General features: G+C 33.6%; 1 protein-coding gene across 1 annotated transcript; it reads left to right on the top strand.

Moving 5' to 3' along the window:
* The first annotated feature begins 42,992 nt into the window (after positions 1 to 42,992).
* ZC3H6 (zinc finger CCCH-type containing 6) lies at positions 42,993 to 116,873 on the top strand. Its single transcript, XM_051975814.1, has 12 exons — positions 42,993 to 43,260; positions 68,849 to 69,032; positions 72,270 to 72,392; positions 80,131 to 80,383; positions 81,457 to 81,590; positions 88,921 to 89,037; positions 89,427 to 89,538; positions 90,746 to 90,855; positions 95,949 to 96,202; positions 99,544 to 100,055; positions 106,050 to 106,283; positions 108,050 to 116,873. The coding sequence occupies exons 1-12, from the start codon at positions 43,175 to 43,177 to the stop codon at positions 109,543 to 109,545; spliced, it is 3,615 nt and encodes a 1,204-aa protein (XP_051831774.1). The 5' UTR covers positions 42,993 to 43,174; the 3' UTR covers positions 109,546 to 116,873.
* Positions 116,874 to 144,179: the final 27,306 nt, after the last annotated feature.

Here is a 144,179-nt window from a genome sequence, read left to right on the forward strand (position 1 = left end):
ATTTGGGGCTTAACTTGACAAAGATACTGGAACATTTTGCCATTTCCTTCTCCAGCTCATTTTACAGTTGAGAAAATTGAGGCAGATTTATGTGACTTATTCAGGGTCATGTATCTTAGATCAGATTTCAACTCAGAAAGACTCATCTTCCTAACTCCAGGCCCATCACTCTGTCCATTGTGCCATTAAGCTGACCATCTTACTGCAAAATTCAGTCTTAAAATGAAGAGCGTAAAGAAAATCAACAGACAGTTTAGGTATGACCTAAATATTATCACTTATGAATATAAAGTAAAAGTGATGAATAGATTTAAGAGATTAGATCTTTTAGATAGAATGACTAAAGAACTATGAACAGAGGTTCACCTTATTGTACAGGAAGCAGCAATAAAAAAAAACATTTCAAAGAAAAAAAAAGAACAAGAAAGAAAAATGACTATTGGATGAAGCTTTTTTTTTAAAATAACTTTTTATTGATAGAACGCATGCCAGGGTGATTTTTTACAGCATTATCCCTTGCATTCACTTCTGTTCCAATTTTTCCCCTCCCTCCCTCCACCCCTTCCCCCATATGGCAAGCAGTCCTTTACATGTTGAATGGGTTACAGTATTTACTAGATACAATATATGTGTGCAGAACTGAACAGTTTTCTTGTTGCACAGGGAGAATTGAATTCAGAAGGTATAAATAACCCGGGAAGAAAAACAAAAATGCAAGCAGTTTATATTCATCTTCCAGTGTTCTTTCTCTGGGTGTAGCTGTTTCTGTCCATCTTTGATCAATTAAGGCTCTCTTTATCGAAGAGATCCACTTCCATCAGAATACATCCTCAAACAGTATCGTTGTTGAGGTATATAATGATCTCCTGCTTCTGCTCATTTCACTCAGCATCAGTTCATGTAAGTCTCGCCAGTCCTCTCTGTAATCATCCTGCTGGTCATTCCTTACAGAACAATAATATTCCATAACATTTATATACCACAATTTACTCAACCATTCTCCAATTGGTGGACATCCTTTCATTTTCCAGCTTCTAGCCACTACAAACAGGGCTGCCACAAACATTTTGGCACATACAGGTCCCTTTCCTCTCTTTAGTATCTCTTTGGGGTATAAGCCCAGTAGAAACACTGCTGGATCAAAGGGTATGCCCAGTTTGATAACTTTTTGAGCATAGTTCCAAATTGCTCTCCAGAATGGCTGGATGTATTCACAATTCCACCAACAATGTATCAGTGTCCCTGTTTTCCCACATCCCCTCCAACATTCCCCATTATCTTTCCCTGTCATTCTAGCCAATCTGACAGGTATGTAGTGGTATCTCAGAGTTGTCTTAATTTGCATTTCGGATGAAGCTTTGCAAATAGTTGAAGGAAGCAGGAAAGCAAAAAGGAAAGGAAAAAGGGAAGGATATACTCAATCAATGAAAACAGTATTCCAGAGAATAGCCGAGAGATGAGGTTTTCTTAAAGGGCAATGAAAAGAAATAGAAGAAAACTATAGAATAAAAAAGACAAGAGATCACTTTTAAGAACGAGATATCAAAACAAAGCTTCATGCAAAGATTAACATGATGAAAGACAAAAATGGTAAGGATTTAATAGAAGCAGAAGGGATTGAGAAGTGACAAGAATACTTAAAAGAAATAAATAAAAAAGATCTTAATATCAGCCATAAACATGATGATATGGTAATTAATCTAAAGCCAGACATCCTAGAGAATGAATCAAGTGGAATTTAGGAAGCATTGTTAACAAAATGTTAGTGGATATGACAGAATTCCAACTAAACTCTTTAAAATCCTAAAAGATGCTGCTGCTAAAATGCTATAGTGAATATGCCAGCAAACTTGGAAGATTAACAGTGGCCACTGGATTGGAAAAGATATATCTATGTCCTAATACTGAAGAAGGGAAATGCCAAAAACATTCAAATCACTGAATAATTGTGCTCATTCCACATGCCAGCAAGATTATGCTTAAGATTCTGCAAACTAGGCTGGCCACAATATGTGTGTTATTAGCATAAGAACAGGCTAGTTTTCAAAGAAACAAAAGAACTAGAAATTTGACATCTTCAAATTGTGGTGCTGGAAAAAGACTTGAGAGTCCTTTGGATAGCAAGGAGATCAAATTTATCAATACCTAAAGAAATTAATTTAGACTTCCTTGAAAGGACAAATACTGAAGTTGAAGCTTAAATATATTGGCCATGTAATGTAAAGACAGGAGTCACTGGAAAAGTCCCTAATGTTGGGAAAAATTGAAGGTAAAAGGAAAAGGGAATGATAGAAGTTGATATAGTCAATATCATGGAAACAAGGAATATAAACTTGGATAGATTTCAGGAAATAGAAAAGGATAGAAGGGCATGTTATGATCCATAAGTCAAAGAATTGGAAATAATTAAATGATTGAACAACAGCAACACATCAATAGTTATATGGAAAAATTTGTTTCAAGTCATTAATAAGTAGGGAAATGCAAATTGAAGCAACTCTGGTTCTAATTTATATTCCTCATATTGGCAGATGACAAAAAAAAATAATTGTTGGAAGCATTGTGGGGGGAAAACAATAACACTAATTCATGTTAGTAGAACTATGAATTATTATTATGGCTATAAATTTCAGCCATTCTGGAAAACGAATTATAATTATACCCCAAAACATGCTAAATTGTGTATACTCTTTGACCCAGAAATACCACTACCTCAACCTGAGATAAAACAAAGGGGAAAAGAGCTCATACAAAAAAATATTTAAAGAAACTCCTTTTTTGGTGGCAAAAATAAGAAACTAAAATTCCCCCTCAATTGGAAAATGGCTAAACAAATCATGGTATAGAAACGTAATAGAAAACTCAAGCTATAAGAAACAATGAGTAAAGTTTCAGAGAAACATGAGAAGACTTGTATAAACAGATGTAGAATAACATGAGCATAACTAGCAGAACAACTTGTAATAATAATAAATATTGTAATAAAAAATAAGAAACCTAATGACCAGTCATAATTCTTGATGATTCATAAGAAATATCTATAATGAAATCCACAATGCCACCCAATATCTAATGGATCCAAAATACAGTTTAAGATATGTTTGGGATTTTTTATGTAATCAATGTAGGAATTGGTTTTATTTTACTATACACAGGTATGTTTGTTTCATTTTGGTTTTTTATTTTTATTTTTCAAAACACATGCAAAGATAGTTTTCAACATTACTTGAAAAACCTGTGTTCCAAATTTTTCACCCTCCCTTGTCTCTTCCTGCCTTTCCTAGACAGCAAGTAATCTAATATAAATTAAATATGTGCAGTTCTTCTAGACATATTTTCATATTTATCATGCTATACAAGAAAAATCAGAGCAAAAAGGAAGAAAAAAGAAGAAAGAAAAAAAAAACAAGCAAGTAAACAACAACAAAAACAAAGGTGAAAATACTATGTTGTGATCCACATTCAGTCCCTACAGTCCTCTTTCTGGAAGTAAATGGCTCTCTCTGTCACAAGTCTATTGGAATTGACCTGAATTGTTGTTGAAAGGAACCACATTCATCAGAATTGATCATTGTATAAACTTGTTGTTGCTATGTACAATGTTCTCTTAGTTCTACTCACTTCACTTAGCATCAGTTCATGTAAATCTCTCCAGGTCTTTCTGAAATCATCCTGTTGATCATTTCTTATAGAACAATAATATTCCATAACATTCATACACCATAACTTATTCAGCCACTCCCTAACTGATGGGCACCCACTACATGGGTTGCCACTACAAAAAGGGCTGCTACAAAACATTTTTGCACATGTGGGTCCTTTTCCCTTTTTTTAATGATCTCTTTGGCCAGTAGAGACACTGCTGGATCAAAGGTCATGCACATTTTGATAGCTCTTTGGGTATAGTTCCAAATTGCTCTCCAGAATGGTTGGATCAGTTCACAACTTCACCAATAATACTATATGTATTTGTTACAATTTTTTTTCTTTTCCTTTTTTTGGGGGGGAGGGGGGAATGTCAGTTGGGAGGGGAATTGGGAAGAAGAAAAAATAAGTTTTTTTTTTCCAATTTAAAAAATGTTTTAGAAGTCAAAAGATTAGAACTTGAGGTGGTCTTAGAGATAACCTATTCCAACTGTGTCTTTTTAAATGAAGAAAATGAGGCCCAGGGAGGAAATGTGATTTGTTCAATCACACTCCTGTAGAACTTGGCTCTGAGCCCAATTCTTCCCATTCAAAATCAAGTGTGTTTTCATCACACACACACACACACACACACACACACACACACACACACACCTAATTTCCAAAGGCCAGATACTACATGAGTGATTTCATTGGTCTAAAGAATTCCCTATTTTTCTACCAGTGCAGTTCAACACCTTCCCTTTAATTTATCTTCTTGGAGGTTGTTTAGAGCATTGAGATATTTGCACAAGATCACACAGTATGTATCTGTCAGAAGCTCCACTTGGATCCAAGTTATTCTAGCATTGGGGCTAATTCTTCATTTACACCATATTGTCTTTCACCTTCATAGCATGTTTCAAAATTAAATCGAGAAAAAATGGTAAAAGTAAAACTTCAGTCCTAGTGTGGACTTCTTTTCTTTGCTTCTGTTATTCTTTGTTAATAATTATGGAACTGATGCTCATAGTAGGCATTTTCCATGTTAGTTACTGTGCTTCTATATTCTTGAGTGCCAAACATAAAATAAAACAAAAGAGAACATTGTCATGCATGCAGCAGAACATTAGGGAGGATTCACAATATATAACAACAAATTATCAAATCAAGAAAGTGTGTGTGTGTGTGTGTGTGAGAGAGAGAGAGAGAGAGAGAGAGAGAGAGAGAGAGAGAGAGAGAGAGAGAGAGAGAGAGAGATACCCTAGGCCAGGCTCTGACACACTCCATCTCATAGACTTTTTGAGAAATCTTCACCTGGTCCCATTTACTCCTTCCTCTTATTTCATATGTTTGAAGATTTTTCACACCAATATTGATACATTCCTTCCACTAGGATATACTTATTATCTAAGACTTCAGACTTGTCCCTCTCTTCAGTATCAACTGTAACCCCCCTCCCCACACACACACTCAACTTTCTTGATTTGGCAATTATATATATATATGATCAAAGAAATTATATTCATAAAGGTCCATTTTTTCTTTACTTCCTTCTAATTTGTTCTTTTGTTCTCTGTTGAGCACCTTATTTATTTTATTCTTTTTTTCCACCTTTCATCCCTAGCACCACCCCCAAGCAAGCTACAGTTAAGAAAAAATATATTTATGTGTATGTGCATATATATATACACATACATTCATATACAATCTCCACAAACACACACACACACACACACACACACACACACACACACACACACACACTTTTTCTATCCCTGCAGACTCTATGCTTTAATTTTGCTCTCTAACTTGCCTAGGTATTACTTAACCTCCCCCCACCCAAAGATCCCTCCCTTGTCTTCTTCCCTCTTTGTTCCCTATCTGCTCATCTCTTCCCCTTTATTTTTTTTATAAATTTTGGAAGGTGCTATGCCATTCATGATATATATATATATATATATATATATCATATATCATATATATATATAGTGTGTTGTCTATTAAACCCATTTCCAATGTGAGTAGGTTTTCAGAACTACAAGTCCTCTTCCCCCTGCCCAATGCCTTTGTGTCTATTTTTCATCTGTATCTCATTTGTATAACAATTACTATTTTGCCTTAATTCTGCCAATCTTTCTTTTGAGCTACCCTATTGCTGATGTGAATCTTAAACATATTGGTATACATTTCCCATATAAAAAAAAAAAAAAAACAATTTTTCCATGTTGAGTTCCTTGAAATTGATCTCAGATATTGACTCTTTAAATTCCAGTTTGGTTGATAGAAAATCTGCAAATTCATTGAATGTCAATTTTTCTTATTATAGATAATTTTGCTGGATGTGATATTTTTTGGTTGCAAGCCTAGTTCATATTCAATAGACATGATTCTAGGACCCACAGTCTTTTATTGTGGCTTCTGAAAAGTCCTATACAATTCTAATTGTAGCTTCATTGTATTTGAATTTTTTTTCTTGTTTCTTGCAAAATTTTCTCTTTCATCTGGAGGTGTCAAAATTTGGCAATAATATTCCTGTGTGTTTTCCAGAAAGGATCTCATTCAGGTAGTGATGGGTGGATTTTTTCTATTTCTACTTTCCCTCCATGTTCTATCACTCCAGGACAATTTTCTTGGATTGTTCCCTGCATTATTGTGTCAAAGTTCTTTTTTTTTTTTTTTTTGATCATAAATTTCAGGCAATCCAATTATTCTTATATTTTTTTCTTTTTGATCTGTTCTCCAGATCTGTCATTTTTCTTATGTTTCACATTCTATTCTATTTTCTCATTCTTTATCAATTATTTTGTAATTTCTTGGTCTCCCATAGTTTCATTGGCTTCCCCTTACCCAATTTTAACTTATTTTTATCTTTGAAACTCTGTATCTTCTTTTCTAGTTGGTTAACTTTTTTCATAATTTTGTTTTTCTTGGGTGTTTTTGTTTTTTTTTTTCTTGTTTTAGTTTTTCCTCAATGTCTCTCATTTGATTCTTAAATTCTTTTTTGAGTTCTATGAATTATCTCTGGATAGGGAGACATTTTATACTACTTTTTGGGATAGAAGAAAGTTGTTGGGGGTTTTTTTTGTTGTTGTTGTTTTTATTTCAGTGTCCTCATTTGAAGATGAATCCTGGTCTTCTCTATTCCCATAGTAGATTTGTCTTAGCCAGTTTATTTTTAAAAAAAATAAGTTAGCACTTCTAATCTTGGAGTGGGGTGATGGTGCTGCAAATTTCCCTTCAGTTCTCCACTCTGATCGGGAACCCCAAACCAAGAGCTCCACCCTCCTCTCCTGCAAGTGCCCATAGGCAGCAGTGTCCCTTCCCTGCACTCATTGGTGATGGTTCCATCTCACCAGGGGCAAGTCTCAGTAGCATAGCTGGACTTGGTGTTCCCAATCAGCCAAGCTTTCCCAGACTCAGACCCCAATTCCTCACACTGTCTCTATGGTTCCTGCCAAGGCTTCAGCCCCACCTTACTCACCCCAGGGCTCCCTACTTGATGTTTATGCAAAGCTAGCTTGGAGGTGTTTTCACTTCACGTGGATTACTCCCAGATTGGGGGTCTTCCTTCAGATATCGTTGGGTTGTATCAGGAAGACCTCTATTCTGCCCCAAATCTTCTTGATTTTTCACCTATGTTCAACGTCAGGCTCGAATTTGTTCTATTTGTGGGGGAAATCTAGAGAGCTTGAAATTTACCCATTTGCTCTGCCATCTTCCCAGAATCTTGTATAATTTAAAACATACATAGCAAATACTTTCTTGAAGGAAAACCTTGAAGAAAGCACTTTTCTGTACTAAATCAAATGTATTTTTATATAACAAAACATGTATTCTCTGTATCTTTCAGTCAACTAAGAGACTTAAAATAATGTACTCCATTTTAGAATACCATTTGGAAAAGCCTGCCTTTTCCCTTCATCAAAGATATCTTTGATTTTTTAGACATAGAAAAGTAGTCATGCAACTCAAAAGATGGTGAAATTGACTTATCTGTATTTTTTTTCCTCTCAGGTATTTGATAGTAACACCTAACTTGATTGTTAAAAATTTAGTAGATGGGGCTTATATCCCAAAGAGATCTTAAATAAGAGAAAGGGACCTGTATGTGCAAAAATGTTTGTGGCAGCCCTCTGTAGTGGCCAGAAACTGGAAACTGAGTGTATATCCATCAATTGGAGAATGGCTGAATAAATTGTGGGATATGAATGTTATGGAATATTATTGTTCTGTAAGAAATGACCAGCAGGATGATTACAGAGAGGACTGGCGAGACTTACATGAACTGATGCTAAGTGAAATGAGCAGAACCAGGAGATCATTATACACTTCGACAACGATATTGTATGAGGATGTATTCTGAGGGAAATGGATTTCTTTGACAAAGAGACCTGAGTTTCAATTGATAAATGACGGACAGAAGCAGCTACATCCAAAGAAAGAACACTGGGAAACGAATGTGAACTATCTGCATTTTTGTTTTTCTTCCCGGGTTATTTATACCTTCTGAATCCAATTCTCCCTATGCAACAAGAGAACTGTTCAGTTCTGCAAACATATATTGTATCTAGGATATACTGCAACATATCCAACATATAAAGGACTGCTTGCCATCTAGGGGAGGCGGTGGAGGGAGGGAGGGGAAAAAAATCGGAACAGAAACGAGTGTCAATATAAAGTAATTATTAAATAAAAATTAAAAAAAAGAAAAAAGAAATGACCAGCAGGATGATTTCAGAAAGACCTGGAGAGATTTACATGAATTGATGCTGAATGAAATGAGTAGCACCAGGAGATCATTATATACTTCAACAACAATACTATATCAATTCTGATGGACGTGGCTCTCTTCAACAATGAGATGAACCAAGTCAGCTCCATTTGTTCAATAATGAATAGAACCAGATACACCAGTAAAAGAACTCTGGGAAATGAATGTGAACCACTACATAGCATTTCCAATCTCTCTGTTTTTATCCACCTGCATTTTTTATTTCCTTCACAGGTTAATTGTACATTATTTCAAAGTCTGATTCTTGTGCAGCAAAATAACTATATGGATATGTATACAAATATTTAACATATACTTTTGATAAGGGTTGTGGTTTTTTTAAGAAACTAGATTGATTTATTCCTTTCTGATTCCCAACCCCATAATATCAATTCAGGAAGCTAGGACCTTTGATTCACAGATCTGGTCAAAAGCATCCTTTTGAATTTCAATAGCAGATCCAGGCCTGTGCCAGCCCTCACCCAGATCTGAGCCAACTTGGGCTGTCCCAGCCCCCATTTTAATGATCTGCTCAGGTTTCACAACCCCCACCAAGCACTGAAATCCAGTAGAGCCAACTTGGGACTCCACCCACAGGCCCCTTTAGCTAAATCTCTCATTATAAAAGAGCCAAACTAAAAACCCTCTCTTTGAGAGGTTCCAAACATGCCAGCTATGCCATGCTTGGTATCCCAAGGATCCTCTGCCCACTGGAATATTGTTTCCAGTGCTCTCTTCTCTTTATCCTCACCTATTTCCTTAACTAGATTTTAATCTTACTTCCAAACCCCATAATAAACCTCTTATCAATCTAGGTTTTCAGGCCTGTAAATTCCTTTACAGGGGACTCTCGTGCCACTACTAGATTTCATTTAATTCTCCCCCCTTGTGCCGAATCCAAAGGTATTGCAGGTGAGCTCTATTTGACTCCCTGTACCCTGAATCAGCCACTAGACCTCAATTAAACCCTAATTTCATTCATACCCCATATCTAGACCTCATCACTTTAACATATTTAACATGTATTGGTCTACCTGCCATCTGAGGGAGAGGGTGGGGAAAGGAGGGGAAAAATTGGAACAAAATTGGAATTGCAATTGCCAATGCTGAAAAATTACCCATGCATATACTTGTAAATAAAAAGCTATAATAAAAAAAAATTTAGTAGATGGCTCTCCTTCTTTAGATATCTTGAAAGTCATTCTCTCAATGACTTCAAAAATTATATTAACTCTATCATAGATCTTCTTTGTGTGTACATAGTCTAATTCTACTGCTCTTCCCATTTTTCTTTTCTTTATTGCTTCCTTATAAAGTTTTTTGGGAATTGTTGGGAATGTTGATGGTAATGCCAATGTCATTAATGGAGAAAAAAAGTTGTTATAGAAATATTTACAGATATTTCCATTTTAAATACATTCATTATCTTTCTCATTCCATCCTTAAATAGCCTTGGGATCATTTAGCTTAATATTATTGATATTTTCATAGAGTTCCACCTTTCTTATTTTCTTGTACTTTAGGTTTCACCCTTAAGGACCTTTGGATTAATTTCCTTAGGTGAGTCTTTCACCAAGGTTTCTTGAAACTTGTTTCCTGGTATTCTGTGAAGGAATTGCTTCCACTATTCTACATTTAGCAAAAGGGTTTGTATTCCAATCTGCTATTATCCTTCTTTGCCCTATCTCTCCAAGGCAAGAAGACAAAGTGGTTGTTCGCCAAGGCAGTTTTGAGGTTATTTTAGTTTCCTTCTTGTGGTAGTTTATTTGCATTGGTTAAATTTCTCTTGGGAAATAATCATCATCTATGTCAGTTAATTTTTTTCTTTTTTCAATTTTCCCTTTTTAAAGTTTCAATAAGCTTTTTAACTAGGCATAACATCTAATTTTTATTCTTCTGGTTTGGCATGATTTTTGTATTTTCTAACAAGATCTTCTTTGTGTGTACATAGTCTAATTCTACTGTTCTTCCCATTTTTCTTTTCTTTATTGCTTCCTTATAAAGTATTTTGGGAATGTTGATGGTAATGCCAATGTCATTAATGGAGAAAAAAAGTTGTTATAGAAATATTTACAGATATTTCCATTTTAAATACATTCATTATCTTTCTCTGACTATACATAAGTAACTGACTCAGAAATTACTCCCTCCAAACTACAGGTTCAAATATTTTCATAACAAAATTATCTGTAAATGCACAAAAATGGAAGCAACTTAAATTGTGATGTGTTTATATAATAGTACACTATAATATCATTAAGATGAACAAATATCAAAAATACAAAGAAATCTGGAAAGACCTTTATGAAATATTATCAAGTGAAAAAAATCACCACTTGATAAATGGAATACATATCAACTAAAATCCTGTAAAAGTAAAATTTAATAAGAATGAATGAGCTAGCAAAGAATCCCAATGGTAGCCTAGAAGGAGAGACTAAAGAAATTTTAAGATACTTTTTTACTTTTAAATTAACTAAATGTAAATAATTACCAGGCAAGTTTATATAATGAAGGAAAAAAGGGGGAAAAGGTGGAGAGAGAAGAAAAAGGGAAAGATGGAAAGAGAGAATGGGAGAAAGGGAAAGGAAGGAAAGACTTTTACCCAGTCCTTATGGATACCTGGAATACTACTCCATTCAACCTTAATCCATTTGGATAAAATTAAATTAATAAAAATAAAATTAAAAACCCAGCTTTCTTCAAAGTTCAGTTGTTATGCCACCTCCTACAGAAAGAACCTAGATCTTTGTGTACTCAAATATTTTTCTCAAATTTTCTCCAATACTGACGTATATATTTATCTGCGAAAAACCTTCACCCTCTCAGTATACTGAGCCCCTTGAGGGCAAAGATTTTTCTTAACCAAATATATATTATATATATATATATATATATATACATATATATATATATATATATATATACACACACACACACATATGACACTTGTTAGATTGAAATTGGAATTTTTATTACAGATTATTTCCTATCAAAATCAGGGCCAACACAAAATATTGACTCCAATATAGTTTAGCAATTCATTTTTCTTTTTATTTGCAAAGGAACGAGAAAAGAAAACTCTACATCATAGGTCCCCCCCCCCATTTTAAAAAGCATTTTTAATTAAAGTTTTCAGTTCCAAATTCTATCTCTCTCTCCCTTCTTCCCTCCCTGAAATGGTAAGTAATCAGATATGGGTTATACATACATCATGTTTTAAATTACGGGAAACAAGAAGCAAAAAAGTTAAATTGTTTGTTCACATATATGAAATCAGTGATAGAGCCAGTACTTAGTATTTGATTTGTATTAACATCACATTTTCCCTCTTTTTTCCAACTACATTTTATTTGAATAGGTATTGACTTTCTTTCATTGCTATGTCTCTTTTCCCCCTGAGATAATTGGGGGTTAAGTGACTTGCCCAAGGTCACACAGCTAGGAAGTTTTTTTTTTAAGTGTCTGAGGACAGATTTGAACTCAAGTCCTCCTGACTTCAGGGCTGGTGCTCTATCCACTGCATCACCTATCTGTCCCTCCTACAATGTCTTTTAAAAAAATCAATTACAATTTTAAAAAAATTTACCATTTATTTTAAAAATTAAGTTCCAAAACCTCTCTCTCTCCCTCTCTTTACTTCCCTCATTGAGAAGGCAGGTGATTTGATATGCAAAACATATGTCCATAGTCATATCTTAAATGAAAACATAGACCCAAGAAAAAAACAAACAAGAAAAATAAAGTTTTAAAGGTATGCTTCAATTTATATTCAGATTCTACCAGTTCTTTCTCTGTGGATGGATAGCATTTTTGCCATAATTCCTTCAAAGTTGTCTTGGATCATTGTATTGCTGAGAATAGCTATTATTCATGGTTAATCATCTTAGAATACGATTTCTGTTCAACATTTCCCTGGTTATACTAATTTTACTTTGCATCAGTTCATGTAAGCCTCCAGGTTTTTCAGAGAGCATCTCAGGGGTCCTTAAACTTTTTAAATAGGGGTTCAGTTCACTGGCCCTCAGACTGTTGGAGGGAAGAACTATGTAAAAACAAAAACTTTGTTTTGTGGACCTTTAAATAAACTTCATAGCCCTGGGTGATGGGGGATAATCGTCCTCAGCTGCCGCATCTAGCCCGCGGGCCATAGTTTGAGAACCCCTGATTCTAGCTCATCATTTGTTACAGAAGAGTAGCATTCCATTACAATCATATAACACACGTTGTTCAGTCATTCCTCAATTGATGGGTATCCATTCAGTTCCTTTTTTTTTGCCACCAGAAAAGAACTGCTATAAATATTTGGGTATGGATTAAAAAAAGTACTACATAATGGTTGAGTAAGTTCACAATTTACCAGAAGTGCATAAGTGTCTTAATTTTCCCACATCTCTATTTGTCATTTTCTTCTTCTGTCTTTTTAACCATCTTAATAGGTGTAAGGTTTTTATACCTCAGAATTGTTTTGATTTGCATTTCTCTAATCAATAGTGATTTAGAACATTTTGATATGGTTTTTAGATAGCTTTGAATATTTCATCTGAATATTGTTCATATTTTTTGATCATTTGTCAATTGGGGAATGATATTTAAAATTCAGTTTATAAAATTGATTCATTTCTCTATATATTTGAGAGATTAGGTCTTTATCAAAGAAATTTGCTTCAAATTTTTTTCAGTTATGATTGCTAACTGTATTTCCCTCTATCCTATTTCTCCCATTTACTTTCTTCTCATTCTTTTACTCTGTTGCTCCACAAAAATGCTTTGCTATCTCCCCCAATTTACCCTTTCTTCTGTGAGGACCCCACCCTTCTCATATCCTCTTCCCCTCTTATTTTTTTGCAAGTTAAGATAGATTTCTATACTCAATTGAATGTGCATGTTATTCTGTTTTTGAATCAATTCCAATAAGGTAAGATTCAAACATTGCCCACCATTTCCTCCATCTTCCCTTCCATTGCAAAAAACTTTTTCTTGCCTATTTTATGTAAGATAATTTACCCCTATTGTACCTCACCCTTTCCCTTTTTCCCAATGAATTCCTCTTTCACCCTTTAATTTTATGTTTTTTAGATATCATCACTTTATATTCAACTTTCCTGTCTATATACTCCCTCTAACTGCTATAATAACGAGAAAGTTCTCATTAGTTACAATTATCATCTCATGTAAGAATGTAAATATTTTAACCTTACTAAATCCCTTATGGGTTCCCTTTCCTATTTACCATTTTTTTTCTCTTGAATCTTGTCTTTGAAGGTCAAATTTTCTATTCACTCTAGTCTTTTTATTAGGAATGCTTGAAAGTTCTCTATTTCATTGAATGTCTATTTTTTCCCTTGAAAGATTCTACTGTTTTGCTGGGTAGGTGATTTTTAGTTGTAATCCTAGATCCTCTGCCCTCCAGAATATCATATCACTCTGCTCCTTTAATATAGAAGCAACTAATTTCATGTTATCTTGGTTGCAGTTCCACAATACTTAATGTTTTTCTGGATGTTTGCAATAGTTTGTTTTTGGCTTGAGAACTCTGTATTTTGACTATAACTTTCTTGTGAGTCTTCACTTAGGGATTTCTTTCAGGAGGTGGTTGGCAAATTATTTCAATTTTTATTTTACCTAGTTTTCCTTGATAATTTCTTAAAAGATATTTTTAAGCTTTTTTTTTTGGTCACAGTTTACAAAAAGTCCAATAATTTTTAAATTACCTCTCTTAAATCTATTTTCTAGATTAGTTGTTTTTCCAATGAGATATTTCACATTGCTTTCTATTTTTTCCATTCTTTTGGTTTTGTTTTATTATTTCTTGATGAATTATAAAGTCATTAGTTTTCACTTGCTCAATTGTAATTTTTAATAAATTATTTTCTTCAGTAAGGTTTTGTATCCTTTTCCATTTGGTCATTATTGAAAGGTTTTTGGAGAGGACTGGGGAAAAGTCCAGGTGAATTTGACTTTTTTCTGCCATCTTGGCTCTTTTCACTATCATTTCTAATAGTATCATAGGATTTAGATCTGGAAGGAATTTTAGAATTCAACTAGTCCAAATCCCCCAATTCATAAATGAGGAAAATACATTCTATTTCAATTAAAGTAATATAGCATAATCAATTAGGTTCCTAACATTTGTGAAATACACTGTCCCAAAGATTATCATACCAACAAGATAGGGCACAAATGTGACCAAGGAATATGCATGCATATAACAGTATCCAGAGAATCTACATAAAGAATTATATGCACAAACACGTCACCATGGCATGTATATGGAAGCAACATGCATGGCACTAGACATCCCACATGGCTAGAGCAACTCACAACTTTTGGTGCTACAATGTTGCAAATATCTTCTTGTGGTCTACGGCTCTGTTGGGATTTAAATGAAATGGTCTATTACCATCTTCTACATGCTATTTGTATAGGAACTTCTATTGGCAATTTTAGCTCCCATCTGCTCAGATGATGTGGAATAGGAATACTAAAAAGCATTTCTCTACTAGGACAAACTAAGAGGTATCAAAAAGTCAGTTTCAGGAAAGATAAATGGAACCCAGAAGAGTGGGAAAGATGGAGAATAGAACTTCCTAAAGTAGTCAAACAGTGTCCTTGTAGTTGTGTCTGACACTGACTATGTGATAATGGGATAGACAAGTCACTTGTACTCCCTAAGCCTCAGTTTCTTCTTTTGTAAAATTAATATGCCTCAAAATGAATATTATGAAAATTAAATGTGATAATTTAAGTAAAAGATCATGGCAAACTTCTGCAATAAATGTTGATTTTTCTTGCATGGTCTTATAAATATAAAATAATAGGGCTACTTTAGGTGTCACTGACATTAGCCTATAATTTGGAGACATTCTAAGATTTCCCAAAAATACCATTAATACTGTTTTACCAGTCAGAAACCAAAACAGATAATGTAGAATTAAGGGAAGGGATGACAGTGAAATTGAATGGCACTTATGTTCTTGCATCCTTTTTTGTATGTACCAGTAGTAAATTGCATATTATTAGTAAATTCTGTATTTATGTTTAAGTGCTATTTGGCTATCTTTCTATTCTCTTGAGCAATAAAGTAACATTTATTTTAAAAGACTGTTGATGTTGGGTTTTTTTTTTTTAATTTATATTCCTTTGTATGATTGTTCACATGTAATCCTGTGTATGAACCTGTCTCTGAGTCAGGATAACCATAAAGATGAAGATACTTTCTCAGAAACCTACTAGGTATTGAGGTCATAAATGTAAGCTTCTGGTATTATTTTCAGAGTTCAGAGAGAAACACATAAGAAAGAAGAGGAAGCAGAGTTCAAAGATGCAAAACATATTCTCCATTTTAAGAATATGTAGAGAGATACTTGTACTCAGACTTGTCATCCTACCTACAGTGACTCACAATCATTATGACTGAATCTGTGAATCAAGGACAATGAGGTACTGTGGTGCTGAAACTTGGTTTGGTAAGTCTGCCCCATCAAAGAAGTTTTCGCTCCTTCCATGATCCTAAACTGCACATTAACTGTGTTAATTTCTCCTTTTTCCCACCCTCCCCCCCCCCCCAGCCCATACCAAATTGTCTACAAAGGAAAATAATTTCCTGCCCTTTCAGTCAGAAGCTTAGCACTGGCTACTATTTGCAAAGTACTCAACACTTTAACATCTTTTCAGTTATGCTTTCTGTACACCTTTTTGTGTTATGATTTATCCCATGGATAGATGAAAACAAACAAAATGAAAACAAATAAACTTGGTTTGTGTTATGTTATTTAGGCAATGGAATTGAAAGAAATGAGCCTGTCATAAGAGCAGGCCTCTAGTTTCTTCTACCCCTTAGTGGGAAGAATAGAAGCAGCAGGTTAATAAAGAATTGTCCTCAGTATCACAGTATGGAAAGCCCTATAACTGTTCTCTAAATCAGCCCAAGACTATTGTAGGAGAAATAAAAGCACAGACAGATTTGAAGCCTAAAGCTACAAATTAATGTTATTAGTGAGCCGGCAGCCCAAGACAAAGGAGTGGAGGAAGGAGAGGAGTTCCTTGCATATTACTTCCCCCAAGTTCCTATGTGTAGGTATTCATTGTTAAAATGGAGTTACCCTTCCACAGCAATATGTAATGCTATAGCATTATATTAAATATTCATAACATTTGGAGACTACATTCCTAAAGTGTACCTGTTTGACATACCACAGCTATACTTGTTACAAATTACTACATCTTAGAACTAGAACTGATTGTGACTGAAGCATTCTGTTAAGACTGGACCTCTTTCTCAAAAAGTATGACTAGGGTTAGGTAGACAGAAACAACTAGAATGACTGATGGCAAATCCAGGTTAACCCTTGTGTATATCCTTATCTAGATTACAAATAAAAGGTCCATTCAAAGGAAACTGAGGTTTGCTTACTAAAGTTTTATAAAAGGTAGGGCAGATCTCTATATCTTCCTGAGTCTAAAATAGATTAATTACTAAGATTCGGGAACCATTCGAGTCAGCTCTTGTCAAATTGCCCAAGGTACCTAGATGAACAAAATAGAATAGGGAAGCTATCACAAATTGACAAATGGCTTCCAAAATCCTTCATTTTAAGATAAACATTGAATAAGTTATTGAGATTTTTCTGTGACCATGAGTTGTACCTTTCTTATTTAAATCCAAACATGCCATTATAATGACAGAGATCTTTAAAAATCCAATTCCTTCACTTTAGAGAGAAAGTGGGTTTTAGTAGTATAGTATAATATCATACAGTATAATGATAGATCCTTTAATTTAGCAATGCCATTACTAGGCATATAATCAATCAACAGACATTTATTAAGCATTGTTGAATGTAGCTGACTTTGCTTGATCCCAGGGCTGTAAAATACCTTATGGCAAAGGAAACCAGTTAAAAAGAGAACTATTGAAACTAATTTTTAAAAAGAAGAGATTAGATGTCAACACTCTTTCATCTCTAGCCTTCTCTAACAACTTTAAGTTGTTACACAAAATAATATAAATCCTTCTTGAGACTATGTATCATAGGAGATTTCTTTCCTGTTGAAATATACTTTTTTCCTACTCCCCTTCTGTGATACTTTGGGTACTCTTTAATTCTGGTGCTACATGGTAGCAGTTTGCTATTCCCTTGCCTTGGTTAAAAGATGGTTCAGCCTGGCTAAGTGAGTTTTTCTAATTTCCTGAACTCCCACCTCTTTTTGGTCAAGATTTGGCTCATTAACTAAGAATTTGTTAAAAGATTCATCGGCAGTTTTGAGTCCATTTTGAAAGATTCTTCTGAAAGGATACAGTTGATGATTGAGTAAAGCTATATGTTGGCATTCTGATAGTTTCTTCTAAAAGGACAGCTATCAGATATATGTTTTGTATTTTTTTTCTGTCTTTGTGGAGTGCCACTTGTGATAAGTGTACTATATTTATGGATATATCTGTATATGTATGTGTATGTGTGTATCCATGAGTTAAAAAAAAAATTGAGATGGATTTTTCTCCTAGTGCTCCTTTTCCCTCCCCCCAAAAACTAATTTGAATAAGTCCCTTCATTGATAATGTTGTTGACTAAGCTACACAAATTTCTTTGCCATGCAAAGCAGAATTGACCAAAAAAAAAAAAAAAAAAAAGTAATTTGTTCCAGAGGCAATTAGGGGATGACTACAAAGTGATTTTTATCTGGTTTTAAGAAATGTGTTTCTAACTAATTAAAACTTTAATTGGGATTTGATCTTGAATATGGTAAATCTAGATTTAATTGAACTCCAAAATTAAAGTTTATAGATTATGTTTAATTTGAATTTGAGGAATTGCCTGGTTTCTCAGCCACCAGAATTTTAAGTTTTAACTCATGGAAAAGAGAAAGTGATTCAAGGACCAATCAACTCAACCCTCCACCCATATTGAGGCTCTTCACTCACTCCCACTATTGCCTGAATCCAGACTGGTTATGGATAATGGGAATTGATATTCATGATGAGAAGAAAGAGAAAATGACTATGAGTTTTTAGGAATCCTGGAGTATTTTAAAAATAAAAATGGGCAGTTTTTCTTCTTCCCTTTTCTAACTATGGCCAAAGTTGTAGAGTCAGATAAGAGAAAGATAGATAAGAGAAGTATTAAAAATCAGTGAAATAAGAATTAGGTCTAGAAATAATCTAAGATATGATTGGTAAGGAATGTAAAAATCAGGATGTAAAAGAAATAAAATGGGATTTGTAAGGGTCCAGAGAGGAACCTTACATAGTGCAACAAGGAATTAAAAAGGCTTTGATGCCTAGGCACCTGGATGTGATCTCTGCAGCTAGCAGGGACAGCCTCCTGAATGGAAGTTCTGGATGCATTGAGAATGCATCATCAACGGGAGACATCTCTTTCTCTTATTGGCTGTGCATGTGACTTCATAGACCCAATATAAGTCATGGGGACCAGGAAGTAGGAGGATACAGAGGAGTACAGAGGAGTGCAGGAGTAGTGTGAGTAGGGCAGGATGTGATCCCATGGAATAAAGACTTGAGCTTCCAACCTGCTGCGTTTGGGCACTCTTTTGAACATAGAACCACTGCTCAGTGAGGCAGTGGCGGGAGATTTCCAAAGGCCTGGGATTAGGCAACACTGGCAATCAGTAACTTCTGAGGGGGAGGTTACAGGTATAGATTTTTTTCCAGCCAAGTTTAAAAGAAAACAGGAGATATTTAAGGGAGTTAGAAGAGGAAATGAGTAGAAAGTTAAGTTGTATAGTCTGAATAAAGGATTTTGAATATTTGGGGGAAAAAAGAGAAATAAAAAGGATTTTTATCTCTTTTAGATGAAGATATAGGAAACTTTATATGGTTATTCTTTGTGCTATATACATCTTCAAATTCCCGGACTCCAAAGCTGGGAGATGAGAATAGGAGGGATGCTGTTTATCCTTATCTGGAAAACATCAAGATAGATAAAGCTGGAGAATAAATATTGATCCAGCTTTTTTGAGGAAATAAACAGGTATAGAGAGCTAGGAATTAGCACCAAGTCTTTTAAAAATGAGTTTATTGATAATAGACTTTCTTTTTGAAATGCTATCAGTAGATGGGCCTTAAACAAATTGAGATTTACATGTTACTATATATTAGTGGTTATAAACCCAGATTTGATTTAGTCAAAATATGTCCTGAATCTAATACAGAATGTGATCTTAAGGACATACTCATATTAGAAATTATGGTAGATTAAAGTATAAAGTGAGAGATTGCCACCTTAAATTTTTTACTTCAGATAAGCCAAAAAGTGTACACCTTGTGAAGTGCTTGAAACAATTTGACTTTGGAAAAAATAATGCTAAATAACATAAATTATTATTAAAGTATTCTGTATGATGACATTTAGGAATGTAGATCCAGGTGTAATATCTCTCCTAAAAAGATGCTTTTGATAAGTCAGAATTTATTGTACTATTTTCATTGACAAAACATTAAAAAAAATGCATGCCTCTAAAAATTTGTTATTTCTGTGATCTTAAAACATGTTACTTCAGTTTAGCAATCTGTACATTGGATAAATGTAAAGTCTGGGCTAGCTCCCTAGAGGCCTCAGAATCAGCCAGAGTCAGGATAAGCAAAAATCCTTGGTCTTTAGGGGGAAAAGTGAATGAGATGGACAAAACTTCCAGGAGTTTTGCCAAGGATCCTTCCTGGATTCTAGAGTCCAGAATCTCCAAAAAAAAAAAAAAAAAAAAACCCGAATTTCCATTTTTCTCCTCCTCGTCCTGAGGCCAAGTGAAGTTCTCTGCCCCTCTCACTCCATCCCCTAATTCTTACCCACAATTCTCTTAACTCCAAGCATTGAGGTAGCCTCAACTATGAGAAGAGAAATTCCAAACATATGCTAATAGAGTTATTGTCCAATTGGTAATTAGCCTTACGTGCTTGGCTGTCTGATTCAAGCACATCTTTTAAGAGTTTCAGCCCTTTACAGATAAAGATAGTACCTCAAATTTACTTGATAATTCTTTGTATTAGAACTATTGGTAAAAAGGTAAATTCTTTTCAGATAGTATCCTTTTGAGTTATATATTAAATTGTTTAAAAGAATGATGTCATAATGTTTTTAGTTTAGTTTAGTTGAGAACTAGAAGTTATAATAGAAAATATTCTGAAACTTTGAGTTATTAATCATCCATAGTTCATCCCATCTACTTTTCAGGGTGGTTTGTAAGGAGATTTTGTTTATAGAATACGTAATATCATTCCTTGTTGATATTATATATCAAATACTACATAAACATGGACTTTTGTGACTTTCAGTGCTTCATTCATTGTATTAGCTCTGTTCATAAAAACACTCTAGGACTTGAGATGGGGCAAGCCCTGCTAGAATCAGATCAAACTCCATGGAGTTTTCCCCTGGGTTGAAAATAAGCTTTCTACCTAGAATAATTCTGATTATGTCTTCAAATGACTTAAAATACTGGGCCTAACAATACTTTCAGCTAACCTAATAAGAATTACATCCCTAATTTGGTAAGGCTTTATAAGTATTTCCTAGTAATCTTAACGTAAAAATTAGTTACATCCTTATATCATGTATAGCAAAATTTGATAACACTGGCATAGAACAGTTTCTCTTATAATTTAGATATAAACTCAGTTATGGAAGAGTGCCTCAAATCTGGTAATCTTTATATATTTTTTAAAAATCTCTTCATTGTTTTATAGGGTAAGATGTGTGAGACGTATTATCTGACATGGTTTTAAATTTGTTTTAGCTGTGCTGGTGACATGGTATAAGTTCTGCAATGCTCAAACCTGCTACCTATGAGATCTTTCCATATTTTTTCTTCTTATCATTGTAAGACAGAATTTACTAAGTTTACCCTGTAATCTTTTGGTTTTTAAGGAAGAGGCATGAGAAAAATTACCAAAAGGATAATTGGCTTGAGGTAACCAAATGTTCGTAATGATGTTTCTATTTAAAGAAATAAATTCCACTTATTTTTTTCAGCTGTTAAAGAAGGGTTATTATTATAAGATTAAAATCTATAAAGTATTTAATCAAGTATGTTTCTAAAAGTGATGAATAATACTTATAATAATATAAAATTTAATACTTTATGAATGAGAGAATGTGAGGAGACAGACCTTATTTGTAAATCAGCTAGGCTGTCTCTCTGATCAGAGTCAGTTCTGTGGAAGAGTTTTGGAAACTTGAAAAACTGAATCCCTTCTCCCACAACAAACAATCCTGACCAGAGAAATGCAAATTAAGACAACTCTAACATACCACTATACACCTGTCAGATTGGCTAGAATGACAGGGAACGATAATGCAGAATGTTAGAGGGGATGTGGGAAAACAGGGACACTGATACATTGTTGGTGGAATTGTGAATACATCCAGCCATTTTGGAGAGCAATTTGGAACTCTGCTCAAAACTTGCCAAACTCTGCATACCCTTTGATCCAGCAGTGTTTCTACTGGGCTTATACCCCAAAGAGATACTAAAGAAGGGAAAGGGACTTGTATGTGCCAAAATGTTTGTGGCAGCCCTCTTTGTCGTGGCTAGAAACTGGAAAATGAATGGATACCCATCAATTGGAGAATGGTTGAGTAAATTGTGGTATATGAATGTTATGGAATATTATTATTCTGTAAGGAATGACCAGCAGGATGAATACAGAGAGGACTGGCGAGACTTACATGAACTGATGCTAAGGGAAATGAGCAGAACCAGGAGATCATTATATACCTCAACAATGATACTATATGAGGATGTATTCTGATGGAAGGGGATTTCTTCGACAAAGAGATCAACTCAGTTTCAATTGATCAAGGATGAACAGAAGCAGCTACGCCCAAAGAAAGAACACTGGGAAATGAATGTAAACTGCTTGCATTTTTGTTTTTCTTCCTGGGTTATTTATACCTTCTGAATCCAATTCTTCCTGTGCAACAAGAGAATTTTTCGGTTCTGCACACATATGTTGTATCTAGGATACACTATGACATATTTAACTTGTATAGGACTGCTTGCCATCTGGGGGAGAGGGTGGAGGGAGGGAGGGGAAAAGTCAGAACAGAAGTGAGTGCAAGGGATAACGTTGTAAAAAAATTACCCAGGCATGGGCTCTGTCAATAAAAAGTTATAATAAAAAAAGTGAATGCTGAAAACTATCTTTGCACATGATTTTGAAAATAAAAAATTTTTAAAGTAACTGTCAGTTTCTTCTGAGAAGACATCATCTAAGTGAAATTATAGATAAGAATTATTTTTCTGTTTACTTTTATATAAAAATGAATTCAAACTGAAGGACAAGTAAAATGAGCAGAACAAAATCTGTGATATTTTTTGATCTCATGGTACTTTTCGTTAATAAATTGATTTATTGTAACATGAGAGTAGTTTATACCTAGCCCTAGGCATGTTGCTATACTAACCTTGCTGCTTAAGAATGAATCTTATAGGATTGTAAGTGATATTATTCTGAATCTGATTCTAGGTATGATTGTCAAGAAATGCTATTGAGCCAATGATTCATGTTACCAATAACCTTATGGGAGTTACATCTGGGAACTACAGGTGGAATTTTGTCAAAAGGGAAGACTGAGAGAGCTTGGCCTGGATCAAGATAAAACACTCCTAACTTAATTTTGCCAGTGTGACATTTCCTCTTGAATAAAAATTTTTCCCAACTTGGTGACTTTAAACCTAGCTATGATATACTGTTAATATAACTGTCTACCTATATGATTCCTATAGTATTTTATATAGACATGTCCTTAATTGTTTTCCTCTATTATGGTAAATCACGGGAAGTAATGAAAAATATGAACATAATATTAAATCTTTGTTTAAAGTCAGAGCATATCTAACTTACTATAATAAATAGAGGTGTATAAGATCTAAGTTATTTAGCATGAAATTCTAATCTTTACTATATCCTAAATAACAATAGTTAAATAGTCCAGTAGATGAGTATTTGGGCTTCTTAGATGGTTATTTCTGATTATATATCCATGTATAAGATAAAGTCCTCCAAATATCTCACATGATATGGGAATAATGAAACAATATTGCAAGAATTTGTGAAATCAGGATATAATTTTATTTGTTAATGAATAATATCATAAATGGTTTTTCTTCTGTATTAAAGAAAAGAATTTCAGTGTAGTTATCTTAGAAGAGAGTGACTTATGGCCTATTTTGTGTTACTTCAAAGACACATTCAATTTTACTCAAATTTATTATTTAATAAGGATTTGGCATGTTCTGAAATATAAGCAATTTGCACAAAGATTTATAGAGGATTTAAGAGTAGTGATCTATGTGGATATAATATCCAGTTCATTCAAGTATGGTTACAGCCACTCATTTGATAAAAAATATGAAATTATGTACTTATTCTATTCAGGCACCCCACCACAGGGATTTGTCAAAAATGAGTATCTTTTGGGTGAATTTGTATGCATAGAAGTTATCTACATACAAAAGGTATTATTAGATTCTTGGCAGCATCTCATCTCTCAGGGTAAAATGAGCTGCTCTCTTTATGAAGTGATAGACATTTCAAGTTTTCATGCTCTTATATATTATGATGATTCTACGTATTTAATAATTTTTCATTGATGTTTAAATAAGAACTTTAGGAAAACATAATATTTTTATTCAAAATAAAATTTTAAAGTAATAGGCACAGAAGAATATTACAAATTAAGTATCTGGGGTTGGTTTGAAGGCAGAAAGTGTGTGTAAGAAGATTGCTTTATTTCATAAAAGGATGTTTGACTAGAATTTGTTTTACTATTATCTAGTGTTTTTGTGTTAAGTCATGTTAATACTATTTTAACCTTTTTGTGATTTTCTTTCATTCACAGATTTACAAGCTTTGGTAACTTGTGTTCTGTTTTTAGCTTTTATCTAGTTTTTAAAGGTTGTCTTTGCTAATCACTATTATGGTATGTTTATGCAAACTCTATTTTCATATCAAGTGTGGCTTATGTCAGATTCAACCTAATGAGGTACCTCCTATCTTTATTTTTTCCTTCTCTGAAAAGTAATTGCCTCTAGGTATATCCCAATACTGAAATACTTATAGGCAGCCCTAGTAGTATGGATACCTGTTCAAGAAATTAATGTTTACATTAAATCAAGGTGGTTAATGAGATTAACTTTCATCACTGCTTTATGAATCTGTGACAAATTATTTAAAAGCTATCAAGATATTTCAATCACTCCAGTAATGCTATATGCTTGTTGTTGCTGACAGCACTCCATTGAGTGCCTTGTATTCATTTAAAATTAAGCACATGTAAAGTACTATTAGAAAGTGGGGTTCAGTTTTTATAGATCCCCCCCACTGTGTGTCTATGTGTGTGTAAAGATCTAGAATCATCTATTCCTCTTGAGAATTTGTAAATTGACCACTCTGAAAAATTATCTGTATATCATGCTACTATTCATTGGCACATATATTTAACAGTGTTGTCTAATCATTCAAATATTTTTGTGGAAAAAGCTGCTCTTTGAATTCAAAATTCCAGAATGCCTAGAAAGGGAGATTTCCAGAAGACTAGATAATTGCAATAGAAATCAAACTGCTGCAAGAGATATCTGAGCCCTAAGATATGATGGACTGATGAAATGGACAATGGAAATGGATTACCCTTACTTTCTACTTCCTCCCTTGTGTTCTTATTTTTAAAAGTCTTGCTTGCCCTATGTCTCCTGTCAATATGGCTCCTATCAACCAGTTAAAAGAGAGCTATTGAAACCAATTTTAAAAAGAAAAGAGGAATGATAAAACATGAACCTAGAGATATACACTGAACACTTTTTTTGTGGCAAAGCACCTTGGGCTAATTCTATTCTAGGTGAAGTTTACAAGGAGGGAGATCCATTGCTCATACAAAAACTGACTAAAATCTTCTGGATTATATGGCAAGAGGAGGTTATTCCCTAGGAGTTCAAGGATACTTCCATTGTCCATCTCTATAAAAGTAAAGGAATAGTCTGTCCTGTGACAATCAAAGAGGTCAGGGGTAGGAGTTGTCTTTGAGTCATTGTGGGCAAGATTCTTGCCAGAGTCCTCCTTAATAGGTTTTTTCTTCACCTGAAAGATGGTCATCTACCTGAAAGCCAATGTGGTTTCAGAAAGGGTTGAGGACCAGTGGTTGGTTTTTGTTGCCTAACAACTCCAGGAGAAATGTCAGGAGCAGGACAAAGGTCTGCACACAACATGTAGATTTGACTGAGGCCTTGGATACTATCAGTCATTAAGGCTTATGTAAAATTATGTCAAAATTTTGTTGCCAGGAGAAATTCATCAGTATTGTATTCAGTTTCACATCAGTTGGCCTCTGGATAATGGACAATGTTCTCTCACACTTTCCCAGTCACCAATGGAATGAAACAAGGTTGTATGCTTGCCTCCATGTTTTTTAGTGTAATGTTTTCAGCCATATTGTTAAATGTCTTCAGTGAGGATGAACACAGCATCAACATCAGCTACTATACTGATGGTAAATTCTTCAATTTGAAATGGCCAAATGCTAAGACTAAAGTGAAGAGAATATTGGTGCATGTTTTTTAGTTTGTAGATAATTGTGCACTCAATGCAGCCCCTGAAGCTGATACAACAAATTATAAATTTATTCTCTGCTGTTTGTGCTAAATTTGTCTAACAATTAACACAAAGAAAATGTTGTTCTATTAGTCAACACCACATCATCTATATGTAGAACTATTGGTTTCAGCAAATGAAAAGTCTTAAATACTGCGGATAAATTCATTTACCTTGACAGTACATGTTCTAAGAATGTACACACTGATAAGAAGGTTGACACATGCATTGCCAGAGTTAACTTACTGTTTGAGAGGCTCTGAAGGAAAGTATGGGAGAAAAGTCATAGATTGACTGCCAATTTGAAGATCTATAGAACTGTTGTATTGAGCTCATTGTAGTATGCTTGTGCAACCTGGACAATATAAAAGCACCATGCTAGGAAACTGAATCACTTCCATTTGAATTGACTTAGGAAGATTCTGAAGATCACCTGGCAGGATAAGATGCCAAAATCTGAGATCCTTTCTGAAAGTAATTTGCCAAGCATTCAAATTCTTTTACAGAAAACATATTTCTATTGGGATAACCACATTGTTCTAATACCAAATGTATGCTTGTGAAAAAAGACTATTTTATGGAGAATTCACAGAGGGCAAGAGCTCACATGGTGGTCAGAAAAAGCAAGACGAGGACACTTTTAAAGTCTCTTAAGAACTTTAGAACTTATTTGTGACATAGGAGACACTAGCTATTAGCTTAGGACCACTCTGCATGGCACATCCTCATCAGAGAACATGCTATGCTGTATGAGTAATTGAATTACAATACAGAATTGAAGTAGCTGCACAAATTTAGAGAATCCACCTGAAATACTCACATGAACTATGTGTGCCACAGTAAGATGCACTTGACTCTAACATAGTGATGTCATTTTAATCTTCTTTGAAAATGAAGGACAACAGCCAACCAACTAACCAACAATTTCCATAATGGCTAAGACTACCTTCCAGGAAGCAGACAAAAATGAAGGTTACTCCAGAAACAAACATCTTTGTTGTAGGATCTGAACTGTCTAAATAATTCACAGTAAAAGTGAAGGCCAAAGTCCAGGATTTTGCTTTTTTATATCATAGTTCAGACCCTTATTCTCCTCCAGCTCTTTGACTATAATCTTTAGATTACAATCAAAGAATGCTTGACTTTTTTTCACTTAATAGTATTTTATTTTTTCAATTACATTTAAAGAAAGTTTTCAACATTCATTTTTGTAAGATTTTTGAGTCCCAAATTCTTCTCCATCTCTCTCTTTCTTCCTCTCAAGACAGCAAGCAATCCAATATAGGCTTTATATCTACAATCATGTCAAACACATTTTCATATTAGTCATGTTGTGAAAAAAAAATCAAAACAAAATAGAAAAACCACAAGAAAGAAAAAACAAAAAAACAAAATTTTTAAAAGTTAAAAAAGATGCTTAAATCTGTATCTAATCTCCATAGTTCTTTTTATGGATGTAGATAGCACTTTTCATCACATCTTTTGGAATTGTGTTGGATCACTGTACAATTGAGAAGAATTAAGGTCATCAGAGTTAATCATCACACAATGTTGCTATTATTGTGTACAATGTTCTCCTGATTCTGCTCACTTCACTCAGCATCAGTTCATGTCTTTTCAGATTTTTCTGAAATCAGCCTGCTCATCATTTTTTATAAAACAATAGTATTCCAATACATGCATAAACCATATCTTGTTCTGCCATTCCCCCAATTGATGGGTATCCCCTCAATTTCCAATTCTTTACCACCACAAAAAGAGCTGCTATAAATATTTTTTTTTATATACAATGAGATGACTCAGGCTAATTCCAATAGACTTGTGATAGACAGAGCCATCTGCATCCAGAAAGAGGACTATGGGGACCAAATGTGAATCACAACTTAGTATTTTTATCTTTTTCATTGTTTGCTTGCTTTTTTTCCTCATTTTTTCCTTTTTGATTTGCTTTTTCTTGAACAGCATGATAAATGTGAAAATATATTTAGAATAATTGCACATGTTCAACTTATATTTAATTACTTGCTGTCTAGGGGAAGGGAGAGGTAAGGAGGGAGGGAGAAAAATATGAAAAACAAGATTTTTCAAGGGTGAATGTTGAAAACTCTCTTTTGAATATTAAAATTCCATTATAAAAATAATTTTAAAAAATTTTAAAGATTTTCATACATGTGGTCCTTTCCCCTTTTTTATGATCTCTTTGGGATAGAGACCTAATAATTTTATTGTTAGATCAAAGGGTATGCATAGTTTTATAGCCCTGTGGGTATAGTTCCAAATTGTTTTCCAGAATGTTTGGATTAGTTCACAATTCCATCAACAATGCCTTAGTTTGACTCTTTTTAGAAGGCAGAAATAAACTCCCATCACTTAGTCAATTGATTCATCTTTCCATAGCTACCACTTCAATGAGAGATTATAGGTACCTGAGGGGAAGATAAAAAATACCAGAAAGAGGAAGAAAATTATATCAGCTTTTCATGGATTTCTAAAAATCCTTTAAGTTGTTTTGAAATATTTTGTGGAATGAAATAAAGGCTTCTTATACTTAATATGCATTTATAACTTATGAGTTTAAATAGGAACTTGGAACCATTTATTCACACCTTGAGATAGTTAGAAGTTGTATTGTCTTTCCAAGAATGATCTAATTGAAAATCCAAGAGCTTTCCTACAACCAAAGTCCTATTGCTGCTTCTCAGAACATTTCGGTGACATGAGCACATGAGAAATTTCATTTTGCCTCTGCCTTAAGGCTACTATTAATTGCTGAGGTCGGGGAGGAGAACATTATGAGGCTATGCAGGTTTCTCCTCTCCACTACCCATTCTCAGATCTTTGATTTGGGATGTGTATTTAGCTCTCACTTCAAACTTCTCTAAAAAAAAAAGTTAACAATTTTCTCTACAATTCTCTAGTTTAAAATTTCCATTTTGTAGGGTAACACAAAAAGTTATTTCTGACCCTCCCCAGCCCAATAATTTCTTCTCAGGATCTGAGATGCAATCATTCACTCTAAAGGATATTAATGATTTGACAAATACTTAGGACTAAAGGATGTTCTCAGATCTCTCTAGGAAATACCAATGGACATGTCCACACATCCTCCTTAGGTAAATGCATTGTTAAGATTCAAATGAAGAATCTTCTTTCCCCAAACCCAAGAAAATTGATTAGGATTAGGATTCCATCCATCCACCCATTCACCTATCTTATCTATTTGAATTGAAAGAAATCTTAATTCATTCCATAGTAATAATTTGCATAAATATTTTTTGTGTATACCTGTATAACACCCCATCTTAACTACATGCCAAAAAAGTAGTGCTCACTACTTTTGGATTCTAGAATTGACCTAGAATCCCACTCTCTATCCTAGCAAAGTGTGTTCCATTAAACATCAATAGATATAATTAACTCATAGCAAAGACACTTACTAAAATGACACAGTAACTGCAGTTGTTGCCAAAAAATCCTTCTATAAATCTGGGGTACATTCTCCCACAATTACACATGACAATTGCAAAAAGAGTAGGCATAAATTTAGAATACAAGGGCAATAAGCCATATCTATATGGAACGTAAGTGACCAATACTCTTTACTATTCTAATACTATGAATCCTGCAGGTCCTTTACCTCCTCTAGTCAATTTACCTCACAAAGCTTCCCATTATGAGCAATATCTTTGCAGAGCAAGTTGCTCAGGTAGGCCCTCAGGATCTACTGCTCTTCACAGCTTGGTTATGGATTGCCAGAGCTACCTTTTTTTCTGAATCCATAAATGACTCCCTTTTCTGTTGCCTGAGATCAAACTCCCAGCCACTTCCTCCCTAAAGTGACTTACTCTGTGTAAAGTGACTTACTCTGTGTAGCTAGGGTTTTTGTTTGTTTGTTTGTTTTTGAGAACATATGTCTGCTCCTTGCTGGATGCAATTTTTCTCGCTCTGAGTTTTTATTTCAAAATGATATTTATTTGGGGGTAGGAGGTAGGAGAGGAATGCATGAGAGAGATCCTCTTTTTTCTCCATCAAGAGTGATTCTCCATCAGAGGATGAGTTTTCCGGGTTTATTCTTCAGTTAAAGTTCCAACTTGTACTCACTCATCCTGTCAAACTCATTATATAAAACTATGCAACATGTCCAATTTTTTCCCAACCAATGAGATTGTTCCCTTTCATTTCATCAGAACAAGGTATTTGAGAGGGAAGGAATTGGAAGGAGATGGAGCTCTCTCAAGACAGTTGTGAAAATCGAATAAGGTTTCATCTACCCCAGAGTTTAATGGAGTGAAACATTCAGAGATTCATGGAGTGGGCCTGAAGGTAGTTCTAGGACACTGACTCAAAAGACATACCTAAGTACCCTTCCTGATATTCTCCCATGATATCATTTTTTTTCTCACTCATCATGGTGAGAGAATGGTAATCAATCACCATTCTGAGCCACACAGAAAGATTAAGCACTTGTTAATGTATTAACACCATATTTTCTTTGTTATTTTACTCTTTGTTTTCTGTGACTATAACTTTAGGAGGAAAGATGAGTGCCTCCTTCTTCCACATCTTCTCAACACCTATATTTTTAAAGGCTTTTCATTTTAGGGTTCTGACCTACATTTAGACCAGTACAGGGCCATATTACGATAGGCAAGTCGCATACCTCTCGACCTCCATTTCTTCACCTTTAAAATAAAGATGTTGGACTAAATGACTTCTAAGATCCCTTTTATTTCTAAAATTCTTGCTTTTAAAAATGTTAAGGTGATAGCAATCCTTAACAAAATACCTTGGAAAATAAGTTTCCTTCTGAATAATCATGCTTTAGCAGTAAAAAAAATTTAGACAATAAACTTTTTTAAAAAACCAAATGGTGCCAAAAATTGTGACATAATTATTGTGACATAATTTAGGTGAGTGTTTGAATAAAATAAAGTTCTTCAGTGGGGGAGGGGGGGTTGGTTTCTCATTTTTTATAACTTCAAGGAAATTTCCCACTGGATTCAGTAGGCTGTGGAGATTTTCCTTTGATACCTAGTATATAAATTCCTATTAAGGTAAATCAAAGTCACTTCTATTATAATAACATGTAACATAGTTAAATTATTTGTGACACATAGAAGGAATAGCCAATAACCTGTTTTCAAATCCATTTATATAAATGGTATTAATTTAACAGAGACATCCACTAATTATAATTATCCACGTGTGTATATATATATATATATATATATATATATATATACTAACACACATATATGTTGACACATTCTCTGTCTTCAGAGAGAATAACAGTTCAGGAAATTTGAATCTTTTGAACATAGGGTTAATTAGAGCTGTAACTTATTCCAACCATTTTAGAAAGTAATCTAAAGTTATTCTACTTTTAAAAAGTGACTAAAACATCTATACTTTTTGACCCAGAGATCCTACTGATAGTCATATTCTCCAAAGGATATCAGACATCCTTTAGACACCAAAAATATGTAGGATTAGTAAAAAATATTTGCAGTAAAAATTATATGTGCACTAAATTATGTAAAATATAAAAAATAAAATTTGCAATAAAAATAAATTTAAATTAATAATTTAAAACCTTGGAATTTAAATATATGTCCTTTAACTGGGAGATGGCTAAACAAATTTTGTTTAGAAATATAAAGTTCTCATGCAAACATCAAACAAACCAGACATGAAATATAGAATAGTTCATTCATACTTGAGTGCATAGACAATCACTAAAATATCCCTTCACTCTCCAGAAAGTATCATCTTCCCTCAGGACATATACAATCTTCAGACTTATAGTGCTGCTGTAAATTTAAATCACCTCTTCAAGGAGAAAATAGGCTTCCAACTGTGACAAATGAAAAACTCTGAGACAGTTTCCAGGCTAGATAATTATCAATAAATTGATGACTGGTTGTTTCTCTCCATAACTAAAGATACCTAATGAAGACACTGAATACCATATATATATATTTTTTAATTTTGAAAGAGAATGCCCTTGAAAAAAAAAATCAACATGATTGGTGGCTATTTTAAATGAAGAAGTTGGCTAGAAGTCTTCAGCTCTTCCTGTTGAGAGCATGGTTTGATCATGAGACTCAGCTACTTCCAGTTGGACAGGGGTATCAACCAGACCACACTGGTTGGTTTTTTCCTTCATAAGCTGGGTCCCCCTAAGTTCCAAAGGAGAGGTGCAGTGAAATGGGAATGAATTTACCTAAATTAGATTCCCTTTACATATTAAAGAGAAAGTCTCCTGGTTGGGTGGGGTCCTATCCCAGATCTCTAAAAATTAGAGCAATCTTCTCTATCACCCATGTGTTTCTGAGATGGCTGACTGATGTAAAGGGGATGATCCCTGAATGAAAAATAAAGGGGGAAAGCTTTATTCCTAATTTAATAATAAGTTGTTAATAGCAAAATAATCTCACCTCTGAATCACATGGGGAAAGTATCTGGGATCAATAAGTAGTGGATCTCTCACCTTCTAGTGATCTCTATATCCTAAAGTTACGTTCAGATTTACAGTATTACCTTCAGATTGGAATTCCCCAAAATGGAATTTTGCATTCAAGAGAATCAACCCTTTTTCCAATAGCTCTGCATGACTCAAGTAGTAGTCAAGATGAAGATTTATTCTTTATTCACTCTTTTCATAAGCATTTCTCAAAAGCCTATAATGTGCCAGGGAATGTATTAGATTTGGGGGATACAAAAGTAAAAATGAAAAGTTTCTGCTTTCAAAAAGCTTGCATTCTATTACAGAAAAGCAACATGAATACAGATAAGTACATACAAAATACATAAGAAAAGAATAATCTATAGACTCCTCTATCCAGCCTAAGGGTAACATAGGAAGACTGCTGGAATCCCAAAGTAAACCAGTCAAGGTAGGTGAGTTCTCCAAAAAGCAACCCAGGAGCAATAAGAAAGTTTTATTGTGTTTCTAGCTCAGAGGCAGAAAATAGGCACTATGCAAAAATCCTGCTGGGACAATTCCAAAGCCCAGTGTGGGATTCCAATGCAAGAGCAGTTCTGAAATCTTGGAGAGAAATCTTAGGTAGAGAGAAAGGAATTCAGGTAAGATTCTTAGATAGGAAGTAATCTGGAATCCCTAGAGCAAGAAGACAAAGGCCACCCATGAGAGAAGCTCCTGATCCCAAAAGAAAGAGGAAAGTCTCCCAAGCAAAACCAATGTCAGAGTCAGCCCCAGACTCCTTTGACAAGAGGGAGACCTTAAGCTCAGACCAAATTGGGAGCAACACCTAATTTTAGAAATAGGGTAAAGGGCCCTAAGCAGAGACTAAGAAAGGATGAACATTGAAATAGGATAGTAAGCAAAGATCATAGGCAAAGTCCATTGCAGGAACAGTCCCAGAGTGCCTTAAAAGATAATCCTAGCCTTGGTCACCAAGATTAGAAAAGTCTTGTTTACCCCATTCAGGAATATAGGGGTAGAACACTGGGCTGCTGAAGTGAGAAAATATGAATAAAATAGTACTTAGGATAAATTTCAAAGAAGAAAATGACCCAAAAGAAGTTCAATTAAAAGAGAACAACCCTAAAACAAGTCCAATTAAATCCTCAAAGGAAAAAAATCCTAGCCAACAGGACTACAAGAATACCTAAAACAAATAAAATCAAAAATCAAAAACGGAATTGATAGTGAGAAAAAAATGGAACAGTGAATTGATACTTTAGAACAAACAAAAGTCCAAATTCTAACTAATGATGAACCAATGAGATAAAAAATAATTTAATGGAGAAGGGAGACAGAAGAAAGTATAAGAAATATAATACCAAAATCAATAGACCTAGAAAACAAGTCATAAAAAGATAATCTAAGAATTATCAAACTATCTGAAAATTATGATCTCCCCCCCCAAAAAAAAAAGAACCTTGAATATAATTCAGGACTAGGAACAATGTAAAAGCAGCAAAGAATCCATTGATTTACCACATAAAAACCTAAAATCAAAATTTCTGGGAACACTGAAAATAAAATCCAGAATAGACAAAATAAGTTCAAATATCAAAGAGACACAGCAATGATCACACAGCAGTTAGCACCTGTTACTTTAAAGCAGAACTTTAGGTACAAAAAAAAAAAAAAAAAAGCCAAAAAGGAAGGAAGGAAGGAAGGGAGGGAGGGAAAAAAAAGCTCACAACCAAGCAAAGTTAGGGAAATATGGAGGAAAAGGGGTGAACATTAATGAAACTGAGGGTTTTGAAGCATTCTTGATGAAAAAACCAAAAGTGAGTAAACATTTTAAAATGGAAATACAGGAGGCAAGATAAGCAGAAAGGCAAGCTTATTAATTTATTTGAAAGGGAATGTGAAAGGGTTTGAATTGTTTACATGCTAATGGGAGGAATAAATGAACTTTCAGAAGCCCAATATATATAAGGATTATAGAGAAAAATAAATGTAAAAGAGGTCCTATGAATACTTTTGTTCATTTTTTATATTCTCAAAAAAGGACAAAAATGAGAGAGAGATAGGAGACTCCAACAGAAAATGAAAGATAAGTTAAAGAAAATCAATATCATATAAAAAGTACATAATATGAATGATATTCAAATATGAAAGAAATGATGAAGAAAATGGACATCCCATGAATCTCATTTTTACCTGAACCAGATAATGATTAAAAATGCTTGGCCACACACAAACATCTTAGCATAAAAATACTTTAAACTAAGAGGGAAATAAAAGAGGATAGGGAAAAGGGAGGAGAGAAAGGTTTAAGAATGAGGTCAGAATAGTTAGGGGAATAGTCAAAAGGGAGGGAAAAAAAACTTAAATTGAAGAGAGAGGAACATTATGGAGGATTAAAAGGGAAGGTGAAAAAAGTGAATTAAGAACAGGTGCATCAGAATGAAAATAGCCTATTTCATTTATGGATCACAAGCATCAGTCAGACTTCTATTTTACTACCTTCTTATTTGTAAAGACAGAGGATTGGGAATATTGAAAAGAAAAAAATACAAAACAAGAGGACAGAATAGAAGGAAATAGTCATAATCATTAACAGTGAATGAAATTAATTTACCACAAAACAGAAGAGAATAGCAGACTGAATTACATAACAAAATCTAACAATATATTGTTTAGAAGAAACATATTTGAAACAAAGAAATTCACAAAGTTAAAAGGAGAGGCTAAAGCAAAATCTGTTGTTCTTTAGTTGAACTCAAAATATCAGGGATAGCAAATATGATTTCACACAAAGCTACAGAAAATGTAGACATGATAAAATAGATAAGGAAGAATATTATCAAATGCTTAGGCATCGTAGATGATAAATCAATATTGACATACAATATTTATGTACCAAATAATGTAACATCTTAATACTTAAAGGAAAAATCAAATTAAAGGCAATAATAGTAAAACTGCATAAGTAAGGAGCCTTAATAAACCTCCTTTCAGGCAAAAAAAAAAAAAAAAGGTGTTAAGGACCTAAATAGGATTTTAAGGGGGAAAATGATAGATCTTTTATGATTATTGAATGGATACAAAAAGAAATTTCAGTTTTTTATGGCTTCTTTACAAAAACTGACCATATAGTGGGGTAAAAATACCTTCCCCCAAAAGGTAGAATAGCAGAAACCTTAAACACCTTCTTTACTGATCACAGTGTAATGAAAAATTATATTCAACAAACAGCCCTTAAGGAAATAATTAAAAAATAATTGGAAACAAAATAAAATCATTTTAGAAACCTGGTGGATCAGAGAACAAATAATAGCAAATTTCACCAAAGAAAATTTTGCTGACTGAATATGTCAAAATATGCAGAATATAGTTAAAGTGGTTATGAGGGGAAATATTATATCTCTAAACATTTTTATGAACAAAAGAGCAAATCAAAGAATTGAGCATGCAACTAAAAACACCTTTAAAAATAATAAATCAAAACCTCCCACTTAGGCAAAAAGTTGAAATTATTAAAATCACTGAAGAAATTAATAAAATTGAAATGATAGCCATTTTTAAAAAGCTAATATAATGTTAGCTAGTTTGATTTTTTTTAACAGAGGAAAACCAATTTGAGTACTTTCTGAATAAGCTCTCTATACTGCTTTACTTACATATATACAAGTAAGCAAATAGTATTTATGTGCTGCTAATCATTTTCATCTCTTCAGTTATATTTATAATGCAGATTAATGGGGAATACTTTTCAGATATTGCTTTTTAAAGTTTCTTGGGAAGATATGTGGAGTAGTGGATAGAATGCTGGAACTAGATTTAGACAGATTCACCTTTTTTAGTTCAAATCTGACCTCAGACATTTATCAGTTGTATGACCCTAGCCAAGTCATTTAAGCCTGTTTGCCTCAGTTTTCTTATCTATAAAATGAGATGGAGAGGGAAATGGCAAACCACTCCAGTATCTTTGTCAAGAAAATGCCAAGTGGACTCATGAAGAGTAGAATATAATTGAAAATAATTAAACAATAACAAAAAAGCTGCTGAGAAAGCCTGTTCTTTTATTTTGAGGATTGAGTTAAATACTTTTAGTAAATCTACCAAATATTTCTGAGTGCTAAAGATACTTGAGTTGCAGAAGTATTAAAAATCCTCAATCTCATTCTCTCTGAGTAGAAAAGCTGGCTTTCTTAAAGGATGAGCCTCCTATGACATGAGCTGAATTTCCTGCAGTAGCTTCATATAGAAGTTTCTATGACAGTACAATATTGTACATTCATCAAGTATGCAAAGTATTTTATTTTTAAAAGTCCAACTAAAATTAAAGTCAAGTATAACATTAAAAAATATTTTTTAAATATACAAAGGAAATACTATTGTTATTAGAAAATTAATTAATATTATTACCCAAGAAAGTATTATTACCATTATGTGAAATTTGGAGTAAGGAAAAGGACATTGCCTAAGAAAATACCTTCAACTCAAAAAAATTTTTAAAAAGCATCCATGTATGAAAAGCAATGTGCAAGATCTAAAGATACAAAGACAAAAACCAAACATCTCTCATCTTCAAAGAACTTATATAAATTCTTCTAGTAAGTCTACCAGGTGAGCGAAATAAAATATTAGTGTTTTGTGCTGTTTAAAATGTTGTAAGAAAATCTTCTATTTAAAGAAATTTTGCTATTTACTAAGCTATTCCTTTCTTTTACTTATTATTTCATGGAATTCAGAGGCCATCTACTCCACTCTGTACCTTGATTAGCACAGATAACATTCTCAACAAGCGGTCAGCCAACCCTAATGGCAGGGAAACCTATTCCAGAAGTTTCTAGAGGAAAGCAGTGAAAATTTCCCTCCTAATTTGTTAGGGGCCGAATCGGGGTACAAACGGCAAAAGCAGGTCTCCTTCCTCCACAAACATAAAATTAGAATAAATGTAGAACTTGGAGAATGGTGACATATTAAATTATGGGTAGGTTGCTTTTACTCAGCATTTATTAAATACTTAGAAAAGGCAACCACTAGGTATTCTGCACTACAATAATTAGTAAAGATGTGGTAATGGTTTGCAGATAGTTTGTGGGGTTTCAAGGAAAACTAATATCTCAGGTATGAGTGCTTTCTAAGTCCTCACCCACCTTTGGTATCTACTTGTCACCTAACTTTTACCTGTGGCTCCAAGAAACTAGCATGCATGTAGATGGCATGGATATCACATCCTAGTAAAACCATGTAAGCAGATAGCACTTGGCATACATTAGGTTCTATATAAATGCTACCAATTATAAGCATTGATTGTAATGGGTTTTGACCTTTATTATTTCATTCTGCAAACAATTACAAATAGTCTGCTTGCGCAAAAAGATCATGTCAAGGAAGGCACAGAAGAAAAAGCATTGGCTCTGGAGTCAGATAATTTAAGTGCAAATCCCACCTCTTAAGATACATTAGCTGTGGATTTCTTTGAAATTGCTCAGTCTCTCTGGAATTCAGTTTTCTCATCTTAAAAATGAGAGGATTGATTTCACAACCTTTTGAATCCCTTCTAGATTTCTAGATCTTACTTTTATGTGTGGCTTATCCTCTACATAGACACCAGGGGAAATAGTTCAAGGACCCTAAGCCCATTTGAGAAATAATAGCATCCACCCCCTACCTCCCTGTTTTCAGTCCAGGCCCCACATTCACCATCCAAAGAAACAATCCTTGTGGAGGTTTTTGGCAACTATTTCTGCCAATGTTGTGGTCCCTACCTCCTAAGGAGTCACTGCCCCTGAAGACTAGGAAAGGAGAGGTTCTTAGCTCCATAGTCTTTGGCACAATTAAATGGTCCAACCTTAAAGACAGATATGTTTTTATCAATGTACATAACATGAAAGAAGATGCATTCCCACTTGTTTTGCTGCTGTATTCTAAGGACCAGATGGGTTAAACCAAGCTGAGGGTAGCTAACAGGTTTCAAACTCACTGGTGATTTAGGGGAATGCCTACTCAGTGCATGTTTAGATGGCCAGGAAGATGCCTGAAGCTTGGTCAGACATCAAAAATGCACGGATACTGGAGTATGGGGTGCAGAAATACTGAACTCCCCCCAAAAAAATACATTGGGTTTCAGTCTCTCCCTGTACAGTCCACCAAATGTTGAAGAGAAGGAGTTTGGACTCCAAAAGTATATTAAGGTCTCAGACCAATGTTGCAAGGTATATCAAAAAAAAAATTCTAGGTTTAGACTTTCTCCAAATCAAGAGGTAAAGGTTCTATTATGTCATTGACTCATAGGCTTCAGTTCCAGGAGGGAGTCTTAGCCATTAACAAGGGGAAAGATGCCATTAGAAAGATGAAATCCTAATGTGTTGGCTGCCATAAAGTGGGCAATTCCTAATGAACCCTCCATACCATTCATTAGGCAGGCTAAATTCTTAACGAACTTGGGGTAGAAGGGAAGGCATAAGGTAGGATCTCTTTTAGAGGACAAGAACCTTAGGGAATACAGTAATTGTGGAGTCACAGATAATTTTGTCAGTTCAAGAATTCACAAACAACAAAAAGCTACTCAAAAACAAAAGGTTCATTTTAAAGAGATAAAGAGATCTCTGTACTCCTTTCTGCTTGCCTCGGGGAGTAGCTTAAAAAGTAATTCAGGATCTTTCCTGTCAACAACTCACTTAGCAACCCAGGACCAAGGACCCCATCAGTGCTTGAATCTTGAAAAAAGATCTTTAATAGGTAGTAGTAGTAGTAGTAGTAGTAGTAGTAGTGTATGTGTGTGTGTAATAATAATTGTATCTTTTATACAGTGCTTTTTATGTGACAGGCACTATGTTAAACACTTTACAATTATCTCATCTGAGACATAACAACCCTGCAAGGTAGGTGTTATTATTATCCCCATTTATAGTTGAGGAAATTTTACAGCTGGTATCTGAGATCACATTGAAAACTCAAGTTTTCCTGCCTCCAGTGTTCTACTCACTCTTCCACCTAGCTGCCCCTGATGTTCTTGACACAGAGAGCAGTTTGTACCAAGGCATGGAAAGAGGGAGTAACTTGTATGAAGATTTCTAAGATGGCCATTATTATTGCAACATAGGTGACACAAAGAAGACAATATAACAAAGTGCAAAAGATAAGAGATTGAATTGTGAAGGACTTTAAATATCAGAGGAATTTATAATTGATATTAGAGGGAAGATAGGGTATTAAGTAGGGAAGTAACATAATCATACTTGTACTTTAGGAAATTCACTCTTACAGTTGCTATGTGGAAGTTAGATTGGAATAAGGAGAAAAGTAAAACAAAGAGGTCAATTAAGAAATTATTCCTATAGTCCAACACAAAGTCCTAGAGCACTGAGAAGTTAAGTGACTTTCCTAAAGTCACACAGTCAGTTTTTTTGTCTGTAATAGAGCTTTAATTCACATCTTGGCTTCAAGAATATTTTCTATACCACAATACTTCTTTATTTTTGGTCATATTGATGATTTATTTGATTCTGAGTTTTTTTGGAAGTAGTACAATCCCCAAATATTTCATTGTTTCAGTAGAAAAACACAATCTTCTGAAAGAACATAGTATCAAAATATGGGGACTAATATAATAGGATTCTGTGTCCCCTGATCTTTGCGGGGCGGGGGGAGGTGGTGAGCCTGGGTTGGAAAAACCCCGAATTTCAACCCCTCCCAAACTCTGGGAAAATTCTTTAAAATGATCCAACCCTCCTACCTGGTTTCTGAAGGAAACTCCTATCTCCAGTTGATCCCAGAATTAGTTTGGCCTGGAAAAACAATCACAACTCTTTATTGATTTGGAAATTAGTCCCTCAAATCACTCCCTATCCCAAAGCCATAGAAAGCTAAATAAAATCAAAACTCTGTATCCCAATATTTGCTGTCTTCCTAATCAGGAAGGGGCACACTGAGAAAAAGAGCTTCTCAGCGAAAATGAACCTATTTTTGCCAAATCTCTGCTTGGAGAATGGGACTGAGAATTCTTTTGCAAAATCTGTGACTCCCGGCCTGGGGACCCCCATCATTGTTAGAGTGGCTCACCCCTCAACAGAGACCATCTGGTAATTTGTTTTCAAGAATAAAAATTCCAATAAGAGAAAATACTCAATAAAAATCAATATTTACTAGTTTTTAACCTCAAAGTAGTAACCTGGAATTAAATCAGAGCATAGTAATCGTTGTGTTGGTCATAATTCAATAAACAAAAAAGCATTTATTCAACTTCTCTAAATTCCAACCAGTTCTGTATTTTGTATCCTTCACAAAGACAAAAGTAAAATTCCTTGACCTCACTGTATTCTGCATATTTATCATTTCTCTACTGAAATACATATTGCAAGTCCATTAATTGTATCAAGATGAAACACAAAAGAAACAATAGTCTGAGCTGAGGTTTATCAGTTTAAAATAATAAAAGACCATACACACACAAAAAAAATTCTGAGTTCATGTTGTTTAGTAAAGCCCTGTAACAAGAAAGTTGCCCTATAACATGTTAAATATGAAAATACACAACTTAGCTACATAAACACCAGCTGTCATTTTCCTAAGGAACAAGCCACCTTCCTTCAATATTAAAGTGTTAAGTATGAATCAGACATAAATAATTAGTTTGGGGACCTGTCTATTTAGTCCAAAGTCAGAAGAGACTGCTAAATTTCATACAGTACACAGAGGTCAGACAGGACTGAAAAAACGAATGAACAATAAAAACACATAAAGAAATATGATGCTTTCATATTTAGAAAGATTTCATCAGATGCAAAACATCTTATAAGGGTTGCATCAGATGCAAAACATAATCTCCAGAGCTGCAACTCCTCTCCCCCCCCCAAAAAAAAATCACCCAGCAACTAACCAGACAGGCAGAACAAGCACAGCTTTGTTTTGCAGGCATAATTTCTTCAAACTCCATCCTTCACAATTAACAAGATACATATATTAAAGGAAACTATCCATGTAAAGCACTTTGCAAGCTTTAAAGTGCTAAATATTATGTTAGCTATTTTGTTAGCTAAATTGTTACCTAATCGATGTAGAGCCAGGAATCAACAAAACTTTTTATAAAGAACAGCGCATGGGATACTTTGTTTTCGTTGGAAAGACAAGTGCTTGGGATACTTTGTTATTGTAAAGCATTAACAACTGTAACAGTAACTTTCAAGAAAGAGATGAGGCCTTTTCCAGGCAAAACAAAAGACAAAATAAAACATTAACTCCGATATTGGCCGCTAAACTATAAGAAGGGAGGAAAGGGAGTGGGGGTTAGATTTGGGGTGTAGTCTGTAAAGATGTTTGTAGAAACTCTAATGGCCGCCCCACCCCCACCTCCTAGACAGATCTGGTCCAGCTCCTCCAGGCCTCCATTTCCTAGGCCTCAGGCCTAGCTCAGGCCTAGCCCTTGCAGTCACATCGGCAAGTGACAGATTCCCCAGGCCTTATTAAACTTCCAGTCCCCACTGGCTAACAATACCGGGACCCAGCAAGGGGAAGCGGCCTACAGCCTTCTTTTTCTCCTTCATTCTCTAGGCAGGTTGCTAAAAGGCAGCGGATGCGGCAAGAAAGAGAGCCAGCGCAAGAGGCCTAGTACTGCAGCGAGGGTGGGGTAGGGGTGGGGGGATTGTCACTGCTCCGCCGCAACCATGCCCCTCCTCTCCGCCTTCTTCTCTGGCTTAGCCTCAGCCTTAAGTGGCACGTGACATGGCTCGCTCTCATCTCCACCCGGAGATATCCCTGCGCCGTCGCTACCTCGGGAGGAGGGGGCAGCCACTTTCTCTTTCCTCCTCTTCTTCTCCCTCCTCCTTCTCCCCCCTCCTCCCCCCGCCAGGATGACAGAGCCTCCATCGCCGCCATGTTCGGTGTCCCGCCTTCCCTATCCCCGCCGCCACCGAGGGAGAGAAAAGATGCTCCGCCCTTTGGGGGTGATTGGCAGGGAGATTTTCCCAATGGTCACCGTTCTCAGCAGGACGCTCCCGCCCGTCAAGGCCGCTTCCCAGCGGGGCTTGGGGCCGGGCTTATGTGTGCGTGTATGTGTGTGTGTGTGCGCGCGCGTGTGTGCATGTATGTGTGCCTGCGCCGCGGCGGAGCGGAGGCGCCAGAGCGAGGGCCGCGCGCGGAAGAATCCTCTCTCACCTCTCCCCCACCCCCACCCCTCCTCCCTGAGTCCGGGGGAAAGGCTTTTCGGCCGGCGCCGTCGCCATTTTGTCGAGCTGCCTATCTCGGGCGCCGCCATGTTGGTGAGAAGAAATCACCGCCACGGCCACTATCCAAATCCCCGTGTTCCTCCACGCCACCCGCTCGCTCCCAAGCCTCGGCCAGCAGCGGCGGATAGAGACTAAAGCAGCAGCGCCAGCAGCGCCCGGCAGCGAGGGGGGCCATTGCCCTGTGTTTGCAGTTAGAGCCCCATCTTTCTGCTGTGATTGTTAATAGACTGGAAAAGTCTCTGTGTCTCTCTGTGTCGCTCACTAAGTAACCGTGAGTTTTTACCAATTCATCATCTCTCACCACCGAGTCCCAGCGGCGGCCGAGAGCAGGTGGTGATCACCGAGTCCAAGTGTGTGTGTCTCTCTCTGTCAGGCAGCAGCAGCAGCAGGGCGTGTGCGCGCTAGGGTCTCTGGTCGGTGGCCACAGGGCAGTTTCCTCCTCGCCACCTCCTGCTGCTCATCCCTCCACCACCACCTCCACCATCACCACCTCCTCCACCACCTCCTCCACCAGCCTCATGGCCTTTGAGAGCCTTTTCTCCAAACCCCCCAACCCCGTTCTTGACAAAAACATGACAGACTCTGAACATGCAGGGGACGAAAGGTCGAGTAACCCTAATTCTTCTCTCTCTCTCTTTCTTTCTTTCTCTCTCTCTTTCTGTCCGATAATAATAATAATGTGTCTGTGGTTCAATAATAATAGTCCTCATCCTCATGTGCCTAGTACTGGAATGTTTGCTGCGTTTTCTTCAGCCTGTTGTGGGTGGGGGGTAGAGGTGGGAATGGGAAGAGTAGTTGGAGGGTGAGGGTGGTAAGCAGACAAAAAAAAGTCACCTTCATCTTCGGTGTGTAAAATTGGGGTGGTTTGGGCTTGGTGTGGGATGGGAAACTGGGAAACGGTTGCAGTTACATTTTGCATGATTTAAACATTTTTTTGTTTTGTTCCATCAATTCCATTACATGCACTCCTTCCTCCTCCCCTCCCCCCTTTAAACCTTCAAGATAATTCCACCGTCCTTGCAAACTTCGTTTAGTGGTGCTAGAGAAAGGTTTGTTTCAGGTTTTTTTTTTCCTCCCTACCTCTCCACTAGGTTTCTTGTTCTATATTTAACCTGATGGTTTTCTCATCGGATTTGCAGCCTTCTGATTTCACGAGATCATTTTTATGCAGATTAGGGTCTGACTGACGTTTTGCTTTGCCACCCCACCCCACCCCTCAGTCCCCACACGCACACCCCAGTCATCATTTCCCTGGTTAGATGACAAGCACTTTTGTGTGTCTCCCTCTTCTGAGCACTCTTTTTCTTACATGAAGCGATTGCAGCTCCCAATTCCCTCCTCCGTTAGCTATGGCCGAGCCCTAAAGCTTAAAAAAAAAAAAAAAAAAAAAAAAAAAACTAAAAAACTCAAAAGTTAAATGATTAGATACTCAACTTCAAGTATTTTAAACCTTTTAATATTTAGTGGATTTTATGTATTTCCTAGGGCATCAGGGCTTTCCCCAAAAAGTACACTGAAGTTTTGCTTTTAGGAAGTTTTAAATCGACACCACCACAAAAAAAAAAAAAAAAAAAAAAAAGAAAATTTCCAAACACAATGTTGTTTTTTATTAAAACCCTGTTGAGACTAGCGAGACTGCATAGTTAGCAAAAACAAGAAATACTGCAAAATGATAAGGCCATAGCACTTTTCTTCCAAAATCTCATTAGTTGGCCTGGATTATAAATTTGTTTTCGTCTCTTTTTATTTTGCGAATTTTTACACTTTTAACATTTGCCTCAGAGTAAGTTATACATAAACTAGCTTCAGTTTCAAGCTAGCTCTAGAATGTTTCTAACATGTTTGTTACTTGCCAAAGTTTAATATTCAGTAGTAGTAATAGGGCTGTTATAATTTGCTACAATCATAACTCGAGCAGAAATAATAAACTAGCTTGCACTTCAAAGTTTGTATTTAAATATTTGATTATTTTGAAAAAGGACTAAATTGTATCGACTTTTTTTTTTTTTCATTTAACAAATGTAAATGCACAGATCCTCAAAAGTCAGTTCAATAAAATGAAACAGTGGCCTTTTCCTCCACCCAAAAAAGGGAAAGCCAAAGGCTAAAATCATGAATGTTTTTCATATTCTTTTGCTGGGGATGGTAGGAACTTTCTTTTAATTAAAGTCCTATTAACAATTGCAAAAATAATTATGTTGGGTTTTTTAAATTAAAAAAAGGTCTTTAGATAGTAAACTCAATCCCAAAAGAAATTTTACGAAGTTAAACTTCTATATTTTAAAGCTAATTCTAGAAGTAATATTTTAAACTCAAAATAGAGTAGCTATTTTCTAGTTTCTAAAGAAAAGCTCTCCACACTTGACATTTATCTTGTTTAGATGGATTAAATTTCATTCTTTAGTCAGAAGGAATTCAATACTTAAATAAACTATAGACTCTAGATTTAAAAGTCTCTAAAATTGTATTAAGAAATTCTGAGAGTTTCTTAGTGAAAAAACTATATTTGGACATCAAAATATTTTTACTATGGAAAAGCACAATCCATGCTAGTGAGAACTAATAAATTAAGAAATTAAAGTTCAAAACAAACAAAAAAATTTAAACAATTGCTTTTTACTGTCTTTGTCCCCAGCAGTATAAGTAATATAAAGATTTTATTCTAAAAATAATGTTTTTGTTTTCTTTAGAGCAAAGAAAACAAGATCGTCTACCTATTTATAGAAAATAATTAGCTATTTACTATTGTGAGATGTAAGCTTTATTCTAAAACAATTTTTTCTTTTAATATATTGTTTAGTTTCAGTTTAGGTCTAGAATCTATAATACGATAAAACTTGCCCTAGGCTACAATCTGGAGGTCTGGTTCTTGGTTCCTCTAGTCTGTGAACTTGAGTTCACTACCCCTTAAACCAGGACTTTTTAAACTTTTTCTACTTATGACCCCTTTTCCCCTCAGAAATGTTTACATAATCCCAGTTATATAGGTATATGAAATAGCTATACAAATCAAATATTAACTGGTAACAAATCATAATTTCTCAAACACCCCCACACACACATACATTCAGTTACAAGATCCAATATGGGGTCATGAACTACAGTTTAAGAAGCTGGGCTTTAAACTACCTAGTACAAATTTTTTAACTTTTCTGGGACGCAACTGTTTCGTCTGTAAATAAAAAGTTGACCAGATAATCTCTAAACTCCCCATATAACTCTTAACTTTTTGATTTTATACTATTTTCATTTAAAATAAAGTATCTGTGTAATTAATCATCTATAATCACAGGGAGTTGCTTGGGGGTCAGAGAGGTCAAATGACTTGCCAATAATCACAAAACTAATAAATAAAACTGATAGGACTTGAATCCAGGTCTTCTTGATTCTAATTAGGGTCAGCATTGTATTTGTTGCCTTTATTTCCCAGACCATGATATCAAAAAGTCAGTGAAAATGGAAGAGATATAAGAATTGTGCTACTTGAAATTCAGCAAAGAAATTCTGGATTGCTTTTAAAAAATATCCTATAGAGAAAGCTTTAGTTGTCAAATACCAGTGGTGTAAAGATTTTTTAATGATGTTTTTATATTAGAACACTATAAGGTCAATGAATGAATAAATACTTTTTACAGGTTTTTTTAAAATAAGTGTCTAAAACATGCTATATTTTTCAAAAATACATTTTTAAAAATATATAAAAGCATCATCCTAAAATGCAAATGAAAAATTTTTTAGCATATACAAGTTTAATTTTAGCTTAAACCAAATATATTTCATTTTAGCAAAAAATCTTTTAAGTTGGAAGGACTTAAAGACAGCAATTATTGAGATGAAATAACCCCAAGGTTTAGATTTTAAAGTTATTTGATAATATTTATTTAAAATGTTTTTGTATTTTTATTTTTATTTTCATATTACATTCATTTCCAAATATATTCTCTGAGAAAGAGAGAGAGGGAGAGAGAGATGGAGATGAGGGAAAGGAGGGAAGGAGAGAAGTGAAGGTAAAGATAACATAATGCAATTGATTTTATGTGTGTGGTGAGGGAAAAGCGAGTCAAGAATAATATTGAGAAGACTGAAATAACTAGGGACTTTTTGACAGAATTAGGGATATTGAGAAGAGCATCAGGTTTTTTGAAGAAAGATAATGAGTTTCCTTTTGTAAATACTAAATTTGAGATGACCTGCTGGAGTAATATGGGCATTATAGTTTTGGAAGAGCATAGATAATAAACTGAAGAGTGTCCAAAAAAGGGTGCTAAGAATAGGAAAGGCCCTAGATGGTTGACAGAAGGAATGGGGATGTTTAGCCTGGAAAAGAGAAAGGAAATAAGAAGTAAAGGGTGTATATTATATCTGTTTTCAAGTATTTGAAAGATTATCATGGCCGAGGAATTATATTTTTGTTTCTTGACCTCAGAGAACAATGTGGAAAATTTGCAAAGGCTAATTTTGGCTTCATGTCAGGAAAAGCTTCCTAAGATAAAAGCTGATTGATCTTTTGTCATATAAATTATAGCGGGCATTATTTCCTAGCTAGGGTTGGACTAAATGGCTACTAAGGTCTCTTCCAACTCTGAAGTTTTTTGAATGTACCAACTGCATTTAAGATTTAAGGTATAAAAATATATTTTTTAAAAGCCTCATAAATTTGTATATTTGTAGAATGTTAAAACATAATAGAGGAGGCTTTCAGCATGGGAGTGGTAGGAAAGAGTTTCTAGAATTCCTACTCAACTCACTAATTAAACAATTTGGGGGAATATCAAGGGGATTTTGGTCACCTGCCAGTGAAATTTAAATCAGTACATTTGACATATTTCGTCTTTATCTTTTCTTTTTCTTCTATTTATCTGAGCTGAGTATTAGTTTAATTAAAACAGTTGACAGGAAGGTATACAATTACTGGAGCTTATTTATAACAGGTCTCAGATCAGAATTTCAGGAAAAAGGTTACTTTTTTTTTTTTTTTTTTTGGTGAGGCATTTGGGGCTAAGTGACTTGCCCAGGGTTACACAGCTAGGAAGTATTGAGTGTCTGAGGCTGGATTTGAACTCAGGTCCTCTTAACTTAGGGTTGGTGCTCTATCCACTGCATCCAGCTGCCCCAAGACTCCTTATTTCAAATGAATTCCCAAATGGTTGAATTTAGAGGAAGATGTTTTTGGTTTTTGCCTTTTCTAGGCAGCTATCTTCTTAGTACAAGTAGTCATCCAGGGAGCAGAGTACAGGGGATAGTCATTGCTTTGTAGCGTTCATGAATCGTTCATTTTTGTTCCCTCATTAAGCATTTATTAAGTATCATACAAGAGCAAATTCTGGCTCCTAAAGTGAATCCAAACACAGGGTCAGTAAAAATTTTCATACCTGGAGGGAGAGCTAGCCTTATAATAATAGTAATTTATAGTTACTGTAACTATAAGTTATTATACTATAGTTACTATATATAATATGCTATATATATTCATAATATATACTTACAGTATATGCTTATAGTATAGTTAGTATACTATAAGTTATTACAGTTTTAACACTTTACATAGATTTATCATTTGAGCTTTTTAACAACCCTGTTATCATTTAGTATGATTACCTTTTATAAATGAAGAAATTATTTCTATTTGATGTTAGATCAAAATTTACTACATTGGAAGTTGAGTTTTATTCTTGTTTTTAAAACTTTAAATTACTAAGTAACTTAGTTTAGTAAAGTTAGGTTTACGATTCTGTATTTATGTTCAGTTTTAAAGTAGCATAATACCTCTCTTAAACTAATTTAACCATAGAATACTTTGGAATTTCAATTTAATGATCAAATAGCTAACTGCTAGCATGAAAGCAGAGAATGATTATGGGGTTCAGTAGAGTCCTGAAAATTTAGGCTATAATAGAAGTTAAATCTATTTTTTTTGTACCAAAATAACTACTCTCCTCCATAGAGTTAACTCAGCTCCCTGTTTCATAGTTACATAGATTTCTGTACTTACCTAATCCTAAATTTCTTTTTTATTTATTCCAAGTTTAGCCAAAATTTCATTTGTGAAAGGCTAAGTACTAGTTCCAATAAGCTTAATGAGAGAATTGATATAAGGAAAATACTTATGGTTCTTTTAATTCTTTCTGAGCAATGACCATAGATTGAAATTTTACAGCAGCTTGTTGATCAAAAACTGATATTAAGTCACTTATGCAAGTTATTTGGGTTCAAAGAATTACTTTATAGCACCTCTTAGAAACAAATTGAGAGATAGGTTTCTTTATTCTCACAGTACACACTTGAGAAGTACATAAGATTCTTTTGCTTCTAGCCTTTCTTTTAATGTCTAAGGTGGAAAAGGTAGAAGGCATTTTTACCTGTCATATCAATAAGTAGGTCATGGAGAGACCTATTCTCATATGGCTTTAGCTTTATCAAGTTTTTCTATATAGAGAAAGCATTATAGTATAGAAATTAAATTGGGCTCAAAAGTTTGGCAAAGCATGTAAAAAGTGTTGCTTTCCCCCAGCTTCCTGAGAAATCTCTTTATTTAAGATCTTATCAGTGTTATTGCAATACTTTCTATTTTGGACCACTGACCAGGTTTTCAGCAGTTAAAGAATTTAAAACCCATTTGCTTTGCAATGTTACTATATATATATATATTTAACACTTATTGAAATTCTCTTTGACCCATATTACCTCTTGCTTTTAACATGAGTCAGATTTTAAATGGGTCATCCTAAGAAAATCTTCTTTAAACCAGACTTAACTTAAACCAGTAGGGACACAGAGCATTCTGTTATCCTTAAACTAGATTAGTTTCACTCTTGGTAAGTTACAGAGTTACATCTAAGCTAAATGAAAGGAAAAACTTTTTAGTAATGAATTCTCCACCATTGGAAGTTTTTAAATAGAGGCAAACTAGATGAGCAAATTAAGAATATACAGAGTATTATCTAGGTAAGGGCTGGCCAAAAGGGCATTAGGCTCTTTCTTATTCTGCCTAAGTATACCTAATGATAGCATCCCTAAGCAGAATCTTCATATGCCTCTTTTATAAAGTGATTAGATTGTTCAGTGGATAGAGTACTGGAGTGGATAGAGTCAAGAAAAACTGAGTTCTAATCTGTCCTCAAACTCTTTCTCCCTGATTTTCTTCATCTGCAAAAAATAGGAACTCTTAAGTCCCTCAAGTCCCTCTCAAATTGTTATGATGAAAATAAAATGAGATAGCATATGTAAAACATTTTGCTGACCTTAAAACACTGTATAAAATTATCTATCATTGTTTTTATTCTCTGTGTCCAGACATGTGCTGGAGCCAGCTCAAACTTGGCAAACTGATTATTAAATTTTTAGTTTACACCCCAGAAATGGAAATCCCTATAAATCTGAACCTGATTTATTGTATATATATAATGTTCACCAGAAATTTCATGGAGAATTTAGAACCTAAATGTATTTTGCCTAATCATGCTACATATGCAATATTGTATTAAGTTCTGGACACTATAATTTAGGAAGGACATTGGTAACTTGGAGAGTTTCTAGAAGAAGGCAACCAAAAATGTAAAGGAATTGACCAGAAGAAGAGAATTCTCAAGGGGAATATAATAAATTACTTCAAATATTTAAAGGGTGCCATGTAGGAAAAGGGAAGAGAATAAGAATTTATATATCACTTACTGTGTGCCAGGTACTATATTAAATGCTTTACAATTGTATAGTTGAGGAAAATGAGACAAGCAGAGGTTAAGCAACTTTCCCAGAAAGTGTTGGAGGATAGATTTGAAGTCAAGTTTTCCTGATTTCAGGTCTAGTACTATATTCACTGTACCATCTAAACTGTCTTATTGTGAAAGAGGGAGGGAAGAATGAGCAGAAGAAAGTTTCAATGAGGCAAATTTAGACTTAATATCAATAAAAAGACCTTAGCAATTACAGCTACCCAAAAATGTAATGGGCTTCTTCAGAATATAGTGAGGACTTCATTGAAGGTCTTAAAGCAAAAACTGGATGACCTCTGTGGAATATATTGTGGAGAATTTTTCAGGACTCTGTGGATTGGGCTCTGTAGCCACTAAGGCTTCTTTAAACATTATAGATAGAATAGGAGAGAGAGGATACCTTAGAATGAGAAACTTTTAGAGTTAAAAGATCTTTTATCTAATTGAATTATCCCATTTTACAAATGAAAAATCTAAGTAGTACCAGAGAATGCCCAGTCAGGCGTCTGTTGTGGCAAGAGCGCAGATTTCTCTAATTATAGGCCCATCTTTCATTTTTTTACCTATTTTGTGCATACCAATCCATAGCCCCCATGATACTTAATCTCCTGTCATATGTTTAGAAAATTTATAGACACAGTCCCCTTTATGAATACTATTAATGGATCAAAAATGGGGGTTTTTTCATCATGATTTATTGTTCAGTCAGTCAAGAGAGATTTGGGGGCATCAGCTGAGTGCTTTAAACTCTATTAAGTGTTTTTCTACACCAGCAATTCAATTTTGGTCTCAGATTCTGACCCTGCAGAATTTTTTTCCCCTTTTCTCTCCAGAGATTTTACTCTTGAATTTTGTTCTTTTGTTGTATTTGGAGCATGTTCTATGTGTGTCTGTAGAGGACCAAAAGTAGGAAACTTAGTATAAAGAAAAATAAGAGAATTTTTAACTCGATATACATCTAAGCCAGTAAGAAAGAAGTAAAGGTGGTTTCTTCTATATTTACATACATACATAATGTATATTCTATACATTAAAAACATAAAAATTGTCAAATTATTCAATAGTGTATGTCTATGTATGTTATTCTGTATCTGAAAGTTGCACAGTGAACTTTTTTTTTTTTTTGGATTGCATAAATATCATTATTAAAGTCAAACATAAAAGTTTGACAGGGATTCTTAACCTGCACTTATTTTTAACATTTACTTTCATTTCGATATATTTAACTTACTTTGTAATCCTATGTATCTTATTTTATGAATTTGAAAACATTCTGAAAAGTGGTCCCAAAGGCTTTTATGAGACTACTAAAGAGGTATATGAAACAAAATAGATTAAGAATCCTGATTTAGGGCTATACCTCCCAACATTCCTATCCTTCCAGAATAACATTTATATCTCATTTTTGGAAGACTGCTATGCTTTTCTAGTGAGTTTTATAAAATGGGGTATTCTCTAGGAACAGCCTTCAAATGGCCCGATTTCTTTTGTCATTTGTCTATTTTAAATAATTTTGAACTAGAAAACTCATGTGAGAGGAACTGAATGAAAGAAACCTCTTTCAAAAAAACTTTGCTCCTGGATTTAGAACCTTTGTCCACTTTCTTTTAGTATGACCTTTTTCATTGTTATAAATATGCCATAAAGATAAAAAGGACACTAGAATGTCTGAAGTTTGGTTTATTTACAATTCTTGCAAAAAAAACAAAACAAAACAAAACAATGATCCATCCAAGATCAATCCCCTCAGTGGATCAGCATTTATAGGCAAGAGAATGAGCCTTTTATTTCCTATCTAAGTAGCACTAGGTCCCTCTCCTCCGCTCTCCCCCAATTGACTGAGGATTATGAAATTAAAGATTTCTTGGTCCTTCCACTGCATACTCCTCCTTGACATGTTCCCCCACCTTCATCATACAGTCTGTATTCAGAAATGACAGAAAACTCCTCCTTTGGGGAGAAGTTAATATTAATTAACTTATTAAATATGCACACTCAGTGCTTTCAGTTATCTTTACCCCACTTCTGGTTTGGGGATGATTTTTTTCCATTTATCAATTCAGTGGCTTAATATCTTGTTTTGTTCAACTAATTAAATCAGCTAATCAAACCTTTCTCTTAAGTCCTTGTCCCCATCTGGAAATACAGATCTATAGGTTATTATTCAACTATATATATAGTTATGTTATTCAATTATATATTCAAATATATATTATATACATATGTATATAATTATATGTTATTCAATTATATGTAGTTATATTATTCAATTTTAGCTTACCATTCATTAGTTTAAAATATTAAATACTTCTTCTAGGGACTGCCTGTCCTCATTCATTTTCTTTTTTCTTTGGTAGGCCTCAATTGCAAATTGTTATTGCTTTTCTTTTCTATTTCCAGTCCCACGCTTGTGCTTGCTTCTTTGTTTCTAGTTTACCACATACCTTTTCCTGTTTGAGCTTTCTTTTTTTTTGGAAGGAAAACTTCTGGCAGAGACTTGTTTTGTTTATGTGACTGGTTTATCATTCATAAATCTCCTAACTAGTCTTTTCCCCCATTATAGGTACTCACAAGTTTCTATATTATTTCCCAATTTGAATTGACCATCTCCATTATCACATCTTGGATTCCATTTCCTGGGTTGTTTTTCTTCTTTGTCTTCTACTCTTGGGGAGCTAGAGAGTTAATTTCTCAGTATCTCTTTTCTCAAACAATATGCCCTGTGTTTTATTTAACTTCTCCCTCCACCCCCACCCCTCATTCAGTGTTTTATTAAAAGAAAAACAAAAGGATAACAATAACAACAACCCCCCCCCAAAAAAAAAAACAAACCCTTAAAGCTAATCAAAAGATGCTGAGAGGTGAAGTTATGCTTGACTCAGTCAGGAGGAGTTTCTTCTGCCTTATAGTGATAAGCACATCCCCTTTTCTGAAATTTAAGTAGCTGAAATACTCATTAGCACAATACCACTGAATATCAACACTCACTATTATTTGTCATTATAATTCCCTTATAGAGCTGCCTTCAAACATTAAAAAAAAAAAAAAAAAACATCCTATTACCCATATTTATATTTTATTCCATCCATTTGGAGAAGGATAGCACAGCCCTTAAATATAACAACTCTCAATGTCCTCTTTATGTTTGTGGCAGAAGCAGCTCTGCAGCTGCTGGGGTTTGATAAACCAATCCAGACAGGCGTGCACTAGCATTTCAAGAATAATTGTGTCTTTTGTCACAGAATGTTGGGGTTGTATGGAACTGCAGAAGACATCTAGTTTAATCTTTCATTTATATGAAAAAAAAAAAACTGATGTAAAATGCCTTGATCAAGGTCATTACTTTTAAGTGCCCTGATACCTCTTGTTGCCACACTAGACTATGAATTAAAGACAAGGGACCTTGGAGAGGAGACTAAAGGGGCAGGAGGAAAGGAGGGAAGGAGGGAGAGAAGTGAAGTAAAAGAATAAAGAAAAGCTATATAAGAAATAATATACAGAGATCAGGAATATACAAGTTTCACAATTACCCTAGCCTTTTGAAGTCTTCATGGTTTTAAAGTTTTGGGGGAAAGAGATAAAAAAGTTTTCTTTTTTTTTTTCCATTTGTACAAGGAATAACTAAAACTTATCTTTTCAGTCTGTGGCATTGAAATTTATAAATTAGGAAGCAAAAGACAATATACTTAGTAAATTGATTTCTATAATTGGCATCTAAAGATCCAGTTTGAAACTTAGTTTTCCTGACTTAGTAATTAAGCAACTTGAAGCAAATTACTTCTTTGAAGTTCAGTATACTCATTGACCAAAAAAAAAAAAAAAAAAATTTGCAGTATGAAGCTCACAAATATGAAAATATATGTGAAAGCATATTGTAACAGTAGAATTATCAATATAAGTCAAAGTGAATAACTGTTAAGAAAGTTGTTTAAGTTCAACATCTTGGCTCGACCCAACAAGAGAAATAAGTTACTTAGCAATTTAATTTTTTTATTAATTTTTATTTTTATGTCATAGTTATTTCAAGATTGGCTTTCCCTCCAGATTATATTCTTTCTCATGACAAAGAAAAATAATTGAACAAAAACATCCAATACAGTGACTATATCTAAAAATGCATGTGATATTCTGTCTTAGACTTCCTACTTTCTGTCTTGAACAGGAAGCAGATCCAAGAAAATAAAGTTTGAGTTATTTCTATAGGAATTTCTACTGTAAGTATTATTTTGATCTATCCTTGATAATAATAATTATACTTAAAACATTTTTTTTACTTTAATCATGCCTGTTAACATTAATGGGAGGATATGAATACAATTCTAAAGAGTGTCTATATATCTATTTTAAATAACATTTTAGATCTTAGTTGTGGATATGCAAATAGATTTGCATTAGAATCCATGTATCACTAATTAATCACCAAGTTTAGTTCTAGATGTAAGATTTATTAGTTTTTTAAAAAGATCTGAGTCTTTTTTTTTAAATAAGGAAAGTTATCAGAACTAGCATTATCTGCTACCTTCAGAAATACCCATAAACAATGACAAAATCGAGGTAAAATGTAACTACTACCCAATAATCCAGAACAGACAGTCAACAGATATTAGACACTATGCAAAACACTCGGAAGGTGAAAATAAAAGTCCTTCCCCTTAATAATTACACATTCTAATAGTACAAAAACATACATGGGAGATGCAGTGTTGTATATGAAGAACTTCAAGTGTGATAGAACTTTCTGCAAAGCATAGTTGGTATTATTTTTTGACCTTGAACTTTGTGTTAAAGTTCTTCTCTGTTCATCTGGGGATGAGGAGGCACCATACCAAGTTTTTTTTAAGTTGCTCTTTTCAGAGTTAATTTTTGGGTCTGCAAGTTTTCAGTGTTTCCAAAGTAATATTATCCTGGGAGAGCTGAGATCACTGCTCTCCTGGTCTATGCTCTTGTCTTTATTTAGGAAGGACCTATGCTCTCTGGCTAGCACTCTTCTTAGCCCTGGAATTGTGAACAGGATCTTCTGTTCCTCTGCTGCATGCAAGCCCTAGTGCTCCTTTCTGCATTGCAACCAGGACTGCTACTTCTTTGTGAATGACCACAGGTTTTCTTCTTTGCCCTGGAAGTGCTTAGAAGCAATAAAGTTGCTTCTTTCCAGTGCGGGAGAAGAGTCACCTGTAATCTCTTTCTGACCAGTTGAATTATGCACGTATTATCTCTGGGCTGAGAGGGCCCAAAGCTACTGCTGCTAGGGCCACAGTAGCAGTTGTTGCACGATATACACTTCCAGACAGGCCTCCATGTCAGTGTTACAGATCTCTCCTACATACTTCTACGTTTTTTAAGACCAGAAAAATGTCTCACTTTGACCATTTTTTGGCTTTGATTTGAGGATTATTGGGTTGTTTTTTTTTAAGTTGTTTGGAGGTTAAGGTTGAGATAATTCAGCTGGGTTATTGCCTCTAATCTACCATCTTCAACAATAATCCTTTTTTATCTGAATCATTTAGATGTCTAGCTGAAATGTTTTTTCTTAATGGAATAGATATAATACAATTTAACTTTTCCTGATGGCATAGTGTCAACATTCTGAGCATTTATTATTATAATAATTATAATTATATTATAATTAACTTTTGGCCATTTTCTCATCTGAGAAATGGATATAATAGTACTTTTATCTATCTTACAGAGTTTATAGGATCTTAGTTTTAGAGCTAGAAAAAGTATCTTTAAGAGGATATCTATTCCACATTTCTTATTTTATATATGAGCAAATTGATACCCAAAAAAGTAGAACTTGCCCAAGATTATCTAGACAGTTCAGGTAGAATGTAATTTAAATAGGATGTGATGACCAAGGTTTATTTAGATGCTAAGCAGCAGAATAAGGAACCTATATCCTTTGACTGAAAATTCTGTTGTTTTTCCTGTACTGGATTACAGAAATGTGACTGTAATTTGGGACTAAAGCAAAGCCTTCTTCTTTTACTTATTCATACATTTTTTTTTTAAAGAGGAGTCTTAGGAAGAAATTACTATTCCATTTTAGAATTTGTGATAGAGAGGGAGAGAAAAATTATCATAATCTTATATTCAAATTCAACTTTTTTGAGACTAAATTCAGTGGGTTTAAAAAAAAGATAAATAAGATCATATAGACTAAAATTTTGAAGCAAAAATTGTCCTTGGAAGATGGAAAGTTTTTGAATGAAATTTTAGTGACTTAAAGAGAAAAAATTCCAATGAGCAATTATGGAAAATTCTTTTTCTGATAAGGCTTGGGTCCCTTCCAGCTCTGAAATTCTGTCATTCTGATTCTATAAAAAGAATAAGTTGTTTTGATAGATCCAATGTATATTGTATAGGTAACCATTCTTAATCAACTTAGATTTTTTTTTAAGTATATAGAGAAAAAAGAGTAACATCAGAGAAGAGAAGGAACATATGTAAACAAAAAATATGATAAAAAGAATAAACCATTCTCCTTGAAGAATGGTTTCAATAGATCCAAATCTTAGAATGAAAAGCTTAGAAAATCTTAGAAGAAAAGCTAAGTATAGCAAAAACATAGTATAGGATTGGGATTTTTGTTTGTTTTAAGATGGGACTCAAAAAAGATGTGGTACTGTTGCCTAAAAGAGGTGGAATGATGATGAGACAAAGAAGACAAAATTGCTTAACTCTTTACTTCTATTTAGTCTGTCCAAAAAAAAAAAAAATCTTTGTACTCAAAAGGACAGAACAAAAATAGCAAATAGGAGTTTGAAATCTAAGATAAGTAATGAATTAGTAAAAGAGCACCTAACTATTCTTTGTGGCTGTGTTCAAATGAAGTTTTCTAAGTAAAGATTTTGCAAATTTTAAAATTCTGCACAAATGTGAACTATTATTATTGTAATCACAAAGTGACCAAGCCTATATGAATTACATCTTCTAGAATACCAAAAGAATCGGTGGCTATGATGGATGAGCTAACGTCAGAGATTTTTGAAAGATTGTAGAAAACAAAAGAAGTACTATAAGGCGTGCAGACAAGTGAATGTTCTGATTCTTCAAAAAAGAGGAAGACAATAGGGTCAGAAAACTATAGGCAAGCAAGGTAGATTTCATTTTCTGGCAAATTTTTTCGAATATATTATTAAAGGGGAGTGAACATCTAGAAAAGGAAATGGCATGTCAATGAGCCAGCATTACTTCAAGAACAAGTCATTTTATTCCTCTCCATTTTTAAAGCAGTATTGGCGGACTAATTGAGAAATCCTGTAAATTTAATTTAGATTATAGCAAGACACTTAATAAAGTTTCATGCTCTTTTTATGGACAAGATTTAAAAAGGTGTGGCGGGGGCAGGGGATGTATTAGAAAATAGAAGATGGATAGATTTGCAACTAGTTGAATAGCTGGACCAAGAAAAAAATTGTGCATGGTTGAATGTCTGTCTGCCTTTGGAATATGGCCTTGTTTAACATTTTTACCAGTGAATTGGAAAAAGCTTAGATATCAAATGTGACATTTGCAAATGATTTGATAATAGAGACTGAATCCAAAAAGTTATCAACAATTTTTACTATTGGGCCACATAAATTAAGATGAAATTTGTACTTTGTTTCAAAAAATCACCTCAAAAAATACACAGTGAGAAGGAATGGCAAGACAGTAGATCATCTGAAAAAAAGGCCTATGTGTTTTATTGGACTTAAAAATTCAGTATAAATCAGCCCAAATTTATGGCAAGAAAGCTGTTTTAGAGTTTACATTGCCTTACTAGTAGGGATTATAGTATTATTGTGCTTTGTACAGGTCAGGCTACAACTAGAGTATTAAATTCAGCTCTGGGAGCTATTTTTAATAAATAAGCATTTATTAAGTGCTTACTATATTATAGATACATCAAAGAAAAAATAGTTTCCTACTTTATTTTTCATAATAATTTTTTATTTTTCAAAATGCATGCAAGGATAGTTTTTCAACATTCACCCTTGCAAAACCTGGTATTCCAAGTTTTTCTCCCTCCCTTCTCACCTTTGGGAGCTATTTTTTAGAAAGGACATTGATCAACTAGAGGTTGTATGGAAGAGAGTTACAAGCCTGATAAAGCTTATGAAGATTGGTTGAAAGTATTGAGTACTTTTAGTATGGGGAAGAGAAGGGAGAATGTTGTCATTTTTAGGTAATTTCTTGGTCAGAGGTCAGGACTATTAGCAATGATTATAAGCTGCAAAGAAGTAATTCAGATTTAATGTAAGGAAAACTATTCTTATGTTCAGGACCAGAGAGGTGATAGTTCTATCATGGAATAATCCTACCCCAAGATAAATTTATGAGCATTAAGATGTTTAGTGTAGAGAAGACTTGGGCAAAGAGAAAAATAAATGATAATTGTTCCCTCCCTCTCTCTTCCCCCCAAGTATTTTGATGTCTTGTCATGTACAAAAAGGATTAACCTTTTTCTTTTTGGATACCAAGAACAAAACTAGGAACATTGGGAGAAAGTACTGAGAAATAGAGATGGACCTGACATAAGGAAAAACTTTACATTGTAGTTATCCAAAAGAGAATGAGCTGCTTCTGAATGTAGTGGAGTCTTCCTTACTGAGCAGAATGACCAAAATTTAAAAGGGGGAATGAGGTAGAAAGCATTCTTTTTCAGGTACAGATTGAATTAGATGGTCTCTGAGGGGCTTTTCAATTCGGGTTTGATGTTTTTAAAATCATTTTTTCTTTTGGAAACATATAAAATATAAGCTAGTTAAAATTATTTTGTAGTTAAGTAATGTAGTTGATAGAATGCCAAGACTGAAGTCTGGAAGACTCATCTTCCTGAGTTCAAATTTGGCCTCAGACACTTACTCTGTGATCTGGCAAGTCACTTAATCCTGTTTGCCTCAGTTTCCTTATCTATGAAATGAGATGGGAGACATAGATGGCGAACCACTCCGATATTTTTGCCAAAAAAACTGCAGTCACAAAGAATTGAATTCAGCTGAAAAGACTGAACAGTAAGTATGAATATCATTTATGAAGAAGACTTAAAATAAGGGAATGTTAATTTTGTAGAGTTTATATAGCAACTATTTTGACTTCACAAAGTCTTTTTGCTTTGTGGGTTTTGCTTGTGTTCTCAGTACAGGAGATTGCTAGATAGCCTGATTCTCTATAAATTGTTGTTGTATCTGGTTTGTTCATGTTTCTATATATAAAACTCAGGTGTGGCCTGGATCTGTGATTTCATTGGCAAATGGAACTCCCAATGAAGAAACCAGTACAGATCTAGACCTCTTCTCCAATTTATATTCTGAGAGACTTGCCTGAAGTGCTGGGAAATTAAATGTCTTGTTCAGGGTTATGTACCCATTATAAGAACAGATTTGGACACCTGGAGTTCGTCTTCCTTACTTTAAGGCCTGCTTTCTACTTACTTTGTCTTGCTGCTTTTACTTTCTATATTGTCTGTATCAAAAGTCTTAGTGTAGTTTTTAAGCCTTAATAGCTCTTGATATATTCTGCACACTATAAATTGTTAACATAGGATTTGATTTCAATAATTATCATGACAAATTAGTTTAATTTTTTCATATAAAAACTATGTCCTATTGCAGCTAAGAAGTAGGTAGTACATGTTTCATTTTTAGTAACTACTTATTTACTATTCAAAGCAAGTTTTCTTAACCTGAGTTGTGAACTTTTTAAAGACAGATTTTGATAGATATAGTTTATTTTGTAATCTTGTATATTTTGTTTTATGTATTTAAAAACATTCTGAGAAAGAATTCATGAACTTGATTAGACTATCAAAACAGTACAAAATAGACAGGATAACACCCCCCCCCCCCACTTAAAGGAGATAATGATTGTATCCACATGGGGCTTTCTTTATTAGTACAAATTACAACACTCAGTGCCTTAGTAAATGAGTTGCTATGCTAAAATTTGTGTTATCAGATTATGGCCAGCCCTCTAGTGATGAGACTTTCCAAAGCTAGCTTAGGCTAATGTTTGGCTGAAACATTATGGGCCCATAATTGAGACTATTTCAACTTTGCAGGATATGCTAGAACCAGTGCTTTACTGCTTTTACCTTTAAGAAGGAAGATTCCCTTCCATGTTATATTAAAATAAGACTTTGAAGGCTTAAAAGTTAAACATGATATATCCTGAAAGTTACAATTTATTTATATATTATATAAATTATGTAAACTATGTATATATTACCCTTACATTTTTTAATCAGCATTGTGATTAGCTCAGAAAATTGATTTAAGTATTTGGATAACTGAAAGTTAGATTAAGTGACTCATAAAAGGTCACGTAGCTAGTTAATAGCTGGCTTCATAATTCAATCTAGTATTTTTTCATTAGCCTTTTATGCCTCAATTTTTTCTCTTTATTAAATAAAGTTAATTGAAATAAAAGCCTATGTTATCATTAGTAGATAAGTATTTTCTAAACATGAATGTTTTGAACATATCTCCCCTTCTTTATTAAGACTATAACAAAACTACACAATTACAATAATATTATTAAACTGTATAATCTGCTTTTTCCCCCCAGAGAATAATCTTTTTTAAAAAACTGTAAAAATGAAACAGGAAAAATCCCGCTAAGAATTAATTAATGATAAATATGATGGATTTCATAGAGTACTTTGTTTTATAGAGTACTATACACACATTAATTCTTAATTGATCCTCACAACAGCTGTGTGAGATAGTTACTGTTAGGTGCTTTGATTCTTATTACACAGATGACAAAACTGAAGCTTAACTTGTCCATACTGTCTAACATAGTAGCCTTTTCCGTTTGGATATAGAAAACAAAATTAGCAGCACTGGGAAAAGTTCCTGAGGGGCAGATATGTGGACTTAAAAAAAAAAAAATTTACCTTACTAGCTGTCCAAAAGAGGAATGAACTGCTTCTGCATGTAATGGGGTCTTATTTGCTGAACAAAATGACCAAAATTTGAGGGGGAATGAAATAGAAGCCATTCTTTTTCAGGTACAGATTGAACTACATGATTTCTAAGAAGCTTTCCAACTCTGGTTGGAAATTCTTACTGTCTCATATCTGAATTTGAAATTCCTATATTCAGTTTATTGAAGAATGATAAAGCTTTAATTATGCTGATAGCTTAATGATTTATGAGAAAAATATTGCTGCCTACCAGTGAAATATCTTTTAATTCGAAATTTACTCAGACATAATCTTGTCCAAGCATATGCATTTAGTGCAACCTTTTAGAGACCACTGCCCTCCCTCTCCCCCCTTTTTTTTAACAGACACTACCCACATTTCTCATAGATATTCAGACCTTGAATAAGAGTCCTTGAATGTACCTTTGAAAACTAAAAAAAAAAAAATTCCATATAATTGTAAAATTATATTGTTATAGTGTCTGTGTCTCCAGTATTTTTCCCATTTTTTTTAGTACTCCAATTGAGTTTTAAAATTTTTCTAATTACATGAAACTGGTTCAGTATTATTTCAGGAACTGGTCCACAAGTAGATTCCAACCTCTCTTGTTGATACTTTGTACTCAATGAATTAGCCAACCAAGTAAATCACCTTTTAGAGACATGTAATGTTAAATTTTGGAATTTTTTGTTTCAAATATAAAATGTGTGTCTATGTTTTTGTGTTGTTTTGTTTTGTTTTTTGGATTTCAACCACCTCCTTTACTCCTCTTCACATACTACTGAACATAGCTAAAGAAAATCACAAAGCCATGATAATTGAGTCTATTATAATATTAATTAAAGTAATCTTAACTGGTCCTGGTTGTAACAATGCAAACCACCTCACTAATCAATTTGCTATTCGACTCACTGAACTATTCCAGATCTTTTTATCCTCCTTTCAAAACTTTCACAGAACTTTTTTCTCTTACCCTCAACTAAGGACCTCATCTCACATCTCTCGCCTACCCTCCCTCCCAAAAAAATCAAGCCATTCATGAAAAGGTACTCTTTTCTCCTCTCATCCTCATCTCCCATCCCTCAAACATTTCCTCTCCCCTCCCTAGTATCTCTTCCCTTCACCTTTATTTTACATGAAGAAATAGATCTTTTTCTTACCTAAGCAAACCCTTATACCTACACTCTTGATTCTATCCCCTCTCAGATTACTCCAGCTCATTTTCTCCACCATTTCTCCTTTCCTCTCCCCCTGTATCCCAGATCCTTTACTGCTTAAGAAGGCAAGTAGGAGGCTCAATGGATTAATCACTGGACCTAGAGTTAGGAAGATCTGAGTTTAAATCCAACCTCAGGCACTTGTCAGTTCTGTGGCCCATACAAGTCACTTTACCTCAACTTGTCTCATTTTCCTCATCTATAAAATAGGGCAAATAGCACCTATTTCACAGTATTATTATAAGGATAAAATGAGATAATCTTTATAAAGCCCTTAACACAGTGCCTGGCACATAGTATATAATATATAAATGTTTATTATCTTCTCTTCCTTCTGCTACCTATAAACATTTCCACATCTCCTTCATCTCAAAAAAAAAAAAAAAAAAAAAAAAGTAAACGTTTAACTTAATCATGCTTACTACTTATCTTCTGTCTCTCCTCTTCTAAGCTAGATGACTTGAGAAAGTCATCTTACATTAGGTACATCTACTTCTCTCATTTGCTTCTAAACTCCTTGGCTTCTGACCACCTTATTCAACTGAAATGCACTTTTCAAAGTTACTAAGTATCTCTTAATTGCCAAATCTTGTGGCTTTTTTCTCAGTCCTCATCCTTATTAACATTTCTGCAACTTTCTATACAGTCAGTCGCCCTCTCTTAGATAATTAAATTTTCATGACACTGCTTTCTTGGTTTTCCCATGTGTCTGCTCCTTTTCAGTTTTCCTAGATTTTAATTCAGGTCATACCCATTAAATATGAGTTTTCTGTCCTGGGCCCTTTTTTCTTTTCTCTCTATACTTTCATTTGGTGAGCTCATGAGTTCCTATAACTTCAATTATTTTCTCCACATGATTCCCTGAATCTCTTTATTTAGCCCTAATCTCTCTTCTAAGCGACAGTCATATAATCACCATTTGCCTCTAATGCATCTATTATCTGAATGTCCCACAGACATCTCAAACTCAACATGCCTGATACAGACTTCATTATCTTCACTAAACCTTCCCCTAACTTTTCTTCTATTCTAAATTTTCCTGTTAGTGTCAAGAGCATTACCATTTTTCCAGTCATCCAGGTTTTTAACTTCAGTATTATTTTTAATACCTTATCTAATACATACAATCTATTGCAAAATCTTGGATCACTACCTTTATAACATCTGTTATGTGTATATATCCCCTTTCCTTCACTCACATGAGTACCTATCCAAATAAGGTCTTTATCACTTCTAGCCACTTCCTATTGGAATTGCCTTCTAATTGATATACCATCTTCAAATTTCTTCCCTATCTTGAATTCATCTTCCATTTAGCTGACAAGGTGATTTTTTTTACGTGTAGATCCTAAATGTCAACCTCTCACTTCTTCCAATGAGTTCCAGTGGCTCCCTGTTGCCTCCATGATCAAATATAAACTCTTTTGTTGGGTATGTGAAGATCTAGCTTCTTCTTACCTTTCCAATCTCTCTTCAAATTACTCCCCAACAAATATCTGCAATCTGATATCTTTATATGGCTTCTTAAGATCCTTTTCATCCCTAAAACTATGATCTAATGAACTTTGTAAAACAAGTAAAAATATTATGATGCCTATTTTTCAGATGAGGAAACAGTTTCAGAGAGATTATTGTAAAGGGCTGAAACTCTGAGTTGATGCTCTCAGGTTGGACAATCGAGCACTTAAGGCTAATTACCGATTGGACAATACTCTATTAGCATATGCTTGGAAAATGGCCCTTTCCCCCATTCTGTGCTGGTTTGATCTTTTGGTATATACAGAGAATTATGGGAGGGATTAGGGGATGGAGTTAGACTTTGACTGTAGACGAGGAGAAATAAGGTCATGGAGATCCTCGGTCTATCCCGTTCACTTCTACCCCTAAAGACCAAGGACTTTTGCTTATCCTGACTCTGGCTGATTCTAAGGCATCCAGGGTACTAACTCGATCTTCACAGATTATGACCTTTTAGTTATAATAATCTTCAGAATAATGACCTTGCATCATGAAGATTAAAAAGAAAAATTGCAGACATCTAAAATGATTGAAATTAAAATATTATAAGGCAATAAATAAGAATAATAATAGATTCAACTTGTATAGTATTTGACTACTTATGAAATGCTTTTCAAATCTGCAAAAAACTCAAAAAGAAAACTACATAATTTGATTTGTCCAAGAATCTTAGGCTATATTGTAAATTTATTCATTTTTTCAAAAGTTTACTCTTAATGCAAACTCAAAAAGGATAACTTTTTTTTTTAAACCAGAGTTTGATATCTTTGACATAGGGAGCTTCTGGGGAAGGTTTCTCTCTTTCATTCTAGATGAAGAACTCTTATATATAGTCTTAAAGAATTGCCTGGGGACATTGAGTGACCATGGGCCACATACTCAGCATGTGTCTGAGATGGGAATTTGAAGTTAAGTCTTTCTTATTGTCTATTTTTTTTGTCTACTACACCACACTGCCTTTTTGATGATTAAAAAATTTAATCTTTAATGATAGATTCTAGAATACAAAATGGTCTTTCTGCATATATAGTGTATGTTTACTATCTATTTCATCAAATTTCTAGAAGGCAAGGATTTTAATTCAAGACTGGGTATGCATCACAAAATGCAAATTATTGCTGTGTTCTTAATAAAAATATAAAGTAAATATTTATGTTTTGTCTACAACTCTGAATCTTAATTTGTTAAGCTATAAAACTAAAGATAGATTATCAAAAAGATTTCAATCTCCTTTGTTGGTTTTTCATGTATGTCATGCCCACTTAACATGAGTATCTATTCTAAGTTCTCCTTATCTTTTCCTTCTATATTTCATTTGATTATCTCAGGATTTCCTATGAGTTCAATTATTATTAGAATGATACCAGATGGATATATGTATATATACATATATGTGTGTGTATATGCATATATATATAAACCATAATCTCTGCCCTAAGTAACAATCATACATTACCATTTGCCTTTAATAAAACATTTATTGTTTGTGATAACAGTAGTTATGAAATGTGTCAGATATATTCAAGAACAAATTAGTCTAGAAATTGAAAGCATCATCTTATCCAAGTTTTGGAATTTAAAGAAAACTTTGTAGTTTAAAAAACTGTTTATTGATATAGTTAGTTAAATTGCTGTAGCTTTCCATGACTCCCCTTTCCCTGAGAGAACCCTTCCTTCTAACAAAGTACTATTAAGTAAAAACAAATCAGCAGTGGTCATTTCTGACAGTAGACAACTCATTCTATACCGTTAGCCTATCACCTCTCTACCAAGAAGAAAGAAGCAAATAGAAGAAAATTTAAGAGATCATCTAATTTAATTCTTTCGTTTTATAACTGAGGAAACTATGTCCATCAAAAGTTGTCTTCCTGAAGAAAGTGGCATGATAGGTGCACGATATTTTTTTTTAATTACTCTATTTTAATAACATAATTGGGCCTAGTACATACCCTGATACTGAGCCTAATCCATCCTACAATATTTCCTTAAAATGGCTCCACTAAAGAAAAAAATTAGCTGGGAAGCCAATTTTTATGTTACGTTATTGGAAATAAATAGGCTAAGTAAAGGATGGGATAGGCTGAGTATAATTTTTTGAGAAAAAAATTCTACAAAAAAGTTATATTTAAAATTTTAAGAAAACATGTTTTTAGAAATTTTCAGACTTACTGAATTTATAGTGCAGGATACAGATAGATCATACAAAATTTTCATCCTGGAAAATAATGACAGGATCTATTGGTGAAGTGTGATATTGTAGCCTCAAATGTACTTAATCCTTTTCTCAAAGAAAGTATAACTTGTTTCTCAGACTGGTGAGTTAGCCACCTAAATAGCATAGAAAATCCAATTCGTGGCCAAAAAAAAAACAGATTGGAAATTGAGAGGATGAGAAAATTCTTTAAAATTTAGAGGGTCATTAGAAGTAATGCCATTAAAACAGAATCACTGAATGTTAGACCTCTTGAGGGATTTAAGAGATCTATTTAGTATACTTCTTTCATTTTACATATAAGGAAATGAGACTAAATAACTTGGCCAGAATCACATGGCTATTAAGTAATACAGTCAGGTCTTGGACCTTAGTGGTTGTCATTTTTTAAAAAATAAAAATTTTTTGATGTATTTTGTTTTTATATCACCTGTATTTTACGTGGTTTCCTTTTCACCTTTTCCCATCTAGCTATCCCCTTATAATGGAGAAAAAAGGGGGGAGGGGGAGGAGGAGTTGAGCAAACTAACCACGTTGAAAAAGTCTGACATCCTTTCAATATTCCACTCTCAAGAAAAGGGCCTCCTCATATTTCTTTTTGGGGGCCTAGTTTAATTATTATAATTTTTCAACATTCAGTTTGGAGTGTTTTGTTCTTTCTATTTAAATTGTTGCCAAATATATAGTTTTCCTGTTTCATCAACCACATTTTGTAGCAATTCATGTCTTCCCAGATTTCTTGTAATCATCCTTTCTTACAGCATAGTAATATTCCAGAACATTTATGTGCCATAACTTTCAGTATTCCCTAGTTGATGGAATCATGGCTTTTTAAACCTTATTCTGTGTGTTCTTATACTGGATAATTCCTCTTCAATATTAACTGTAGAGGAAAGAATACTTACTGGTCTTGAAGTTAGAAATCTCTGGGCTCAAATACTGCTTTATGTTCTTATTACTTAATCTCTCAGCCTAAATTTCCTCATGTGTTAAATGGGATTAACAACACCTAACACACAGGGTTATTATGAAGGAAGAGCAAGTGAGATTTTGTTATGTAAATGTTAGGGAAAACATTTTGCCAGCTTTAAAAGACTATTTTAATGTCAGCTATTATCATTAATATTATCATCTATCACAATCATAAAAGCCATGGTCAATGTTCTTTGTAGAAGTGCTTATCAATCCATTTAGGAATTTGTATATATGAAATAAAATTTTAGTTATATCATAGAACTCAATGAGAAAATATAATTTATTTTGCCAGTAACTTTGAAATATATCTATTTCATAAAGTTGGAGATACAAGTATTTTATAATATTTGTAATTTTAAATGACCTTAAAAATGGCCTCTGTTGATCTCTTTCTCATTCTAACAACTATAGATACTTGCTACATATAGCAAAGTAACACGTTTCCATTTTTACATAATATAATTTTGTATTGCTACCACTAATTGGTTTTTATGCCAGCTTGTTCTAATGTATCTCACTCATTTAGATTTTAAATGGTATTACTATTAAATATTTTGTCCTCCCATCTGTTTAGATATGGTTATTGATTTTAAAAAATCAGCATTTGTATTGAAAAACTAAAATTAATATTCTTACACTTAGAAACATGAAATTACCAGGATTACAATTTTAGTTTTAATATTCTTGACAGAACTCAACTTGTAAAATTAATGAGTGTCTTTTTATAGCCTTTATTATCTGAATTACTATATTAAGTATATGAATGAAGCATTCATTTAATTTACCTTTTTTTTTTTGCTGAGGCAATTGGGGTTAAGTGACTTGCCCAGGGTCACACAGCTAGGACATGTTAAGTGTGTAAGGCCAGATTTGAACTCAGGTCCTCCTGACTTCAGGGCTGGTTCTCTATTCATTGTGCCACCTAGCTGCCCCGATTTACCTTCATTTTAATAAGGTGAGGTTTAAAGTTTTGGGTTTTTTTTTTTTTTTTTTGCATTTATAACTTTTGTTCTCTAAAATATTCATGTAATATGGTTCTGCTTTTTAAAAGCAGTTTAGTGTACTCCCCCTCTCCCCCAGGCAATTGGGATTAGGTGATTTACCTTGGATCACACAACTAGGAAGTGTTAAGTGTTTGAGACCAAATTTGAACTCAGGTCCTTCTGATTTCAGGGCTAGTGCTCTATTCACTGCGCCACCTAGTTGCCCCTAGTTTAGTATATTGTAAATATATATCTTTGAGGCAGTCTTTATTTTAAAATGTATGGGAGAATGAGACATACAATTTTAAATTTTGGTACAGGCTTTCTACCAAAACCATATCTGAGGATGCAGCCTGGCCTAGTAGATAGAGAACTAACCTTAGAGTCAGACCTGGGTTTAAGTCCCACCTCTGACACATACTGGTTTTGTGACTCAGGGAAAGTCACTCAGGAACTCTTAAGAATTATGAACTACAACTGTAAAGATCATTTTCTTCATTCTGTGATGAAGAGGTCAACTTTCTCAACAAGACTGCTATACCTTGGTAGATCAGGTGCAGGTCTGGACCATTCTCACACTCTTCAAAAAAGATAAAGAAAATATGTCTAATATGTTTACTTTCTGAATTGACATTTAAATATTCATTTTTGCCTGTTCTCTTATAGAGAAGATGGCGAATTAGAAGATGGTGAAATAGATGATGCTGGATTTGAGGAACCACAGGAACAACCAGAAACAAAAGGAAATGACAAACAGAAAAGTGAGAGAACCCACAGAAAATCGAGAAAGAAACGCAAGAAAGAAAAAGAAAAGAAAAAATCAAAAAGGAGAAGACGTGAGAAACACAAGGTTAGAAGCTACCTTTTTTATAATTGTTCATGTCAAGCAACTTGCCCAAGCTTATACAACTAAAAGTGCTGAGGTTACTTTGAAACTCAAGTCTTCCTGACTCGGAATCCAGTGCTCTATCCATTGAACCACCTAGACAACCTCCTAGTACAAGGTGGTGTTGATGATGATGATGCCACAGTTAACACTGATACAGTGCTCACTGTATGCCAGGCATCAGATTAAGTACCGTGGGTGGAGTCTCAGGCCTGGAATTAGGAAAGTCATCTTCTTGAGTTCAAATCTGGTTTCAGACACTTAGTTGTGTGATTATTGGCAGGTCACTTAAGTGTCTCCGTTTTTTCATTTGTAAAATAAGTTAATGAAGAAAATGACAAACCACTCTACTATCTTTGTCAAGAGCATTCTAAATGGGATCATGAATAGTTGGTTACAACTGAAAATGACTGAGCAACAACAAACATTCTCATTTGATCCTCACAACTATCCTGTGAGACACATACCTATTATTATCCCTTTTTACACATAAGGAAACTGAGTCAAACAGAGGCTAAGTGACCTGTCCAGGGTCATATAGTTATTAAGTATCTCAGGCTGGAATTGAATTGAATCTTCTTATTTCTAAGCTTAGTCCTTGGAAGAAAGGAAGAGAAGTTGAGTTGAGGACTTGCTCTACCCCCATACTTTTTGGAGAAAAAGAGGAATTTGCAGCAAACTCTTTCCCCTTTTCTTTAATTATTTCTTGTTATAATCTATCATTTTCTTCATTCTCTGATGAAGAGGTCAACTTTCTCACCAAGACCACCCCCTCATCATGAAGACCAATGTTAGCCCTTGATCTCATCATCTCTAGTAGATTATACATATTTCCACTTCCCTGTTTATAATTTCCCCCTACTTATTGCTTCCATCCCCTCAAGCTTCAAACATTCCTAAGACAAAACCATCCCTTGTCCTTATTAACTTCTCAATCTATTGTCTTATTATCTTTTTCAACCAAACCTTATTGACCAATTGAAATTGCTTTCTCCAGATCTTTTCTCATTTTTCATCCTTTGTGAAATCCCTATAATATTGGCTACTGTTGACCCCCTGCATTCCCAGGATTTTCATGATACTGCTTTCTTTCTCTTGTTTTTGCTCCCACCTGTCTGACTGCTCCTTCTCAGTATTCTTTGTTGCATCATGGTCTATACTCCAACCTCTTAACTTACTTTGTCCTTGGCCTTCTTTTACTTTCTGTACTCTTTCAGTTAGTGATCTCATTGGTTCCAATAGGTTTAATTGTTGTCTATCTATGATGACTCCTAAATCTTTATATCTATTTGCTTTGTTTAGCATCAGCACTACAGTAAAAACTAATTATTGGGCAATTCAAACTTGTTGTTCTGTGGGCATCTCAAACTAAAAATATCCAAAACATAATTCATTACTTCCTCAATTCACCTCTCTTCCCAATTTCATTTTACTAGTGAAGACAACACTATCTTTCCTTCCAGTCATTCAATCTTGCAACCTTAGAGTCATGCTCAATTCTCACAAACTCCTACATAACCAATCAGAATCTTACCTTTTCTACTTCATTATCTCTCTAACTTTTATCTACATATATAGCTATTACCTTAATTCAGGATCTCATTATCTTTTATTTGGACTATTGCTGTAACCTCCTATTTGTTTCCTTTGCCTCAAGTTTCTCCCCACTCCATTCTCATTCTTCATATAGTTGCCAAAATGATTTTTCTAAAATCCAGGACTAACCATGTCAATCTTCTAATTTATTAAACTCTAGTGACTTCCTATTGCCTCTAGGAACAAATATAAAATCTGTCTGGCAATTAAATTTCTTCCTACCTCATCCTACCTTTCCAGTCTTAATATTACATGCTTATTTATATACTTGGTGATCCTGTCAAACTGGCCACCTTATTGTTCCTTGTACCCAGTACTCTATCTCTTGTCTTCATGAAACCTTTGGTCTAGGAGTCCTTCCTCGCCTCTGCATCTTGGACATCTTAGTTTTCTTCAAGGCTCACCTCAAATAATATTTACCTGTTTCTCTCCCCCCCCAAAACAAAATAATATCTATTTTGTATAAATCTACCTACAGATATATATATACAGGCCCATGATAACTTCCTATATAGAATATAAGCTTCTTGAGAGCAGGGAATGTTCATATTTGTTTTTGTGCTTTCTACACCCAGTAGAATTCCTAACATTTTTTAGGTGTTATGTTGTCCATATTCTTTGACTCCTTTTTTCCCCTGCTTGATTTTTGCCTTAAAGAAGTTAAAGATAGAAAGAAAGATCTAATATTGATTGATGTAAGCACAAGCCCTTTTAGTGATACCAAAAACTTTAAACCAAATTGGTACCCATTAATTTGGAAATAGCTAAAAAAAATTATGGTATAAGAATGTTGGCATATTATTCTTCAGTAAGAAAAGAGTAATATGAGAATCTTTGAGAAACTATGGGTAAGAGGCATATAAGATGAATTGTAAATGAATTGTACTCAATATTGATATAAAAGAAAAAAGGATATTCCATAAAATGTATTGTTAACTTTTGCTAATACTAATGAAATCTCAGTATTAAAGTCATTACAGTGACTATTTCTTTGGACAATGTTAACTTAATAAATGGGAGGATTTTCTGTTTCATAGCTATTCATTGTATATGTTTTATATGTAAATATATATTGTATATATTTGGAATAAAGTTTTAATGTCAGAATTTAGGTTCTTACTCATTATCAAAGGCAGACATAGTAATCTTAGGTTATAAATCTTCTGTCTAAAATCAGGAGTTCACTATTTTTGTTTTGTTTTATTTTATGGAGAGTTACTTTTTCTTTTTTCAAATTCTTCATAACTTAGGGGGATGTAGGGAATAAGGGTATAGAGAAGACAGGTGTTTATTTTGTAAAGCCCTTAAACAGATAGAAAAGACTATATCTTTCCTTTCTGGGAATCCTGAAAAACTGCAAAAAATATAGATGAGGACCAAATAGTAGTGGCTATTGGCTTGGGAACCTATCTGATAAATCTTAAACTTCTGTCTTTCTAAAATGGTACTCAATCTGTTAATCAGATGACTTGGACATACATAGATTTGCCTTATGGTTAAAGATCAATTTTTCTTCATTGTTAGAATGCTAAGAGTTTGCTTTTTCTTTGGAAAATAAATTTACGTTTTATAAAATATTTGCTTTTTACTTTTTTTTTTTTTTAGCATAATTCTCCCTCCAGTGATGATAGTTCAGACTACAGCCTTGATTCGGATGTTGAACATACAGAAAGGTCCCATAAAAAAGGATCAAGTTCATATAGGGATTATGACTCATCATTTCTTCAGGTATTATTATTCTTTTAAATTAATTTATTTCTTTTTCTTCTTGTGTTTTAATAAAACATCTTATAAAATATATATGCATTAGATTTCAGTCCTATAACAAAGTCCATACGTTAATCTCACTTAGACAACATTGTCAGTAGATGAATTATTCTTCATAATTTAATTTTCTAAATGATTGTAATGTTCCCCACTAAGCACAAAATTTTTAAAATTAATTTGAGTGTAAATCTTTTTAAAAGCCAAATGTATGTTTCTTGTCATAACCAGAATACATGAATCATAATATAAACTTTTCTTCAAAACTCAATGTTTTTGTTATGAATATCAATTACTTTACCAATTTGTATCATACTCTCTGTAGGGATCATTGTTTTCTCTTAAACTAAATGGCTTTAAACTGCCATATTTTTGAAAAATCATTTTTCAGTTTCATTCCTGTTATTATTTACTTCCTTTGGCTATTAGTTCTCCTCCCTCTTTATGTTCTTAAATGGTATAGATACTCGTTTTTCCTCTTAATGATTTGATACTTTTATTCTGTTTTAATCTAGGAAACCAGACAACACACTAATTAAAGTTATATATAAAATAAGAGTAAATGGTACATGAGGACTATTACTAAAATGTGGTGAAAAAAAATTTTGACAGTTACATTAGTGATATAATTTATGATTATTTTCTGGTTTTCAGATATGTTCTTGGTAGATGATTTTGCTGGGGAAAAATGAGGGATCAGTGTAATTTCTCCTTATTAAATTCATGATGTTATATCCTTATATACTATTACTTAATGCTTTTTCCAAGATGGTAAGAGGTAGAGAGATGTAAACAGATTTCTTTCTTATAAAGTTGACATAGGATTTTTGTCATACAGGTTCCATTGAAATACTTTTATTTTCTCATCTTCACTGACAGATTATATAATAAAGCTCTTTTGCTTTAACAAATGTTTTCATTAATCAGATTTCTTCTATGCTAAGAATTTAAATAATTTTACCAGAATTATTTGTTCTAGAAGTACATCTGACTCAAAGTATTCAATGGAGGATTATGTTGGAAGTGTATTCTTATATCCATTTGAGTTCCACTTGATTTTTTTAATTTTGTTATATTCACTTTTGATTTTTTTTGGTGTGTTTTTATCTTTTCCATTTTTATTATAGTTACTATTTTATTATAGTTTATTATAGTTATGTATAGTTTCCATTATTATAGTTATATTTATTATGTAGTTACTGTATATATTGGTTTCTTATTTCTATTTATTTCACTCTGTATCAGTTAATATAGATATTTCCTTGCTTCTATGTCTTCATCACAGTCATCATTTCTTACAGTACATTCATTCATGTACTGCAATTTGTTTGTCCTTTCCCAATTCCTGGGCGTCTACTTTGTTTCCAACTTTTAGCTGGCACAAAAAGTGTATCAATATTTTGTAGTATGTGGGAATATGGCTTCCTTGAATGATAAGCTCAGTAATATAGTCTCTCGTTCAAAGAGTTATGGACATTTTAATCATTTTATTTGCATAATTCCAAATTGCCTTATAAAATGGTTATACCATTTCTTAGCTCCACCAACAAAGTATTGGCATGCTTATCTTTGCATAAATCCTCTAATATTGACTTGATATTTTTGTTATTTTTGTCTATTTGCAGATTGTGAGGTGAAACTTCAAGGTTGTTTTGATTAGCATTTCTTTTGTTATTAAAGATTTGGAGCATTTTGTTCATATAATTATGAATACTTTGCAGTTTTTTGAGAACTGTTTATATCCTTTGAGCATTTATCTATTGGAGAAGTGCTGGTAGTCATATTTATTTGCTTTTTTCTTTATTCTTAATATATCTTGGTTACTGAAGCCTTATCAAAGAAATCTGATGCAAAGACTTTCCCATTTAGCAGTTTCTCTTTTCATCTTAGATGCAGTAACAATGTTGTCTGTGCAGAAGCTTTTTGGTTTCAATTTCTCACTTCTAACATAAGTACAACATTTTGTTCCTTCAATCTTTTTTAAAGATGTCCCTCTTTCCACTGACTGTCTTCCCCTTACCACTGTTCTCTTCTTACTCAAATTCCTTCGGTTCATCTCCCCTTAGACCATTCTTGTTATTTAGTTTGAAAATTGTACATTTTGCATCCCTTTCCAGAAAATATTTCTCTCATTCCCTTTATCATCCATCTTTTCTTTCTGTTTACACTAGATTCATTCTCTCATTCATGACTCCTGTAATTATTTGGCTTCTCTCTTTTCCTTTTCTTCTTTCTGTAAACACATTTTCCAAAATCATCCACTCCAGGCTCTCTCCTCTGGAGAGCTTGCCCCAGGATTACCTTCTCCATTTTTCCTCATTTCTAGAACTGTATCAATTATTGTAGATAACAGAGAGGATGCTGCCCCTTGAAAGGGCTTAGCCTCCTCATTTGATCATTCAACCTACCACTGATCTGCATTCACTCCTTTGTTGACTTTTTTTGGTACATTTTCTTGGAAATTTCCCTGTGTTTATACTTTTCTACTCTTCCAGGTGCCAGGGATTCCAATTCCATCCTTTCCAGGATAAGTAGACATTTCAAGCACCAAATCCCCAGTCTTCATCCAATGTAGGGTCCTCATCAACCAACATAGGAGCATTCAGCAGTGAAATCCCCTTTCACTTTCAAAGTAGGGCTTTACAGCACTGATGCTTTAGGGTTGCAGCCAATGTTAGACTTTAGCTTCTTTCCCAAAGAGTTATGACTATTGAATCCCAAGCATATTTCATCAGCTTGGAATAAGGTCTGTATGGCCCTGGAAAGACCAGGATTTGATGTAAGCATAAATCATGTCCTTGGTCCTTCACTTAAATGTTTTACCCAAGATGAATTATTTTCCAGTGGTAATCATTAGCAAATAATCTTTCTCCATAATTTTTCCTTACATAAACATGCAGATGTTGATATTTTGTATGCTTATATGTTCTCTCAAAAAGTATCTTATGTGTATTTCATCTTCACTCAGCAGGACTTGAAAAATACATTGGTTAATCTTCACTGAAGAGTGATTTTTTTAGATTAGTAATGGGTATGTAATCTAGGTAAAATCACATACTTGATTATAGATTGTGAACCCTATATATATGTAGAGGTAGAAGTGATCTAGGAAACAGTTATTCTCTTGGAATACAAACATCATCATAAGCTCAATTTAATTCTACATTACAGGACCTTGTAGGAAAAGGATATTTATAATATCACAAAGATTTGGACACAACTGAAAAATGATTGAGCAACAACAGTAAATGTTTTGATTACTGGTCTAGCATTTTTTCTACCATATCCCAGAGTCATCTATATATGTGAGAAAGCTACTAAGACGACTGTTTATATTGGGAGATTTGGAAAAGTTAGAAGGGTTAGTACTAGGTTTGTAGATGGAGAGAAGATTAAGATGAAAATTTTGGGGTCAGGGTAAATGCATAGATGGGAAAGAAACCTTCAGTTAGATAATTGATAGTAACATTTACTCATGGATAATTAAGTCTCTGGCAAAGACATATAAATTTAGCAATATAATCTTTAAATTCATAAATCAATAAAATATATCATTAAAAATAAGTAGAAATACTTTTTTCCAGTGGAAATTTAGATGCATTTTATTTTATCTTATTTATTTATTTTCTTTTATATTTTACTTGCTTAAGAAAGACCCAAGTAATAGCTTATTGCTTTTTTGGGTTTTTTTAAAGCTTTATTTTCAAAACATGTGTATAGATAGTTTTCAACATTCACCATTGCAAAACCTTGGTGTTCCAAATTTTTTCTCCCTCCCTTCCTTCCGTCTCCCTCCTGATGGCAAGTAATTCAATATATGTTAAACATGTGCAGTTCTTCTATATATATTTCCACAATTATTCTTCTATATATATTTCCACAATTATCATGCTGCACAAGAAAAATCAGATCAAAAAGGGAAAAAATGAGAAAGAAAACAAAATACAAGCAAACAGGAACAACAAAAGTGAATACCTATGTTGTGATCCACACTCAATCCCTACACTCCCCCCTCTAGGTGTAGGATAGATAGCTCTCTCCATCACACAACCAATGGAACTGGAATAGGTTATTGTTGATTCCTGTTAAGCATTTTCATTAGATACTTTTCTTCTGCATTGATTATTTAGTTTGATCCTCACAATTGTCCTCTGAGTTAGATACTATTATCTGAGATCAAGAGCAGTTTAGTGCCTAGGGTTCATACAACTAGTAAATATCTAAGGTTGGATTTGAAGCCAGATCTCTGAGAGCTTACTATATTTGTAACCTAGGGTAATGTTCAGTTCTCTAGGCCCTAGCTTCCCCCCCCCCTTTTTTTTAAGTTTAATTTTATTTTGGTTCAATTAAAAATATACCCCTTCTCACTTCCATCATTCCCTTGAAAAAAGAAATAAAAAGCAAAACTCTTGTTACAAACATGTATAATCAGCAGGGAGGTAACATGTTTCATCATGAATCCTTTAGATTCAACTTGGTCATTGTGATCATCAGAATTCTTAAGTCTTTCAATAATTTTCTTAAAACATTGTTGTTTTATATATCATTCTCCCTATTCTGCTTACTTTACTCAGCATTAGTTAGTTCATACAAGTCTTTCTAGGTTTCTCTGAAACATTTCCCTTCATCATATCTTAGAACATATTCGTAATCCATACCATGCTTTGTCCAGCCAGTCTCCAATTTATAGGCATTCTCATTTTTCTAGTTCTTTGCTACCACATACATAGAAAAAAAGAGTTGTTACAATATTTTTGTACATATGGGCTGAGACATATGGTAGCTCAGTGGATAGAATGCTAGGCCTGGAATCAGGAAGACTCATCTTTCTGAGATTAAATCTGGTTTCAGACAATAACTATATGACTCTGGGCAAACCACTTACCCCTCAGTTTCCTTATCTATAAAATGAGCTGGAAAAGAAAATAGCAAAGTACTCCAATATCTCAGCCAAGAAAACCTCAAATGTGGTCAATGAAGTGTCAGACACTTCTGAACAAACATATGGTTCTTTTTTTTTTCTTTTTCTGGTCTCTGAAATATAGACCTAATAGTGGTTCTCTCTGGGCCATAATGCAGTGTCTTAAAGTATTACTGAATCTCATAATTGGAAGGAATCTCTGAGAACATATGGTTCAACTTTTGTTTTTTCTATTGTCCTTTCTCTTTGCGTCTTCTCTCCATCATAAGTCCATTGGAATTGGCTTGAATCACCTCATTGTTAAAAAGATCTGTCCATCAGAATTGATCATCACATAATCTTGTTGCTGTGTACAATGTTCTCTTGATTCTATTCGTTTCACCTAGCATTCATGTCAAGTCTTTCCAGGCTTTTCTGGAATCAGCCTGCTCATTATTTCTTAAAGAACAACAATATTCTATTATGTTCATATACCATAATTTAATTTAGTCATTCCCAGATTCCCCACTCAATTTCCAGTTGGAGGTTGATTTTTTTTAAAAATGTAAGTGTAGTTTATATTTATTACTGTTTAATATTCTATATACTTTTTGTCAATTCATTTCATTTTGTCATTTACATATTGGATCTGCATGCCATCTATGCCTTTATTCTAGTGATTGACAAAATTCTTGATTAGTATAGGGCCCTGAAACTATCTACTAGAGACTCTTTTGAAATTTATATCAAACCATTAATGATTACTCATTAGATTCAGCCCATTCAAAAAGTTTTCTACCTTCCTAACTAAACAGTTGTTGATCCTACAGTTTTCTGTATGAATAGCATTATAGAATTTTGATAGATGGTTTACTAAAAAAGTATGTAAATAATCTACAGTATTCCATTGACTTATCAATCTGATAACATTAGCAGAATAGGAAGTGAAGTTAGTTTGGTATGACTATTCTTGAATTTTTTCCTCCTTTTTAAAAAAAAGATTTCTATTCTTTATATGCTATACAGAAAAACTATCTGTAAATACTGTTTTAAATCAAAGCTGTATGCATTTGAGTTGATATATATATTCATGACACTTACTTTAATGTTAGAGCTTTACCAGAAATGTGAAATATTTATTCATTTTCTTCAACCATGGTTGTAATTTTTTAAAAATACAATTTCGTTTTTTAATGCATTTTGATAAATTTAGTATCATTCATGATTTTTAGCATTTTCTTTTTTTCCCTCAATAGTATTTTATTTTTCCAACTACATTCAAAGATGGTTTTCAATATTTATTCTTGAAAGATTTTGAGTTCCAAATTTACTCCCTCTTCCTCTCTTAACTTTCCCTTCTCAAGACAGCAACCAGTCTGATATGGTTTATATATTTTTAGCATATTCTAAAACAGTATTTTTATAATACCAAAACAAGGTAGCCAAAATATGTAAATAGTTTCATATCTATAATATGCTTTTCTTTTCTAAAATTTGGTGATTCTATAATTCTTTAACAATGTCTGGTATATAGTAAGTGCTTATTAAGTGCTTATTGGTTCATTGATTGGTTAATTTTAAGATGAGCTACTGATAGTTCCTTCAAGCAATATTTATTTGAATTTTTTTTATTTTTATGAAAAATGAGATTATCTAGGCGCAGCTAGGCACAGTGGATAGAGCACTGGGCCTAGAGCCATCAAAACCTGAATTCAAATCCAAGCGTAGACACATAACTTTATCAATATAATCTAGAGCAAGTTACTTAACCTCTATTTGCCTCAGTTTCCTCAACTGTAAAATGGGGATAATAATAGTCCTGACCTCTCAGGATTGTTGTGTGGATCAATTGTGATAATATTTGTAAAACACTCAGCACAATGCTTATCACATAACAAGCATCATAATGCTTGTTTTTTTTGTTAGCCATTATTATTATTATGCATTGATTTATAGTCATTGGGATTGATCCCATTAATGTTAAACTTTGAAGCCTGACTTTTCCCAAGCTAATAGAGTAACACTTAGTTCAGAAAAATAAAGTTAACATTGAATATCTTAAATAATTTTCAAGTGTCAGTGGACCACTAGAAAGAGGTGTTTATACCTAGAAAGTTGTTATTTGCTGGTTACAAAAATTTTAATTTTTTTCTAAAAGGCTTAAACACGTACACTTTATTTTTGTAAATAAAATCATTAATCCATTTATAGAATATAATGTCTTTAAACATATCTGTAAATTTCTATAAATAAGAGACTTTTCATACATTTTGTTTTTGTGCTACTCTATGCTTTTCTCATTTTGAAAGTGGGCTTTGTATTGTCTCAAAGCAATATAATCCTTTTTATTTGTGTTATTGTATGCCATACAATGACCAAAAATGAAAAATAGATGCTATAACAAGAGTAATCATATATTTTAATGATCACTGAAACCTGTGAGATAGTTTTTGGTAAAGTGAGGTAAATGATCTCTAAGGTTTGTTACAGCTTTGTCGGTTGAGTAAAGGTTGTTTAATTTATTTTATTTCTGTTCTCAGCATCTAGAACAGAATTGGCACATAGTAGATGCTTATTGCTCATTGATGATTGATTAGTATATATATTCTCCTCCATCATAGCTTTACGAAGTATATAATTTAATAATTTGAAATTACTTTTGTGTAGTATGATTGATAAACCAAAATAAACATGTACTTACCATGTTTCCCCACCCTTTTCACAAAGGAGAAACAAATTACTAGGCCATACTATATTTAATAGAAAATTAAAACAGAAATTTTTATTGTCCTTTTCATATAGCATGGACATTTATCAGGAAACTACATGATATCACAGAAAGGTCAACATAATAAAAAATCAAAAAATAAAGATTATGATGAGTATAGTAACTACAGCGATGACAACTTTGATAACTACAATCAGGAAACAGAAGAAGATTTTGCTGATCAGCTTAAACAATACAGACAAGCTAAAGAAACCTCAAACCCTGCTTTAGGATCACCGTATCATAAAGAATCAGGGAAAAAACAGGGAATGAAAGGAGTTCAGCCAGGTAAGTACAAAAGTAAAACAAAATCTGTCAGAAGTACTTTTTAATAGCAGAATTAAGGAGTCAGGTCTTGGACTTGATCCAGATATAAACTCCAAGGCCAGAGATATAATGAGACAGTAGTTTTGGGTAGTTTTCTAGTTAGGAGATGGCCTATATAGTTTGTTTTTTTTTAATATGGATAATTAAGCTTAATGCTACTAGTCTATCTTTTTTCTTACTCTATATCAATAAATTATGTATGCACATCATTTATCTTTTTTATGTGACTATATTGTTCATTGATGAAGTATGAAGTAAGTATATAATATGAAATAGGAGATTTTGGACCCTTGAATGATACTGGAAAAGTTTTTTGTTCCAAACCCAAATTTAATTAGTATAAGGAACTCATGGTAAGGAAACTCCCTATAGTTATGTAGATTTACAACTATTCTGAAACTTATAATCTTAGAGAGCAGTCTATAGGTAACAGTTAACCTTACTGATAAATCAGACTCCTGTTACCTCAGTTTTATGGACTATTCCTCTTTTGTTTTGTTCTATGCTCTTTTAGCTTTGTTAGCAAAAACAAAAATTTGCTGTTATTGAACAATGTCAAATGAATTTTAAAATCAGTTTCTTTAAACAGCTTTTTTAAGTTAGAAAAAAAAGGAAGAACTGATTTGCTATTTAATATTTTTCATTATCCACTTTTTTTCATGTAACAATAATGTAATGCAGAAAAGTTCTATGTCAATTAGATTCTTGTAAATGCTATTTTACATGAATGGCAGAACTTAAGATTTCAGGAGAATATTATAATTACTCTTATATAAAGAGAATCATTTTATATCATGAAGTATCACCCTCTTGATATAACAAATAAATGTGTTTTTGTTCATCAGCTTTTCTTGAAGCAAAAATACCCTGGTATTGTTTTTGTATATGCAACAATATAAAAAAATGAAGAAAGCATTATAAATCACAGATGATTTGATGGTTCTGCTGCTAACAAATTTGTATGCTGTTTTTCTCTTGCACTTGAAATATATATATATATATATATATATATATATATATATTTTTTTTTTTAGTTGAGCAAAGGAATAAAAGTTACAGTGTTTGTCGCGGACGTGGTATGCCGAAAAAACTGAAGCGCAAAGAACGTGGCAGAGGGAGAGGCAGTAAAGGACCTAATACTTTTTCTGGAACAGATGGCTTTCAAGAGGTAATAAAAATGTGTATGTTAAAAAGAGGAGATGCTAAGTTCTTTTTTCTAAATGCAAAAATGTATTAACATTTTAAGTCACACAGCAACATAAAAGACCATAAATAAGAAGGAAATTATGTTTTATTTCAATTTTGGTGTTTTCATCAGATAAAATATTGTGATAGACTTCTAAATTGAAGGGAAAAATATCACTTCAAAATAAGTGGAATTGAGAAGCAATATGGCATGATAGATGGAGGCCTGACCTTTAAAACAGAAATATCTGTGTTCAAGTCCTACCCTGACACATTCTGACTCTGGGGCTCTGGCCAGTCATTTGATCTTTCTCATTTGATCTTTCCATGCACTAAACAGCTTTGTAAAAATATATTACAGAGGAACTGCTGACTTGCATTGGTATAGGGAATTTCCTCACCTAGGAATTCCATATACCAGTGAAATCACAGGTTTTCTATCCTATTTATTCCTATCCTGTATTTAAAATTAAAGTTGAAAATCCTTATGCCTTAGTTTTTTTGTTTTTGTTTTTTTTTCCCCTTTTCTCAAATATGATGACTGGAAAAGACATGCTAAAGCCTGCTGTAATGGTAGAACCTTAAGGATGGAATCTAAAAGAAAGTATGGATCCCATTATCATCAAAGTAATAAGCTTCAAGTCAGAAAGAGCAGAAACCAGCTCTTCCAGCCCCCTCTTAGTCATATTATCCCTGAATTCACTTTTTTCACCAAATTAACAGTCAGTATTTAATTTCATTATTTTATACTTTTTTAAACCAGTATTATGGCTGTAAGATGGTAGTTTAAAGGTTTTTATTTTACATTTCTCAGATTAAGAACAATTTCAGAATAATTTTTTAACATTTTACTTTTCTCTCAAATTTTTTCTTATTTTCTAGCTATCAATGAGGAAATATGTATTATTTTTGTAAATTTGTTACAGTTCCTCATAAATTATTTGTTAGAATTTTATCCATTATATTCACCATTATATTTACTTCCCTGTTTTATTCACTATTTTTATAATCCCTTTTCTTTTTATTTTTACAACATATTTTTATATTTTTGTTTTGAATTGTAAAGAATATGAGTGGTTTAATATTCTGAAATGTGAGACTCAAGGTTTCCATTTCTAAAATAATTATTCTGGTCACATGAAGGAATGGGTTAAAACTCTACATCTGACAGAATCTTTCAGTCATTGCGGAATAATGTAAAAAGTGCTGGACTTGGAGTTAAAAGATTGGATTTGAAGTTGTGCTATTTACTTCCTGCATGTCCTTGGGCAAGTTAGTTAAACTTTCTCTTAGATTCCTTTTCTGTAAAATGACTATTAAGTTCCCTTGCAATTCTAAATTTTCAAGCACTGTATGAGTCTAGAACTAAGATCTATATTTTGGTCTAAATATATAAGTAGCTTCATATTCTAGATGTTAATTAGAAAATTCCAGTGTCTTTATACTCAAGCCTGAGAGACTCATCAGAATTCTTTTGAATTCCCTGAGTAAAAAAAAATATTTTATTTAGGAGTGGTAAATAGCATCAGATTATTCTAAAACCCATTATAAAAGTATTTGGAAGATCATTATTGTTGGGGGGGGGGGGAGGATTCTTAGTAAATATATGCCTTTGTCATGGTACTGCCATCTCCTGGTAAATTAAGGAACTAAATACAACTTTAAAGTTAGAGCAAAATTTGATCAAATAGTTATTGAGCCCTTACTATCAATTATATCAACACCTTTATTCATATTTACATTCTTGTTATAAATTGAACAGAAGACACAACAAATACTAAGTAAATGGAAAGATATTTCATTGACTGCCCTTCTAAAGGCAAATGAAGAAGTCGGAAGAGTTGATTTATTATGTGTTCAACAGTAATTCAAAAACATATTCAGCACTGGTCACTGTTTATGATGAACATAAACAAACAACTATTAAGGTAATTATAGTCATATGTGCCAAGGTCCATTTTAGAGATTAAGTAAAGAAATTAAATGTGGAATTTTACAAACTCCTCTACATATCAAGTTACATTTATTAACACTTAGTAACTTCAAGATGTAAATGAGCACAAGGAATTACAGCAAAAGCTTCATTGGAAAATAAGATTCTGGATCAAAGAGGATTAGAGGTCAAAGGATTATAACCTATCAAAAGGCTTTACACTTAAACATTATGAATATTTTAACTAGCTACCAGAACACCAAATGACATTAACCAGATCTTGAAATAAGAAGCAGCTGGTTGGAAGTGAAACCATCATTTCAAAATCTCTCTATTAAAACCATCTTCTAATTGGAGCAGGGCAAATTAGAAGAAAATTTAAACAATGAAAAGGTACTGTATATGATAACAGTAGCTCCAGTCCAATCTCTTTATACAAGTAATAGATTCTGAAAAATGGAAACAGAAAAAATGTAAAAATACTGTTTCTAATTAACTTTTTCTGAAGAACTTTATCTTATATGGATTATGAAATAGTTGCTACAAGAAAAGAGCCAAAAAAAAAAAAAAAACCCAAAACTACCTTAGCCTGCAAAAGCATTTAATCTTTTTGCTCATTAGAGAGATATAGCAAACAAGGGCATATATCTATTTTCTACTATTCTCTTTACAGATTTTTTAATTGTCACCTCTAATGACCTGTTCTTGGTCTCAATCTTATTTGACTTTTCTGCAGCATTTAACACTATTGATCTCTCATCTTAGATTCTTTCTTCTCTCTTGTCTTCATGACTTTGCTCTCTCTTGCTTCTCTTCCTATCTGTCTGATAACGTCTTAACTTCCTTATTTGAATTATCATCCACATAAATACCCCCAACTGTGGTTGTACCCTCAAAGCTTTTTCTTTAGCCCTCTTTTCTTCTCTCTTGATCTCATCAACACACACAGATTTATTATAACTATGAAGATAATGCCTAGATCTTCATATCGAGTACTATCTTCTCTAGAGTTTAAGAGGCAGATCTGCATTGCCAACTACCTATACGATATTTTTACCTCATTGTCCTGGAGGCATATCAAATTTGCCATCTCCAAAACTGATTACCTTCCTGCCCCTGAGCCTGCTTCTCATCCTAACTTCCCTGTTACTGACATGGACATGGACATGACATCTACTTACCCTGGGGCCATTCTCAACTCCTTATTCTAACTTTCCCTATTCAGTCAATTGCCAAATTTTCAATCACTCAAAAAACATTAAGTTCTAATATGTGTATTTTCTTTCTTTACAACATTTTCCCTACATTTATCCCCTTCTCTACAACTACATAATCACTACCCTAGTTCAGTCCCTTATTATCATTTGCCTGGATTATTGCAATAGCCTTTATCTCTCTATCTCAAGTCTCACCTCACTTCAATCCACCTTCCACACAATTGGTAAAATTTTCCTAAAGTGTATCATTCAGTCAGTAAACATTTATTAAGCAGCTACCATGCCAAACACTGTGCTATATCCCGAGGATACAGATTTAAAAAAAAAAAAAATTCAGTCTCTCCTCTCAAGCTCATACAATCTAATGAAGAAATCACACAAAAGGAAGCGAAAAAGGAGATTAAGTTTTGGAGTATGGGGAAGTCAAAGATACCCAGCATGGGATGACTTGGCAGAGTCCATTATGGGAAATGAATAGATAACTTGCCTAGAAGATTTCTTGAAATGGAGGCTTTGAGAGGAGTTCTTTGCTTTTCCCTCCAGCTTTTTGGGTTATTCCTATGAGGCAGAAGCTACTGATGAGGTATAAGCAGTCCCTGAAAGATAATGTTTCCTGCCGCTGAGATATCCAAGGAGAAATGATCATGATGGAGTCTAATTCAAGAAAGTACAGATGATAAAAAATGAAGGATTGGCTAACTTAGGAACCCTCCTTAAATGGAAGATTGGAAGAAGTTTCTTGCTCTGTCCTCTAGTCCTCTACTCAAAGGTTATTAATGAGATCTGAGTACAAAAACTGATGTAATATCACAGAGTGATGAATTTCCTGATGATGAGCTAAAAACTATATCATATCTAGGATAAAATATAAACTCCCTATTTGCCATTTAATGCTCTTCACAAGCTGATCCCAACTTTCTTATATATTACTCCCCTCCATGCTTTCTGTAGCCAGCCATATTAGATGTCCTCATTCATTTCCTATCTCTGTGCCCTTGCCTTGACTGCACTTTATGCCTGAAATGTTCTCCCTCCTCACCTCCTATTAGAATCCCTAGTTTTCCCTCAAAGTTCTACTCACATTTCCCAATTCTTCAAAGATCATACTATCCTCCCACCCACTAGTGCTTTCCCCTCCAAGATTATATGTTTTGTGTGTGTATTGCATATTTGCTTATACACATGTCATATTATTAAAATGTAAGTTTCTAGAGATCAGGGATTGTTTCATTTTTGTCTTCATATCCCCAGTACTTAACAGAGTGTATAGCATGTAATAGATATTCAATAAATGTTTATTGAATGATGAAATAGTCTGATTTTCACAACTCCAGAGGGATGAATAGAAGATTATAAATAGTATTGATTGGGGGAAAAACCATGAAAAGTTAAGAAAAAGAATCTAAACTTAACTTAATTTAAAATCCAGCTAAGCTTATTTATCCTGAAATCATTTATAGAATAGATGATGTTTTCCACTGTTTCTAATTCTCTAGTCTTACCAACAACAGTGAAGCTACCTTATTTGAATTCCTGCCACTTCATTATCTCATGCATGTATTATGTAAGAAAATAACAATGACATTTGAAAAAATTAAATTGAGAAGAGAAGATAGACCAGACCAAGCACAATGACCAAGAATATATTCATTCTGGATTCAATAAAATTGTAAAGATACTCATGGATACTCAAGATAACTCAAAAAAGAGAAGATTCCAAAAGAGTTGAAAAGATTATAGCTTTAAAAATATCTAGAAGACATCAATAATTACTAACCTCCATACCTGCTTTTTCATTTCTATAAAATGAGAGTGGCTTTTGAAAACATTGAATATCTTCTTGCTGAAAACATAAGAAGGAAACAGGCAAGTTTGGAAGATATCTTATAGCAAAAAAGTTGACTGACTGAAAGGTGTAGAGTATACAATGTATTTTGGGGGTTGAAGATAATATTTGACAAGAAAATGAGGGCTTTTCTCAGCAGTGTGCCTCATGTATATATCTGAACTATGCAACACTTCATGATGGACATAATTTGAGAAATAACTTGGTTCAGTGATCATTTGAATATTTTATCAATTGGTAGACATTTAATAAATGCCTTTTATTTGCTGAATGTTGAATAAAGTATATTAAATATGAAGAGATATGGTTTTTCCATGTCATAGATGATGTACTATGCAGTCATCTTATCAATAACTTATTTATTAAAACCTTAAGATTTAAAAAAGGACTTTACTTACAACAATTCTGAAAGATATTCCGGTACTATAACATATAGATGAGGAAACTTGAGTTTCAGTGATGGGAGATACCCATGATAACATAAATAACTAATAAGTATCAGAGCTAAAGTTCTATCCTCCAACTTCAGTTCTAGCATTTTATGTTACCCAGTCTCTCTTAACAAAAATATTTTTTCCTATTCATTGATAACATCCTTCTAATTTCATTAATTTCCCTAAATGCTACAAATTCTTCCCCAAGTAAATCCACAGTAATGTAATTGGCCTATACAATTAGTCTTTTATATTGGAAAAATACATCTTGCTTAGATTGATATAAATAAACATTTTATCAAACGTGTGTGTGTGTGTGTGTGTGTGTGTGTGTGTGTGTAGCTATATAAATATGCTTAGTGCTACAGTGCTATAATGAGCTGGAAGAAGGAGTTGGGTTGATTTAGAGCTTAAAAGTCTTTATTAGATTTCTCTCTGATTGAATTCCTTTTTTCCTTCTAATCAATAATTAGGTTGATTTAGTACTTTCAGTCCCAAGTTGCTCAGTATCTCATAAGTCCATCTCCAAATATATTCTCTGAACAGTTCTGTATTACTGTATGCCATAAAACAATAGGATCTCAAAACTAAAATCTCTACGCTGCAAATAATCATAGAAATATAGATAATGAATATTAGTTGGCTTTCAAGTATATTGTTGTTGAAATCCTCAAGAAATAATAAAATGTGGTGATCGTCTTCTTTAAAATGTAAGAGTTCTCTCTGGGAGCAGGTTTCTTGGGGAGGTTTTCTGGAGGCAGCCTTAGTTTCGGTTAAAAGTAATAATCATCTCAAACGTAGCTAGCTGATAAAATGCAAATGTTTATTTGCTCCTTCCTTGGGCCCGGGTAACTTTCTTAGAGCCTATCTCTCTGCTTGGTTCCAAGAGCTCCTTCCGAATGTCTCCAAATCCAAAGGTTTGTCCTTCAGCCTCCAGCCAGCACAAAGATGGAAAATGGAATGGTTTTGCAAAGTGCTTTACAAAATATTCTCATTTGATCCTCACTAAAACCTTTTAAGGCAGTGCTGTTCTGTCTCATTTTACTGATAAGAAAACTAAATTAGTGGTTAGTGAAAGGTAAGAGATATTATTTTACTTATTTTATAGACGAGGAAACTGAAGCAGATAGGTTAAATCACTTGCTCAAGGTCCCACAACTAATACATATCAGAGGCTGGATATGAACTCAAGTTTATATGATTACAAGTTCAGCATTCTCTCCATGTTATCACCTACCTGCCTCTAATAGTTTAAAAGTCAAGTCAGTCAATAAATCTTTACTATGTGCCGGGCATTGTGTAAAACACAAAGAAAATGTAATGTGTCATATTGATTTTCAAAAGATAATTAAGGAGGCAGCTAAGTGGTTCAATGAATAGAGTACCAGCCCTGAAGTCAGGAGGACCTGAGTTCAAATCTGGCTTCAGACACTTAACACTTCCTAGCTGTGTGATTCTGGGCAAGTCACTTAACTCTAACTGCTTCAGCAAAAATAATAATAATAATAATAATTAAAAGAATAAGAGGAAAGAACTATAGTAGTTGAATAGATGGAGAGTATTCCAAAAATATGAACAGAAGTCAAATAGAATAAGAATGTATGGAGTAGTTTCAGAATGTATTGATGAGAAAAATACCAATATTAATAAGATCACCAACCCATCAAATTACTTCTTTAGAGTTCTTGATATTAACTCTATTAAAATTAACCAAATTACAAGAGACTTCATTCTCTCTAATTAAATGTAGAGTCAGAATTTTCCATTTTGATGATTTTTGTTTCACTATAGTAAAGAACTATTATAAATATTGAACTTTTTAAATGAAAGTTTAATAACTGAACATGCTTTTTGTATATTTAAATGGATTTTTTTTATTATAGGATGGTAAACCTGTTAAAAAATGGGTGAATATGAGTCAAGAGTTCATAAACCAGCACACAGTAGAACACAAAGGAAAACAGATTTGTAAATATTTTCTTGAGGGGAGATGTATAAAGGTAAAGATTTCATTTAAAAATACTTATATTTCTGTTTGAATTTCTACATAATTATTAAATTTTAAAAATATCTCTTTTGCCAATCTATAACTCTTTCATTTTATTATAAGAAATGTCTTCTATTAAGGAATTTTTAGTAGCAATTGTATTGTATTGTTGCAGTAAAACTTATTAACCTTTCACAATGCCAAACCTTATATAATTTGCAAAAAAGTAAAGGTAAAACAGTTTATGAAATTTAGCTTTATAAATTGCCATCTATTCTTTTTTGATATTTAGCTAGTTTTTTGTAGTATTAGTAACTCTTAATTATTGGAGTATTGTTAAGATTTTATTATAATGTCACAATTAAGTTATTCAATTTTCATTTTTTTCCTCTTGCATAACAGGGCGACCAGTGCAAATTTGATCATGATGCAGAGTTGGAGAAAAAAAAGGAAATCTGCAAATTTTACATACAAGGATATTGCACCAAAGGAGAGAATTGCATTTATATGCATAATATCCTTTGTTGAAAAGAAAAAACTAAAAGATTAAGAATGGAGTTGGTAGGGGTGAGTGAGGAGCAGAGGAAAGCTCAAGCCTTTTTTTTTTTTTTTTTTTTTAAAGTACTTGAATATAGTTAATAATGGTTTGATTCTAGGTTTGGGAAGCATATGCTACATAAACTATGTAATTAGCCTTTATATTTAATTGAATATTTTGAATTTCATAAATATTATTGATTAGAAGGAAAAAAGGAGTTCTTTCAGAGAGAAATCTAATAAAGACTTTTCAGCTCTAAATCTCTGATCCAGTGAATCCTTTCTATTCAAAATGATCAAGGTAAAGTTTTGATGGAAGTTTTCTATTTGTACCAGGAAAAATTGTCCTAACATTTGTTATGTAACTTTATAACATATTGAATCCCTTTAACTTTTCCATAACTTATAGAAATGTGTTGAACACTTACTTTTCACATGTAAGAAAGCTTTATATTATTATAGAAAATGACACTTTCGCATCTAATCTGTGTTCAATTTAAAAAGGTATTTTTCTAGTTATACCAGAATAAAATGGATGTTAAAGAAAAATATTAGAAATCATATTTTGCAAGTTTTTTTGTTAGCTACTTAACTATTTAAATTAAGCTTAACTTAAAGCTATTTCAATGAATATTATAGTCATAACTATTGCATTTTTATATATAATTGTATAGTTATAAGTCATGAAGTAGCCAATAAAATCTTATAGAAATGTGTTTTCTAATACTTTTTATTAGAAATATGTAAACATTTAAATTCTGAGTTAAATACTACATCTAGATAAAATATATATTTAGTTGTCTTTTTTTTTTAAATGCTTAAACTGAGGAAGGTTTAAAATATAAGATCAAATTCTGTTTTTATCACTTAATTATCTGTGTGACCTTGACCAAATTGTTAACTTCTCATTCTTAAACTCCTTATATATCAAACAACAAAATAATAACTTTCCTACCCATCTGGTCATTCTGAGAATTAAACAAGAAAAACAAATATAAACAATTCAAAACAGTGCCCAGATGGATATATGTGGTATTATAATTTCAGAAAAATCAATACTTAGGAGTAAGAAGTCTTCTTCAATAAGTAAAATGTAATATTGTAGTAAAATACTGTGTGTACAAAGTTGTACAAAATATCATAGGAAGACTTTAACTTTATTTCTTCCTTAATACAATTTTTACATGAATTTCCTTGCAAATTTTATCATACGGGAGCAAAATGTTATCAAGGAGATAAGTGTAAATTTTCCCATGCTCCTCTCACTAAAGAAACAAAAGAACTTCTGGACAAAGTAAGTAGTATGAACACATTGTAATTCTTGGAATATACCCAAAAATTGATTTGACTGAAATTCTTAATTTTTAAGCAGTATATTTTTTATAAAGAAAGTGATTTATTAGTTAAACAGCATTGTTAAGAATATACTGCATTCTGTAAAGAGAAATTAACAAATGTTGACAGCACAAAAGTATAGTTTTAATCATAGAGAAAAGTATATTGGCTAAAATTGTAATTTCTTTGTTTTATTTAGATAGGTGAATGAATTCGTCTATTTTTTTTTTTTTTTTGCTTAGCTAGTTCACATTATTTACTAATTTGATCCATATTTCTGTAGAGTATTTTTATTTATTATTTACATAATCTTCTTTTATTTACTCTCTATTATATACCTAGAAGTATCCATTCTCTTCACCTGCTTAAGACATTCCCACCAATCCCATGCTCCATATCCCCAGTAACTGTCTCCTATTTGCTGAGCTTCCTTTCACCTTTTTATAACTTCATCTGTCCTTTTCTCCTTTCCTTCAGTTTCAGAAAAAGCAGTCCTCTTCCTTGCCAAGATCATCTATAGCTTGTGCCCTTAATCCTCCCAGTTCTCATCTTTAGGAGCTTGGCCAAAAGTGATTCCCTCCTTTTTCATCGTCAGTCTCTTTTTATCCACTAGCTCTTTCCATAAAATATGGCCCAGTATCTCTCACCTTAAAAAAACAAAACAAAACACAGCTTCCATTTTCCCTACCAAAACTATCATCTTTACTCTATCAAGACTATCATCTTAAATTTCTTTTCCCTTTCACTGCTATATTCTTTTTTTTTTTTTTTATCTCTCAATAGATCTCTTAGTTGTTAAATCCAGTGCCTTCAGCACTATTGTTCACTCTTTCTCCTTAATGTTCTTTTCACTTCAAGTTTTCAGGATACCATTTTCCCCTGTTTTTTTTTTCCTACCTATCTGATCCCTTCCTTTCAGTCTCCTTTGCTGAATCCTCATATAATTCATACCATCTAACCATAGATGTGCCACAGGACTTAGTCCTGGGCCCTTTTTTTTTCTCCTTTTATACAACTTCATTTGATAATCTCATTTCATGTCTTTAATTGCTGATAATTCTCAGATCTACCTATCCTGTCCCAATTTCTAATTTCATATCTCTGTTTCTCAAACATCTCAAATTGGATGTTCAGTAGACATCTTAAGCTGAATATGTCCAGAACCAAATACATTATCCTCTTCCCTAAACCTTCCCTTCTTCCTACCTTTTCTATTATTGTAGATCCTTAAGCTTATTACCTGTGTATCATTCTGGATTCCTCACTATCTCTTATCCCCTCATAGTCAAACTGTTTCCAAAGCCTGTTGATTTCATCTTTTTAATGTCTCTCAAATATGCTGCCTTTCATTTTCTGACTTTACTACCACTCTACTATAGACCCCCATCACCTCATGTAGAGACTATTTAATATCTGCTAATGGTCTCCCTGTTTCAAATCTTTTACCACTTTAACCTACCCTCCTATTCAGCGACCAAAGTGATTTTCCTAAAAACACAACTCTGACCACGTCACCTTCCTCCTCAGTTATCTCCAGTAACTCCCTACTGCCTCCAGGATCAAATACAGAGTCCTCTGCGTGGCCTTCAGAGCTCTTTGTAACCTTGTTCCATCCTACCTTTTTAGTCTTCGTACACCTTATTCATTGCCATGTTCTCTTTGATCTCTGCACCAGTAACTCTGGTCTCTTGCATATTCTACCAACAAGACATCCTCTTCACTCTGGGCAATTTCTTTGGTTGTCTCCCATCCCAAAAATACCCTCCCTCCCTCATTTCTGCCTACTGTCTTCCCTGACTTCTTTTAAATTCCAGCTAAAATAATATCTACAGGAAGACTTTTCCAGCTTCCCTTTGTTAATAATTTCCTATTTATCCTTTAGATATCTTGCTTTGTATATATTTGTTTGCATATTGTCTCTTCCATTGGATTGTGAGCTCTCCCATTGAATTGAGGGCAGAAATTATCTTTTGCCTCTTTCTGTATCCCCAGTGTTTAGCATAGTACCTGCCACATAGTAGGGGCTTAATAAATAATAAATGTTTATTTATTGGTGGTTTTCATGGGAAAAGATTTTATGTATTGCCTCCACATCCTGCTTCTGATTCTATTGCTTTTTGGAAATTCCTCCTGCAGAAGCTACTAATGGCCACTTAACTACTTTTCTGTTTTCATCCTCCTGACCTCTACCAGTTTCTGACAGTTAATCATAATTTTTTTTTCAGAATCCTCTTTCCTCCATTGGCTTCCATATCACTGATCTCTACCTACCTTTCTGATCATTCATTCTTTTTTGTTCTCCTTTTTCTAAATCATTATCTATCTCTGAGTGTGTAACACCCCCCCCAAATTGTTCTTTCCCTCCATATGATCTTTTGCTTAATGATCTCACCCACTCCCATAGGTTATCATCTCTACACAAATGATTTCCAAATATCTCTGTCCAACTATGATCTCTTCCCAACCTTAATCATAGGAAATTTTCTCTTATATTTCCCTATGACATTTCAAAAACAAAACTTTCTTCCTTCCCACATGCCCACTTCACTTCCAAATTATTTCTTTTGAAGGTTGATATCCTCCTGATTATCTACTTTTCTTCTGACAGACTAATCCTAAAGTCTCCTAATTGGTCTTCCTGATCTGAGTCTCTAATTCATTATCCACAAAGTTGCCAGAATAATTTTTTCTAATATAAAGGTTTGACTATGTCATCAACCTCTATTCAAAAAATCTCCATGACTTCTAATGGCCTTTAAGATAAAATAATAGATTCCTCATCCTGGATTTTAAGTATCTCTATAATCTGGCTTTTAAACCTTTTTTTCCATTCTTATTTTATATCACTTTCTTTCACATATATTCTAACTAAACTACCATTTCCCTGAACTTGACATTCTCGCTTTTCCCTTTATACTTTTGCTTAGGATTATTCTCATCCCTGAAATATACTTCCTCTTTTCTCTATCTTTTAGGATCATTAAATATCTTTAATGATTAAGTTGATTAAACACATTTAGGTGTCACTTTTCATAGAAGTATTTCATGATCCCCTAGTTGTGTTCTTTTATTCATTAAATAACTTTGTATTTATTTATTTATGTGTATATCAAATTCCTCCAGTAGAATATAAGTTCCATAAGGTAAAAGATTCTCTTTTTCATCATTTTATTCCCAGAATGCCTTGCACAGAATAGGTATGCAATGAATATTTGTTCAGTTAAATTCAATTGAATTTGGTCCAAATTGGAAGTTTTATTATGCTTTCAGATAGATAGTTTCACAAAAACTCTAAATTGTTTAAGAGAATTCTTGTAAATTAAATTGTTTATTTTTCTCAGGAAAATTCTTTAAGAGAGAAAGAAACTATTGAAAATTTTCAGTTCCTCATTTAAATGTCATGATGTCAAACACTGCATATCTTAAGATATGATGTACATTATAATCCTCAACCCTCTGGTGCATACAGAATTAAATATTTATTCTGGAAACATGATTTAAAGAATCACCATCATTATTACTGGTTTTGTGTCAATGAGCCTTAACTTGGTTATCTGCAAAATTAAAATAATAGGATATCCATTACTGTTTCATTGATTGAGGGGAAATATTTATATGTGTACATTTTTGCCATTATCATTACTCAAAGTTCCACTGGATTGTGTATCTATTAGCTATTTAATGAAAAAGACCCAGCATTTTTAAATAATTAGAGAGCTAGAGGTCTAAATAAAGTCATGTTTCTGAGACTTAAAAACAAACTGAATTAGACAGGAATTAATAATATTTGCATATCATTTCTGTCAATATATTCTAAGTACCTATAGTAAACAAGATATTGTTCTAAATAATAGGAATACATTGATAAATATAGCATAAGCCCTGCTCTCAAATTGCTTATAATACAATTGTATAAAAAGAAAGTACACAAATAAATGTAATACCATGGTAAGCAACATAAATTCAAAGCCCATATTAAATACTACAAGAAATTTGAGGAAGAAACAGAGATAGGGAAGTCAGCAAAGGCTTCAAAGAAGCATCTAACTTGAGTCTTGAAGGAAGGAAAGGACTTTAACATATACTACAAAAGAGTGGAAATGAAAGTGAGACGAATAAGAGTAGGGGAGGGCAGAATAACCCCTTTTGGTTGGCATGTAAATGATATGAAGGATGACAGTATGAGATAAGACTGGGTAATTTTGAACTAGATTGTGGAGGACATTAGATTCTAGTATAGGGAGTTTATACTTTATTAAGACAGTAGGAAGCACTGAAAGTTTTTATTTAGAGATGCATTAAAATAAAAAAACTAAAAGTATTGGTTAGATAGCAGTGTAGAGGATGGATTGTAGAAAGGATTAAATGAAGGCAGGAAAACTAGTTAAGAGACTATCTCAATCACATAAAAAGAAGGAAGCACTCAAACAAGGGTGATTATAAGGAGAGTGGAAATGAAGGACCAGATGGAAGACAAATTGAAAAAGTAGAATTGTTAAGATTTGGCAACTGTTTGGTTATGTAGGATGAGGAAGAAGACAATTCTAAGATAATGAGATTGGGAAGGTGAAAGCATTATTGCCACAAGTAGAAAAAGCAGAGGGAGCCAATAGAAAGACTGTTGTCATGAGGGCATAGTCCACAGAATTGTATGATGCCAAATTCAAAAACAGATAAAAAAGATGATAGGGAATTTAGTTACCTTGATAGAGTACAGTAAAATAGTAGAGATTGAAAGGGTTTGAGTCAGTGATGGAGACAGCAAGTAAAATCTTCTTTACAAGAATTTGATAGAAAAGAAAGAGAAGATAGCTTGAGGGGAAGCAGTGGAAAATTAAGGAATTTTTTTAGGGATAATGGAGCTATCTGAACATATTTGTAGATATGGGAAAGAACTTAGGAGAGAAGAAGTGGAACTAATGTAAAATGATAATATATTTAGTATGAGTAACATACCAGTAGGAATTTGTTCAGAGGTCAAATACCCTCATTAGGAATTTGTTTTCATGGTAGATTCATTTACTCAGAAATGATAATGTAATTTTCTTTTAGGTCCTTAATACTGAAGAGGAACCACAAAATGAAGATGAAAGAGAATTAGAAGAACTCAGAAGGCGTGGCATTGCTCCTCTTCCTAAACCACCTCCAGGAGTTGGCCTTTTGCCAACCCCCCCAGAGCATTTTTCATTTTCAGAATCAGAAGATAATTTTCAAGCAGATCTTTCTGATGAATTTAAGAAAATTCCATCTCTCTTTGAAATAGTTGTAAAACCTACTGTGGATTTAGCACACAAGATTGGGAAGAAGTAAGTCAGAATTCCAATCATGCAAAATTCTTTAGTTTCAAACAAGGATCTGATTCTTATATAAAACAAAACCTCTTTCTCTCCTCTCCATATGATCCCTATACTTAATAGTTAACTAATTGAACAAATGTTATATAGTTAATTGCTACTTTTGTAGCATTCATTTTAATGAATGATTTTTTTCTTTTTGTTTTCAGCCTTGATTTTGTTTTGTCTAGTCTTCCCTATACTATTTCTCCTGTGATTTGTATGTAGAAGTGTTAACTTGGAAGATACCAGACGTTTTAAAAGAGATGAAACCTCTTTTTCATGAAATTACAAAAGTGCCTTTCCAAGATTAGACAACATGAAGGGTTGCTTTTCTTTTACCTTTTCTTCAACCTTCCCCATTTCAAGACAGCATCTAAGAGTCTAGCAACTTGCCAAAATCTAATTTTTTTCTGGCACCATTATTTATACTTCTCCAGTGTGGTACCAGAAAAGAGTTTGAGGTCGCCCTTAAAAGTTGTAATACTCAAGAAGTATACCAGGACTTCTCTCTGAGAGTTACATTTGTTAATCACTGCTTCAGAGGCCTAAACTTGGAGTTAAAGAATTGAGAGTCATATTTCAACTCTTAAGCAAGCCACCTAATCTCTTTTGAGTTTCAGTTTCTTCATTTCTGAAATGACTATGATATTTTGATTATCTGGCTATTGATGTTATATAGCATTTAGAACTGAACGAGACCTTAGAGATCATCTGAGTCCAACATCCTGATTTTACATTTAACATCTCTGGAATCTAGAAATATTATGATTTTTACACACAGGAAATAAGTAGCAGGATTAGAATTTGAACCAAAGTCCTCTGATTGTTACAGAATTGTAAGGAAAGTACTTTGTAAAATATTTCAAATTGTGGATAATTTTTATTATTTTCATCTAACCAGCAATCTTTTTCTTCCATGATATTCTCAAAATATTTCTAAGCTTCAGTAGCCTCAAAATAGCCATTGAGGCTAGTGCCTAAATTTCTTTGTGTAATGAGAAGTTTTTATTTAACTATTATCAGGATTGGGAAAAGGGTCAACCTTGGATTTACCAAATTTTCTGGATTAGTCTCTGTGATATTTTTTAAAGATCATAGATAACTTCCTTCCCTTTGGGAACTGTTTCATAAGTTTAACATTTTCGAAAGGTAATAAAGGAATCAGCTGTTAGCTACCTTTGATCTTATATGCCCTAATAATTGGCTCTATGGCATTCAGGAATTACTAAATGCTCCCGTTTTCCTCTTCTCCAGACTGCTTCTGAAGAAATAGAGGGAAGATTAAGCAGCAGTGGATCCCAAAGTACCATGTACATTGTTGTTCTTTTGGACCAAAACGTGTGACTACTTAAACCAATAGATAGCAATTATTATAACTGAACATATCAAACATGCTTATAACTACTAAGCTTACCCCATATTCTCTAATTTTAATATGAATTTACTGTTAATTCATCTCAATGAATTCAAGAAATATCAGAATGATAGCTTGGGTATTTGGTAATGTGAACAACTAGTGAAATTCCTCATCTCTTTGTTTATTCTATAACCCAAATGAGAGACTGTAAAGAATAATTAATTAATAACTATAGCACTTTTCATTATCAGGAGACAACCCCTGAAAGGTTTAAAAAATATAATGTGGATAAAATGATATTTTACTTAAAAACTAAATAAGTGTATTGGGAACAGGACTGATTCTAATGTGCATTTTTCCTTTCAGTTTATATGATTCCTACAAACTAAAACAGAAAACTTCCAAAAGTTATTGGATGATGTCCACTTATCATTACAGTGGTAATAACAAGCACTCACAAGTGCCTTTAAGTGTTACAGGATAACATGTTGCAGAATAATATGTATACTTCATTTACTCCTCCTAAAATGTCAGGATTGCTTGTGTCCACCTTACTGATAAAAACAACTGAGGGTGAAGAAGTTAAACTATTTGCCAAACATCACATCCAAAGTATATAAACAAAGATTTAATTAAGTTGTAACTCCTAATCCAGTGCTTTTTCTGTTATACCAAAAATGCCTTCCCCAAAGGATCATGAATTATTTAAACTTTGTATCTCTTCTGCATAGTGATGTTGATATTAAATTGAATTGAAGAGACTCTACCAATTTTGCACATATAAAAGATATCTAGTATTTCTTCCATTTTTGAAACATTATTGCTGAAGGTTGGATAGAATGCTTAATTGAGTAATGTTTGACTAAAAGAAATGACCAATGTTTTGATTTCCTGAAATATCTTAAAAGAAAATAAAAAACCAACTTGAAATGTCCCCAATTTTGGCTTAAAATATTAATGAAAAAAATGAGAGTAAGAGAATAATTTTAGCCCTTTTGTACTAATTGTGATTACATTTTTAGAATAATTCTCTATTAAGTTTGACTATGTGATGGTATATTTCTATCAGAAATTAGTGGAGAGGTCCTCTGTATCACCACCACTAAATTATTTTTTTTGTAGGAAGAGATACAGTAAGAATGAGGAGAACTTAAACAAATGTTATAATATATTTTAGTGGATATAATGCAAGATTTGGAATTATGAAAACTGGGGCTTAAATTTCAACTTTGAAAATCATATGACCATAGGCAGATCACTTAACCTTTCAAAGTCCATTTTATCCTCTGTAAAAATGAGAATAATACATTGTAAATACCTATTTGATGGAGTTATTGTGAGGCTCAAATGGAAAAATAAATGTGGGATGATTTATAAACTTCCCAGTGTTATTATAAGTATAGTTATAATAAACATTGTTATATCTCTCTTCAGGATATCACCTATGGGTAAATAAGGAAGATCTTTTTTTTTTAATTTCACAGACATCTGAGACAAATTTGATACTAAATTAGTAACAGAGAATTTGTTTTAGACTGCATTGTTCACTGGAGAAAATATTAAGAAAAAAATGCTATAATTTTCATATTATTATATGCAATGTAATAATATACACTGATGGTATATTACAGTACAAACCAGGAAAAATAACTTTTGAAACATTTAAAATTAATCAAATTGTGGAATAACATTGGTAAGCAAGACAGAGCCAGACCAAAAATAAGGAAGCAACATATTATCACTAGGAACTGAGGAAGAAGTGTCAATGAGAAACACAATACAAAAAAAAAAAAAATCATGTAAAGATTAAGCAAAATTAATACTTTAAAAAACTTTATAGGCAATATTTACAATTTCTGTCTTTGGTAGAAAGCAATTACAAATAGTCATTTAGGTACTTACACTTTTTCTCAAAATTTGTTAAGAAAAACATTAAACTATTTTCTTTTTACAGGCCACCAGCATTTTATAACAGTGCCTCACCACCAGGACCACAGTTTCAGGGAAACAACTCACATCCTCAGAATATGTACAATTCAGGGTCAAGTCCAAGTCCTGGTCCTAATATGTCTCAGGGACACAATGGTCCTGCAATGCATCCAGGTTCTCCTGGACACCACCAATGTACAGGTCCTCCTGGCCCACCAATGCCACATAGCCCACCATTGCAACCTGGTCCACCTGGATTTTTAGGGTCTCATAATCAAGCTGGAGGACCCATTCAACCAGGCCCACCTTTGACACCACCTGGGATGAGTGGTTCCTATAACTCTATAGGAGTCCAGGGACATATGATGAACATCGCTATGGAAAATCACTGTTCCTCAGGTCCATCTTACCAGCAGGGTTCCAGTGAAATGCAACTCAATGCCAACTATGAATCGTTACAAAACCCAGCTGAATTCTATGATAATTACTATTCACATCAAGCGGTACATAATTTTCAGACAGCCAATAACTCTGGTGGTAAGTTTATTTTTGAAATTCTATGTTTAGTTCCTATGTTTAGATAAATATGTAACAAATAATCATATAACAACATATAATAAATATATAATATAAAATATCATATATAATGTGATAATATATCATGAATATATTTGATATAATAACATATAAATATTTTTACAAATGTGATACTGAATAATAAATAAGTTGTATCCTTAGGAACAATTTTAGATAGAAATACATAGCAAAATTTGATTTTTGTAAAGTCAATTATATGGGTTAGTGGCATGTATCTGAGAACTATTGCATAGATTTAGGGGAGAACAATCAAGCTTTTTATTGCTTACTTTCAGCAGTGACTTAGTTATGTAAATGGGAGGTCTTATCAATGAAGTAGTCAGCAGAACAGTAGAACAGGACAAATATGGTACATTCTACTTTTTCTACATATTTTGTACAGTTGCACCAGAAAAATGAAAATTATTTTAAAATATATTTGTGCAGCTTGTAAACATTTGAGAATTATGAATGGTAATAAATTGTCATCTTCTTGGTGTGTGCAGAAAAATTAAAAACTTAAGTATTTCTGAATGACTAGCTAATATTTCTTGGGAAAAAATTACGTTGAAAATTATTTTTAACAGTAAAGGCCTGTCAGTAAATGAAGACATCACATCAAAACACAATTTAATGTTTTTATTTAAAAATTTTGCCAAAATTAATGTTTTATTATTTGGATGAATTTTTTAATTGAATGATGAATAATGAAATTTGAATAATTTCATTGAATGAAAATTGAATAATTCATGAATGGGAAATAAACTTTTTCTGCCACTTGGATTAATTATTCATATGACAAAATTTATTTCAATATCTCAACAGAATTGGTTTCTATCAATTATGAATTATTTCAAAATCAGTTATATAGGTGGTATCTCACCACATGTAATTATTATATTATAATTAGAACAAAATGAAAATCAATTCCAGATTTGAAGAGAGGGTAAAAAAAAATGAAGACTGTAAATAAATAACATAACAACCTGACTTCCTGACACAAGGCATTGATACTGAAAAATGGGAAATGGAAAAAGGCAAGGATAATTAGTCAGCTAGCATTTATTAAGTATCTTTTATGTGCCAGGACACTGTGCAAAGTGTCAGAATACAAAGAAAGCTAAAAACAAACGATACTCCCAGCTCTTAAGGAAATTCAGTTTAACGAGGGAGATATAATGCAACATGATACACACACACACACACACACACACACACACACACATATATATATATATGAGATAAATATGTAACAAATAATCATATAACAACATATAATAAATATATAATATAAAATATCATATATAATGTGATAATATATCATGAATATATTCGATATAATAACATATAAATATTTTATGTTGTATCCAAGGCCTTGGATATGGTCTGGTCAAAAAGAGTACAATGGGATTTTTTTCTTGGTTGGGTATTTAGAGGGTTTTAGAACTGTGATATTATCAGTATGGGAAAGTCCTCTCCACAGATGGAAGTAAATGATCGATTTGGCACTTACAATAGGGCAATAAGACATTAAGTAACTTGCCCATGGTTACTCCAGTACTGTATGCTAGATGCAAAACTTCAATCCCATTTTTCTTGATACTGTAACTTTTTGTTTAGATTGTAAGTACCTTGAATACAAAGAATATCTTTTACCTCTTTTTGTATCTCCAAAGCTTAGCATAATGCCTAAAATGTATGCTCTTAGTAATTGTTTGTTGATAGATATGTATCACAGAAGAATTTTTATTCCCTTATACATGGAAACTATGATTCTCATAGTATGATTTTAAATTGCATTAACTGTCTTGGTTTCTGACTATATTGAGTTAATTAAAAATGCTTCTCTCTTTTTTAAAAATCTCTTTAGCCATGCCTGTTCCATTTTGTATTAGCAAAATCTAAATCTAAGACATTATATTTATTCAAATTAAATTTCATACTTTTTCTATTTAAACTATTATTTTAGTCTGTAGAGATAATTTTTTTTAAATTCTGAACTTATAATCCATTGTTTGCTATCCCTCCCAACGTTGTGTAATCTGCAAATTTAATAAGTACATTGTTTATGCTGCTATCCAAGTCAATGGTTTAAAAAAAAAAAAAAAGACCATTTGAATTTGATTACCTTTAGAGACAGAGATAAAGACAGATAGACACACACACACACACACACACACACAGAGAGAGACAGAGACAGACAAGAGAGTTTGACTTAGTAAAACAACATTCTGTCTGAAAATCTCTTCCAACAAGGTATCTATAATGCTTGTATTAACTAAAATCTTATAAGTTTCCTTGCTGAATATAACCACAGAAACAACTCTTCTATAATCCACTTGTTAATAACATCAAGCAAGGTAGAAAGATATAATGTCATGAAGATATGATGTTACCAAAGGTCTAAGCACTATCACAAAAAAAATTTTCTCTAAATACTTCTGTTTGTAGATATCTTTGTGTTAATTGCATTGAGTCCAAGAATAACACAGACCTTCCAGTGATAGTCGTGATTTTATTAAACAAATAGCTAAAATACCATTATTCTAAAAAGGTTGACTTCACTGTTTATAGAGGAAAAACTGTATGTTATACAGACCATGGGCCTATTGTCCCATGACCAACACACATCCAGGACAAGCACTGCAGATAAACAGTGATAAACAGATAAACAATCCACAAATTAATTGAAGAAAGAAAATAGGCTGGATTTTTAATTTTTTTTAGGAATTTTTTTTTATTGTTTTTTATTATTTTATTTTTATTTAGGAATTTATGCAATAATTTTAATAACCCAAGCTTTTTCCTGACCAAAAAAAAAAAAATCTCTTTTTTAACACTGTTTTTCTTTTTTAGTGATGTTGTATGTTTGTGAATCCTAGGACATCACAATATCCTAAATATGAAAATTATGAGTAATGCAAAAAGGCAATGTAGAGATGCATGATTTGTTTAAATAGTCTACAGTATAATTCCATTAATGACCTGTTCACAACACTTGGGAAATTATAATTGTAAAATAATTATGTATTTATAAATATGAGACCTTAGACATCAGAGAGAGTAAGCAACTCATACAAGATCACAATCAAATAATAAACACTTATTAAGCACCAGGCTCTGTGCTAAGGTTTGGGTATACAAAAAGAAGCAAAAGACAGTCTCTGCCCTCAAGAAGCTTACAGCCTAATGAGGAAGACAACATTCAGATAAATATAAACAAAGCAAGTTATATACAGAATAAATGGGAATTAATTAACAGAGGGAAGGCACCAGAATTAAGAGAGATTAAATAAGGTTCTAGTAAAAATTAAGATTTTAATTGTGACTTAAAGGAAGTCAAGAAAGTCAGTGAGTAGAAATGAGAAGGAAGAGCATTATAGACATGAGGAACAGCAAGGAAAAAAAATTCCCCAGAGATGGAGCATTTTGTTGGTAGAACAGTCAAGAGTCCAGTGTCACTAGAGAGTAGGCATAAGGTATGAGAAAGCTATAAAGGTAAAAGGGGCTTTGTTATAAAGGGGTTTGAATGTCACACAGAGAACTTTGTATTTGATTCTGGAGACAATAAGGACCCACTAGAATTTTTTGAGTTGTGGGTTGACATGTTCAGACTTGGATCTTAGGAAATTTACTTTGACAGTTAAATGAGAGGTAGATAGACTGAGGCAGGCATACCCTTCAGCAAAGTATTCCAATAATCAAGGTGTGTGGTGATAAGAGCCTTTACTAGAATGAGGTTTGTGTCAAAGTAGAGAAATGGACATATTCAAGAGCTGTTGCAAGTGTGAAATCAAAGGGCCTTGGCATTACATTGACATGAGTATGTGAGACCGAGTAGGAGACCAGAATGATTCTTGAGTTGTAAAGCTACAGGACTAGGACAAAGCTAGTGAGTGTCTGAGTCAGGATTTGAACATGGGATTTTCTTGATACTAAGTCCAATACTCTATTCACTCATAGGGATACTCATATAGTAAGGAATAACAGATTAAGTTCAATTTGGAACCAACAAAATGTACAATAACCTATAACAATGCCCACAACATATTGGATAGAATCTTTATGGAGAACACTAATAAGAATTGCCCAGAATGAGAAGTCTTACATGAGTTTTGATCAGAATTGACAGTAGAACAAGTAACCAAGTTGATAAGAACACTCATCTACATAGATTGGCGATGTATGCTCTATTTCCATTTGATATGATAACTTTTAGGAAGCAGGGAGAGAACAAGCATTAGGCACATACTATGTGCCAGATGCAGTGCTCAACATTTTACAACTATATCATGGGATCCTCACAAAGTGCTGTGAGATAAGGGATATTGTTATCCCATTTATCATACAAGAGACTGAGGCAGGCAGAGAGTAAGTAAGCCAAGGGTCACGTGGCTGGTGAGTATCTGAGATCATATATGAATTCAGATTTTCTGACTTCAGGCCTAACACTCTATCCACTGTTAACTTAGCTGCCTCCAGAACAATGCTTGTATACTTGGGCATTTGATTGTCATAAAATACTTATTCAGCATTTAATACTACTTTTATCTATTCAGAACAATCCAAAAAAGTAAGAATAAGGCTGATATTCTTGGACTTGTGATTTACTGTGCCTGTCCTCTGCTGCCACAAACCCAGTGCTTTTCAAGATTACCTTACCAAGCCCTATTTATTTTTGAGTATAACTGCCACAAATGGTGGCAACCAGCATTGGCCATGGTGTTAGTGAAGGAGTCCTGGGAATAGTACTGAGCAGCGTTCAATAACACTGGGCCCATTAAGTAAAGAAATGTATAAATCCATTCCTTTCATTCCTAAGAGAGATTTAAGGAAATGAAATGAGGAAATGAATGGCAAGAGAGACAAAATAAGGCTAGTGACTTTGATTTTTAGCTGCATTAAAAATGACTAAAATACACCAAAAGTATTCAAATAGATATGGACCAATTACACTGTACCATTCGTCCAACAAAATGAAAAATGAGATAGTTTGACTATTAAAACATTTTTGTGAAAACAAGGAACTGGAAACAAAGTTAGTGTTCCCATCAACTAGAGAATGGTTAAACAAACTGTAGTATATGAATAATAAAATGTTATTATTCATTAAGAAATATGAAGAATTTAGAGAAACATAGGAAGATTTGTATGAATTGAAACTGAATAATAATCTGCACAATGACTATAATGAAAACAGGCTGTAAGCTTGCCAAAAGCAAGAATTTTTTTTTTCAATCATTATATCCTCAGTGCTTATCCCAGTTCTTCATACACAGTGGGAATTTAGTAAGTGTTTGTTAAATTAAAGAGTACAAATGAAAAGAAAACTAAAAGGAAGTCCAATATTGATTAATTATAATAATTTATCTTGTCCTAGAAAACAAATAATGAAACGAAGGAACATGGAGACAGATTTTTATAGTGTCAGATCACTACATTATATGTTTTTGCTTAACTATTTTTTCTTTTTTTTACAGTGGAGGGTTTAACTCCTTTGTACCAAAGGAAAAAAATCAAACAAAAACAAATAACAGTGACTGCATCTGACAAAATAGAAATTTTATCGTAATAGTCTCTAATGTCTCTTCTGAGTGGCAAAAGATTTCTGTCCTTTATGGCCTTCATGGGTATTTCAATTTATTAGAGTTTGTCTTCCTTTTAGTAATCTTAAAGATCTCTCTATTAAAGCTAGGTAAAATTGTATTTTCAAGTAAATGTCTTTGAAATTTATCTATAAGCATTGATTGACATGGTAAACTTGTAAATGCTTTTTAGTTGTTTTTAATAATTTGCTAAAATTATACCTTCAAACTTGAGATTAGGTGAATATTTTCTTACACAAATTCACTTTTTGCTGGGGAATCAATACCTTGTAAAAATGACTATTATCCAGTGAGATTTTTTTTATGTTATCCAGTATTTGTTTTTGTTGTTGTTGTTGAATACATATAGATGGAATGTGGCATGGTGAATTTGCTGAACATCAACCTCACATGGCTCAAGACTCATTAAACAGTGGAAATGAGTCAGATTGTATCAACACATCAGGCCATAAAACTGCTATAAATGTACCAGATTTCCTTCCTGCAATGCAGAAAGCCCTCTTTGTAAGACTTAGTCAGAAACATCAAGAAGATGGAGAACCAATTGGTCACCAGTCTCAGAGGACATTAAGCAAAGAAGAAGGTAATATCCAAAACAATACAATGTTACCTATTATGCTCTGTGACTAGAGTGATCTAAGTCAATTTTTTTTAAGTTCCGTTTATCCACGATTCCCTTACTCAGCTTAACTCTGGCACTGCCACTATTCTTTGCCCCACCATATGTCCCATTTATCGCCACAACTGTGAACTCTTTGAGCAGATACTAAAATGACAAAAACAGATAATTGTAAAAAGTAGTTGGATGATTGGGATGATCATGTAGTAAGGATCAATGATTGTATGACCAAAGTAACATATTTAATATGCTACATACAAATGAAGTAGTGAATAGGGCTGAAGAGTAGAACGTAGACCCCCAGTATTAAATGAATCAGAGTTGAAGCAAAAAACTTCAAGATCAATGTGAAGAAATAGGCCTTTAATTTCTAGTTCCTCTTCAAAATAGTGCAGTTAATCTGAAAATTTAAATGGATCTCCAGTTGTAGAAAAAACTGTTGAACAAAGTTCTAAGTACTAATTTGGTATTTAGATTGTAATATTAGTGTGTTTGTATATATCATTTTCTGGAGTAATGAACATATTATATAATCTGTACTGCTTTGTTGAATTTTTGGGAAATATGATTTGAAATAATCAGAATTGGAAAGCCTTCATGTAAGTTAATTTTTTGAATAGCTGAATTAACCCTTTTAGTTTGAAATTTTTACCTTTTTTGGTGGAAAACACTTCAGAATTTGTCAGAGCTTCCCTTTTAAATAGTAAATCTTTGAAATAAAATTGTAATCACTTTTCATAATTGTTCATGCACATACTTACAGTGTTTTTCTTTGTCCCCACCTTCTAAATTGTGGCTTCCAATCTACTATAGGGTAAAAAAAAATAAACAAGCTTATTAAAATATTATATATTCTTCTAATTTTCTTGTAAAATCTATATATCTAGGTCAAGAATCCATTTTGACCTTATCATAGTAAATGCTGTGAGATACTGGTCCATTTTCATTTCTGCCATAATGCTTTCTAGTTTTCTTAACAATTTTTACCAAATTATGAATTCCTATCGTAAAGGCATAAATTCTTAAACTTGTCAAATAGAAGGTTATTATATTAACTTGCTACTATAAATGATATATCTATTTCATTCATCTACCTTTCGATTTCTTAGCCAGTGCCAGATAGTTTTGATAATTGTTGCCTTATAATACAGTTTAAGATCTGATCCTGTTAAATTTCCTTTCTTTATACTTTTTCCCCCATTGCTTCCTTTGATATTCTAGATTTTTTTGTTTTTCCTAATGAATTCTGTTATTATTTTTTCTAATTCATTAAAGTAATTTTTGATAATTCAATTGGAATGGTATTGATATGTAAATATATAAATCAATGTGGGTAAAATTATATTGGCTTTTTCTAACCATGAACAATTAATATTTTTTCAATTATTTAAATCCAGATAATGTTAATATATGATATGCATTCAAAGACATCCTTATGTACAGTTTAGTGGCCTCCATTTCTATTTGATTTTAATAATTCATTGCTTTAGAGAAGTCATTGACTCTGGTACTGCAGTTAGCAACTATGCAATCACATATGTATGTGTGCATGCACGTATGTGTGTATGTGTATGACATTCTAGTCCAAAAGAGTACCTTATTCTAGCTTCTATTTTTTCATTTCCCTCATTGTTAGCTCAGGTTTCAGAGAATGTTATTATAAAGACCATATGTGGTTTTGAAATTTTAAATTTAAATGTGACCTTTTTTTGAATTTTGTTTGCTTTTAGATGATAATGTTAACTGGTATTCCAGTAGTGAAGAAGAAGAGGGAAGTAGTGTCAAATCAATATTGAAAACTTTACAGAAACAAACAGAGACTTTAAGGAATCAACAACATTCCACAGAACTTGGTACTCCTACCGATCCAAGACTTGCTAAAGACAAAAATACAGGAAACCAAACTGTTGATCCTAGACTTAGGGCTGTCCCAAGACAAAGTGTTAGAAAACCTGATTCTGCTCCTTTTGATCCTAGACTTGCCCGAGACCCCAGGAAATTAAAACTTAATGAAAGTAGTCACCCAAACCCTTGTATTGGTGGAGGAAAGTTTGACTTACACCATACAAATTCTGGAGCTAAAGTCAAACAAAAAGGAATAGATGAAGAAGAAGAAGAAACAGAAAGAGAACTGAGAGAAAAAGCTTTCCTAATACCTTTGGAATCTTTACCTGGTGTAACACTACAAGATCCAAGGTCTCAGCTTAGACAATTCAGCCATATTAAAATGGATATTATCCTGACCAAACCAAACTTTGCAAAATACATTGTATGGGCTCCTGAAGATTTACTTCCAGTACCCTTACCTAAACCTGACCCCATTTCATCAATTAACTTACCTCTTCCCCCACTTATAGCTGACCAGAGGCTAAATAAATTACGTAACATAAACAGTGATCTTCATCAGAGTACAATACCAGCTGATCCAAGATTAGCAGCAAAAGCCAAAAATAATACTACAAGAAGTGGATATTTGGACCAACCTGGAGAAACCCATAGTCCAGGAAATAAATTAGGAGATCCTAGGTTGCAAAAAAATATTGATCCTAGACTTCATAGGCTGTCCAGTACAGATTCTCATCATGGGATTGCAAAGGATCCTCATCCATCAAAATTTGATCCACGTTTGTCCAGACCTAGTCCTGGTTCATCACAGACTTCAGGGGCAGTAACTAATAAATCTGAGTCTGATTCTCTTCCTCCATATGCTCCTAAACTCTCAGCTTCAACTGGTATTAGACTAGGAACACCAAGTTCTATACTTAGTGGCATTAGTTTGTATGACCCAAGGGAACATGGTTCATTGTCTTTATCAGATTCAACACCACTTTCTTTAGGAGAGAATGGAGAGAACCAGAGAAAAATCAGTGGCTTACAAAACAATGGCAAAATTGAGCTTTCTCCTTCAGAAGCTTTTCAAAAGACCACTCAAAATTTGGAAAAGACTACAGATGGGCCAGTTGATCCACAGTTGGATAAACAGAATACTATTAAGACTCAGGTTAAATCTGAGCCCCCACAACCTAGTACTGCACCAGCAGTGCACAACCTTCCAATCCAGGCTTTAACAGGATTAATAAGACCACAGTACAGTGATCCAAGACAGACAAGACAGCTGGGACAGGTGAATCAAGCACCAGATAATGATCCAAATGGAGAATCAGATGATAAATCCCTGAAGGATGTTTTTAAAACTTTTGATCCAACAGCTTCACCATTTTGTTAGCAATTGCTTTATTAAAAAATTCTTTTTACTGTTGCGACTATTGCAGTTCTCTGCTGTTTTGTAACTGGTTTACCTCTATGCTTTATTTATTTTTAAATTATAATTATCAACACTTTTTCAGCTGCTAATTCCAGAACCACATGCAGTTATATGCTCTAGTGTTTGCAAAGATGTGGTATTTTCTACATACTTTTTCAACTTCAGGGAGACTGTAATAATTGACTTATAGAAACAGATGTATCACGTTAGAGCTGATAAAAGCACTTTTCATTGTAAATAAAACATCATGAAGAACTCGGCACTCAACCTGTATATGTACAAGCTGTCTTCATAATCAATGTTTAGACAAATAATTGCCACTTTTGTATGATGTATAGTTTTGAGCAATACAATGTGTATTACTTTAAAATAAATATTTCAGACTAAGATCTTCTGAATTTATCAGGCCAAACCTGCTAACTGAAAGATAAACAAATGAAGTTTAAAAAAAAAAAAAAAGCTTAATCCTCATTTTTAGAGCAGTTGATATAAGGACATCACTTTTATTCATTCTGTCAATATTTTTGTGCAAATGATAACTATATCATCTACTAAAGCATTCAAAATGTCTTATCTTTTCAAAGTATTTTCTTCTATACTGTATATAAAAAATTGTGAAGTCTGTAACTAAAATGTTGTTAAAAGGTGAGAATACCTAAGTTGTCTAATACAAAACTTTTTATTTAATTTTTCACATAAAACAATTCTGAATTAGTGCTATAGGTTACATTGTGGTGTTTATGTATTCCAATGTATTTTTGTATTCAGCAGCTTAATTTGTATTGCTTTTTTGTATTGATGTTACTGCAGTACTTGTATTCATCGTGTCTTCAGCATTTTTAACAAAATTTTAAAAAGATATAGTGGGAGTCCATTAGTGACTATTAAACTGATAATGTTCTCAATGACCAGGTACCGTATTTTTACTTATAACTCTTGGAAAATAGAAACTACCTGAACCAATCTTATACAGAGATTACTGATCTAATCAACTGTACACAACTACCAGAAAAGAACCTCTTTTAAATCTAGCCCAATGGGCATTCTACCGTAAAAGGGACTATCTTGTGTTTGAGTATTTAATGTTCTCATGGTTTGTAAATCTCCTAAATTGATTAGAAATTGTATTTTTATAAAACCTCGTATTCTTGTGTATTTATTATAGTGTACAAATAATGGCTAGCCTATTTGTTTCAAACTTTGTCATGCACATACTGTTTAGAACTCAGAAAATAAGTATTACACTGATACTCATATATCCTCAGCTAAAGATATATGATAGTGTTTGCTGATAGCAAATTCAGTAGGTAACTTTGAGAGGAGCATTTCATTATAAACCATAATGAAAGTAAAAGTTAGGATTTTTAAACTTAGCCTAGAAATTGGTCTTCAAATAAAAATGACCACTTTTGCTAAGTAATTTTTAAAATTACATGGCTAATTGTTTCTGTGGGAACCTGTCACCTTTGTACCTAGATACTCAGATAATAGCATAAGATTTAATATTAATATTAATGCATGTACACTCCTTACTTTTTATTCATTATTTGTTATTATTTGACCTATTACATTTATACTGAAACTGAGTTTCAGTTAGAGTAGCAAATGTATGTCTATTCCATGATAAGAAATTTTTTTAATGGGAAGAGAGGTACTATACTAAGATATAAATGTGATTGCCTACTGATTCTCTTTTAATTGCTTGATAGCCATGGACAGGTCTTTTTGGTTAAAAAAAAAAAAAAGAAAAGAAAAGAAAAAGTCATAATGACAGTAGTCATCATAATATAAATTCTGCTTTCTTAACTAAGGAAACAATTGTCTAATAAAAACACTCAATAGAGGGTGCAAAATTTAAGTCAAATATATTTTTAAATATATATACATATATATATACTCACACATACACACATTTTATTTTTTTGGTTAAAACTGAATACTAATTCACTACAAAGAGCATCACTACATTTTTTAAACTTATTTAGCTATAATAGCTGCAATTAGCTCATTCATGTATCTCAAGGCTCCTCATAATATATTTAAATACTGTACACATTTGAATAACATATGAAAAGATAATATCTGTTTATATTTAAGATAGAATCTAAGCCAGTAGTCTTGATTCCACTCTTTTAATAATAGAGGATCTTTTTTCCACTAAAAAGTTATCAACAGTAAGAATTAACATTCATGAATGTTAAATAAGTTTGCTCAAGTGATGGTTATTAAGACATGTTGCCTCGGTCAGATTTTGGTTATAACTTAAAATGGAAGTAAATACATTATATAAAGAAGGCGTTTTGTTTTAAAATAAATTATTTCATATATAATTGCAGTTGAGCTATATCTAGCTAAGAAAGAAATTGTTTTCTCACACTGGCATGTCAAGTACACTGGCCTACATAGACAATTTTAATGTATTTTTGATATTGATATAATTGTAGTTCATTAATTGTGTTTGGGACATTTTAAACAGAATTATAAAAAATGTAAAGGGAGTCTTTTAATGATTGTTAAACTGATAATGTTCTAAAAGAATAGGTACTGTATTTTTTTAATTTACAATGTTGGTAAAATAGACAATACCTGAACTAATTTTATATAAGAATTATGGATAAAAACAGCTACCAGAAAAGAAAATTTACTAATTGTTTTCCTTTTATACTCTTTTTGAGTGTTTTTCTTAATAATTAAGGTCCCTTAGGAAAGCAGAACTTAAAGGATATGATGACTATTTCAACCTTTTTTCCTCACCAAAAATTCATGGAACAATATTCTCTGATTTATAAGCCACTTTATAGGGTTGAATTAGATATTTGAACCATTAGTGTCCCTTAAAGCAAATTATACCCTTTTCCCTCAGCAACTATGAAGATTCCAGAGGCAACTAGGAATAGGTTGTGGCCTTGAGAAAAATCCGATTTAGACCTTATTCTTTCTACATTACTTTAAGGCATAATGTTCTTTTCATAGTTGCACACTTATGTGCTTTAGATCTTAGATGGATATAATTACTGATTATGATCAGGAATCTGAACTGAGGTACAAGAGATCATAGTTTATTTGAAGATTGCTCTTTCTCAAATCTGATTTGGCTATTGCATATAGCCTCAGACTTCTATCTTTGGAGGATTACAACATTGAACTAGTCTCAAATATTACCCTAAGGACATCGATCTCCCCAAGCTGTAAGCTTAAACATTTCACAACCCCAGATTCACCCTTTGCATAGATTCCAGATTCCAAAGTTTTTAATATTTTAAAATGTAGAATGAAACCAGATTTCATGGATAAGAAATAATGTCAAGTTTCCCCTAAAATTTCTTGCATTTGATCTTTTTTAAGATTTCTAGCTTTTATTGTCAACCCTCTTTATTTTGAGAGTAGAATGATATTTGATTATTAAAGAAAGGTTCATCTAAATTCATCTATATAATTTTTCTTAAAAGTGGTGTGGTAGTGTGGAACATCAAGCTGAGAATTTTAAAATTATGAATTTATGTATTGGTTCTAAATGTATTTGCCCTAAACAAATGAATTGATTTTGTGTCTATTTCCTCATTTATGAAGTGAGGATAATATGGCTGCTCACAATTGTTGAAAGAAATAATAAATAATTATTGTAAAGTATTTTGTAAATAGAAAATTGCTTTTTAAGTACTTCATAAAAATAATCCATCTATACCTACTGGGATGAATTAAGTTGTACAACTTGGAAAGCAACTTGTGAAGTTTCAATAATGTATGTTGAAATTATTTTAGAGCCTTCATTCATGTTTCTTAAAGTCACAGTTGCCTAATAATTTGCTTCAAATAATTTCAACAAGTACCAGTTTCCTGAACTATAGTTTATATTATTTATAAACAGAAAAACAATCCTTGCTCCAGGGTTTTCCTTTATTTTCGTGTGTGTCTATGTGTCTGTGTTAAAAATGGGACATTTATACAAATTTACAAAGCATGATACTGAGTGGTGGAGTTTTTTAATTGCTGTAAAAGGCTGCTTCTGTGTGGTATATTTGATAATACAACATTCTTCTGAGGTAACAAGCTCAATCATTGTATTTTGCCTATGGCTCTTAGAATCCAGCTTGCCCATTCTGTGCAGTACATTACTTTCTATGTTCATGTATGAAGCTTGTGATAGTGCTAAGTATTTCAGAAAAGTAATGTCACTTATATCAGAATGACCATTTAATCAAACCAAGTATTGTCTCTGTCAAATACAGTGAAAGCCATAGATTGCTTAAAAGGTGGAAGATTTCTTGGACCCATGACTTTGAGGTCTCAATATAATGGGAAAGAGTCTGCTGTGACATAGGACTCTGTTGGCAAAGCTTGTATCTTCCTTGTGCCTAGTTAGTGAGTTTATTAGTTCTTGTTATCTGTGGAAATGCAAAGACAGGCTCATTATTCAAGTGGTCTTCAAACTATCACGTCTCTGTGCTTCCTCTAGTAGTCTGCTTTTGTGAACATTGCTGAAATGTAGGTTTTCCATGTTTTTGGCTGCTCTTTATAATCAACTTGCTGGAAATGAACTTAAAGTTTTACCTGTTGAATTTTTAGGCCTCTAGTAAATTGGCAGCAGTTCAGAGAAATCTTTGTTTAATTAAACATAAGCCGTGTGTAGCAAAGAAGGCCTTTAGTTGAACATTTTAAAATTACTTCTCTAATGAGAGCCAATGTCATTAGAATACCTTAATCTGTTTAAAGATTTATAATTTCATCAGTGTGGATTCTTCCTCCCCTGAAGCAGATCCAACCCCACCACATTCCATGAAATTCTGTAGTTGAAAATTTCATCACTTGGGTGGACAGTTTTCTGGTGATGAGCCTCTCTGCATTTAGTTACTTAGGTGACAGAAATTCAGTCAACTGCCAGGCCCATAATTAAAGTCTTTCTAGTTTGGTAAGACCTACTAGATTTGTGCTTTACTGGAATAGCCTTTGAGAACTCAGGGTCAACTCCATGCCACAATGAAGCATCAGGGTAGGACTTTAATGGAGGATCAGTTACTATACTTTGCTATACTTTGCAGATCTGAATGGATCCTGTTGTTCACAAAACTCCAGTAATGAGCATCATACTTCTTATAGTACTTACTAGTTGCACCATAGCCTAATTTGTCCCTTTGGGCACTTTGGCCTTAAAGGGATACAAGCTAAGAAAGGGCTTTTCATCTTTCCCCAGCTTTTAATGCTTATGTAAAATAATCTATGTTTTTAAGAATAAATAAAAAGCACATTTGAAATTAGCTTGTAAATGGCTTACGGACAGAAAATACATCTGTTATACTTTTTATATACCCCACAGGAACAAGCTTAATACTGGCCATATTGTAATGTTTTATAAATGTTTAATTGATTGGTTTTATTAATGCATTAAACCCAGGGGTTAATGTTAAGATAACATTTTATCAGAGTAGTAGGGACAAAATTATTTTGTGGCAGCTATGTATACTCTTGATTATGTTCAAGGGCAAGCTACTTTGTGAATTCTCTTGTCCAATAAACATAAGGTACCTTCTCCAGCCCTACTTTCCCATAATAAATAGTTTGGATAGTATTGATTGTTGGGGTGATTCAGTTTTCCCTGTATTTATGGTACCATATACCTCAGAGAGTACTGGAAAACACTAAGATAATTTGTGGATGATTAGGCAAATCAAATAGATAAAAATGAATTTTTCCCATTGGTCTTTGAAGAATTCTTGATATACATAAAAAGTCACCATTGTAATCATAGATCAGTATTTATTATAAAATAAATCCCTTGTCTGTCTTTGGGTAATTTCCCCAAATTGTCTCAAGGACTTAAGCCAACAAACCTTTTTAAATTCCTATCTTCCTTAGAGGAAAGTAAACACTGTGTGTGTTAACACCTTGATAGGTAGTTTATAGGTAGAATAACAATCAGCATTCACAAGTGATAGTAGTTCTGCCTTGGAAATTTTAAAATTCAATATTGCTTTATTCTAACTCAACAATTTTCTAATTTTATCTTTAAAGCTTGAAACATCTACCCATCATTGCTATTTTTGGTGACATATTTTATGTGTCAGAGATATATATGAAGAAAGTGTTGATTTTCTTCTTGGCCTCAAATTTCATTGTCATTTCTTGGCATAACATATAGCATTGTTTGCCTTTTACTTACTAGACATTCACTCTGTATTTTTAAGGAAAAACTAGCAAACTTGTCACGTTAGCAGCAGATAAGTGGATTATCAGCCCCCATGTTTCCCTTCATGTTCACTATTTGGGCATTTCATTAATAGTTAACACCTCCACCCCTGTAAAATCTTAAGAAGAGAAGAAATTTGCTTTTTAACTTTGCTACATTTATCAGTAGACACAAAGTTTGCTCTAATATAATTAGAAGTAAGCCAAAATTAGTATTTTGCATTGTCCATGTACCTTCACTACCAGCAATGTTTGCAAGTTAGTATATTGAAGGTTGGGATTTTTTGGAGGGAGAGGTAGAGAGGAGAAAACACAGGATACACATGAAAATAAGCTAAATACAGGATAAGTATTATTACCAGAGTTTTCATTCATCCTTAATCTATTAGCATTTGCACTTCAAGTGCTTAAGAGGGAAGTCATGTGACTTGAGAAATTTTTCAAGTGATGGTATTCCCTTTTAAGAGTGACAATCAAAAAAGTTATTCAGTATGCCAAATTGCCCTAGTTCTTAATATTTTTATTCTTCAAAAAACTCTAAAAGGGCTCAGATACAGAATTCCACAGTAGTGAGTTGTTGTTTTTTCCTATTTTGAGCTGTCAGCTTTTCCAAAATCCAAATGTGTTAATATCATTTGTTGCTTGGGATATAGTGGGTGTGTTTAGACTCATAATAAGCTATTTCTCTGCCAGTTTCATAAATGTAATTTTTTGCTATGCAAACCCAAATTCTCCAATTCAGTATTAGGTATTTCTGACATTCTTCTATCATTATTTGGGTTCCCAAAACTATCAGATACTGTACTCATGTCATCAGATACATTTCTCTTTAGGGGCTTTTATTGATTGCATCTTTGTGAACTGATAACTTGTGGGAACTCAGACACAATTATCATTTGGCTTTGACCCTTGTTGACATTGGTAACAGGCCATTCTGCTACTTCTGACCTAACTAAAGGCATATTCATTTAACTAAATTAGGGAAAACTTCGGTTTTCTCCTTATTCACTGTTTCCAGATTGCATCTTGTTCTGTTCCAAGATTCTGTAATTTCTTCCTGTAACACTTTCCATTGTCTGACTTGAAATAAAGTTATTTCTAATCTATCTCCTAGTACTCTTGTTATTTGCTTGCCATAAATAAAACTATAAAGTCACCTTCCCCACTTCTTTTAGATCACAATCAGAAGCTTCTCAACAATTCAGCTTCTATTTATTAACCATATTTCTTGGAGTTTATTCAAACTTTTTTTCCTAATTGTGCTTTGCCTAATGACAGTATTTAAAGCTGCTCTCTTGATATCCTTTAACAATATAAGCTTTAAAAATCATTTAAAATCTTCCTTGGATATCAATTTTCTTGCTTCTGGAGTTTCTGGTAAAATGACCATTTTTGAAGAAGGGCAAAAGCCATGCTTGGCCCAGAGTTCATACTGAATCTTAGGGAAAAACCCTAGTTTTCCTTCAGTCCAGTATTCATAGCATCATCAAGAGATAGTCCTTAGTTTTTTCCTCCAATACCATTCCCTACCCAAGTGATGAAATACAATCCATTCTATTGTTGGACAACTCCAATTTTAGAAATGTGCCCCTCCCTTAAAAATAGCATCTAGGTGGCAGAGTGGAGTCAAGAAAATGAGAGTTCAAAGCTAGCCTCAGACTAGGTGATCCGTAGACAAGTCACTTAACCTCTGCCTTAGTTTTCTCAACTTTAAAATGGAGATATCTAAATTGTTATGAAGCTCAAATGAGATATTTATGAAGTACTTAACATTCTTTCTGGCACACAGTAGATGCTTAATATTTGTTTCCTTCTTTGAAATAAAATGTGCTTTGTGATCATTTCTACCAAACAATACCAACTTTGCCTCCTGAAATGATACAAAACAAATCTGTTCCATTTTAAACATGTTACATGAAATTATTGAGCCATAAATACTTACAATATGAACAATGGCATGACTTCTTTCACATTAATGATTTCCAACCTTTAAGAGGTTACAAGACAGATTGTCTTTGGATTTTGAGCAATTAAAGTACCGTGCTTTTAGATTTGCAAAAATGTTTTCTTCACATTTCTGTAGTCATCAGTACAAATATTTATCTCCATTTGACCGTTAAGGAAATTGTACTGCATAAAGGTTGTGATTTGTTCATAATCACAAAGATAAAATATCTGAAGCAAGATTTTAGCCCAGCTCTCTTGAGTCCAAGCCTAGAACTCTTTTATGTTCTACCACTTCATGGCATATGTTTAATAGTATTAAAATGAATTAATGTTTTCAATATTTTGAGAATGTTGCAATGTTCTTTGAGATAATAAGAGACATGGAGATTAAAAAAAAAAACCCACAGGGGCAGCTGAGTGGGGCAATGGATAGAGCATCAGCCCTTAAGTCAGGAGGACCTAAATTCAAATCTGATCTCAGGCACTTGATAATTCCTGGTTGTGGACCCTGGACAAGTCACTTCAACTGCCTCAAAAAAAAAGTTGAAAATCAGTGTTTTAGAAATATCTAGGCAGGGTTTGGTTTGGTTTGGTTTGGTTTTTCTGAATGTAATAAATTCTCCATGTAGTTGCTATCAATGGGTAATAAGTAGACAGGTAGCTGGTTTCACTGCCAGGGAATAAATGTACCTTAGCTCAGTTCTCCTGTAAGTGAAGCTAGGATCCTTCACAGTGTGATTTCACAGTACCACATTGATTTTTCCAATGGTTAAGTACTGTGGTTGAGTGAAAAGAATCTCAGAATTGAAATATGTAAACTGTGTTTTATTTACTATCCCCTAGTTTCCCCTATCAAGACCATAAATGAATTAAAAATTAGTATTCAGGCTGAATTGGATAAGTATGTGCACAAAAATGGAGACTTGAAACCTATGTTTTGAATTGACAATAGTAACATACATTTAAATTCAGCATTTATTAGGATAAACATAAGACAAAAACATGTTTCAGCAGCTTTGAATAGAGATAATGCCATATCTCTGAGTCTGCTGAAAATTTCCACAATTTCTAATCTATCCTAATGATTCTCATGCCCATTCTTCAGATTGATCCACTGGTACACAAGCTTTTCCTAAAAGATCATTCTGCTGAGAATTGTGGGAAGCTGGCAGCATAATGGAAACCAGAAAGTCCATATCCTCCATATATACCCCAATAATGTTTTAAAATTTCACCAGGTGGGAAAATGATAAATAAAACCAAAGGCTGTTAATGCTTCTGTCCAAAGCAGAACAACACAAAAAGATCTGCTGTAATTCTGTAGAAGTTCAAAGAAGAAAGAAGAGGTAAATAGAAGACAAAGTGCAAAACAATTCAGTTCTATAGCAGTAGTCAGGAAAAGAGGAGCACCTGGCCCGTGGTAACTTTTAAGTACCCAGCAATGGCAAGCAACAGGGCTAGACCAGTATCCAAGAAACTGTGCCCAATCCAAAACCCTCCAAAAAAGAATAACTCCGAATTCAAGTAAAGCCTCAGAGGAAAAGAATGTCCTGGCCAGAAGGACTACAATACAAAAGTTACAAAATGAAAGAGCTAGGAAGGATAGAATGGCAAAAAAAAATATAATGTTTACAAATAGATAGTATTAAACCTTGTCCAAGAATTGAGTCCCTGAAAATTAAAATGAGCCAAACAAAAAAAACAGGTACATGAGCCAACAAAGAATAGTACAATTAAAATGTTGACAGGTAAAAAAGGGGAAATGCCACAAAATAATCCAAGAATCATCAGACTACCTGAAAATGACAATCTTCCCTCTACTCCACACCACCCTCAAGTTGTATTTTAAGATATCATAACTGAAAATTCCCTGGATCTTTTAGAACCAGAAGAGAAAGTTAAACATAGGAAGAATACAGAGATTACTCCCTGCAAGAAACCTTAAAATGAAAACTCCCAGGAACATGATAACCAAAATTCAGAGCTTCCAGGTTAAAAAAAAAATAAAGCAAAGTTAGTTTAAGTGCCAAGGAGTCACAATAAGGATCACACAAGATCTGACAGTGACCAGTATGAAGGTCAGGAGAGCTTGGAATATGATATTCCAAAAAGCACACTTACAAGCAAGAATAATTTATCCAGAAAAATAATAGAGTAGAATTCTAGTTAGGGTGGGTTAATGAAAATTAAAATATTTTCAAGCATTCCTGATATAAAGAAAAAATCTGAGTAAATTCTTTGAGATGGAAACACAATAAGGAATAAACATTTATGTAGCACCTATTACATTCCAAGTACCATGAGACAAGAGCAACATAAAAATACAAACATCAGATATGGAAAGGAACTATATGATAATGGAAAAAGACACAAGTATCTTCTCAGAATCATAATGTCATAGAGAAGGTGATATATGATAGATGGCATTGGGGTGGGGTTTTTATGTCTTTAGGCAGAGGGAAATAGGAGGGATAGGGAACTATACCGAAAAGTAAAGGAAAATAAAGGAAACAACTATCTTATATAAATAGGGTTGCATAAAGTGAAGAGTATATAGGCACAGAGGACCAGGCATTAATAATGCCTTTACCTAAATTATACAAAGGAAAGTGAAAAATACAAGCCTGCACACACACACACACACAAAACACTAATTGTGTTGTGGAAATTAGTAGAAGGGGAAATTGTGTGTGTGTGTGTGTGTGTGTGTGTGTGTGAGAGAGAGAGAGAGAGAGAGAGACAGACAGAGACAGAGAGAGAGAGACAGAGACAGACAGACAGAAACAGACAAGAGACAGAGACAGAGAGAGAAAGAGAAAGAGAGAGAGAGAGAGAGAGAAAGAGAAAGAGAAAAGAAAGAGAGGCAGAGACAGAGACAGAGAGAAAATGAGAGGGGGGGGGCAGAGAGAGAGACAGAGACAGAATATGAAAGGTTAGAGCAGATGAGAAGATAGAGCAGATGAGAAGATAGAGCAGTATAGGGGAAGGTTTAATCACAAAACAATAGGAAGGGGTGTGAAGAGGATATTAAAAGGAAAAAAGAAAAAAAAAAACCTTCAATTGAGTGGGAAAAGAGAGAAAGTGGAAAGGGAAAACAGATCATGTCCTAGAAAAGGGAGAAATAGCAAAGGGAGCAGAGTTAGCTTCCCACCCTTTAAATTAAGAACAGGGCTAACTTGAAATTATAATTCTGAAAGACTGGTTGGTTTAGTTCTTGTCCTTCGTTCTCAAAGAGGACCCAAATGACATTATTGTGTTAGAGTCAAGTTATAGTATATCCAATGTGGCTGACCAATATGAGCCCGGAATGCTCTGCCATTCCGGTTGGACACGAATAGTCCATATGAATATTCAGGCATGGCTTCTCCAATTCTGAACATCTCTGAGCCAATTCATGTGTCTTGCTCATAGAGCACAGCACCTTCTCTGATGAGGGGGTGCCATGCTGGATGGTCCTTGGTGTCCCCCATGTCATAGAATCAATTCTAAAGTTCTTAAGTGAGACCTTGAGATCTCAGATTCAGCCCCCTGAGGGCTCTTTCCCTCTGAACCTTCAAAATGTTCTAGTTAGTTTACATTAGCCAAAGGTATAGAATAGTTATACTGGAGCACCAGCCAGGGGTAAATCTAGAGCTGTGTTGCCCACACCCAAAAAAGGGTCTTAAGCCTAGAAGGTCTAGGGTTAAATATCCTCATCTCTAAAATGAGAAGATTGGACTAACTGACCTTAAATTGTCTTCCAGCTCTGATCAATAATCTCTTGGGCCAACAATTTTTTTTTTAAATATTTTTTCAGGGGGCAGCAAGATAGTGTAATGGTTAGAGTACCTGCCCTGATGTCAGGAGGACCTGAGTTCAAATCTAGCCTCAGACACTTCATACCTCCTAACTGTGTGCCCCTGGGTAAGTCACTTTGAAGAGGGGACCCCGAAACTCTGAAAATCCTTGAAGGAGAAAATATCCTTCAATTCTGCCTCAATAAGAGACCCTGCCCCAAGTCCTTTTTCCCTTAAATGAATTTAAATTTTAATTGCTTGAGTGGGGAATGAAGCGGGTTATGGTCCCTTTAAGAAACTATTTCCTATTGATTTGTGATTCCTTTCAGATTCCCAGCCCCTCCAGGCTGAGGCATTTCAGTCCAGGAAGCCAAGGCCTTTGATTCACAAATCCTGATCAAAAGTATCCCTTTGAATTTCAATAGGAATTTCAATAGGAGATACAGGCTTGTCCCAGTCCCCACTGTATCTGAGCCAACTTGGGCTCTCCCAGCCCCCACAGGTTTTGATCTACTGTGGTTGTCCCAGCCCCCATTCTGATGATCTGCTCAGGTTTCCCAAAACTCACCAAGACAAGCAATATAATGAGCTTCCATCAACTAATTTGCAGATGGAGCTTGGCAGTTCCCTTTACTGACAGGACCTTCTGCCCACTGAGAACTGCATTTTCAGTGCAAAACTCCATTTTCTATAGATCTGCCCGCAGGAATAATCTTTTCCAGTGCCATCCTTTCTTTATCCTCACTTATTTCCCTAACCAGACTTTATGCTTCCAATCCCCATAATAAACCTCTTTTATCAATCTAGATTTTTGGGTCTGTAAATTCCTTTGCAGAGGGCCTCTGTGCTGCCAGAAGGGCGTCCCAAAAACTCCCTACCCTTGCGCCAAATCCCAAGAGGTTGCAGAGGAGCCAAATCTCTCCATTTGGTTCTCTGAACCTCGAACCTGCCACTAGACCTTATTATTTAACTCCCTGACCACCAGAAACCCAAATTTCATTTTGGTTCCCTAAATCTAAACCTCATCAAAACCACAGATTGAATTCCTATCCCTAATGGTTAATTATATAGTATTAGGTTTAAAAACCATAGCACAATACCTTTTAACTGATCTAACCTCTGAAATTGGCCTCTGTTGAACAAAAAAAGGGCTAGTTTGAGACTTTTCATTAAAAAATCAAACAAATATCACCTCTCTGAACTTGTACAAGTATGTATTCTTTTTTCACATTAGGGTAAAGGTTTTCACATTAGCTTCAAAATTAAAACACACAATTCTGATAAACTGGCAGGGAGAGTGACTAGTGATAATTGTTTGCTAATTAGCCCAACTTTTTGGGCTAGACACTGGGGAGGAAGAAGGAAGAAGAGGGCAGGGAGGGAAAGTTCAGTCACATTTATACAGGATCTTACAAAATGTTTCCCTCACACAGTGAGGTATCCTATATATCCCCATTTTATAGATAGCAAATTGAGGCTCAGGGACTTTTATGTAGTATCCTTTCTGGGATTATTCCAATCTCTTTGTAGAGGGCAGCTCATTACTATTTTTAAAGGGTATCCCGAGAGACTGAGTTTCTAGTATTGTAGATCACAAGGTGTGTTCACTAACAATTACTCCTCATCTACAAGAAGAAAACTTCCAAGATATAGTATCCCAAAAATACAGGTTCTACAGGGAAAACACAAAGTCAGTGAGGCAATTCACAACCTCTAGTTACTGGAAGTTCTCCTGTCAACCTTTCCAGAATCCCCCTACATATAATTCCATGCTTGAGCTTCTATAGGAACTTCCTATGACAGGTTGCATTTCCTAAAGCTACCTCTCCTCAGGACGTGTCCATCTCCTACTGAGCTATTCTTTCCAATGACATGGTCAGTTGGTGTCACGGAGGAAGGGAAGGAAGAAGGAGAAGAAAATAATTCTCCCTTCCCCCTCCCTAAAAGGAATAATTTCCTTGGCTTTGAACTGCAACCTGGGATTCTTCTACCACTAAGTCAACTCAGCCTACTGCATAGTCATCTTTTTACTTATAGTACCAGAGGATTATTTCATTTTTTATTTTTTTCATGTTTTCTCATGTAGAATTGATATGGTATAGCTTTTAGGGAAATATAGCCGCGGGTTTGAGGTCTTCTGAGCTTGGGGCTTCTACTCTGGCAATCTATCTGATTCCAAAGTCTGACCTTGCTCCCCAGACAGTTCTGACAATCTGCCTGATTCTAGAGACCACTCCTTAATTCATTGCTACGGGCAATCTTGTCAATAATAATCTGGTCAACCTGAGAGCATTCCTTCCTACCTATAAGGTATAGAATTAGCATATGTATGATTGAAAGCTGGATAAATGCATATTTTTGCTTCTATTTCTCTGCTGAGTTCCCTTACAATTCAGCCTGCTTTGTAACGGTGTTACAATTACTTACAACAAACTCTGCCCCTTGACTAGGAGATGGGTTCAAGCCTGCAAATTCTTTTGACATCTCATGATACTGGTCTGGGACCCCAAATTTTTGGAGTCCCCCTTTCCCAACCTCAACAGTATCATCTGCCTTTCATCCAATGACCAAAATCTTCTCAAATTGATTAAAGTTTTATTCATACCTAATTTATACTTGAATCAACTAATTTAATCAGGGGTCCTGGCTTTTTCTGACTACAGCAATGAAGATGAAGGACAGAGTCATTATAAGAAAATTACAAATCTTAACATTTAAAAAGCAAAACATCCACATTATTTTATTATTGTTGTTCAGTCATATCATACTCTTCATTAACCCATGGACCAACTGTCCATGGAGTTTTCTTGACAAATATACTGCAGTGATTTTACATTTTTTTTCTCCAGTAGATCCTCTTGTCAGGCACTCAAGGAACTCAGGTCTTTCTGACTCCAGTTGGAGAGTTTGCTCATTGAACTGAGCTACACAGAGTACTCTATCCACTAAACAATCAGATACCTTATTACAGTGTTTATATAGCAACTTAACACAGTCCTGCTTCTACTAGGGAAGATCACCAATCATTTAGTGAATTATAAACTAAATTTGAACAATTTTTCCTTAGGTAAGCAGATGGATTCTTATTTACAATTTTCACTTTCTATTCTGGTATGGCAGCTAAGTGGCTCACTAGATGGAGTTCTGGGCCTGGAATCAGGAAGATTTCTCTTCCTGTGTTCAAGCTGGCCTCAGATACTTCCTAGCTATGTGATCCTGGATAAGTCACTTAATTCTGTTTGCCTCAGTTTTCCTATCTGTAAAATGATCTGGAGAAGGAAATGGCAAACCACTTCAGTATCTTTGCCAAGAAAACTCCAAATGAAGTCATTTTAGTACACAAAATTTATTTATTACATAGTCACAAAAAGTCTGACTGAAAAGTGATTAATAAAATTCTGGTACATTAAGTAGCATTCTGGATAAGCTATTACTGCCGTTGAAGAAGGGACATTTTCTTTGGGGGTGCTTTTTACCATCCTCTCTTATTTCTTTATAGATTTTGGAGGGGGCTATGCCCTTCGTGATATATATGGAGTATTGTCTATTTAACCCATTTCCAATGTGAGGGATGAAGAAGACCCTTACCCAAAATGACTACTCAGAGATCACTCAGTAGAAAGCAGAAAAGTTATTTATTAATAAATTCTCATGAAAATGAGCAATTCCACTGCGAGGAGGGAAAGAGAGAAAGCTCGCAGTAGAAGGGCTAAAGATTTAGGAAAGATATACAGTTTTTATAGGTTTGGTTACAAAGGATTACATCATAGGTTGGGGAGCATTGAGAAATAGGTGCCTTCTCCTCTAATTGAATGTTAAAACATTGGTGCCAAAGGCAGATTAGAACGGAACGCTTTGTTCCCTGATTCCGAGAGGAATCATCAGTCATACCTTCAAACTTCAGATTACCGAGTTGACGGCATTTAATAATCTAAATATTGATAACATTGAACAAGGATAAATGTCATCATTTCTGGTTAAGTAAATATATCTAAAGTTTTAAGTAAATATGGGCTTGCACACACCATACTTATACAGATCATAGAGACATAGAAATAGTAAAAAATACAGAAAAAGAATTTAAACATTCCTGTAAGTTCTTCACTTTATCTCTCCATTCCACACACCAATGTGAGTAGGTTTTCAAAACTATGAGCCCTCCTCTCACTTCTAGTGCCTCTGTGTCTTTTCTTTTTCTGAACCTCATTTGTATAGCATGAATACTATTTTTACTTTTTCCTAGACAGTTTTATTTTTTAGAGTCAGATTATACTGAACTCTCTCCTAGTATTTCTTTTGAGCTATCCAATTACTGATGTCGAATTTAAACTTGATATACATTTCCATGTTAAAAAACATAAACAATTGATTCTTGAAATAAATCTTTGATGTTGTCTCTTATATGTTAAATTTTTTCCTTATTTCTTGCAAAAGTTTCTCTTTGATCTGGGGGGTTTCAAAATTTGACAATACTATTCCTATGTGTTTTCCACAAAGGATCTCTTTGATGTGGCAATTAGTAGGGTTTTTTTTTCCCCATTTCTAACTTTCCCTTCATTGTCTATCTCTTCAGAAGAATTTTCTTGGATTATTTCTTTCATTGCTGTGTTAAGGTTCTTTTTTTGATCACAGCTTTCAGGTAGTCCAATTTTTTTTCTTCTTGATTTCCTGTCCAGATTTGTTGTTTTTCTTTTAAGATGTTTCACATTCTGTTCTATTTTTTCATTCTTCATATTTTGTTTTGTTATTTCTTGGTCTCTTGTAGCTTCACTGGCTTCTTCCTCTTGCCCAGTTCTAATTTTCAGAGAATTATTTTGTTCTTTGAGACTCTCCTTTTCTAGTTGGTTAGCTTTTTTTCATAATTTGTTTTTCTTGCATGGTTTTTATTTTATTTTATTTTTAAAATTTTTTCTTCAGTGTTTCTCATTTGATTTTTAAATTCTTTTTTGAGTTCTATAAATTCTTTCTGGGCAGAAAGCTACGTATTTATTATTACTCTTTGGAGTAGAAGAAGCTTTTTAATTTTTTTTTATTTTTATCTTTCTCTGAAAATGAACCATGGTCTTCCCTGTTCCCATAGTGAGTTTCTATGATTGGGCTCTTTCTTTTTTGTTGGTTAATTTTTTAAAATGAGAAGTATTAGTGTGAGTACCTCTAATCATGGCACGGAAAAGCAATACCTCTAGCTTCACTTCAGCTCTCTCCTCTGACCTGGAACCCCAAATCAAAAGCTGCACTTTCCTACAAATGCCTACAGCCAGCAGCGTCCCTGCATCTTTACCTCCTCACTCACTAGTTGTGCTAGTTCCTTTTCGCCCAAGGTTACCTCTCTGTGTTACAGCTGGGCCTGGTATTCCCAATCCAGGTTCCCTTTGTCTTCCCAGACAGACCCATACCACACATAGTTCAGGAAGTGAAAGTTTCTGTGGTTCCTGCTAGGGCTTGGGCCAAAACTGCAAGAGGAGACCAATTAAGCAATTATGAGAGATGTCCATTCAAGTGCTATGGCTGCCAAACTTATATTAGGCCAAGATATGGGATTCTGTATAAGATGAGATGTAGAAAAAATACCTGTCTTTCCATTATAGCGCACTATACCACATTGTAAAACAAGTTATATTCATTATCTAATCTGAGCCCCGCCAAAATCCTATGATGGATAAGGATTCCACAGATGAGATTCAAAAAGATGAGGTGACTTAGTTATTATAATATCACTAATATTGTAACTTGTGATTCAGTAATTCTTTTTTTTAGGTTAAGTGATTAATATTGGCAAAAATTTTTAAGGCATTAAATAAACATAGTTAGGGGCAGCTAGGTGACACAGTAGATACAATGCTGATACTAGAAACTGAGTTCAAATTTGGTCTTAGATACTTACTAGCTGTGTAACTCTAGGCAAATTATTTAACTGTTTGCCTTAGTTTTCTCTTCTATAAAATAAGTTGGAGAAGGAAATGGCAAACCACTCTAATACCTTCCCCAAGAAACGAATGTGAACTATCTGCATTTTTGTTTTTCTTCCCGGGTTATTTATACCTTCTGAATCCAATTCTCCCTATGCAACAAGAGAACTGTTCGGTTCTGCAAACATATATTGTATCTAGGATATACTGCAACATATCCAACATATAAAGGACTGCTTGCCATCTAGGGGAGGGGGTGGAGGGAGGGAGGGGGAAAAAAATTGGAACAGGAAACGAGTGCAAAGGATAATGTTGTAAAAAAAAAAAATTACCCTGGCATGGATTCTGTCAATATAAAGTAATTATTAAATAAAAATTAAAAAAAATAAATAAATACCTTCCCCAAGAAAATCCTCAAAAGAGTTTTGAAGAGTCAGATACAACTGAAAAACAACTAAACAACAAAATATATAAAACTATATATAGGGAAGTATATATTATATCAATCAAATTCTTTTTTCTTTCTCTTTCTCTCTAACTCAGTTTCAATTGATCAAGAATGGACAGAAGCAGCAACACCCAAAGAAAGAACCCTGGGAAATGAATGTAAACTGTTTGCATTTTTGTTTTTCTGCCCAGGTTATTTATACCTTCTAAATCCAATTCTTCCTGTGCAACAAGAGAACTGTTCGGTTCTACACACATATATTGTATCTAGGATATACGGTGACATATTCAACATGTATAGGACTGCTTGCCATCTGGGGGAGGGAGTGAAGGGAGAGAGGAGAAAAGTCCGAACAGAAGTGAAAGCAAGGGATAATGTTGTAAAAAAAATTATCCAGGAATGGGTTCTGTCAATAAAAAGTTATAATAAAAAAAGAAAAAAAAAAAGAATGAACATGTATAATCAACAAAAAAGACAAAGAAATCTAGTCTGTAAAAAAACTTAGCAACTCTGATCAACACAGCAAACCTCCACAATTCCAAAAAACTCGTGATGAAAAAATGATATCTACCTCCAGAGAGAAAACTAATAGACTCAGAATGCAAATTGAAAATAGATTTTTTTTCCTTTTTTTTTAAACATATAACTAATATAGAAATGTGTTTTGCATGACTTCATATTTATAGTGGGTTTCGTATTTCTTGCCTTTCCAATGAGTGGAGGTAGAGTTTGAATTAAGAAAAAAATCTGAAATGGATAATAAAATGTAACTTAATTTTAAATGATAATAATAGCACCTACCTTCTAGGATTATTATGAGGATTAAATGAAATATTTACTAAGTGCTATGTAAACCTTAAAGTGCAAGATAAATGCTAGTTAGCATAATTATGATTTGCTTTTATTTCCCTCTTTCATGCCTTATATGTAAATATTTACTCTTTGCAGCCAACTTTACATAGATAGTAGAATCAACTCCCATTCATACAAAGTCTTCACTAATTCAATTCAACAATTTAACAAACCACCTACTATATGCTAGTGCTAAGTGCTAAGGAGACAGACAAAAACGGGACAATCTTTAATTTCAGAAGAAGGGGAAGTTTTCTTCCATTCCACTGAGTGGAGTAAAATAACATATGGACAAGTGTAATCCATGGAAAACTGAGAAGAGGAAGAATAATAAGAGATTGGGAAGGGAATCAGGAAAGGTAACAATCAAAGCGTTTATCAAGTGTTTACTATGTACCAAGCACTGTGCTAAGGGCTAGATATGTAAAGACAAAAAAGACAGGCCCTGCTTTTAACTGGTTCACAGCCTAATGGGGAAAATAAAATGCAAATTACACATACAGCATATATTGGAGATAATCACCAGAAGACAATAGCATTAAGAGGGGAGAGTATGTGACTAGGAAAGGCTTCATGGAGAAGACAACCACAGATGAGACCTGAAGGAAGCCAAGAAAATCAGGAGGTGGAAATGAGAAGAGAAAGGAATACAGATATGGGAATTGCAAATGAAAATGCCTGGAGTCAGGAAATGGTGACCTAGGAACAGAAAATAAGTAGGAAGAGGCCATGTTATGAAGGTCTTTCTTTTTTACAAGCTTCTCATTTTCAAAACATATACATAGATTGTTTTCAACATTTACCGTTGCAAAACCTTATGTTCCAAGTTTTTTTTTCTCACATCCTTCTCTCCATCTCCTCCCCTAGATGGCAAGTAATCCAATATATGTAAAACGTGTAATTCTTCTGTACAAATTTCCACAATTATCTTGCTACACAAGAAAAATTAGATCAAAAAGGGAAAAAATGAGAAAGAAAACAAAATCTAAGCAAACAACGAAAGTGAAAATACTATGTTGTGATCCACACTCGGTCCCTACTGCCTCTCTGCCTCTGACAGTGCAAATGGATGCAGATGGCATTCTTCATCACAAGACCATTGGAACTCCCTGAGTCACCTTGCTGTTGAAAAGAGCCACATCCATCAGAATTGATTATCATATAATTTTTGCTGTTGCTGTGTACAATGTTCTCTTGATTCTTTGTACTTTAAAAGTTAAACAGAGGATCTTTAATTGAACCTAGAGGTAATAGAGATTCACTGGAGTTGATTGATTGGGAGTAAAAGGATGAGGAAAGGGAGGGATGGCATGGTCATATTTGCACTTTAGAAAGCTCAATTTAACAGCGTAATGGAAAATGGAGTGGATTGGGGAGAGACTTGAGGAAGGGAGATCAGCTAGAAGGTATGAATCGATGAGGGCATAGACTAGGATTGGTATAGTGTCAGAGGAGGAAGGGGACTCTATAGGAGAGATGTTTTGAAAACAAAAAAAAATTGACAGCATTGGAGAAGTGCTTGATATAGAGGTTATCATGGACGAAGGTACACCTGAGTCAGGTATTGACACAAGATGATGATAATGAAAGGCAGAGATGAGGAGGAGGTGCATTTTCAGCACAGGAAATGGTCTGTGGGACTGCAAGGACCATGATTGTAGTCCTTGATCGTGATGCTGTCCTTGGAATCTGCTCAAGTAGCTTCAATGGCACCTTCTGGTTTCTTGGCATTTCTTATTATAGGCGTTTTTCTCAAATCTCTCTCCCTGCACAACACTGACTTATGCTTATTGTGTTATCCTTCCTCCCCTCCACCTTCTCAAATCCAGTGTTTAATTCATACTTCAGTTCAGGTTCCAAAAGTGTGATTACACACACACAGAAAGAGAGAAAGAGAGAGGGAGACAGACAGACAAACAGAGAGACTGGATTTCCATTTAGTTAATTTGTATATATTACATATCTATTTATCTCTGTGTATTGTGTCCTCCCAGCAAGCTACTTGAGGACAGATCCAGCTTTCATGTTTATTTTTGAGTCCCCAGTACCACGCACAGTACCTGATATATAGCAAGCATTTAACAAATGTGGATAAGAGATGAACTGTCATTTGGGAGCAATAACTAGGAGTCCAGTTTAGGACAAATTCTTCAAGAGAATTCATTGAAATAAGCTTGGAAATACAGAAAATAGTCAAATTGTACATGTTCTTACATGCCAGGCAAAGGAGTTTGCATTTTTTTTCTACAGGGAATCTATGCTATAGGAAGTCACTTGGGGTTTTTGATCAGAAATGTGACAGTCAACTCTGTGCCTTGCATTGGGTGGTGGATCTCTATAGGTAAAAATGTTGTCACCAAGAACATATTTGGATTTAAGGTTTAAGTGGTCCATGGTTCTTGAACCATGGACACAAGTGTGGGAGCTTTGTTTGCTGCTGTCTTGCGTAGTCCAGACTCATCTAGGTCTGCATTTGATGCTTCTTCAGATCTGTGCTTTAGCAACTCTCTTTTCCATTGCATGCAGAAGGCTGCTGCCTCCATTTCATCTGCATCTAGAAGAGGTTCCCTTAAGCCCTGGAGATGAGACACACATAATTAAAGTCTGCTTTTATAAGAAGTTGTATCCAAATGTAGCCCGGTTAGCTTAGAGACCTATCTCTCTGCTTGGTTCCAAGAGCTCTCTCCGAATGTCACCAAATCCAAAGGTCTGGACCTTCAGCCTCTGCCTCTGCTTTCTTCAGCCTCCAGCCAGCTCCAGTCTTCATGTCATTCCGGTGAAATCTCGACTTGTAGCGTCTTCCTCTCTCCAGAACTCTCCAACTGGCCCATTGGCCTATTTATGCTCCTTCCAGAGAGAGGGATTATGGGTAGTTCTACTTAGTACCTTGTTTCAGGTTCTGCCCAAAACATCTTTTTGTAAGATTAGATCAACTCTAACTACTTAGCAGTTAGTGAGGATTCCAACAGATTCTGTCAATATAAAGTAATTATTAAATAAAAATTAAAAAAAATAAATAAATACCTTCCCCAAGAAAATCCTCAAAAGAGTTTTGAAGAGTCAGATACAACTGAAAAACAACTAAACAACAAAATATATAAAACTATATATAGGGAAGTATATATTATATCAATCAAATTCTTTTTTCTTTCTCTTTCTCTCTAACTCAGTTTCAATTGATCAAGAATGGACAGAAGCAGCAACACCCAAAGAAAGAACCCTGGGAAATGAATGTAAACTGTTTGCATTTTTGTTTTTCTGCCCAGGTTATTTATACCTTCTAAATCCAATTCTTCCTGTGCAACAAGAGAACTGTTCGGTTCTACACACATATATTGTATCTAGGATATACGGTGACATATTCAACATGTATAGGACTGCTTGCCATCTGGGGGAGGGAGTGAAGGGAGAGAAGAGAAAAGTCCGAACAGAAGTGAAAGCAAGGGATAATGTTGTAAAAAAAATTATCCAGGAATGGGTTCTGTCAATAAAAAGTTATAATAAAAAAAGGAAAAAAAAAAAGAATGAACATGTATAATCAACAAAAAAGACAAAGAAATCTAGTCTGTAAAAAAACTTAGCAACTCTGATCAACACAGCAAACCTCCACAATTCCAAAAAACTCGTGATGAAAAAATGATATCTACCTCCAGAGAGAAAACTAATAGACTCAGAATGCAAATTGAAAATAGATTTTTTTTCCTTTTTTTTTTTAAACATATAACTAATATAGAAATGTGTTTTGCATGACTTCATATTTATAGTGGGTTTCGTATTTCTTGCCTTTCCAATGAGTGGAGGTAGAGTTTGAATTAAGAAAAAAATCTGAAATGGATAATAAAATGTAACTTAATTTTAAATGATAATAATAGCATCTACCTTCTAGGATTATTATGAGGATTAAATGAAATATTTACTAAGTGCTATGTAAACCTTAAAGTGCAAGATAAATGCTAGTTAGCATAATTATGATTTGCTTTTATTTCCCTCTTTCATGCCTTATATGTAAATATTTACTCTTTGCAGCCAACTTTACATAGATAGTAGAATCAACTCCCATTCATACAAAGTCTTCACTAATTCAATTCAACAATTTAACAAAGCACCTACTATATGCTAGTGCTAAGTGCTAAGGAGACAGACAAAAACGGGACAATCTTTAATTTCAGAAGAAGGGGAAGTTTTCTTCCATTCCACTGAGTGGAGTAAAATAACATATGGACAAGTGTAATCCATGGAAAACTGAGAAGAGGAAGAATAATAAGAGATTGGGAAGGGAATCAGGAAAGGTAACAATCAAAGCGTTTATCAAGTGTTTACTATGTACCAAGCACTGTGCTAAGGGCTAGATATGTAAAGACAAAAAAGACAGGCCCTGCTTTTAACTGGTTCACAGCCTAATGGGGAAAATAAAATGCAAATTACACATACAGCATATATTGGAGATAATCACCAGAAGACAATAGCATTAAGAGGGGAGAGTATGTGACTAGGAAAGGCTTCATGGAGAAGACAACCACAGATGAGACCTGAAGGAAGCCAAGAAAATCAGGAGGTGGAAATGAGAAGAGAAAGGAATACAGATATGGGAATTGCAAATGAAAATGCCTGGAGTCAGGAAATGGTGACCTAGGAACAGAAAATAAGTAGGAAGAGGCCATGTTATGAAGGTCTTTCTTTTTTACAAGCTTCTCATTTTCAAAACATATACATAGATAGTTTTCAACATTTATCGTTGCAAAACCTTATGTTCCAAGTTTTTTTTTCTCACATCCTTCTCTCCATCTCCTCCCCTAGATGGCAAGTAATCCAATATATGTAAAACGTGTAATTCTTCTGTACAAATTTGTACCAATTACTTCTATTTCACATCACAAATTACAAAGTTTATTTGAGGGGATAGTTCATTCTGCTTCTCAGAATACCAAAATTGTTATTTATAGTTGTAAGTAGCAAAGCCAGAATTCAGATCCTCCTCCCACTCTTTTCCTAAGCAACACATTGCTTATTTTTGATTCTTAAATAAATTCAAAGTACGTTATAGTCTAACAAGTAAACAGCAATTGTTAGCAAAAAACAATTTATTGCAATAGGAAGCTATCAGATAAACTTTATCTTCTTCCCAGCTACTGTACAAGTGAAATCCAACTCCCCATCACTCATGTTCTAGGATCTCCCTTCCTGCTCAACTGAATTTGTACCAATTACTTCTATTTCACATCACAAATTACAAAGTTTATTTGAGGGGATAGTTCATTCTGCTTCTCAGAATACCAAAATTGTTATTTATAGTTGTAAGTAGCAAAGCCAGAATTCAGATCCTCCTCCCACTCTTTTCCTAAGCAACACATTGCTTATTTTTGTTTTTTAAATAAATAGTAGGATTAATTATTCAGGCAAAAAAGCATTTATTGAGTGTCTAATTATATGCTATGCTTATGTGTTATGCCTTGCTATGTAAGGCAAAAAATGCCTTAGCTTCATCTTATGAGACTTAAACTCTACTAGTGAATAGTAATTTCTTGTGTAATCTCAAAGTCTGATGAAAAGGAAGGAATCTGGGAAGGCAACCTAGCTATCACAGTTCAAATCCCTCCACCAATGGGTAATAAAGAAAACTCAAAAGTGATGCGATTTGAATGCTCTCAGTTCCTGGTAGTCAAGAGATTAGTGGCCATAAGAGAATTGTAAAATACCTCTTTAAATGGGCCGCTGGTTTAGGAGTGAAAGAATCCACTCATTCCTGAATTATTAGTTGCAAAATGAAAGTTTATTGTTGGATAGAAATCAGTTTGCTAAGGGACTGACTTCTATAGTGGCAAAGACGTATTAAGGAAATGGAGTTTTGGCACTGAGAATGCTTTCTCAGCGAACAGAAGGGTCCTGGCAGTTGAGTAAGCTATCTAGGGCCATCTGCAAAGGGCTTAGTTGAGGGAAGCTGTTATATTGGGTATCTTGATGGGGGCTGGGACAGTACAAGCTGATCAAACCAGAATTCCTCAATTGAATGAGAATTTAGAATTTCTATGGGAGTTGATTTGCCCCTGAATACTATTGCTTCTCTTATCCTGGAAGGATGGGGTTCTGTCTAGATTCCTTGGAGCCTGGGAGATCCTGATGTCTGTGATCAAAAATGGGGACACAACCTCTAAGAGCAATAATCTTAAAGGGAACAAAACTTAACAGTTTCCCTCCCCCTTCAAAAGGATCTGAAATTCAACTTTATCAATCATATTCCATGTTGATAACTCCAATGAAAGGTTCAATTAGGAGATAGAATCAGCATAATTGTCCACAATGAAGTCTGTGAATTTTTAGTAGGTTTTAGTGATCCGGATCACTCACAAGCCATTCTCCCTCGACCTCAAATCAAAGAGCTGGCTGGATTTCACTGGCAGGAATCAGTTACATGACTAGCATCAAAAAAGTCCTTCATACTTACTCGGAGACATGCTGCTTCTGCTGCCTTTAAAGTGTGCAAAACACCCTGGAGGAGGTTCTGGGCATTGTTCACAAGGAGCTCTTCAGAGGACTTGCTGCTTGCTAGAGCTGCTTTGACGCTTGAAAAAAGAGAAAAATGCTGTGGTATATTTAAATGATGAAATTTAGTTCAAACCAAATAAAAAGAAGACAAGCTATAATACAAAAAACTTTACCAATTTGTTTCCTGGCTACTGAGAAGATGTTACAAAAACAGGCAGAAAAAGAATATTCCTGATTTATTTTTCATGAGTTGTGAGATTTATAGCTGCTTTTGGGGGCACTAAAATTAGGTGAGGTACAGTAGAAAAGAGATTGGAAGTGGAAGACCCGAGTCCAATTCTAGCTCTGCTATGTGTGATTTGGGGCCTTTAAAGGTTCTTTTAAAGACTCAGATACTTCATGGTTGTATGACCTTGACTAAGTTACTTAAATGCCAGAATGTATTGAACTTTCCAAAAAATGTTAAGGATAAGAAAATTTTTCTGAGCTACTTTCCAATAAATACATTTTTAAATAATAAATTAGTTTCAAGAGAAGAGATACATTCCTATGTAATCATGGGATTAAATGTTCCAAATTACTCATAAAAGAGAAATATATATTAAAACAGCCAGTGTGGCCATATTTGAATCCAAGAGATGAATCTTACTGACTTCAGGTTCAGTGTTCTACCTCACAACAACTCTGGGAAGTGGATGTTATTATTATCTCCATTTTACAAGTGAGAAAACTGAGACAAACTTGCTAATTAGTGTTTGGGGTTGGATTTTAATTCAGCAAGTCTTCCCTTAGTCTGGACCCAGTGCTTTATTCACTGAAGCATAAAAATAATTGTTTTAAAAAAAAAAAAATCACAGCAATCTATAAAGCTTTTCAGTTGGTTCGCTGCTCTCTGCTACCATCTGCTGACCTGTCACTGCTAAGCACCCTCTGCAGGCTGAGAGGCAGAGCTCTTTTAGGAACAAATGTGTACTACAGCCTAGGGTTATCACAGCTTGCCCGACCAGGCTGCCAATTGCCTACAGAAACCCTCAGGCTTAGATTGTCGATCTTTTCTAAACTTTTTTTTTCTTACTGGTACTTAAGAGTCCATTTAAGCTATTAACTATTATAATAGAAAATAACTTACCTTTTATCATAACCTTTGGTCTCTTCTCTGGGTCCCCTTCAAATTTTCATTTAGGAAAACTTCAAGGAAACTAAGTTGAGCTGCAGAATGTCCTTTTTTTTTTTTCTGAGGTAATTGGGGTTAAGTGACTTGCCCAAGGTCACACCGAGGATATGTTAGGTGTCTGAGGTCAGATTTGAACTTAGGTCCCCCTGACTTCAGGGCTGGTGCTCTATTCATTGCGCCACTTAGCTGCCCCTAAAATGTCTTTTTTAACATAAAGTCAACTCAAGAGCAAAACTTTAAAGACCCTCAGGCAACTTTGTCCTACTTTCTATTAGCAACCAAAATCACAGTGCTCCCTCCTAACATGTTGTTGAGCATTTTGCTCTCACATTACTAAGCTGAATGAATGAATGAATGAATGAATGTGTAAGGATGGGGTGCACCCCACTTATAGTAAGTTTCAAACTGCTCAATCAATCAACTCACCCTTCCATGTTATAAATGAAAACCCTGGCTCTCCATAGCCTAAAACAAGTCAAAAAGCTTGATGCTACTTTTGTTCCAATAAATTTACAATTCTGGTGAAAGCTTTAAATGGGGGGGCTGAGTTTCTATGGTTGTTTTTTTTTTTTTTAATCTTTCACTATGTTGATTTCAGCCACCATCCACAGTAAGACAAAATATGAACCAAGTGTTTTCTTTGGTAAGTGGTAAACAAGGACAAGATAATTCATGGTTGTCAAGTGAAATGAAATAAAACAACCCAGAGAAGAAAAAAACAAGGATTTAGACATCTTTTTTAAAACATTTTTTCCAGCCCTTCAGGGGAAAGCAGCTTGAGGAAAAAAAAAAATAACAACACTTTAGTTTTTCAGAAGTGCTCTTTACCTGGAAATGATGTTGAGTTGGCTACTCATTGTCTGAATTTGTTCCAACACACACAAGAGTTCATCTGCACATCTCTGATCCAGGCAGTTCTTAGCAACGAGGCGGATGAATTTAACAAACTTGTGTCCAGAAGTAGCTGTTTTCTTTGCAGAGGCAATTAATTGGGCTTTGGTCTACATCAAAGAAAGTGAAGCTGTTAGAAGGAGCAGACCCAAGTAAAGTGGATTTTTAAAGGTGTTTTCTACAAGGCAGGTGGGATAGTTCTGAAGTCTTTCAAAAGCTTCTTTTGCTAGACTTTCCTCAACTACAGAATTAAAAGGGAAATTATGCTTTGTCTTTCAACACAGGTTTTTCTGAGGAGAGTCTCCCCTAAAATAGTAGACTCAGAGGGCCTAAGGAACAATCTTTTTACTGACTTTCAAGGCCTGTGATTAATAAGAAAACTACCCTTCCAAAAATCTACTGGAGAAAGATATGGCTGCCATTTTCCCTGAAGGAACTGTACCAAGACATGCTAAGACTTTATCTTTATGATCTTGTTTTTACTTTTTGTTTTTTGAAATTTGAAACCAAAGGGGGGGAAAAAAGAAATTTCAGACCAATTCTAATAAAGTTTGAGGGCTTGTAGACACATAAACTCTTTCAAAAGCAGTAATTTTGTTTACTGTTCAACAATATCAACTTTGGGTATATATGGCAAAATGAGACTGAGAAAAGGAGGAAATGTTTAAGGAAGTAAAATTCTATAATCTGACCATTAAAAGGAAATAAACATTATACCAAAAAACATCTATATACACACACACTTGAAGGCTGAAAATAACTTTCATCATGGAATGGCTTTTTTGAGCCAATCATCCTTACTATCTGACCCAATGAAATGGCTGAAGGCACAGCATTATTCTTATAAAAGGAGTATGAAATCCAATATTTTATCTAGGGTTTAGGAATAGTTGCTGCCCAGGGCCAAAGATCTAGATTTTCACTATATATCACCTGCCTGATGACTCTACCTTCTCTATTCTTCTGAGAGACTATCACCAATGTTCAGGTAATTGTTCTTAAAAATGTGTCCCATTTGGCAGCTTCAACTGCACTGAGATTTTTGAGATAACCTATATTACCAATTCTGTTTCATTGGCATTAACAGCAGACAAGAATAAGAAGAACAATTGAAATCCACAGAAGATCTGAATATTGAACTTGAGAAATTACTGTCAGTTTAGTAATAAGGATTATAGATAAAGTTAGTTCCACTAAGGGATTCAAATTAACTAATCTGAAATTCATTCCTTTGTATATTCTAGCCAGAAATAAAAGGGCCAGTGAGGAAAGTCCTGAATTTGGATTCACAAGGCCAGAATTAAAATTCCAGCTCTTGCTCTCTCGATTTTAAATAAGTGCAACCTCTGTTGTCAGCTTCCTCATCCATAATGTGAATGTTGGATGATATGACCTCCAAGATCCAGTTCCAAATCTATGAGCCATGATTCTAAGTCTATAGAAAAAGACCAATTTCTCAATCTTCCAGTGCTTAATTTTGTGTTTAATGTAAAAAAATATTAAGTCAATGAATAAGCCAATAAAATTTACTTGACTTATACTCATCTAGGAGAAAATAGCAGAAAGATCTCAGGAACCAACTTCTTCCTGATTGAATATATGGAAAAATTAATTTTCTTAATTAAAGAAGACCAAGATTATCTATTAAGATAGGTTAAAATTAATCTATCTTAATTTTAGAAAAATCTACCTCATATTTTTCAGTGGTTCAGATATAAAGAGTCCTTGACCACATTACTATCCTATTATTATTCTTTTATATTTATTATTTTATAGGCTGTAGCACAAGTAGATAAAATGACTGCTTTTAATAGCTATCTTCTACAGGTTCAGTGAAAATATTTTTGATACAACTCCAGGAGTAGAAAGCATAACAGCTACTTCACTCTTTTCATTCCCACATGATTTTTGTTTCTGCTGTAATAGTGCATATATTTTCATTTTTATTCTTGGTAGATAGTGTGAGATATTGGTCTATGCCTGATTTCTGCCATAATATTTCCACTTTTGTGGAAACATTTGTCAAATAAAGAGTTTTTGTTCCAAATACTTAGATCTTTGGGTTTCTTATGTCCTAGATTATTATGGTCATTTGACTATAATGTAATTTGTACTTAATGTATTCCACTAATTCACCACTTTGCTTCTTTAGTTGGTACCAGATTGTTTTGATAATTACCAGTTTATAATACAGTTTGAGATCTGGTACTGTTAGTTCACCTTCCTTCACATTTTCCTTAATATCTTTGAACTTTTGTTTTTCTGGGTAAATTTTGTGATCATTTTTTCTAGCTCTATAAAAATTTGGGGAGATAATTTGATCGGTATGGCATTGAATCAATAGATTAATTTATGTAGAATTCTCATTTTTATTACACTGGCATGAACCACTCATGAACAATTAATATTTTTCTGGTTGTTTACATCTGACTCTATTTGTTTAAAAAGTGCTTTATTGTTGTGTTTATATAGGTCCTGAGTTGGTCTTGGCAGGTAGATTTCCAAGTATTTTATATTGTCTATGATTATTTTAAATGAAATTGCTCTTCCTATCCCTTACTGCTGAACTTTATTGGTAATATATAGAAATGCTAATGATTTATGTGATCTTATTTTGTATCCTGCAACTTTGCTAAATTAGTTAATAATTTCAAGCATTTTTTAAGTTGATTCTCTAGGATTCTGTAAGTATAACATCATATCATCAGCAATGAGTGATAGTTTTGTTTCCTCATCGCCTATTCTAATTCCTTCAATTTCTTTTTCTTCTCTTATTGCTGGGGCCAATATTTATAATATAATATTAAAGAATAGAAGATATCATTGGCATCATTGCTTCACTTGATTGTATTGGGAAGGCTTATCCTCGTTACAAATTATGCTTGCTAATGGTTTTAGGTAAATATTACTTATCATTTTAAGATAAGCTCCATTTATTTCTATGTTCTCTAGTGTTTTTAAAAAGCTTCATTTATTTCTGCTCTTTAGTATTTTAATGGGAATGGATATCATATTTTGTTAAAGGTTTGATCTGCATCTATTGAGGTAATCACATTTCTTCTAGTTTTGTTATTGATATGGTCATTTATGCTGATAATTTTCCTAATAATAAATCAGCCCTGTATTTGTGGTATAAATCCCACTTCATTATAGTCATATCATCCTTGTGATATATTGCTATAATCTCTTTGCTAGCATTTTATTTAAAATTTTGTATTAATATTAAATTTTTATGTTTTCAAAATTTTTGTCCTATTCATCTTAAAGATTATGAGCATTTAGAATGGAAACACCTTTTTAAAATATTGTTCTTGACTTTTTATGGAACAACATTAAGTAATTAGTGATTGTGAGTGACAATCTATGATAATGATCTAGTTTTAATACTGTTTATTGGTTGAACTCTTAAGAATATATATCCATAGAATGAAAAATAGGAAGCATCTAATTTATAATTCTGGTTACCTGGTTATGTCTTGTTAAGTATACAGTAGGTGTTAAATTTTTAGGGATGGGTTATGCATTTTCTTTGCACAATTTTCAATGATCATAACATCTGATTGCCTTGAAGGTAGCTCTTCTGTAATTCCTTATGGCAATGATCTGGTCTTGAACATTCAACATGAACCCTTCCATATCTATAAATACATCTCTATAACTCAGCTATTTGTTCAATATTGCTTTGACAACATATTGCTGAATTCATTCAAATATCACATCTTTTTGATTCTACTTTTGAATCTCAGCCATTCCATAATCATCATGTAAATGTAAATCATGTTTGGTTATACTCGATATATTTTAATTATAAATACCTGCTAATCATTCTTTTTATTGCTTAGAAAAGTGATGTCTTATTTCTAAAGTATTTCTATTTGCTTTTTTAATCTGTTTAAACTTATGCTCTAAGAATATGAATATTACTCTCCCTCTTTTTTGATAAAGAAATGTTAATCATTATACAGATGTTTTTGGGTATATTTCATTAACATCAAGTTTTTATTAGTATCTTTTCCAAATTTGGTCCATTCTTGTGGTGTCAAATATATACATTAAGATTTGTGTTACATGTGCTTTAAGAATGGCATTGTGTAGCTCTTAATTGCTTTAAATGTATTCTTTCCATTAAGTTTTCATTTCAGAGTGTCACTAAGTCTTTTAAAATATTCAGCCACAGCTTTTCTTCTGACAGCTTTCTACCCAATGTGAATTGCATGGAGGAAAACAAAATATAAGTATTACCTACATTCATTGCTTCAATTTGACCTCTAGATTTAAGCTGAAAATCTTCAGTCTCTATTTTCCCTTTTTGTGTATAACATTTTGATGTTCCAAATAACATTTGGATATTATTGAAGAAAGATTCCACAAGATAAAAAAGCTAAGTGCATTTTCTTGTGGAGCCATATAGCTTGATATCATCCAATTCAGGTAATTAATAACTAAGTAAATGATTGCTTAAGTAATTAATAAGAAGTTTTGATTCAACTCCCTTTTAATTTGGAAGCCATATTTGGTTTGATTTAGATTTAAGATTAGCCAGAATCATAATGGACTCCTTGCTGTCTCCTTGAAAAATGCCATGTTTTAAAATTAATTTTTTTATATTATCATGTGGTTCTATGTTTTAGAGAACAATTTTCCATGGTTTTTTTTTTTTTTTTTTTTTGCAGACTAAGCGATGTCAAAGTATTTGTGATAATAAAAGCAATATAACCATTATTGTACTTTTAATAAAAGTAGCTTGTTCAATAATTATTGAATGGATAAGTTGCTCTTGATACCCCCGGAACTCTTTGCCACACCTTTTTTCCTCCCAGTCAATATATTCTTTCTTATAAGTGTTTATAGATTTTTTTAAAAGCCATACAAACCATGAATGCTTTGTATTAAGTACATAAATACATGGCCTATATTTCATGGGATCACAGATATAGATATATGATACTTTCTATTAAGAGAAGTACAATTGGGCTTATATCCAAGAGGAAGCTGAGAAAGTATTTTGCCAGTAATTTACTTGCTATTGTGAAGCAGTTGGGCCAATAATAATGTCTTCTCTTCATTTTCTAATTTTATATTTTAAAAAATTCATGTCTCAGTCATTTCCCTTGCTGTAACTATTCTATCCTTAACGACATAGACTTTATGCATCCTTTCCATTTCTCATTTCATGCCACTTACATTTTACAATGTAGACAGCCAGAAATTTTCCACATTTTCTTTCAGGAGTTTTCTTTTTCCTCTGATTTTTAGCTTTCAAAGACTCTGTTGTAAATTTTTTTAAATTGACATTGAATTTTTTGTTTTGTTCTTTGTGCTGCTTTGACTCCTTGTATCACCCTTAACATTTTTATATTTTCTTTCATTTGCTGAGTAAGGGAATTGAGAATTTCTGTATACTTTGTTTTCCAGTTTCCCTTCTATGTTTCTTTTTCATTGTCTTTAATTGGATGATACCACATGCAAATTTGCTGTTGCACAGATATTGATTTAAATTTTTTAAATCTTCAATTGATCTCTCAAGTCACTTCTATCAAGAGGACATTTGATGCCATTCTTTAATACCTCTCTACCTTTTCTCGTGTGGTTCTGATTATGGCAATAACCACCATTTATATTACTGTGTCCTAAATAATTCTTATTCTTTCTGTCAAATACTGTGAGAAAATGTATGTATTCATGATAGTTATAGCAAATATGAGCTTTTAAAAACTTTGCCATTTTGGAATAATTATTTATCTTAGTTGGATTCTTGCTGTCAAGCTAAATAAAGGTGTGTGTAGAGGGGTAAAATTCCAGTCTATATATACCTATCTCCTTTTGCAAATAATTTCAAACCTACTGTATTTTTGTGGTGGAGGGGTAAAATTCCAGTCTATATATACCTATCTTCTTTTGGAAATAATTTTAAACATACTGTATTTTTTGTCATCCATTTTGTTACTAGGTATGCTTTCCAGATTTTGTGTTAAGTGAAGATTTTCAAAGATCTCAGGTTTTTCAACTTTTCCTTCTTCAGATATTTATAGTTCTTTGATTATATTAAATCTAAGCTTAGGGATAAATATGTTCTTATTATTGTCCTCTTCTTATTGGAAATACATTGGTTTATGACAGTTATTAAAATAATAATAATAATTATTATTATTATACTTTAAGATTTGAAAAGCAATATACAAATATTTCATTTGATCTTTATAACTACTCAGGGAGGTAAATACTGTTATCTCCATTTTACAGATAAGGAAACAGGATGGAATAAGTTGAATGAATTGCCCAACATCACACAGCTAGCAAATATCTGAAGATAAATTTCAACTCTTTTCTTCCCAAATCGAGGTTCAGGGTTCTTTCCTTTTATGCTATCTTTATTTCCATTGAACAAAAAACAGGATGCAATCCTTGCCTGTAGATGATAAAACTCTTTCAATTTACTAGGACATATTACTGGTATGTGATGAAACTTTATGAATACTTTATAATGCCTTCGATCCATTTCTGACTTGTTCTGATATATCATGCCTCCCTGTGATATCAGAACTTGAAGAAGTCCCACTTATTCCACTATCATATTATATATGTATGTTTTTGTATGTATATGTGCATATGTGTATCAAGGGGACCATTAAATGAATTCAGATAAGATCAATCTGCAAAAGTAAGTCACTCCATCTTTTTTTTTTTTTTTTTATTCTTAGGAGTGGTTGCATTACACTCGCTCAACGGAACTAATTTAATGTTATTGTCAGAACCCCACTGGCCAATGTTTCAGGCCTAACAGTCCTTCATAGCTACTGTAATGTTCTCAGGATACATGAAGCACTTGCTTTACATAATTTTGTCTGGCATTCTCTTATGCCTTTATTTCCACCATTACCTTCCTCCCTCCAATAATACATGATACGCTGCTTTGGGGAAGGAGGTATAAT

Source organism: Antechinus flavipes, chromosome 2 (assembly GCF_016432865.1).
Source record: "Antechinus flavipes isolate AdamAnt ecotype Samford, QLD, Australia chromosome 2, AdamAnt_v2, whole genome shotgun sequence".
Taxonomy (NCBI): Eukaryota; Metazoa; Chordata; class Mammalia; order Dasyuromorphia; family Dasyuridae; genus Antechinus; species Antechinus flavipes.

Bases quoted from the DNA above. Each gene is read 5' to 3' on its own strand.
- ZC3H6 (XM_051975814.1), top strand. From the start codon at position 43,175: ATGGCCTTTGAGAGCCTTTTCTCCAAACCCCCCAACCCCGTTCTTGAC. The intron at 72,393-80,130 runs GTATTATTATTC...CTTTTCATATAG, and splicing joins ATGACTCATCATTTCTTCAG to CATGGACATTTATCAGGAAA. The intron at 80,384-81,456 runs GTAAGTACAAAA...TTTTTTTTTTAG, and splicing joins AATGAAAGGAGTTCAGCCAG to TTGAGCAAAGGAATAAAAGT.